Source organism: Cololabis saira, chromosome 2 (assembly GCF_033807715.1).
Source record: "Cololabis saira isolate AMF1-May2022 chromosome 2, fColSai1.1, whole genome shotgun sequence".
Taxonomy (NCBI): domain Eukaryota; kingdom Metazoa; phylum Chordata; class Actinopteri; order Beloniformes; family Belonidae; genus Cololabis; species Cololabis saira.
The window spans coordinates 39,297,085-39,441,263 of record NC_084588.1 but is presented as its reverse complement, the minus strand read 5'-3'; the positions used below and the strand labels follow the sequence as shown (position 1 = coordinate 39,441,263).

Here is a 144,179-nt window from a genome sequence, read left to right as displayed (position 1 = left end):
AGAAATGTGGTTGGAGAAAAAATTTGACTGATAAGATCAGAGATAACTCAGAAACAACAACAAACTGAGAAAACTCAGTATACTGTGACTCAAAACACTGGCCTTAAGAAGGTAATGTATGATACTAACAGAGATAAAGAGGAAAAGCAAGAGCACCAATTTACAAGGAAGCGTAAAGATTGGACAAGGCTATGTGGTCTGACTGGCCCAGAATGAAGCTGTTCCAGGATGCTGGGGTCCGAGGAGTGGTACATGAAGTTACACCCCAAAGACTAGAAGTAGCTGGTCAGGTCTAGTACTGCTACTACTGTCATTTAGCAGACGCTTTTATCCAAAGCGACTTACATCCGAGAGAGCAACACAAGCAAGAAATCACATAGGACGGTAGAGCAGGTCTACGTCTATTTCTTGGTCCAATGAACAACAGGTTTTGCCATCAATATGTTTTTTTAACAATGCTTAATGGATGCATTGGATGTATATTTGTGTGCATATTGTTTTTTTTTATGTATGTATGATATTTCACATAATGGTATCTTTATTAATATTTTGTTTACCACAGATCATATCGAGGGGTGGGGTGGGGGGTAAAAGGGTTTACTCTTTTTGCGTGTTATGTTTATTGATATATGTTCATTAAAATGAAAAATCTATAAACAAATTGTGAAAAAAAATGCTTAATGGCAATATTTTGCCAGATAAGACTTTACAAAGCATTCCAGTTCTTGTATCATCAAAAGAAAATTAAAAAAATGCAACTGCAGATGGAAATAGGATGTGAGCATATCAAAGCAATGCCATGATAGATGTGTCCTATACTCAAAGCTAAAGGTGCTTAAAAAAAAGGAACATGCGCCGCTGTTGTCTCCCACCAAGCAGCAGTGTACATTTATTCATTTATCTGGTGTACTCCACAGCAGTAATAACCGTATTTGTCAAGCACAGGTTTAAGAGTGATGGTGAATTTAATAAACCCTCCCCCCCTCATATGTTGCATTTATTGAAAACGTTTGTCTTAACATACCGGTACCTTTACATCAAATCTGACTTCAGTATTCCAGAATGTGTCATTTCAATTACAGTTTGAATTTGGGAAAAGGCACAACATGATTGTATGTGATCTATCATAATTTCCTTTATTAATTTACTCATGAACACCCAAAGTCCATCTCTACGTTTTATTGCTTTATTTGTAGGTAGGAGTGAGTGTCACAACACTTTTCTGAAAAATTGTGACGTAACATGATGGTACTTCATCCTAAAGCTGTTTTCTTTGTTGTCGTTTTTCTTAAAAGGTATACCGGTAATGTAAGTGCTGCTATTGGAGCCAGTGATCTTGGTGAGATCAGGGTGTGACACTGTGTATGATGTAGGGGTTATGGTTATAGGCCATGATTGGACTGTCTTCGTCCATCTGGTGTACACAGCTAGAGTCAAGCGCCTGAAGACATCACATCCCAACAGAAACATCTCTCGGGACCTGAAGTGGACCACTGTCCGGAAGAAGCTCAGCAGAGGTTGTACTTCCTTCATCAGCTCAGGAAGTTAACCTGCCTCAGCAGCTGCTGATCACCTTCTACTCTGCCATCATCCAGTCTGTTCTCTGCACTTCCATCACTGTCTGGGTCGGATCGGCCACCAAACTAGACAGGCACAGACTGCAACGGACAATTAGGTCTGAGGAGAGGATAATTGGGACTAACCTCCCATCTATCCAGGACCTATACCTGTCCAGGACCAGGAAACGGGCAGGTAACATCTGTGCAGACCCCTAACACCCAGGACACAGTCTGGTTGAACTCCTGCCCACTGGACGGCGCTACAGAGCTCTGTACGCCAAAACCTCCAGACACAGAGACAGTTTCTTCTCCCAAGCTGCTCTGATTAACTCTCATCACTCATAGAGTCTCAGAGTAATCAATCACTGTGCAATAATAATTATTATTATTAGAATAACCACAATCTGCAGTTGGCCTCGTCAACAAGGCCCCAGACCCCCCTCTCCCCCGTCTACCACAGATTGTCCCCCCACCCCACTCTACGTTACATTAACGTAAAGACTCCACTCCTGGCGTTATGCGTCACATTAACGCACATGTCAGGTCACCTCATGTACTTTTTTTTCCTACAGACTCATTACTCCGGCATTTTAGAACCAACTTGTTGTACATTTTTTCCTTTAATATTATTTGCTCTTTTGTATTGCACCAATCACCACAATAAATTCCTTATGTGTGTTAAACTACTTGGCAATAAACTTTCTGATACTGATTCTGATATGCTGTAAAAATGCACCTTTCAATAACCATGTCTACCTCATACTGCTGCACCTTTCACTTTTTTTTTTTTCAATTGTATATCAGAATCAGCTTTATTGGCCAAGTTTGAGCATGCCCGACAAGGAATTTGACTCTGGTTATTTCGCTCACTGTACCCAGATTTAAAAAGTAGCAAACAGTAAATAAACAAATGTGGCACTTATTAACATATTTATTAACATATGTTATTAACACATATATGTCAATAAGTGCCACATTTGTTTATTTACTGTTTGATATTTTTAAATCTAAAAAGCGAAATAACCAGAGTCAAATTCCTTGTTGGACAATGTTCGAACCAATAAAGACGATTCTGATTCTGATTCTGATTCTGAAGTGAAAGGTGCAGTAGTACTGAGGTAGACATGGTAATGACAGCTCTTATACAATTTTTAAAAAGTGAGAGGTGCAGCATAATGAGGTAGATATTATTCGATTATTGGGAGGTCCATTGTTACAGCATATTGCACGGTGATTGACTCTCTGAGACTCTATATGTATATATATTGTATATATTACAAATCCCTCCATGGCCTGGCCCCCACATTCCTGTCTGATATTCTCCACCACCACATCCCATCTAGAGCACTCAGGTCAGCCGGCCAACTGTTGTCTGAAGTGCCCAGGACCAGGTTTAAAACCAGGGGGGACAGAGCCTTCGCTGTGGCCCCCAGACTCTGGAACTCTACGCATCTGGGCGGCCCAGTCTTTAAATATTTTTAAATCTCAGTTAAAGACCCACCTTTTTTCCCTTGCTTTTAATTAGTGTCTTTTTATATTGTCTTATCCAGATTTGGTCTTTTAGCCCTTTTCTTTTCTTATATCTTTTAAAAAAAATTCCCTTTTTATGTCTTCGTTTTTTGTGAAGCACTTTGGTTGCGGCTCAGCCGTCTGTATATGTGCTATACAAAAAGAATTTGACTTGACTTGACTATATATATATATATAAAAACTTTATTACGGGCTCTAGACCCAATAGCAAGACATACAACATAAAAAATAAACAACAACTACATAAACACATAAAAACATACTCTTATGCATGAGAGTCTTAAAAGGCCCCCATACCAATGTTTCCATAGATATGATTGATATCTGACCGAACTGCACCTGAGGCTTGTGAGCTTCATTATAATACGGCTCATCAAGTGAGACATAAACTTAAACATCAGGTTCCTCAAAAGAGCCTGTAGAGTGCTTAGCCCTGAGTCACAAAATAGTTTACTAGCACTGGTACTGCTGGGCTTTTCTAGCAGTATCCTCAGACAGTCATTATGCTACCTGAAGTTTACGCAGGGTCTCCTTTTTGTAGCTGACCCATAATGGGGCTGCATATATAGATAGGGGTGCAGTACGCACGAAACAAGTTAACATCATCAGAACAGTAATGGAATTTCCTGACTAGCATGTTTGCTTGGACATACAACATTCGTGTCTGCCTGTACATGTCAGCATCATCTTCCATCTTGTCAGTGATTATGTGCCCAAGATATTTTGTACAGTTTGATACAAACAAAGGGATTGCCCTGACAGGTAAAACGTTGGAAAGTGCAGCATCTGATCCTCCTTGGTCCTACATATCAATACAACACTCTTTTTTGCATTGTACTGTACATCAAACTCAACCCCATACCCGGAGCATATATCCAACAGCTGCTGGAACCCAACTGGGGGACATAATGGCCAAATCGTCTGCGTACATCAGATGGTTTAACAGAGTGTTCCCTATCAGACAACCTGTCTTACACTTCCCCAACTGCTTGGACAGGTTGTCCATGTATAGGTTGAACAGGGCTGGAGACAGAAGCCCCCCCTGCCGTACACCATTTCCTACACTGAAGGGTGAGGATAGACTGTTTCCCCATTTAACCTGCATACTTTGCTTGTCATACCAGTAAACCAGGATACGTATGATGCATCCAGGCACACCCCTAAGCATGAGTTTAGTAAAAAGCTTATGGTGATTTACTCTGTCAAATGCCTTGAAAGCATCAATAAACACTAGAAACATTGTAGAGCCCTGCCTTCTGTAAGATTCAACAGCTTCTTTCAAGGCATAGATACATAGATCTGTACTGTGCTTAGGCTTAAAACCAAATTGATTATATGATTTTATTTTATATTCATTATATGTTAATAAGAGCAGTCATTTGCAGAGGTGGGTAGAGTAGCCAAAAATTGTACTCAAGTAAAAGTACTGTTACTTCAGAATAATATGACTCAAGTAAAAGTAAGAAGTAGTCATCCAAATAATTACTTGAGTAAAAGTAAAAAAGTACTTGGTGAAAAAACTACTCAAGTACTGAGTAACTGTTGAGTAACGTCTGATTTATTTTTTCAACACAACCATTCAAACAGACAAAAGTACAAAATAATCATCTTCAGGCAAATTAAATCAATTAAATAATAAAATAAATTAAAATTAATAAAAAATAGCTTCAATTAAAATAATCTTGAAGTAAATTCAAGTACTTTAATACATAATAAAATAAATAAAATAATAACAGAATAAAAAAATAAATTAAGCACAAGTAGCACAAAATTTCAAGCCTTTGTACTTTTCTTTTTTAACCAGGCAGAACTAGAACAAGCCCATGAACTCATAGAAACTCTGTGTGTGTTTGAGTCTGTGTAAATGTGACAAAACATGCAAAAACAAACATTTTTCCCAAAGAATCACCCAGTGATGTCATGAGATTGACGCGTATGCGGATAAAAGGGATAAAAGAAAAGTAACAGCTCAACGTAACCTAATGTAGAGTAACAGTTTCTTCTTCACAAATCTACTCAAGTAAAAGTAAAAAATATAGTGATTCAAAACTACTCCTAAAAGTACAACATTTCCCAAAACTTACTCAAGTAAAAGTAACTCGTTACTACCCACCTCTGGTCATTTGTCTATTTACTGTACAGTCAGACAGTCAAATTCCCTGTCTTGTTTGACCTGTAAACTTGGCCAATAAACCTGATTGTGATTCTTTTTTTTTTAATATTTATATTTTTTTATTTTTCAAAATGAAGACAAAGACAATAAATAAAAAAAAGAGACATTACAATAACAATAAAAAAAAAAGAGGGTGGGGGGAAGGGTTGGTACAGATGAACTTTAAGAATGATCTCTCTCTAGCGTCAGTTCAGGTCCAGCTCTAAAAGAAGAGTAAGTCAAATAAAATAAGAAGCATGTGACTAACACATCAGGTCATATCATTATCACATTATTCTCAACTGTTGTCTAATGACAGCCCATGGGGCAAATTGGTCATTTTCGTTATCTTTGAGGATTGCGGTTGCCTTTTCCATTGATAATAAATCCAGAAAGTCATTCAGCCAGTTGTATTTGTCAAAGCAGTTTGGTTTGCGAATCTTCCAGTTCATGAGTATTGACCTCTTTACAGACAGGAAGGTGAGAGCAGAGGTGGACAGAGTACTCGACCCCAGTACTTGAGTAAGAGTACAAATACTACTGGTCAAAATTTACTCCGTTACAAGTAAAAGTAGCTCAGTCAAAATATTACTCGAGTAAGAGTAGAAAAGTATTTGCTTTTAAAGGTACTTAAGTATCCAAAAGTAAATGCTTTTAAATTTACTTTAAGTAAAAGTAAGAGTAAGAGTAAGAGTACATTTCTTATTTTCCACATCAGTAAATTACTATATTTTTTCTAAATTAATTTAAGGATCTTTTAACTCTTGTTTCTGAGAATTAACTCTTTGAAACCAGCTGCACTGATGTGCTTCTTTTAGAACCACAATGTTATATAAAACCTGCAGAAACACCAAAAACAAATCAAATTAATGGGATCATAAGAGGACAGCAGATGATGCAGAGTTTATTAACAATCATGAACTGAAACCAAATGAACCTGCACCATCCAACTAAGTCTGGATCCCCCTCAAAGCAAAAAAAAAACAGAAAACGACATCTCTGCTTTCAATAACTCAAATGCGGCTCTGTCTTGACAAACGCAGGCTACTTTGGCGGTATCGTTTTGAGGAGGCTTGACGTATTTCCGCTTTACGTACATCCCAGTGGAGAGCGTGCACTGTGATAGGTCTCCTCCTTTGACAAAAACAGCTTGTGTCCAATAGGATTTTAGGGAAGAAGAAAAAAGAGCAGACCTGAAAGTGACGAGTACTTTTCAGCCTTCCTAGAAATTTACTCGAGTAAAAGTAAAAATATTTGTCTTGGAAATGTATTCAAGTAAGAGTAATAAGTACCAAAGAAATCTAATACTCAAGTAAAGTACAAATCCTCTGGATATGTACTTAAGTACAGTACTCAAGTAAATTTACTCCGTTACTGTCCACCACTGCCAAAATGTCAATAACTTCAGACCAGAATTGTTGGACTACTGGGCAGACTGTATTGTGACCTGATTGTGATTCTGATTCTGACCAGAAGGGGGCGACGGTGCGCGGTTGCTGCGTGCGGCCTGCCGGACCGGGACGGACGAGGAAGGAGCGAGAGCAGCGTTTTCTCATCGTGGAAATGGCGCTTCGACTCCTGGAAACGTGAAGTCACAGGACCGTTTCTCCCTTGGTGACCAGTCGAAGCTCCACGAGGACTATTCGCTCGGGATGTGTTTCCTCAAGATCATATTATGACAGACGAAGAGAACAATCAGGAGATTTTTCAAGAAAACACAAGCAACGGTGGCTCTGAAGCTTTGCAGCCTCCATCTCCCTGGACAGGTAGTGTAGCATTGCATCACGTTTTCACACCGCTGCTAGTGCAGAGCTAACGTGGCTAACGCATCTCAAAAAAACAACCCTTTTGGGGCGTATTTACACGTAAAATGATATGCAGAAAAGGTGTTATTCCCCCCCTGTGGACGCTGGAAGAGCAGATGAAAGTGCTGCTACTGCCTCCTCGCCCAGCTGCTCCGGCTAGGAAAACATTAGGTTAAGTTTCTCCACTCACTACTGGCAGTTTCAGTGAGAGAATCACATTAATAAAACTCACCTAACTGTTGGTTTTGAGGTGTTTTTAACACTATCCCCCTGAGTTAGCTGCTTTAGCAACCGCAGCCACCGCATTTTCTTAACTAGTTATAAACTTTAGGAGCTGGTTAATTCATCACAGCTCACATTTGAATAAATACCGCGGGGTTTTAAAAAGTATTAAAAAGTGATAAATAAAAATTGCCAAATTTAAGGCCATTAAAAGTGTTAAATTCACTGTCAGAGGTATTATTTTTTTTTAAATTGGTATTATTTTTTACCTTTTACATTTTAAGCAGTCTTATTTTATTGTCATTCACAAAGTGAAATAAATGTGAAACATCTGGTCAACATCTATGAGTCTATAAATCTGTTCTGTATAGTGTTCTATAGTTCAAAATCTGTATTAATGTTAAAAGGTCCGTGATTAACACTTAATGTTGTGACAGTTTTTTTTTTTTAATCTGAAGGTAGTGAAAAAGGTATTAAATTGGTATTAGATTTAACATAAGGATTGCTTATAAACCTTAAACAGCCGCTAATGCACGTGGTGCGTTTGGGGGGAATTGTAAATCTCAACAACCTGATTGTGCGTGACCTTGCGTGCTAACTCTGGCTAATGTAGCTGACCAAAGAGAGCCAGACACACACAAACTACAGTTTATTGTCCTAAACTACACCCTCGTAGTTATAAATGTAGGGTTTCCGTGGTCTGTGTTTGGCAGAGCCGGGCTTTATGGTGGCTAGTTTGTTTACATTGTGGTAAGTTAGCAGTCCATGAGGCTAATCTTTGCTCTCCAGAGCACTAAGATTGACATAACATCCGAATCTCAGTGTGTGTTTTGTTTTTTTTAATCATCATTTAGAATTTCTTAAGTGTCTTGTCGTGTTTTTGAATGACGCCAATTGGGTGTGAATCGATGGCACACTAACTAACTTCCCAGTTCTTGACACGTTTATGAGTGTAGCATTTAGATATGCTGTTTTAATAGGTCCATGCGCTCCTCCTAAATATGTACAACTGTTGTTGTGCACTTAAGCTCAACGACAAGTTTGTGATTTGCCAATAATCTCAGAGCCATGTGGCTGCTAAGTGACAGGCTTGTTGCGCGGGAGTTCAGTTGAATCTGCTGTGTTTCCTCTGTTGGCCACCAGGGGGCGGAGCTGAGCTGCAGGAAGCTGCTGCATACTGTCCACACACCACTTTGTTGACCTCACTTACATGGATAACTTAATCTTGCTGGGGTACCAGTCAGAGGTGTCAAAAGTATTCACATTCATTATTCAGGTAGAAGTATAGATACTAGAGTTTAAAAATACTCCTGTTGAAGTATCAACTCAAGTTTTTTACTGAAGTAAAGGTATAAAAGTACTGGTTTCAAAACTACTTAAAGTATAAAAGTAATGCAAGGGGGAAAAAAGCCATTAAGGACAAAAGCCATTGAAAATGAATGCATCTTAGTATAATGCATATATATTAAAGAACCATATATGTGTACTATTGAGCATTAACATGTGTTTCAGAGAGCAGAAGATATGATGACTAGTTGCCTATATGTATTGTAATGGTGCAAAAAGTCAAACTTCAGAGGCATGTTATCATTTATCCTAACCTTTATTGGAATGTACATCCAAGTTTAGTTGCAGGAATCTGAGGGCGACGGATGTAAGAACAAAACTGGACAAGAACATCTGAAACAACCACAACCAAATTCACTCTAGCCGGATGGCGCAATTTAACTGGATAGTTTTCTTTTTTTAAAGACCAAAATGAAATAGAGTAACGAGGCTGTTTTTAAAATGTAAGGAGTAAAAAGTACAGATAATTGCGTGAAAATGTAAGGAGTAAAAGTCAAAAGTTGTCTGAAAAATAATTACTCCAGTGAAGTATAGATAACCAAAATTTCTACTTAAGTAAGGTAATGAAGTATTTGTACTTCGTTACCTTTGCTTACATAGATAACGTAATCTTGCTGGGGTACCAGTGCAGTGTAAAGGCTGAGGGTCAGCATGAACATGAACACATTTGAGAAACAAGACCCCCCCCACCCCACTCTGCATTACATTAACGTAAAGACTCCGCTTCTGACCTTATGCGTTACATTAACGCACATCCTGGGTCACCTCTGTACAGACTCATTACTCCGGCACTGTAAAACCAACACGTTGTACATTTTTTCCTTTTAATATTATTTGTTCTTTTGTTTTGCACCAATCACCACAACAAATTCCTTGTGTGTGTTAAACTACTTGGCAATAAACTTCTTTCTGATTCTGAAAAAGAAAGTAGAAGGAAACGGTACAAAACAACTAATAACAAAAGCTGATTTGTTGTCCGAGGCTCGCTTATTGAATAATGTTGGTAATTTCAGTTGATAAGTTGAAGGAAAGAGCACTACATCTGGTCAGTGAGTCTGGGATTCCTCACTCCAGTGTTTTTATCAGAGCTAGCTGTCAAAATTAACATGTGCAAACAAATGTGCAGAAGCATACTGTATTGTTTACTGTCGACACCACTTTGTTGACCTCACTTGCATAGATAACTTAATCTTGCTGGGGTAACAGTGCACTGTAAAGGCTGAGGGTCAGCATAAACATGAACACATTTTGGTAAATCGAAACAAGAAGAAAGTAGAAGTGAACAGTACAAAACAACTAATGACAAAAACCGATTTGTTGTCCAAGGCTCACTTATTAAATGTTGTTGGTAATTTCAGTTGATAAGTTGAAGGAAAAGCACCACATCTGGTCAGTGAGTCTGGTCATTCCTCACTCCAGTGTTTTTATCAGAGCTAGCTGTCAAAATTAACATGTGCAAACAAATGTGCAGAAGCATACTGTATTGTTTATTGGAAAGCAAGCTCAGTTTCAGCCCCAGTTGTCAGCAGGTTTGCTGACAGCACCGTTCCCGACAACTGGCTGTGCAACTGTGATTGGAAAGAAAGACCTCTTTTGAGCTCTTAAACCCAGCTGAGCCAATGAATCCCCAAGTGGCTTACAGAGAAGGATATGTTCTGTTAGTGTATACATGTGCAATTTATGAAAAAAAAGTGTATTTTGTAACGTGGTCAAATTTAGGATACATTGGACTGAAGCAGTAGGACTTATGAGTCTCTCTTTTTGGTTTAGGATGTGGAAGTTGTTGGTGATGTGTCCATCAGTGTTCATTTCTTAAAATAGTTCTTGTGTTATTTGTTTTCATAACGCAGTGAACAATGCATGACCTGACTGCCCAAGTCACCAGTAGCTTGCTGCCCTTCTCAGGAGTGACTGTAGATGCTCTGGGCGAAGATGAAATCACTCTGGACTCTGTTCTTCAGGGCAAGTTCACTGTGGGTAAGTGTATTTTATGCTTATTTCAGGTAATGTATATTCTCTTTCTTTAAAATAGTTATTGTGATGATGAATGAATGATTAGAAATACATCACCACTTACTTACTAAGAAAGGAGAAAAAAAAACCTTTTTAAAAAAATGTATGTTTATAAGAAAAAAAGAGAGCTATTGATAAAACTAGGTGGGGAACCAGGTGACAAAGTTTAACGACTTGCTGTAAGATGTATTCTTAAATAATACTTGCAATTTTTGTACCTGAATATAAAGAAAAATACTGAATATATATAATTGCATTTACATGGACATTCCCACAAAACGTACACAAAGTTTGGTTTAATAATTTATCATGTATGGGATGTTCGGCAACGTACAGTATGACAACAAGATGACGAGGAAACCTCTTTATTTTTAAAATTACAAAATAAGCTTTATATGTCACCCTGGAATATCAGGTTGTCATCATAAGGCAAGTCTTTTTTTTTTTTAAACCACAAACTTTTTAAAAAGCTGAATCCAGCTTCAGTCTAGATTCTAACTAATTTTCTGTTTCTTTGTGTGCTCATGTAGGCCGCAGCGGGTTGGCCTGGCTCGCATGTGGAGCTCATCTGGAGGTTGTCCACTCGGTGACAGGTGAACGGCTGTCTGCTTACTGCTTTAGTGGTGGAGGAGAGCACCCGCCCAGCGTCCTTGCTGCCAGGGACTTCGGCTGGCTCAAACGGTATGGTTCGGTTTGACCTCCTTTTTACACCCCCATTTCATTCCTTGATGTGCAATTAGCTGAAAACAAATATCCATCCATCATTTTAACAAATGAGTTAACCTAACAAGAAACTGTCAATTTGTTTAACCCCTTTCTGTTCATGTTGCTAGGTCTGGATTGTTGGTCGGCTTGGAAGAAACAGAGGGCAGCGTGCTGTGTCTTTATGACTTGGGACTGTCCAGGGTGGTGAAAGCTGTGGTCATACCAGGCAGGGTGAGTGGGCTATTCACAGGGGCTTCTCTGTTTTACTGGGAGGAAAATAATCTCAAGCTTTGAAAGCTTTAAAATTGAGGAAAATCACAGCTTATTAACATTTTCTGTTTACAGCTAATGGTCAGCTGGCTCTTCGGCTGAACTGAGTTCCTTAATTTTTTGGTCTCAGTGGCATTAATGGCTACGTTTACATGCAGTCAAAATTCGGGTTATTGCTAATATTCCGGTTACTGAAACATTCGGAATATTCAGTTTAGCAAACAGGGTTATCCCTCCATCAAACCAGCGACGCGCGGAGAACACCGTGACGCAATTACCGTCATTTCCACTTCTTCTTCTTCTTCTTCCTGTATCCAAATTCAAAACAACAACAATAACAGCAGCACAGCAGATAATGAACAGCCCAGCACAAGTGGTTTTGTTTCTCGGCCCTGTTGTTCGCCATTTTCAGTGTCTTCCAGCGGTACTTGATCTGGTCTGGTGTTCGTACAAATCCTGCTTCGCGCAACTTTTCGCTCACCTTTTTGTAAATCTCGCTATCGCGATACTTTCTACCGTCTACAAATGCCAGATCAAGCACCGCTGGTAGACGCTGAAAAAGGCGAACTACAGGGCCAAGAAGCAAAACAGTACCAGCGGGTCCGATTATCCGCCGTGCTGCTGTTATTGTTGTTTTTAAATTTGGATACAAGAAGAAGCATGTAAACGGAATATTCCGAATGTTTCAGTAACCAGAATATTAGCAATAACCCGAATTTTGACTTCATGTAAACGTTGGGATTGTTATAATATGCATCTAGAGAGAAGGTACACATTGTGGTTCAGAAACATTGGTTGTAAACTTTTGATTCAACGTTCCTGGAGTCCTCTTAAAGACGTATATCCATCTTCATAAAACGCTTAAATGAAGAAACGAAGAACACATATTTGGCCAATTTTTCGCAAACTGCTAGATTGGTATAAAATTTCGACAGAAGTTATCTTACCATCAATCTCTTGCGTGTGTCTTTTCTCTCGTTTAGATTACTGCGATTGAGCCGTTGGTGAGTTATGGTGGAGCGAGCACGTCGACGCAGCATCTCCACCAGAGTTTGCGCTGGTTTTTCGGGATCGCCGCCGTCGTAACAGATCTTGGCCATGTTCTGCTCGTGGACCTCTGTCTTGATGATCTGTCCTGCAGCCAAAGCGAACTGGAAGCTTCAGGTGAGGATCTGCTTTGTTAGATGAGGGACTGTGTTTGCAGACATGCCTGTTTCTCTGTCATCTGTCCCTTTGGAAACTATTTTTATTCATGGATGGATGGATGGATGGATGGATGGTATGGTATAAGTTTGGTGTTCTATGTCCTCATAATTGTTACCCAAAATATTGTCGAATTTTCCAAAGAAGCAAATTAGTGAGTGAGACATGTACTGTATAACTCAATCTTTTATTTACTATGCACTATTGTGTACAAATGGGTATGATATAGGACCATTTTTACCCTCTTCAGGGGTGGTCGACCAACAACAAATATCACTCTCAGAACCAGTTCTGTACTTGTGTGCAAAGTCATAAGGGAGCCATAGGTAATCTTCATTAAGAACTGACGGTTTTTCCTCTCTCTGGCTAGTAGAAATGTTCATAGTTCATCCAGAAACTGCTGAACTACAGCGGCCTGTGTGGCAGGACTGCTATGTGAAAGTCACTGCATTTGAAAGACATTACTACAAATTCAAAAGATCACATGGACAAGTCGGAGAGCTGCTTGAAAAATCAGTTTGAGCATTTCATGTGAGGAAACCAGCCAACACACCACAGTTGAAGCTGCTCTGTGCTGAGTAATAGTCTGTAATTCCTCCAAGCTGATGAACGGGTCAGGTCAGGTCAGCAGCGAGGCAGTTATTACTGCAGAACCAGGTCACACCAGGCACTGTCATCATGCAACATGCACCTACTTTTGCCTTCATTTATATTGCATACAATAATGGGACATTTCTCTCCTTTTTTTTAATGGATTGCCTGCAGATTTTCAGGTTGTTTTTTTTTAAGTTTATTTTTTTCTGATATAAATAAATATTGGAAAGGGCTTTTTTTAAAGAATGACTTTGAGCGATGTGTGTATATACATATACACAAAAAAACCCACCACCTTTTTATTTACTTTTGTTTCCCCTCTGTTTGCAGACCTGCAGGTAGTGACCAAGTCACCTGCAGATATCCCCAGGCTGAGAGAAGTTAGCACCGGACAGGGCAGACATCTCTGTCTCGAGTTGCATGGGGCCACTGGAGTCGGAGTCACAGCTCTCCAGTACATCCCCAGAACCAACCAGCTGGCTGTAGGATTTTCTGATGGATACTTGCAACTATGGAACTTAAAATCTCTAAAGAAGGAGTGAGTACTTTCTTTTTCCGTATTGGGAAATTAAAGGAGACAAGGATTAAAAGCCTTTCCTTTTGATATATGATGAGCTTAAATTTTCCTGAGTTTCATGTAGCATATTCCCACGGTATGAATGCATTATCTAGTCGAGGCGAATGTAGGAAAGACAGTGGATTGTTTCCTGCTTTTGCCTTGCTGTCTATCGATTTTTATAGGGTATTTGGGAGTACAGTGAAAAAATAGTGGTGGGGTTAGATAACACCGCTCGGATCAATATAGTCTCTGATATTGTGTTGGATAACACCTCTGTTCTGTAAAGCTGCTAGTGAATCTCACAAATTCGCCCACAGGTCCCCCCCATTGTTGCAAATCTTGTTACCGGTACTTGTTTTTTTTCCCATCTCCCTAAAAAAAAAAAGCAGCAACACTTTGTACAAGATTGAGCTATTTTTGCAGCAGATTGAAAGAGAGCATAACATTAAAATCTGTGTTCTTTTTATTTTTTATCTTTAGATACCACTCCCAATTAGAAGGTGGCAGGGTGCCTGTGCATGCCTTCACCTTCCAGGAGCCTGAAAATGACCCCAGGAACTGCTGCTACCTCTGGGCCGTCCAGTCTCCTTCAGACCTGTGAGTCTTGCACGTAACTCAGTTTGTCTGGATTTAGTGCCGTTGAGCACACATGAACAGAAGTGGGCAGATACTTGGATGTGAGTTCTGTTTAAGAGTGGATGTGCATGTGTTTTCTTTTTTTAATTCCTACTTCACACTGTTTACTCCCACACAGCGAGGGAGATGGGGTCAGCCTTCGTTTGCTTCAGCTTGCCTTCAGTGAAAGGAAGTGTCTGGCCACTGGGAAGATCCTCTATGAGGTATGCAGGACATGGAATATGTGGATTATAATATTTACTTGTCAGTTTCAATTGATGAAGCATTTGTAGCTTGTTTTCCATAAATGCATCTTGTATTTACATTTCTTGTTGTATTTGCCACCTCTTTGTCCCACTAACGCAGGGTCTTGAGTACTGTGAGGAGCGTTACAGCCAGGATTTAAGTGGCACAAATTTCCCTCTCAGGGCCCAGGCCCCAAACACACGCCTGCTAAGTTGCCAGACGATCGAGAAGTTCAGAGCCCATCCTGACAGGGATGACAGTTTGAATGAAGGTTAGCCTGTCTCTTCTGGCAGTTACTGTGGATGGAAGCGTAATTTGCAGGAATAATATATTTAGTTAGATTTTAAATCACTCTGCTCATCATGATGTCTGGTGCTTCAATGGCTTTTGATTTCATAATCTTCTTCTCTCACCCGCATCTTTCAACTTCTCTGTTCCCTTTCCGCATGGCTTTTCCAGTTGCATCCCCAGACACCAGTGTATCCATCTTCAGCTGGCAAGTCAAGGCTTACGGTCAGGGAACTCCTTCTACATACATTGGGGTGTTTGACATCAACCGCTGGTACCATGCACAGATGCCAGACTCTTTAAGGTACAGTGGAGACAGATTTGTAATGTTTATTCCATAAAAGAATAATCAAAAATCATTCATCCTGTTCAGCTGGTTTTCACTTGTCAGAACATATACGTGTGCATGTTTTCAAATGCATTCTTGCTACAATGGGGCCTCTGTGTGTTAACAAATAAATGGCATGTTGTTTTCTTGGATTTATTTTTATGCTGCAACTGCTGCACTTTTTTTTCTCGTCAGAAGTGGAGAGTCCCTGCAAAATTGTCCCTACCTGGCTGTTTGGCGTTTGGACCCTGTGGTGCAGATGGTTTCTCCCCACATGCTCCTGGATGTGGTGGTGCACGAGCGCAGCCTGAGCAGAGGCTTGCCATTCACCTGTCCCCCACCAGAACAGTACTTTAACCCAACCACATATAACTTTGGTAAGTTTAAACAACATTTTTGTATCAAATACTTGGAATTGAAAATGGAATTGTCGTCCAGGCCCATGTGATTTTTGGCCCAGTACATATCCCTGTGGTCTGCCTGTTAGTGGTGTCAGGTTGGACTGTAATACTGTCTTTTCTCTCATGATTCAGATGCTACGTGCTTGCTCAACTCTGGAATTGTGCACTTAACCTGTTCTGGGTATCAAAAAGAGGCAAGTTTCTCTGTTTGGTTTTGAAGTTGACCATATTGGTATTTGGCATTAAATCTTAATGCACATTATTAAGAAGCAACTATGGTATGTACGGTCTACTCTGCACCTTGCTCTCTAAAGTCATGCAGGCTTGTGTTTGACCAACATTATCTAGTGCTTTATTTGTCCATCTCAAAGTAATCTATACCAGACTGCTTACGCGTGATGTTCCACCATTGTGGAACATCACTTGTAAGCAGTCTGGTCTAGATGACTAAATGTTTAAGTTAACTTATTTATGGATCTTTTGTGGTCATTTAGCCTTTTTTTTGTGTGAACTTGTGCTTAAAATAGTATACAGTAATTTGACAAGATATCTAAGAAAATCTTACAACTCAAATTGGGAATCTGTAGAGTGTAAGTAAAGCAATCTTCTTTATTTTTATTTTTTTAAACTTACCAAGACCTTTTTTTTGTCGTTGAAACCAGACATTAAGTATTTTGAAGAAAGCTGCTCCGTGTTCCAGTGAAATCATCTCCACTAGCTATTCTCACTGCCTTATGTCTGGCTTACTCTCATCACGCTTGGCTGACGCCCAAACAGCCAATCCTTCTCAGGTACCAGCACATATGTGGTAGACATCATTACTCCCTCACAAATCTGCAGGCACTTAATGAAGTGACACATGTTTAATCATAATTTGTACATTCTTTTTTTTTTTTCTCAATGCCAAAAGGAGGAACAGCTTGATGCCATCTTGTCAACAGCAGTTGAAACCAGTTCGTTGGGGCTGATTACTGGCTGTATCAAACAGTGGACTGCAGAAGGTAAGGACTCATTGTAACAATATGTTATTTTTTTTGTCTGGTTTGTTTTGTTTGGGGGGGGGGGGTTGCGGTCATTCATACTCTTTGCTGATTTTTCTTTTCATTACGTTTTTTTATTTATTTAATAATGTCGCGAAGATGCCTCATGCTGATCCTTTCACATAAACTTGCACACTATTTGTGTTTTCTGCTTACGTGCGACAGCCACCATGCTGTTGACTCTAATCACTCATATTGTTTTCAACAGAGCAACCGGGCTCTGCGCTGAACCTGCGCTACATCCTGGACTGGGCCTGGAACAAAGTGGTCCAGACGAAGGAGGAACTGGATGGCATCTGTATGTTTTTAAAAAGAGAAATTCATATGTGTAGAAAGATTGTTAGACAACCCACAAACTTACGTTTTTTGTGTTCTTAAACTTAAATGTAAAAGACAAGTTATTCTTTACCACCAAATCTAAATTTGTGACAATTCTACATTTTGTAAAATAATTTATCATCTGCACAAATGTCTTTTGACCTTTCTGCTACAAGTACATGTTTTGTTTGAACCAGTTGGATCAGATATGTTTTTAGTTCCTGTTTTTCTTCTTGCAAGATTTGTAACATTAGTTTTTGTGATATAAAACTATCTATGCTTATCTAGATTAGTATTTGTAGTATAGTACTGTCTTCTTATCTAGGAGGGGACATGCTAGAGCCGTCATTGTAAGTTTATGCATTTATGATGTACGTGTGTGTGTGTTTCAGGTGCTCCGCTGTTTGACAGCTCATCCAACTTCACCGACCCTCAGACCATGCAGCTACTACAGCACAGTGAGAGGCTGCTCGCTAACCTCAGTGCCATCTTCCACTGTCTGCTCAGTGAAGTTCAGGAGATCACACAAAAAGGTGCTACAGCGACACCTACGGGAATACATTTCTATGTCTGTTGATGTGGATAATGTCAAGTGCCTAATGGCTTCATGGCTATATGGAGTTATAATGCAGTGTCATTTGTGTTGTCTAGTTATTGAGGGAGTGGCGTATTACAGGATCTATGCACTGTTTGGCTTTGGATTCAATTTTTAATTATTTTGTTTAATTCATTATTAGGTCTGGAAGGCCTGATGAACAAGAACATGGTGTCCAGTCTCATCTCCAAGTACGCTCAAGTGGTCGTCTGGTTCTGTCGTACCGGACTGCTCCCTGAGGGATCAGGTAAAAACATGCTGGCACAAACACGCCCTTGAGCAAAATGATCATTAGGAATGTCACAAAGCACAACTTCTTAAGAGTATATATATTGTATTGGCAAAGATATTTAAGGAGAAGAAATATTGCCATGACACCCACATGTATGTTGTTAAAGAATAGAATAAAAATATTTTTTTTTTAAGATTTATTTTATTTAAAACAACAACATAAAAACCTTGAGGAAACCCCTCAAGTGAAGAAAAGAGACTTAATTCAATTATTTCATTAATTTTGTTTTTCCACTGAGTGATAACACATCAGATGATAATCATTGACATGCTGTTGATTGGGCTTTCCATTTCTCCCACTTGTCTCTATCAGCGGAAGATGCTCTCCAGATTTCCAGACCTTTCTATACTCACTCAGTCATCAGCAACTACTACACTATACGCAGAGAAGAGCTGACCAGACTGGCCAAGTGAGTGATGAAGCATCATACATTCCCAGTCTAGTTCCACATATAATGGATCATTTCACATGCAGCATCTCATTGTCATGTTTGTAAGATGTTAAAATGACAGATGCCATAAGGATTCTGGTGGTGCAACTAGAGCTCATGTTACTATTCTGCTCTCATCTTCTCAGGAACAAGTGGTGTGCAGACTCCCTCATGATCGATGGCTTGGTCGGCCAGTGTGGTGAACGCCTGGTCAGCCTGTGGAAAAGGGATGAAGGTGGAACAGGGCTGTACCCACCATCCACCCTACACGTGAGGATATTATATTTATATATTTAAATTACCAAACTATTTGGTGTATGTCCTATGGAATATCCTGTGTTCCTGTAAAGACATGAGCTTCAATATGTGATCCACAGGCATTGCTGGACATCTATCTACTGGACAACATTGATGCAACTGCCAAACATGCAATTGTATCCTTTAAGTTCATGCTGCCCATTTGCAGCATCGCCCAGCCTCACCATTGTTCTGTTTTTCCATGACTGTACGTTATTTGCCCCTTACAATTACATGATTTCGTTTTTTCTTCTTCCTTTTATTTTTTAACATCTGTAATGGTGATGTATGTGACAGTCTTAACGTGAAAAGATAAATCTATTCCAAGCAGAGTGCCAGTAGAAACCTTGACCTGTTATTCCAGGTGATTTACCTCTTGTTGGATGTCATGTACTCCTTTCCCAATAAGGATGGAGCATCGGTGGAGTCATTCCCCACTGCGTTTTCCATCCCTATTGGGCTGGTTAAATTAGTTCAAGGCCTCTGGCTTCTGGACCATCATGACCATCAGGTAATTAAAACATGTGACATATATCAGAACTCAGAGCTTTTTTCCTTCTTTTTTTCTAAATGCACATTGAAAAAATAAAGATTTTCTCTCATGTGTTTGGTAAGATGTATTGCAATTTAAATTGCATATTTGCCTGCTTTTTTAAATGGCACTTTCTAATTATAAACTTAAATAACTGATCAGACTGATTGTGTTTACATGAACATTCAATTTTGATTTAATTTCCCCAAATGTATTAATTCAGTTATTCTACACCTAAAACCACAGCTTAATCCTTACTTTTGAGCCCATATTGTTGGTATTTCATCCTTTTTCTTTCCCCCTTTTGTGTCCTGCTCAGAGTTCATTCGAGCTGCTCTTGCATCCAGCTGCTTCTCAGTTTTATTTTGAATGGCAGCATGAGCGCGTCCTGCAAGCCCTGATGTGCCAGGGCCAACAGTCGGTGGCACTACGATACTACAATGTTACGAAGCCGCCAATTTCCTCCGCCTCCCAGGCCAAGCTCTGCCTGTCTGTACTGCTACACAATAGGTACGTTGTTTTGGCAGAGAGGGCCATCTTTGCATTAACACCAGCTGTCTTATTTTACCTTGGTCATCCAGCCTGTGCACTCTTCTTCCAGGTGTCTTATTGAGGCGTGGTGCTTGATTCGGCAGCACTCTAATCGCCAGAACATTACTGAACTCCTGGGGTGTCTGTATGAGAGCTGCCAGGAGCTGGGCCTCATGAAAGAGCTGCTCAAACTCCCCCTGGGCCAAAACGAACAGGTTAGACAGATGAGCCAAAGCATTTGCATATTATGTTTTTTCCTGTTTACTGGTAGGAGTTGTGAAATGATTGAAACACTAACTGCTGCATTTAGTCGTACGTCGTCATCATCCACCCAGAAAGACTTGTGCACACATCCTGACATCTAGTTGTTGCTTGTGGAATTGTCTTGGTGAGCTTAAACAATAGCAAAACATTGATTTCAATGCAGAGTAATGTTTATTTATCAACTAGATCTTGTGTTGATGATTCCCAGGAAAATTTCTAGTCTGAGGTTTCCTAAAGTAAGCAACAGAGTTGTTTTCTGAGTTAATATTCTCTTCAGAAACTCAAATATGTAGTTTATGGAATAAGTGTATCTGACATGTGCTACATCGGTGTCATCAGTAGTCTTGATCCCCATGCTTACGTGTACTCAGATTACTATTACCACTGTGTTGTAATCGCTACAGCATCGACACTTTTTATTTGCTTTCATTACATTTTTTTTTTTTTTTTTTTTTTTTTTTTAATGAATGGGTTATAAAAGGAGTTCCTGTGTTTTATTGTTTATTTGTTTTTTCAGGAATATTTAGAGAAGTTCCTCCAAGGCACAGGGGGTCTGCAGAACAGGGAACTACTGATGATTCATTACCTTCAGCAGGCCAACTACATTCCTGCTCTGCAGCTCAACCACAGGCTGAAAATGAACTTGGTGGTATGTTAAAAAAAAAAAAAAAAGATCAAGCTCTGTATGGCATATGTGTGTATGACCTTTATGGTTAGATTAATCATGTGTGTGTGAATTGTCATCAGTTTCAACTGTGAAACTTCTTCCACTGTGGAAGATGGAGAGATATGTTCTTATTAAGAAGAACCTGCTTCATCACCTGCTTCTTTGTACCCAGAATGAGCGAGATCCGAAGCTCAAAGAACGATCCAACACCAGAAACTCTATATTGGAACAATACGGCAAAGTTTTGCCTAGAGTGCAGAGGAAACTGGCAGTGGAGAGAGCCAAGCCCTACCAGCATCCTTGCACTGTCCACAGAGAAGGTAAAACAAATCCTAGACGATCATTTATGATCATTTACCTCAGTGGAAATGTAGTTTCACGTGGTGTTTTGAAACATTCATAGATTCTCTATAAAAACTGCTCAAAGATAAATGATTTGCTCAGTTTCTTCACTGTTTTCTGGCTGAAAAGGTATTTTAATTTTAAAATAACATGCCTGCACTCTGGACTCCAGTTTCCCGGCCACAGCCGCTGTCGACAATCACCAAGCGCTCTGCCAATGACAGGGTGATGTCCAGGGCTGGATTCATTAACAATGTCTTGACCAAGATTGAAGAGGTGTGGCTCGGCAAAGGAAATACACCACAATCCTCCCCAGCCAGGAGGTAAAAATGAAATGCCTGAATTGCAACTTAAATTTGACAATTTTATTTTATTTCTTTGGCTAAATTCCTCTGTTTCTTCCAGCTATACAACGGCTAACGTTCAGAGCCTCAGCCCTAACCCATCTACCTCGGCGTTGCCTGAACCCTTTCTAGGAACTCCCATCACCATGAACCCCAAACGAAAGTCAAGGTACTCGCAAATGAACCCCACTGAAAATAAAGCATACCTGTTATGTTTTTAGAGAGAACCTTGTAAAGAAGTCTGCTTGTCTTTAGGTTGCTGGATTTGGTGGTTCATCCCGCCTGTCGGACCCCTCAGCCTCTTCTCAGCCCACCCAGACCTCCCACCTCCTGGATTTCTCCCAAGAGGATTAGCAAAGCACCTGAACTCAGCTTGTTACAAACACCACAGGTTGTCAAAGTGAGTATACACATGCAGAATGATATCTCTATTAAAGTTAAAGGTAGTTAATTGATATTTTCTAGTAACACATTACACTAATGGCACTTTTCCACTAGTACCTACTCAGCTCGACTCAACTCGGCCTAGTTTCTTTTCCAGAACAATTCAGCACCTGGAGCAGAAGTAAGCAGGTTGGAGCGAAGCAGATTGTGTGATCTAAACAAAGAAGACAACACTAAAGATGTAGAACCTGGAGGACAGGATAAATGTGCTGCTGGGTCTGTGGATTGTGTTCGATATCAAGTTAAAAAATGAGAGTGAGAGAAGCTTCAAGCGGCGATGCTTTTCAATTTTTTTAGTTTGTCTCGGCTGCTGAAAAGTCAGCTGGGAGCTGCGAGCAGCTATGAAGTGACAGAGCTCCTGGTGGATCTTGTTGTTCCTTATCGTCTAGATCCCTTTTTTAATTTTCTCCTCGGCCACCAGGTTTATAAACATCTGCACCTCAGAGTTGGATCATGAAACAGACTTTGGCGCTGCTATTGCCTGTCGGATAAAATGAACAAGAAGCCGTCAGAGTTGCTCTTTCGCTGATGTCCGCCTCCTGATTAAGTCGTCTGACTCCCAACGATCGGTGGCATGTAGTGTGATGACATCAGATACAGCCGACTCAGCCGCTTAGAACCTCGGCAGAGTAGTTACAGAAAAAGTATCTACTCGGTACGGTTAGACCCCTAGTTGGAAAGCGCCAAACCGAATGGAGGTGAGCCGAGCCGGGCTGAGTAGGTACAACTGGAAAAGTGCCATAAAATGCCTGTTTCGATGTCTGACTTAAAATTTGTGGAAAGCTGTTGCTTAAACTGTAAGCATAAACTAAACTAAACTGTAGATGTACTTGTCCCCCCAGCGAGCTCGAGCCTTGGCTGCCTCGGGCTCTGTGTTTTCAGCTTTCACCCCCCAGTCCATCCTGCGCAGCAGCCTGAGGCCCACGCCCGTCGCCACCCCTTCTGCCTCCCCAGGACGCTCCGTCACGCCTCCTCTCCGCAGCAAAGAGAACCGAATCACTTTCATTGAAGAAACCGAGGCCCCTGCAACGGAGAAGGGTGTCCAATGGACTAACGGGGTAAGACCAGATGTGCATATTTACTTTGTGGGTCTGACTTTTCTTTTTTATTGTTTTATATGTCCTCACGTTCTTTTTGTGTAAATCTTCCCCTCTAGATGGCGGCAGACAGTGAGATTAGCCTGCTAACCAGGGGCTCAGCGTTACCCAAGGTGACACGCAAGATCTGGTCTTCAAAGTCAGCGGAGGAGGGAGATGATGATGATGATGAAGCGGGCGAAGTCCCTGCAGAAACGAAGCCATCAGACACAACACCGGCACGTCTCAGTTTGAGTCTGGACACTAGCGGAGTATCTGTCCGGTCAACGGACACCACTCAAGAGTATTATGATGCACCTGCCTTGGAATATGTCGACGGGGAGGATGAAGATGACGGTGTGGTGACGCTGAACATCAAACATCTGACTGAAAAAGATGAACCCGAAGAAAAGCCTGACGAAAACCCTGAAGAAACTACCAAACAAACCCTTCACCCGACATCAGAAGATGCAGAGAAGCAAGAAGAGGTTGTGGAGGAAGATGAGTTCTTTGAGGACCTGACGGAGAGCGTTCTCGAGCAGGAGGCAACAAATGAGGCAGAAGAAGCCGAGTCTGAAAGAAAGGACGAACCAGATATCGAATCAAGTAGACAACAAGAAGCGATAGCATCTCCTGGTCAAGAGGAGTCATTTACTCACAATGAAGGTATACAGTGTAATTTACATCACAGATGGGTTGCTTTACAGAAAGATTGCAACCCCCCCCCCCCCAAACACTTCTCTGATACATTTTCTTTATGTAACCAGCTGGTAACCAGGTACCGGAGAGCTCAGACTCGGAGGTCACATCTCAGGACCCTCCCGTGGAAGGTGAAGCACTGGATGTCCAGTTGGAGCCCACTGTGTCCCTGGAGGCCGGCGTCAATCCTCCCAAACCACCTGCAGGAACTGAAAACACAGACCAACCTGCAGTGGATCTGGAGCAGTTGACAGGTCTGTCCTTGAACTGTCCAGCTAAACTAGACGTTTGAGACGTAATACTTTGGAGAAGTGGTAAACTGGGTGGATCCTGAGAACAGCTGGAAGTCTTAAATTGGTTTTGTTCGAGTGATAAACCTGGATAACATTGGTTAACATTAACATAATTTGTAATTGTTTTGAAATTACTAATTGTTTATATTGTTTGATAGATTTGACAGATTTTGTTCAGCAGCACCTGTTCGGTGGCGATCTTTCTCCTCCGCTGACTCGCTCTTCTATCCGCATCACATCTCAGACAAAGACTTTGTTGAACAGGTGTGTACCGTTTCCTGTTTTCTTTTAAATGAACCCAAATCTCTAGTGGGAGGCTACATTTTTCCAGGATAGCTGGATGTTTTGTCTGTTTTAGGTCATTATATTGTTATTGCACAAGGTCCCACTATACGCTAGTGCAACAAAGGTTTTCTCTCTTTTAAAGATGGTACAGGACTGTCTCAGAAAATTAGAATATTGTGATTTTCTGTAATGCAATTACAAAAACAAAAGTGTCATACATTCTGGATTCATTACAAATCAACTGAAATATTGCAAGCCTTTTATTATTTTAATATTGCTGATCATGGTTTACAGCTTAAGAAAACTCAAATATCCTATCTCAAAAAATTTGAATATTCTGGGAATCTTAATCTTAAGCTGTAAACCATAATCAGCAATATTAAAATAATAAAAGGCTTGCAATATTTCAGTTGATTTGTAATCAATCCAGAATGTATGACATTTTTGTTTTTTTTTAATTGCATTACAGAAAATAAAGAACTTTATCACAATATTCTAATTTTCTGAGACAGTCCTGTATATGAATGTTGTTGACTTATTAAAAATAGCTGTAATATTCACTCTTCCCCAGTGAGTCAGTAGATGAGGATGAAGAGGAGGACCAGGCTGCTTCTGAAGCTTCCCCCGTGTTAACGCGCCAAAAATCTGTCTCTGTGACGTCTTCAGAGCCGACGGGCAACGACTCCCACTGTGAGGACACACACACACGCACAAAAGCATTAACTGCTATTGCTATTATTATTATAATTCATACATTACACTGTATATTTATTTTACTGTTGTCTGGATATTTTCTCCCAGCTGTTGTAAGCGTGAATGATAGTGAAGAACTTTCAAGCTCTACATCTGGGGAGGAGGATGAGGACGAGGAGGAGGAGGAGGAAGAGGACGAGGAGGAGTCTGACCAAGCGGAGGAGGAGGAGGAGGACGGGTCTGCGGAGGAAGAGGAGGAGAAGGAAGAGGAGGAAGACTCTGGCAGTGAGGTGGAGATCATTGAGGAGGTCCAGGGTAATGGAAGGCTGCCACCCCTCCAGCCCAGTTCAGTGTTTGTACAGCAGGCAAACGCACACTTCCTGCCAGTTCTGTCGGAGGAAGACGCTGCCGAGTTTTCTCTGATTGCACCCGGTGCAGAGCTGAAGGTAACTTTCATACATCAACTCACTGCCTTTAGATTTATGGATGGTTTTCTTTAGGGCTGGGCGATTTTGGACAAAAATAAAATCCCTATTTTTTTTTTTTTCTCTGAAAACCCGATTTTCGATTTAGATTTTTTTGGTAAAACTACAAAAGACAATGGAATAAATTGTTTCAAATATTTTATCTTTATTTTTAAAGAAAAATAGCAAACAAATTTCCCTATTGGGAATGAAGTGCAATTGAAAGATACTGTAAATCCTCCTTGAGTTTAGTAAAGTGACAACATTTACAATTTTCTTGACCAAACAAAGATGACTAGACGAGCTCTGTCTGTAATGCAGCCAGCTGCAAAAAAGGGAAATCGATTTTCCTTTTTTTAACATCGATTGTGATTAATAAATCCAATTTAGATTTAAAATCGATTAATCGCACAGCCCTAGTTTTCTTATACTATTTCTGTTACGTTGCCTTCTCTAATACTATAATCTAGTGTAGTTTTAGTGTTTTTTTTTTTTATTATTATTATCTTGCATGACACAATCATGCCAAAAAAATTTATTTTTCCCTTCTTTTACAGATGGTAGAAGAAGACATGGAGGGCGAGGTGGTGATGGTGAGGCTGGGAGCAGATGACGAGGAGATGGACCTAAATGAGAACATGGAACAAGGCTCATCCTACGTTGAGCTCAAACCCTCGGCCACCCTCCTGGTACCTTTGGAGCTCGTGCAGGAACAACCCAGCCTGGCCGACTGTGCTCAGCTGGAGCTCCAGAACACCATCGTCACAGATGACCTGCAGTCTGAAACTCAGAGCAGCTTCTCTCTGATGCTGGATGTGGACGAGGAAGGGGCTAAAGAGAATGATCTGCCCTCATCTGACCCTCCTGCTCAGCCCGACATAGTGGATATTAGTGATGAATTTTTGGCCAAACCTGATGTCATTACTTTGAACGCAGATGAACATGATACCACTTTATCCAGAGAAGCCTCGCAAGAAGTTAAAAGGATAGAAATTGAGGCCCTGGATGTAAATGATGTTGATGGGCTGTGTAGCGAAGAGCCCGTAACTTCTCAAACTGATATACAGATTGAATATACTGCAGCAAAGCAGGAAACGGAAGATGAAATAGGAGAGGAGAAAGATGAACACTTTGTCATTTTGCCTGAAGTTCATGAAGCTGCTTGTAATTCAATCTCTGGGCCAACTCCAGCAGAAACTCCTGAAGAACTTCCAGCAGAAACTCCTGAAGAACTTCCGGCAGAAACTCCTGAACTTCCAGCAGAAACTCCCGAAGAACTTTCGGCAGAAACTCCTGAAGAACTTCCAGCAGAAACTCCCGAAGATCTTCTGGCAGAAACTCCTGAAGAACTTCTGGCAGAAACTCCTGAAGAACCTCTGGCAGAAACTCCTGAAGAACCTCTGGCAGAAACTCCTGAAGAACTTCTGGCAGAAACTCCTGAAGAACCTCTGGCAGAAACTCCTGAAGAACGTCCGGCAGAAACTCCCGAAGAACTTCTGGCAGAAACTCCTGAAGAACCTCCGGCAGAAACTCCTGAAGAACTTCCGGCAGAAACTCCCGAAGAGCTTCCGGCAGAAACTCCTGAAGAACCTCTGACAGGTGTGAATGACATAAACTCTGTAGTGATAACAGAAACTGTTGAGGAAGTTAAAGAGGAGGAAAAACCAGCACCCGCTGTTGAGCAGAAGCCTGAGGAGAACGGTCCGGTTAATACAGACGCAGAGATGGTTGGTAGTGACGATGTGGAGGCCGAGGAGCAGCAGGACCTCAAAGCATCAACAGAAGCAGAAATCATTTTGGAGAATGAAGACAAAGAGAAAGCTCAGCGAAAATCTGAACATAAACATGTTGAAGAAGAGACTGCTGTGGAAATGGTTTTCAGCTCAGAAAGCCTGCAAGACAAAGCGCACATACCAAAGAGCCCCATCTCCCAGAAGAAACGAGTTCCTTCCACGCCAACACGGTTGATGACCAGGAGGAGGGCGGTCACGTTTACCTCCTCCCTGTCAGAGGCAACAGATGAAGCAGAGGAGGACGGAAGTGCAGCAGATACTAAAACAAGCCGCCTGGCTCCTCCCTCACCAAGTCGTACTCCTAGGAAAGGTAAAGCGGTCAAAGACGACAAAGTCCAAACGGGCACACCTCGAAGAAGTTCTCGCAAAACCCAACCAGTTCGATATGAAGATGAAGATGAAGAGGTGGAGGCCATGGATAATAATGTATCTGCCGTGACCTCCAAAGCCTCTTCTCCAGCTAGACGTTCAAAGAGAGTTACCAGAATTACCCAGAAGGATGAAGGCACCAGCGAGGAGATGTCTATAGCCACAGAGGCTGAAGACCAAGAGGACAAGGCTCCAGACGCAAACGCTAGTCAACGAAGAAGCTCACGGCTTCAAACCCCTTCGAAACTCAGGACCTCTCAGGTTAGCACTCCGAGGAGATCCAGCCGAAGGACGTCGAGCAGCAGCGAGGTGGAGGAAACGGCACTGGAGACGCTGGACGACGAGAAGGAACCCCCTATAAAACGCAGCTCCAGGAGGATGACTAAGCCTTCAGAGACGTTACCAGCCCTGTTTGAGGAGGAAGATGACACGGAAGAGCAGGTTCCCAGTCCTGCAAGGACAACTCGCCAGTCCAACCGGAATTCCCTAAATATCTATCCACAAGTAAGGATTCAAAAAGCCGTTTCTCTTAATACCAATGTCTAGGGGTGTAACAATATATCGTGCCACGAAATTTCGCAATACAAAAACGTCACAATACGTGTCGTGGAGGTGACAAAGTGTATCGCGATATTGGGTTATTAATATTAATCTATTGTGTTGACTAGAAACGCGCATCCGACCGCGACCGCACCTCGACCCGCGGACCAAAATCTTACTCCGCACAAAAGAAACTAAAGAAACCAAAAGAAACCGTTTTACGGTCCCGTTTTGAGCTCTGAACTTTTACTTATGTAAGGCTGGTGTAGAGTTAAGCCTTACCTTATTAAATTAAACCTTTTTCTGGTCGTGAGTAGGATAAACATGCAGGCAACTTCTGCTGAGTTCCAGTCTACTTTAATGTCCGCTCAACAGTTTAGGATTTTAGAACATCAACACAGCACCTAGTGCCGTACTGTGGCGTATCACTCCGCCCAATCTAAAACAGACTAATCACTACAGATAAACTGACTAGTGTAATTATAGTCCCTGATTTACATCAGAATATAAAGAATATAGTTATAAAATAATGAACCCTGAATTACCAAAATAACCTTCTTAACAAAAATAAATCTCCTCTTACACTTATAAGGTGAGCATGAATCAATCTTTTTTTATGATGTAAAAATGTATTTATTTACTTTTATTTATTTATTTAATTTTAGTTGTTTAAATTAGAAAGAAAAAAAGTCAAGTCATACATGAGAGAAACTATTCAGTTTGTGGCAAAATATTTTTACTTGTATGAAACTGAAGATGCATAATGCAAACCTGACATTTACTTTTAGTTCAGTTTGTGGAAAATGGTTGGCCTGGCTTTCTCTTTAAAACTTAAACGGTTATAAAGCATTACAAACTGTAACAATAGGGCAAATACACAGCATTGTTTTGTATTTTGTGTCTTTCAAATAAAAGACCATTTTTTCCAGTCATGTTCCTCATGCAAGGTTGTTAAAAAAATACTGCTATAGTATCGTATCGTTATCGTGACCTCAATATCGTGTATCGTACCGTATCGTGAGATTACTGTATCGTTACACCCCTACCAATGTCTGAAGTTGAGTCATGTTTCATTTCAACATCTTGTGCTACATAAATCATGTTGTTCATATATATAATTTTATTTTTACATGTATCTTCCTTGATAGTCATGGATGACTTGTTTTTTTTCCCATATGATTGTTCCATGCATCATTCATTGATAACACTTATGACTCCTAGGTGAAACTGGTCCCTGTATCCCTTCCCCAGAGCGATAAGACGAGAGGAAAGATCACTTCTGAAAGCACGAAAGACAGTGAAAATCAGCTCAACTCTGAACGCAACAGAAGCTTTAGTCTAAATAAGTCCCGTCGCCCAACCAGAAGCCAACTCTGGGACCACCCGGAGGAGGATCTCCCGCTGCTGGACTCTCCGTTGGAGGTGGACTCAGAAACTCCCGTCGCAGACGCCCTAATCAAGAGACTCCAGGATGAGGAAGAGAAACAAGAAGGTATGTGCAATGTGACTCAGTGAAGTTAAATACGTTTAGATTAAAGCTACTAGAAGGAAAAGTATGCCTAGATGAACAGATCTGTATTCTCTTAAATTATAGGTGGTGTCACCTCAATAAAGACCCTAAGAAGCCGTAAGAGGAGCACAAAGGGGTCAGTGGAGCAAGTTCTGGCTCCACTTGTTGAGAGTGACACCATGGTACCTAAAGAGGACGAATCCACTCCAGCCTCGCCATCACGACAACGGCGAACCAGAGGTGAGAGAACCGGTTAGCCGTCTCTTGCTGTGTGATGTATCCGCGGTCGGTTTAACACTTTGGTCTTTGTGTTTCAGCGCACAAAACGGAGGAGCTTCCTGAGCGCGCAGATTCCCCGGGGCCGAGTGAAGAGCATGTGGCGGCCGTCACACGCAGCAGGAGAGTCAGAGATGGAGCTCCTCGGGTAAGAACTTCTGTCCTTATTTGATCATCCAGAGCTTTTAGTAGGAGAAAGTGTTGACTTTGAAGTTCTCAGCGATTGTTTTTTGGAGTTTTTTTTATACATTTTTTTTTTTCTTTTCTTCTTTCAGGATAAAGTTTCTTCAGAAGAGGATCACGTGGAAGCGGAGAGCGCCGCAGGTGCATCTAAAACTAGAAAAACGAGCAAACGAACAACCAGGCAAGTTATTGCTGGAGGATCTGTGTCATATTTCCACTGACTTACTAAATCTTAAATGATATAAATGAATGCTTAGTTTGAAAAACATTTCCTCTCCTGCGTGGACAGACCCAAAGCCGCCGCAGAGCCGCTTCCCATCGCAGAGGTGGATCCGATCTCGCCGATGCCCAGTCCAGCTGATCCGCTCCCGCCAGCGCCGAGGAGGATTTTAGACCGAGACGCCCCGACCACCGGCAGGAACCTTCGACGTAAACGCGTAATGGACACAGTTTTCTCAAAACCTGTCACCCGGAGGAAGAGACTCTGAGGGCTTGGGCCAGCAAACATCAGGCATCAAGACTTGAATCAAATCCAGAAGGATTGGTCAAATAAAACATTAAACCTGAACTCAAGATGCTCCTGCTTTCTCAAATGCCTCACAGTGATGCTGTTTGTTTATTGTAATTCACTATTAGAATTAATATTAAAATTGACATCTTGGCAGGAAAATATATTTTTGGGACAAAACATACAAAGCGATTAATAGTGTGATAAAAGAGGACTTTATTTTTGGAGTCTACATTTCGCCCAAATTGCTTTTCCTTTGATATCTGTGGACATTTTGGACCGCTCTTGATCTTCTGGACGCTTAATGGCGCAAAGAAAAGCAATCAATGTGGTGGTCTTGTTGGCTCCTTTTAATAAAATCAGAGACGACTGAACCTATTCACTTTTTTTTTTTTAATTTGCTCTCCATTTTAAGATTTTGTGTTTTACTTTTTAAAAATTAAAACCTGCTGTTTTTTCTATTTAAAAAGGAAAAGTAACCAACCAGTGGAGGCGTATTTCTATTGTGAGATTTGTATATAGTACTTTGCTATGTTCCAAATAAAGTTAATAAATAAATCCTAAAGAATTATGTTGATTTTGGATTTTGAGTCTCAAGACCAAACGTGTTTAACATAGTCGAACCGCTTATCTGATAGTCTTAAAATTGAACTTGATTTTGTGTAGAAGTTGGATCTGTTGTGAACGGATGTAGATGATTGTTCACTGTTGGGACGTCCACTATTGAAGAAAAACCTGCACAGCTGTTCCTAGATGTTGAACCTTATTCGTCACATGTGAATAGGCTTCATGAACTGAATTTGTGGCATCTGTCAGCTAACAGACTATTTTCTGATGAATGTATGTAGAGTGTCTTATTTTTGATGACTGGTTCTTTGATAAATGCAGCAAAACTTGTAAACGTGTGTTGTATTTTCAGTATCTAAAGATCCCCCAAGTCTTTACTGGTCTGAGGATGGATGATATTACAACCAAAAAAAGAGTGACGAGCTTTTAATCATACTCTTGATGGCAGAACTGTTGCAATCTTGGTCATCAGACATCCAATGAATTTCAAGTTTGGGAATAAACTACACGTCAGGCTATCGGTTGTGGGAAGCTTTGGAAAGAAAAGCTATTGTTTCTTTGCATATTGGTAATTTTTTTAAGAACTTATTTCTTACTGTGTGACATGATGCAACTTGATTTTTCATCCCTGAGAGTTGCATGTTAAAAGCAGCATGAACTTTTAGCTCATGTAAAAGTGAGCTGTAAAAGGTATAGCTCAGTGAAAGCAGAGCAGCCTCACTGTCCATCCATGCCACCGTCTGACCTGACGCCCAAACACAGGAAAGAGCTGATTATAAAATGCAACACACTGACAGACTCCTACTTTTTAAAGGCAAATTGTTTACGTGGATTGATGTGAAGGAATGCGTGTTAGTGTAACAATGTACAGGACTCACCTGTTCACTTTATCCTGTTGATGACAAACAAATGGGCCGAGATTAGCAGTCAACCCAATTTGCATGTTTTTGGAAGGTAGGAGGAAGCTGAAACACTCATGACTTCCTCTCCCCGCAGCCATGAGCAGAAACATGACTGACAGGTTTTGGATGTGAATGGTGGTTGGTACCGTTCTCCTGCCAGGAGATGCTGCTAACCACCACACATCCGTACTTCCTTCAATAACTACATTATATAATATACTATTAAGTCTTATCCATCTTCTACTAGTTTACATCGTCACATTTTACCTTTCACACGTGTGCCGATACAGAAATTATATATTTTGAATTGTCACTAAGGAAATTACGGAAGAGTATTAGGGCCAGGCAGGAGAAAAATAAGTAGAATTTCGAGAAAAAACTCGAAATGTTGAGAAAAAAAGTCAAAATGTCGAGAAAAAAGTCAATATTTCGTGAATAAAGTCGAAATGTTGAGAAAAAAGTTGAAATGTCGAGAATATTGTTGAAGTACAATTTCGAGAAAAAAGTTGAAATGTTGAGAAAAAAAGTCAAAATGTCGAGAAAAAAGTCAAAATGTCGAGAAAAAAGTCAATATTTTGTGAATTTAAGTCGAAATTTCGACTTTTTTCTCGAAATTGTATATCAACATTAATCTCGACATTTCGACTTTTTTTCTCGAAGTGCACAATAAAAAGAAATCTTCCACTCTCAATTTTTTTCCCTCTTGCATGGTCCTAATACTCTTCCGTAGGAAGTACATCTTGTTTTAGGTATCTGTCTTTAAATCAGGCAACTATGACCCCGGATAGACAATAAAAATACAAAAAGAGCAGCTTGGTGAGTACCACTGCTTCACAGCCAGAGGATCACTGGTTTGTCTGGTTAACTGATGATCCTAAACTGCTGGTGTGAATGTTTGCTGTCCTGTGATCTGACGGTGACCTGTCCAGGGTCAGTCTCAGCTCTTGCCCAAAGAGAGCCGAGACGAGCTCCAGCAGAAGGAGGTATAGATGTTGGTTGGATAGTACATTAACAACTTATTAAATGTAGAAGAAAAAAAAAGCCAAAATAAATGCCAGGTTGCCAACATATTTCAAAGAAGCTGGGGGAGGCTCGCGGTAGTGCTGGAGTACTTAACAAGGACCAGTTACTGCAGTTGCAGTTGAACGGTTTGGGGGCCTCCTTGGTCATATTCTGCAGTGCACCAAATATTTTTATTGGGTGTCAGATGTAACTTGTCAGAAGACCATGAGTTTAAACACTTACTAAAAAGCCAGGCTGTTAATAGATGCAGAATATGGCTTCACATTGTTTTGCTGAGGAAAAAAATAAATAAAAAATGCAAAGCCTTTCCTGAAAAACACGTTTACTCCTCAGCCTGTACATACAGTAGGCTACGTCAGTCAGCCCTGCAAAAGTGGAAGCGACCCACGTCACGTCCATTAACACCTCCATATACCTCCACACATGCTGGTTTGTGAACGGTGTGTCGATAAGACGCAGGGCTTTGCTTGAAGGACATGCAGGCAGGATTCTTGACCTCTGAAACTCTTAAGTCAAGTTCAAGCCGCAAGAGGAAAGGAAATTGACCAATGAATATCAGATCAATCTTTCATTTTCTGTCTTATTTCCTCACACAACTCTCCCCGTTGCTTCCTCTGGTCTGTGTTTAGTGTGGTGAACACTGCGATACCGAACAGCAAAGAGAAGACTTTTCAGCCTGTAAATACTCAGACCAACTGGCAGCAAGATTGAAGACAATTACAGGACACGCTTTACTTTAACATGTCACTGTGGTCAAATTATTTTCAATCTGTTCCAAGGGTACCAACCCATCTGTCCAGGCTGGTTTAATCAGTTTGTATTTCAAAATGATTTTTATGCATCAGTTTTCAGTAAATCATTATTTATAATTTACTTTTGTTGGTGTCATATTACTTCAGGGATCACTGTGGGGGTTTCTCTCTTTAATTGAAGGGTACAAACCAGGCTTATAATAGTTTAGAATTTTTCATTTTAGTTTAGTTTTATTTCGTTTTCACTTTTTCTCCTTCAATTCAGTTAGTTTTAATTCGTTTTTAGTGTGGGTTTGCTAGTTTTTATTAGTTTTTATATTTTCAAAAATGCTTAGTTTTAGTTTAGTTTTTATTAGTTTTAGTTTTAGTTTTAGTTTTGACGTCACGGACCGTGAGGCGTTAAGGTGCCGTAGCTGCCAGTTGGAGATAAACGGCCAGAGCGGAATAAATTGATCATACCAAGAGTCTAATATTGACAGGGACGAAACCGGAGGAAATTATATCTATAATTTCAGTTAGTTTTAGTTAGTTTTATAAACACACAATATAGTTTCAGTTAGTTATCGTTTTTGTCTTTTAATTTTCGTTTTTATTTAGTTCAGTTAACGAAATTGTTTTTTTAATTTTAGTTTTCGTTATTTCGTTAGTTTTCGTGAATGATAATAACTCTGGTACAAACACATTTTTCCACGTCTGTACATATGTATGATAAATACACTATAATGCCCAAAGTATTGACTCGCCCTTCCAAATAATTGAAATCAGGTTAGAAAGAATGGGTCATGCTCAGGAGTTCAGTGAAGTCCAGCTTTGATAGGAGGTTGAAGTTTCATTAAATGTAGGAATTTTTGTAAATCTGTTTTATACATTAACACATGTGGTTAAAATAATATTTGCTACAATAAACAGAGAAACAACTTTTATAATTTTCCCAGTTCCAGATTTTATTTTATTTTTTCATTTGCAGTTGAATTCCACCAGGTCTCTCAAGTCCTGCATTAAACCTTACTCAACTAAAACTTTATGCTGTTTTCACAGATATTTGTCCTCTTTAATAAGATGTAAGAAAGAAAAGGGCACCGTGATGCCATGTTGTCGTACAGCTTTAGTGTGAACTATTATGACGGACGTCCACCTGTTTCTGCATCAGGGATTGACCTAGGTAGCAGTTCTGGCTGACTCATGTTGCTACTGCACGTGGCAGCAGTGGGGTGGGGGGGTCAGTACGTCCAGAGTCAGGACCAGACTCCAGATCGTTCCCGTTTGCGGCGGACGATGGCAGCTACATCCTGTTTGAGTGCAGAGACGCTCTGCTCCAGATGTTCTGAGAAGTCTCTGAGCAGATGATTATGTTCATCCACAAACAGTCTGAGCCCCAGCAGGTCCGACTCCTGGAGGAAACACATTTCACACACAGCAAGTGAAGGGGAGTTTCTGGTGCAACCACATGAGAGGTTCCACATGAATCAAAACTAACAGGTAACACACATGACATGAACCAAAGATACAAAATGAATATAAGATATAAATGAATGAAATGATTATCTCTTGCTGCAGTTGTGGTCACTAACACTGAGGCTGTGAATATACCTTTGTGAACGGGGGTTGATTGTCTCACAAGGGCCTGCTGTGTGGTTGTTGAAATATAGGTTTGAATACAGTTTGGTTTGTGTGTGCATGTACTGTATGTATATATATATATATATATATATATATATATATATATATATATATATATATATATAATTATATAATTATTGTGCATTTTGGATATAAGCATAGAAATCAAAAAGGAAGGTTACTATAAGGGCAATTATTGTTGGGTGAATAAATACCTTTCTCTTCTTCATACCCCTTTTCAGAAAATTTACATCAATCAATGTCATATCTGAAGGTATAAATACTTACAAGTTTATTCAACTGGAAATGTTGTTTATATTACTTTTCTATTACCGTATGTACAAATTTATATATGAATATATATTGCGACGATGAGCTAATACTGGTGAATATGTTGTTTGGGATTGTTCTTTAGTGAACACTGTTTACCAATCACTTTTGTGCTAATTGTCTGAAATAAATTAATTAATTCATTCAACACACGAGGACACGTACGCTGGGCCTGTGTCTGCGCAGCCGCTGCAGCTGACCTCGTACTGAGGTCATACTGTGGTAGAAAACCTTCAGAGCGCGAGCAAACTCTGCGTCGCAGCTGGGGCGCAGTGGCCGGCCACGCCCTCCTTCCACACCTAAAACCACAGAGGAGAAAGATGCACGTGTTTTTTTTCACTTTTTATTTTGCTGGAACAGAAAACAAAAAAAACTTCAGTTACCATTCCTGGTTGTGTTGAGTTGTTCTCTCAGACTGTGATTTTCTTTCCTCAATGAGGCGTTAACGCTCTTCAGTTCCTCCAAGTCTTGTTGCAGAGCTCTGACTGAGCAGCCGAGCTCTGCAGAGGCCACGGGCTTCAACACACACACAGTTTGGTGTGTACACACACTGAGCTGGCATGTTAGATGTAAACTACCTTTAGATCTAATGACACAAGTGCAAAGTCTGGAGCTTTTCAACACTTCTGACAGGAAGTCACAGTGAAAGATCATTAAATATCAAACTCACTGCAGCTTCTGCTGGGCCGGTCTCATCGATGATGAAGACGCCCTCTGCAGTCATCCTCACTGCTTCCAGAGATGATCTCAAGTGAGTGCATCCGTCTGACACAGAAAATAGCTTATATACTGGCAGTTTACAGTACAAGTCCAACTAAATACAGTGACTGCGTTTACATGCACTCAATAATCCTTTTAAAACCCGAATATTGGCAATAACCCAAATTTGCACGGCCATGTAAACACCAATCACCCCTTTGAATAACCCGAATTTGCTCATATTCTGGTTTTTAAAAACCCGAATATGACCCCTGGGTTACTCCTTTTAAAACCTGAATATTCTGTCATATAAACGCCAAACGGAATATCCCGATCAAATAGAACATGAATTTGTTTTCTGCGCATGCTCTGTTTGCAAGGAATCCTGGTCTTTTGAGTCCAGGAAGTTCTTATAAACACGGAGAAACTCAAGACCAAGCCACACTTTTGGAGTGAGGAGGAGACTAATCATTTTATAAATGTAATGAAGGATATGAACATTTTGGCATTTGTAGACGGTAGAAAGTACGGGGATAGCGAGATTTAAAAGAAGGTGAACGAAAAGTTGCGCGAAGCACCATTTGTTTTGAATTTGGATACAGGAAGAAGAAGCGGAAATGACGGGAATTGCGTCATCACATTCTCTGTGCGTCGCTGGTTTGATCCAGATATCCTGAATGATTAATTACCATGTATACAGGGATAACCCTGTTTGCTCACGCATGGAAACGGAATATTCCGAATGTTTCAGTAACCGGAATATTAGCAATAACCCGAATTTTGACTGCATGTAAACGTAGTCACTGTAATTATTCAAACATATTCTACTTTAATCCAGTGAATTATAATCCAGTAACTGAGTTTGTAACAAATGTGATGTCACCTCGTTCAGTCTCTGGAATCATGTTTCACTTGGACAATCCTATCCCTTTGGGGTTAAAACTGAATACTTTTGGAGAACCTGCAGCCACGAGCTACTCGCACCTTGGAGGCCCCAGAGCTCCAGAACAACCGCACTGCTCTGCAGGTAGTCCAGAAGCCGCTGGGAGGTGTGGAACGAGGCAAAGTGGACCCTGTGGTCCAACAGCGGATTAACATTATGCCAAACAGCTGGCGTGTAGAGCGGCTGACGGCAGTCATAAAACCTGAAGCTGACAAAGTGGGGAGAGGCGGCAATGTGAGAAGAGGGGAAAGAGCTCCGCACCCCCCCGCCTCGGTGTGAATTGTTGCTGCATTTGCCTCACCCAATCTGGATGCCTCGATTGCGGGCCTCCCGTATCCAGCGAACCCCATAACACTGATCCAGGAACAGCTGGAAGTCCAGCTGTCGACCCAGCACTTCAGACGGGTCAATTAAGATGTCGTCCTCACCCAGAGGGCTGGAAAGTGACAATACCTGGTTACTGGCGCGTTTCTCAGAGTATTTAATCAGGTATGTGTGTGTGCATGTGTCGTACAGTCCAGTGGAGGTGCAGGGGACCAGCTGTGCTTGTAGAACAGCCTCTTCTGTGCCCTCTGACCCCAACACCTGTAGACGGAGACGCTCAGCCAGCCAGACATTCATTTGTCAAGAAGAGAGAGAGAGTGTGTGTGTGTGTGTGTGTGTGTGTGTGTGTGTGTGTGTGTGTGTGTGTGTGTGTGTGTGTGTGTGTGTGTGTGTGTGTGTGTGTGTGTGTGTGTGTGTGTGTGTGTGTGTGTGTGTGTGTGTGTGTGTGAGGGATGGGCGGTATGGACTAAAAAAGTTATCACAATAATTTCTGCATTTATCCCGATAACAATAAAAATGACGATAAAAAAAAATACCAATACTCCACCTTTGTAACTATAAATCTATCACCACATTCAGTCTTTGGAGCCAAAACACTGCTCTAAAAGATACTAAATACTACTAAACGTCATCAATGGGAATTTATCGTTTTTTCTTTCTTTCTTTCTTTCTTTCTTTCTTTCTTTCTTTCTTTCTTTCTTTCTTTCTTTCTTTCTTTCTTTCTTTCTTTCTTTCTTTCTTTCTTTCTTTCTTTCTTTCTTTCTTTCTTTCTTTCTTTCTTTCTTTCTTGCTCATATCTATCTTTCTTTCTTTCAGGCTCATTTCTTTCTTTCTTTCTGTCTTTCTTTCTTTCTTTCTTTCAGGCTAATTTCTTTCTTTCTTTCTTTCTTTCTTTCTTTCTTTCTTTCTTTCTTGCTCATATCTATCTTTCTTTCTTTCAGGCTCATTTCTTTCTTTCTTTCAGGCTCATTTCTTTCTTTCTTTCTGTCTTTCTTTCTTTCTTTCTTTCAGGCTAATTTCTTTCTTTCTTTCTTTCTTTCTTTCTTTCTTTCAGGCTCATATCTTTCTTTCTTTCTTTCAGGCTAATTTCTTTCTTTTTTTCTTTCAGGCTCATTTCTTTCTTTCTTTCTTTCTTTCTTTCTTTCTTTCTTTCTTTCTTTCTTTCTTTCTTTCTTTCTTTCTTTCTTTCTTTCTTTCTGGCCCATTTCCTTCCTTCCTTCCTTCCTTCCTTCCTTCCTTCCTTCCTTCCTTCCTTCCTTCCTTCCTTCCTTCCTTCCTTCCTTCCTTCCTTCCTTCCTTCCTTCCTTCCTTCCTTCCTTCCTTCCTTCCTTCCTTCCTTCCTCCCTTCCTTCACGTACGTTGTGCGTGGATTTAACACAGAACCATAAATCAGATTTACACAAAAACATCATCAACGGGAATTTATCGTTTTTACCACGAGATGACAAATTCCTACCGTGGGGAATTCTTTGGACGGTATATCGTGAACGGTAAAATATCGCCCATTCCTAGTGTGTGTGTGTTGTTATAAGCCTAATATGAGCACCTCTAGCTGCTCTTCCAGAGGGATGTGAAAGGCCAAAGACTGGAGCCAGAGGTGAGCGCTACCGAGGAGCAGAGGCTCAACTGGATCCCAGAAAGGGTCTTTATCTCTGGGCAAAGCAACGCTTGGCGCTGCCGCTCCCTCCTGACCCCAAGCAGCAAAGACAAGTCACACATGAGAGGGAGTTACTTATGTAAAACATTATTAAAGCAGCACAAGGGAGCTTTTTCATGTCAAATTCAGATCATATTTGCATATGGATTGCTAGTTAGAGAGAAAGAGAGAGAGAGAGAGACATAAAAAAAGATGATTTATGTTTTTTGTCAACATACGTCGTCTCCACTTTGCTCAGCCTGGTATTGTTGGTAGACCTCCTCCATCAGAAACTTGCGGTTCACAAACTTGGCCTTGGACCACATCCAAACCTAAAAAAAGTGTCAGACGTAAAAACGTTGTCAGTAATACGATAATGTGGATAAAAGGAAACAGGGGAAGTGTAGCAAAAGACCAACCTGCTTATTTCCCTTAGACGTGACTCTGACAACAATTTCCTTCTGCAGATCGTGACCTTTGGGGTCTGAGAGAGCCAGGTTCTTGATCTCCAGCTTAAACTCCACCCGCTGAAATCACAATCGGCAATAACTGCAGAAACATGAAACTTTACTACCCACAAATATGGCTGTTGTTGAATCTTTACACATGAAAACCTTCAGTACATAGATGTCAATGAAATGTGCGAATGAAAGTGAACCTTGTTCAGTTCTTGACTCATCTGATTGGCCTCCACCACCATGGGCATCAGTTTGATGTAGTCGTAGAAGACGGCCAGCAGGCTGGGATCCGTCTGGTTATATCCAGCGCTGGCTTCACCTTAATGCAGACAGATGGACAGAGGTGTCAAGTAACAAAGTACAAATACTTCGTTACCTTACTTAAGTAGAAATTTTGGTTATCTATACTTCACTGGAGTAATTATTTTTCAGACGACTTTTTACTTTTACTCCTTACATTTTCACGCAATTATCTGTACTTTTTACTCCTTACATTTTAAAAACAGCCTCGTTACTCTATTTCATTTCGGCCTTTAAAAAAAAAATATCCAGTTAAATTGCGCCATCCGGATAGAGTGAATTTGGTTGTGGTTATTTCAGATATTCTTGTCCAGTTTTGTTCTTACATCCGTTCCCTCAGATTCCTGCAACTAAACTTGGATGTACATTCCAATAAAGGTTAGGATAAATGATAACATGCCTCTGAAGTTTGACTTTTTCCACCATTACAATATTTATAGGCAACTAGTCATCATATCTCCTGCTCTCTGAAACACATGTTAATGCTCAATAGTACACATATATGGTTCTTTAATATATTTGCATTATACTAAGATGCATTCATTTTCAATGGCTTTTGTCCTTAATGGCTTTTTTCCCCCTTACATTACTTTTACTTTTATACTTTAAATAGTTTTGAAACCAGTACTTTTATACTTTTACTTGAGTAAAAAACTTGAGTTGATACTTCAACTTCTACAGGAGTATTTTTAAACTCTAGTATCTATACTTCTACCTGAGTAATGAATGTGAATACTTTTGACACCTCTGCAGATGGATGACATCCAACAGGAATGCTTCCAAAAGATCCACCCCTTTCTTTTCCACCCAGCGATACCCCCCCTCACCTAGGTGGATTCCCTCTGCAGCTGCAAGTTCTGACTGGAGATAATCATAATCGTAGCGGCTCCAGTCGTCTCCGCCCCTCTCGGATGGAAAACCAATGAACAGGTAGGTGCAGTTGGAACCCAGAATCAGACGATCCTAACATAAAGATAAAAGCTGTGTTTGTGTCTGTATATCAAGTGCAACGTTACAGCGTCATGTCAGAGACCCACCAGGTGCTGCAGCTCAGTTGTTTGGGAGATGGCGTTGCCATTGACGATAACCTTTGACCCTGCCAGAGGAGTCAGTGTTACCCGCCGCTGTTCATTGCTGAACACAGCATGACGCTCTTGGATCCTGACTCATATACATCACAAATCAGTAACATCATATTATCTGTTAATATAATTATCATGTTCATAGAAGTCGAGTATGGTCTAATGCAGGGGTCGGCAACCCAAAATGTTAAAAGAGCCGTATTGGACCAAAAACACAAAAAACAAATATGTCTGGAGCCGCAAAAAATTAAAAGTCTTGTATAAGCCTTAGAATGAAGGCAACACATGCTGCATGTATCTAAATTAGTTAGAACTGGGGGAAGATTTTTTTTTATTCATTATGCACTTCGAGAAAAAAGTCGAAATTTCGAGAAAAAAGTCGAAATGTCGAGGAAATAGTCAAAATTTCGTGAAAAAAGTCGAAATGTTGAGAAAAAAGTCGAAATGTCGAGAGAGAAGTCAAAATTACGAGAAAAAAAAGTCGAAATGTCAAGATTAATGTTAAAGTACTATCTCGAGACAAAAGTCAATGTCAAGAAAAAAGTCAAAATTTCGAGAAAAAAGTCAAAATGTCGAGATTAAAAAGGAAAGGAAAAAGGAAGAAAAAAAGTGAAAAACAGAAGAAAAAAAGGTCAAACATTTTTTTAAAAGCTCCAGGGAGCCACAAGGGCGGCGCTAAAGAGCTGCATGCGGCTCTAGAGCCGCGGGTTGCCGACCCCTGGTCTAATGATTTAATAAAGTTCATTTTGTCCATGGCTTTACATTTTAACTTGCTGATTATTTTCGTTGGACAAGAATATTTAGGTTTTTTTAAATAACTGACATGTTTCGGCGATTACTTCCGCCTTCATCAGAGTCACAAGATGGTGTGTGTGTCGCCAATTCATCAGCGGATGTTAAAAGGAAGCGTGACTGAAAAATTGGCATCTTGTGACTCTGATGAAGGTGGAAGTAATCGCCGAAACATGTCAGGTATTTGAAAAAAAACTTAAATATTCTTGTCCGACGAAAAGAATCAGCAAGTTAAAAGAGTCCAATGCGATTAAAAAACTCACCCTAAGCCTTTAATGGAGATGGATCTTGGGAGTGAGTCACAGAGTCCAATGTGCCACTCGCCTGGAGGAACAAAAAACTGTCAAATGTTGTGCCAAAGAGGAGACTGAAGAAAACAGACTCCACCAGACACTGTGCGATGGAGAGATTCTTCCTATTTATGCACTTTCGATGCTGAAGTAGATACACTGACCTTCCTGGATGAAAAGCTTCACCACCCCTGAGAGCTGAGCATCTTCGTTGATGTTCAGGATGTAGGGATGCAACTGCATCATCCTCCTCTCCTAACAGCGAGACAGGGATGGGGATTTGATCCAAACCAGTAGAGGAGAAGAAGGCAAAGAGCTGAAAGATTCAACAGAAACTCTCATGTGCGCGTTGATACCTGCGTGATGTTGGCATACTGCTGCTCCCAGTCTTTCAGCGCCTCCTGCAGGTGTTGTTCCCACAGAGTCTGGATGGCTCTGATCTGGAGTTCGTTGTGGGTCAGCAGCTGACGAAGCTCCTCTGAACACAAACACACATGATGGCCTTCCTCACCCTCACCTGTTCCATCCTGCATCCCGTTCTGCTGGGTTCAAACTGGGTTTCTTACTGGTCTCGTCGCTGGCCCTGCGTCCTTCGTGGCCCATTCGGCACAGTCTCTGCAGGAGTCTGGCGTTCTCGGCCCTGAGCTCTTTAACGATGCGTTCAGTGGGGCTCTCGTTCACCACTGCCCGGTTCTGGATCCGCTTCGCCCTGAAGAAGTGGAGGTCACAGACAGATAAGGTTTAACCAAAACAGAAGACATGAGGGAGAACCAAACAAACAATGTTTTATGCAGTGTAAATGATTTACTGTACCTCTCAGCATAGCGCAAAGTGGAGAGAGACTCCTCATAGCAGATATCAGCAGGGCTCAGGGTGGCTATCTTGAAATGAATAGAAAAACTTCAGTAACTTTATAAAACCAAAGATTTCTGTCGAGTTAACTTTGTGCAGCACTACAGGACTGTCTCAGAAAATTAGAATATTCTGATAAAGTTCTTTTTTTTCTGTAATGCAATTAAAAAAACAAAAATGTCATACAATCTGGATTCATTACAAATCAACTGAAATATTGCAAGCCTTTTATTATTTTAATATTGCTGATTATGGCTTACAGTTTAAGATTAAGATTCCCAGATTATTCAAATTTTTTGAGATAGGATATTTGAGTTTTCTTAAGCTGTAAACCATGATCAACAATATTAAAATAATAAAAAGCTTGCAATATTTAGTTGATTTGTAATGAATCCAGAATGTATAACATTTTTGCATTAGAGAAAATAAAGGACTTTATCACAATTTTCTAATTTTCTGAGACAGTCCTGTAGTTCCTAAAAAGCGTCACCATAACAGTGCGACTGTTGCCTCCCAGTGCCGACTGCAGCAACTTGGTGAGAACCGAGTCTCTGTAAGGAATGTGGACGACCTTCTTCCCCACTGCCATGTCAGCCAGGGAACTGGAGGGGAGAAGCAGACGGAGTGAAGGAAAACAGACTGAATCAGACTAACTAATGGACACCTAGGAAAAGAAAGTGTCGAGCTAACCTGATGACGTTGCCCAGGGTGGTGAGGCTCAGGTTGATGGCTGTGCCCTCTTTCAGTCTGTCAGCTTCGGATCCCGATGAGCGCTGACGCTCGCTGCCGGCCAAGTCCACCAGGTTGATGTTGGACTGCTTAGTGATGCTCTCTTTAGAGAAGATCTGCCCACACGTTTCAGTCATTTAATAAACCTTTATGAACTTTTCATCTAGACGCATATGCAATCATAATCAGCAATCATCAATTTTAATCCCACACTAGTTTCAAAACTGTATTTTTTTTAAGGAATGTTTTTCACAAGATACAACAGTAGTACAGCAATATAACAGGGAATACAGTTCTTCCATCCTTCCATTTTCCCCATCTTTTTATATCCCTCCCACATTCCCATCCCCACCCCAGAACTCACAACAGACCCATAGACAAAAAAAACAACCAAGTATAAAGAAAACGAAAAAAAATACATAAATAATAATAATAAGGAAAAAAAGGGGAATTAATTAAAGAAGCTTGAGGCAAGAATAAGAAATGAGACTCATTAGCGCCAAGACGACCGTCGGGGTTACTGCAGCCAACGAAGCCGGCACGGGAGAACGTGCATGCAGCGTCATTTGACCGCAGCCCAGCGTGGGAAATTCGGGTCGGAATTGCAGCACATTTTGCAGCACACAGCCTGTTCAAGGCAACGGAGAGATACACTAGAGGGCTCATTCTTTTTGGTTAGGAACGCTTCATCTGACATTATTACTAGAAAACTTAAAACATATACGCATTTTTTTCATAAATCCTGCCTCAATCCTGCCTCATGCTCCTTTAATAAAATAAAATAGATGGGGGGAAGGGGGGCTCAGTCACCACACCAACACAGAGATGTCAAAAACTCAATATGACTTAGCAGAGGTCTCCAGGTCCTTTCAAATGAATGGGAGGAGGCATTCAGGGAAAATCTAAGCTTTTCAAGACTCATGACCAGTAAAACTTCTTCCACCCACCTACTATGAGATGCAGAGTGAGAATGTTTCCATTTAAGGAGTATAAGACGCCTGGCTAACAGGGTGGTAAAGGCAAGGACATTCTGTATAAATCTAGAAGTAAAAGGCTGTAGGGGGGCCCAAACAAGGCTACGAGAGGTTCAAGAGAGATGGTTGTGTTATATGCTGTGCTAAGAGTTTTAAAGATTTCCTACCAGAATGTGGCAAGACTGGGACGGGACCAGAAAATATGAGAATGGTCAGTGGGGGATTGTTTGCACCTATTACAGGAGTCAGTTGCATTGGGATAGATTTGAGATATTAGTGTAGTGAACCTTGTGCACTACTTTACATTGTAGTAGGCCGTGCCTCGTACAAAACTGTATTATTTTGAGTCTGTTTAACTCCTACAGTTTTCCAAACAATTAGAATAGTTTGTGAATATCATACACAATTAAGTAGGGATGTAAGTCATGTAAGTAAATGTCTATTTTATAAATGAAGCCTGTTACCTGTTTGAGCTGCAGGATAATGAGCATGTGTGAGCGGCTGCTGTTGGCATTCATGTGAGTGGCAGCCGTGGTTCGAGTCCTGGTCCCTTGTTCCATCAACTGCTCCACCTGCAGAAAGAAACTGCACTATAGTGCTAAAGGTCCAGGTTTCTGTGCTTTTGTTGTCATTGCTCAATTTTTTTATGTTTCGCAGTAAAAATGGAGGTAGGTCAGGTGATGCTCAGCTGTTGGGGTACAGTCTGAAGCAGCAGGTAAAGCTGGCCTCTGCCACTGGTCTGGATCTTTCTTCAAGTTAAGCTACAGAATTCAGAAACAGACCAAGGACTTGGGTCATGATGTCGGAGCCTTGCTCAGCCTTGGGAGGGCTGGAGTCCATGCACCCATCCATGGCACTGTACCCCACCTGTTTGATTTTAATTTGATTTACTCTCACATCAAGAGAGCCATGATACATGGCAATGGCCTTTCCTCCACTTTTTATATATTATTTTGTTCAGGGTTGTCATGGTGGAGTCTGTCAACGCTTGTCACGACTGGTGTGGCGAGGACCCAGATGCAGGAGAGCGAGAGGCAGGAGTTCAACAAAAAAAGGGTTTATTCCACAAAAAAGGCAGGGACCAAAAACCAAAGCGCTGCTTAGCAGGATCAATAACACAGAAACAGGGATAAAAAACAACTGGAGGAAAAACTTGGCAGGACACATGGAGGAAAACACAGTACGGAACCACAAGGAGCAAGGGAATGACAAGACCAGATATTCACAGGGGATAACGAGACACAGGTGCAGACAATCAGGGCAGATTGGACACAGGCGGGGCAAAACAGAAACAAACTGGGGGAAATGTCAACCACTGACACAGCTGCCATCAAATGAGATGTGGAGGAAAGAAAGAAGCCAGCCAGTATCACTTCCTGGAAATGATGCCAGTCCGTCACAAGACCACTGAGACAAACTACCTTGCAAGTTCACACTCACCCCTGTGGTCAATTTTATAATCACTAATCAAACTGACATCCTTTTTTTCCCCCTGAACTCAGGGAAAAGTTACCTGGGGAGGGCCCACACAGGCGTGGTGGGAACATGCAGACCCCACACCACCAGCAGTGATGTAGAGACACCAAAATCATCCAGTGATGAGCTGACCCCAATATAGTAATATTTGCATATAACCTTGGACACCTGACAGGAGTGAGGAGTAAAACACGTAATCTAAGCTTAAACGGCCCATTATATTAGGTCAAGTGCCCATAAGTCTCACAGTTTGCTTTTTATTTATTTTTGTCTCATTAGTGACTGTTCAGCTGGAACTTTATACTTCATCCATTCTTGACATTGAAAATGAGTAAAGCCTCCAGAAAATGACACTTCCAACCTCCGTTATAAATGTAAGACACACAAAGGTACATTTATCCATTTGTTTTGGTCATGTGACCACATCCAGATTTTCTGTAATCCAGGAGGTCATTGGTAAACAGCTCTCGCTGACTCCTTCTTTCTTTTTACTTAACCATGTTGCTCCAGACAATTTTTTGGACACGGACACCAAATCTCTGTTGATAATTCTTTTGTTCCTGGCTAAAAAATGTATCTTGCTGCGGTGGTCCACTCCCCAGGTCCCTACAGTCGACATGTGGATGTCACAGATTTCTGTTCTTATTCCTCTCGAGAAGTTGACTCATGACCTTAATCACAAATCTGACAAGTTTTGGAGGATCTGGGAACCATTGCACTCCTTCTTACAGAGACCTTAACTCAGCTTCTGCGCCTGAAAGATGAGGACTGCCTATTTTTTCTTTCACTTATCCCATGTATGTGCTCTTCGTTTACCTGTCTCTTAATTTACCTATTTTACTTATTCAATTTATGCATACGTACTGCGCAGCGCTTACTGTTGGTCTGGGGTGTATTTTTTTTTTTGTTTTTTTTCTTTTAATTTTATTTTAATGTTTTGTTGTATTTCATTTTGTTCTGTTCTAATGTTTGTACCCATAAAATTGAAAAACCAATAAAAAAGAGTATTAAAAAAAAAAAAGAAAATGAGTAACGTGATTAGTTGTTAATCATAACAGACAACTTTACATTACAGTTCAAAAACCAAATGTGGGATGTTAGCAAAGTGGAGGTGGTCTTGAATCTACAATAAAAACTTGAAATCAAGAGTTACATAAAAGCGTAGGTTTTCTCTCAGTCTTCCAGATGAATTAGTGGTTGTAAATGGTCCATAGGAGGGAATGTGTGTGTGGTTGTTTGTCTATAAGTGGCCCAGTCCAGGGTGTGTCCCTGCCTGTCACCTGAAGAGAGCCGGGACTGGCTCCAGCCGACCCCTGCGACTGGTACAGAGGATGGACGGATATTTACACGCTTCTTTACTTCCCATAACCTTTCCGTGGATATTTCTACCTGTGCCGCACTCTCACAGGGGATGGTCCGCAGACCCTCCACGTAGAATCCTCTCAGCTGATCTTCTCTGACCCTGAGTCCACCTGGAGTACGAGACCCCCGAGACAGCAGGTCGACCACCTGGACACAACAGAGAGGAAACAGGTGCGGCAGCAGCATCCACAGAGACATCTACCATACAGCACCACAGGAAGAAGCAAGAACAACAACCGCTCCTGCTGTTACCTGCTCATTGTAGATCTCCAACATGCTGAAAAAGACCTGTGGACATATCAAGAACAAATCCAGGTCAGGTCATTCCACCTTTACCAGTGTCCTGCCTCCAGATTTTAGGAAATTCAGCATGGTAGTTTTAGTGTAATCTTACGACAGAAAGAAACACATGGGCCGTGTTTACCTGACACGGTCTGTTTTCCTGGTTCTCTCTGATAGCATGGAACAGTCGGTCGCAGAGTTTAGGAATCAGGCCTTTGTTTGGCCCGTAGCCCATCATTGAATAACTCTTCCCCGAACCCGTCTGCCCGTACGCTAACAAGGTGGCGTTGTAGCCCTGCAGATGTCATTTCAGAGCTTTAATTATCTAAACATTTTGAGTAGGATAATATGACGTGTTACAGATTTGACAGACACAATGTTCAGTACCTGCACTGCGTTTTCCAGGATTCCCTCTCCCAAGTCCTGGAACACCCTGTCCTGAAAGATGGATGATGAGCTGCTAATGCATGCTTCTTGTAACCAATCCGTTTATTATGTATCTACATTTATTTCATTACCATTTCTATGATAGAATGTGAAATGGCTACTTGGAGTCACAATTTCTTTTTCACTTCCATTTGAATGCTCTTAAGTTTAAATTTGTCATCACATCAATGTTCTACATCTTCATATGTGGTCCTACATCATGACATCCACCTTCCGTGTCTCATTTGGTATCAAAGGCTTATTAGGAGGATGATACTAATCGGCAGAGCTTCACGTAAGAGATCGTTGCTTAGATCTGCAGGATGGCAGTTTGCAACTTTCCTCCCATTTGCAGTTCTTTGCTTTTCTACTTCACTTTCACTTTCACAAATGTGTAACTGAGTTATTTTTTAAAAGCAGTGGGTCTGCTTTTTTTTTCTTTTTTTTTAGTTTTTCAATTTTATTTGATTCCTTTTGGGGTAATATTATCTATTGCAGTTTTTTTATCTTTATAATATATTATTGTAATATGTTACTATTTTATATATGTATATATATTTGTGTTTTGGGTGTTTTGTGTTCTGGGGGGTTATAAAAAAGAAAAAAAATATATGTGTATTGTACTCTATTGTGAGCAAGGCTGTACAGGATTTCTTTTTGAATAAACAAATCTTAAAAAAAAAAAAAAAAAGGCAGTGGGTCTGTGTTTGAATTAACCTTCACATGTAAGCTTTATATGTTACCAAATACGCCCCTGGCAGGACAATAAAAAAATCAACATAAATAAGGTTTACACAGGGTAGTAGGTCAGTATTCCCATCATGTGATGTGAACGATGCCAGACAGAAGGCAACAGCAACACTTCGTCGCTATGCGGTGCGACACTACTATGTTTTGGAGATATGGGCAAACTTACAACTACGTGTCTATTCTGTGTAAACGTTCTTCTTTAATTATCCGTATAACGTACACCACACGGTTTATGGCAGCAGTCTATCCAGGTGACAGTGATCAGTGTGACTGCCTGTTCTACTGGGTCATTTTGGAGCTGACCTGGTCAGCGTAGCGCCCCCCCGGCTCCTCTGGCACATAGAGACCGCTGTGGTCCCTGGTGAAGCTGCTGCACGACCAGTAGGCGTAATCAAAGCAGAACGAGCGCTGGTTCTGGGAGTCACGTGGGTCCCAGATGCTGATGGAGGTCGACACCATTGAGATGATGCAGTGGCTGCCTGCATCCCTCTCTCTCTGTATGGATGAAGAGAAATGGCAAAGAACTGTAAAACAGCATACTATACTTGTTATATTGAAGTGTAGATAGTGTACTACTTCCTGAATAATTTGCACTATAAAACTGACCAATAGCACCAACAGCAATAAGTAGCAGACAGTGGTACCTAATGCTATTGTTTACGTACCCACTAACCCAACTGGTGCTAATGCATTTGAAGTGATGGCTTCGTATTTCACTGATATTTTTTAGTATATAGTTTAGAAAACAAAAACACTTTGAGCACATCAGAGCCATAGTTTTGATTTATCTCGGGCTGAGAGCGGATCACTGTACACGCACCATCATGTCCACCAATAAAAAAAGCCTTGAGATGAATCTTGAGATGGACTTCGCTACCCTGCGAGGAACCCATGATTCTTAGCTCGAGAAAAGAGGGATGCATTTGTAGACTATATAGAGGCAACATCTCTCATGGTCCCTGTAAACATTTTGGAGTGCGCCTCTACGGTGATACAGTGCTTTGCGAAAGTATTTGGCCCCCTTGAACTTTGTGACCTTTTGCCACATTTCAGGCTTCAAACATAAAGATATAAAACTGTAATTTTTTGTCATCATTAATCATTTAGGTTAACACATTTAGGTCAACACTGGATCATTCAGAGATCCTCACTGAACTTCTGGACAGAGTTTGCTGCACTGAAAGTAAAGGGGCTGAATAATTTTGCACGCCCAATTTTTCAGTTTTTTATTTGTTAAAAAAGTTTGAAATATCCAATACATTTCGTTCCACTTCATGATTGTGTCCCATTTGTTGTTGATTCTTCACAAAACATTACAGTTTTATATCTTTATGTTTGAAGCCTGAAATGTGGCAAAAGGTCGCAAAGTTCAAGGGGGCCAAATACTTTCGCAAGGCACTGTATTTGATGATGAACCTATAAGGTTTTGGAGCAAGGCATGATGCCGTCTAGGTGGCATCCAAGTGCTTAAAGGAGCATGAGGCTAGAATAAGAAACGCTTCATCAGACATTATTACTAGAAAACATAAAACGTATACGCATTTTTTTCATAAATCCTGCCTCAATCCTGCCTCATGCTCCTTTAACTGACCAGTCAACACTAAGCATACTGTTATCTTTACATAAAATAAAACTAAATGAGACTCCAAAGTATATTTCTCACTTGTTTACAGTGTTGAAAGAAAAGATGCAACACGATGGTAAACAAGGGTCTTTGTATGTCAATGTTTTCAATTAAATAAGGACTGAAATGAGTTAAAATTCCTGTGATCTGTTCATGTACACTTTACACAGTGTGCCCTCTTCTTTTGTTTTGGAAGCAGGTTTGTACACTGGTTTTACATGGTCAAGCACACACACGAAGCAAACAAGAAATTGCATTTCATGAGAGAAGAATGACAACAACGGCACACTGACCTTGTTTAATGGTCGCACTCTGACGGCCACCTTGACGCAGTCACTGCCGTGCATGTCTGAGGCTTTGGCTCTCATGCTGCAGCTGGCAGGTGTCAGCTCAGGAGACGGCAGGCTGAGGGATCGGCTCCCTCACACAGCGCAGGACAATACTGTGTCGAGTTACATGGACCCAGTCGAGGCTTTATGAAAGAGATGCTGGAGTGTTTACTGGACTGGAAATGTGCTAAACTGAAACATAATGCAGTTCGCTTGCTGATAGGTTAATGCTGTTTTAAATATGAAATTCTCAGCTTAAACCAGCGTTGAAGGCACAACTATCAGATGGAATTCTTAAGTAACGTAGTAATTTGTTAAAAATGAATAATCATCACCATTTACTATGTAAAGAAAATAGTTTTTTCATTTCTGTTCAACACTTCTCTGTTAGTGAAAAGGAGCAGAGCAGATAAGACCGCTTTCACCTTCACCCTGTCTAAGATTATAAATTATAGATGAGACACAGATCCCTGGTGAAGGGACGTTTATACAGGACACTAAAAGCTACATTTTATACCTACTTGACAGTGAATTTATCTCTCAAATGATATGTCAGAGAAATATATCTCCTGACTCTGAATTCATATTTAATGCTAAGAGCTACAGTGCCGCTATTAACATTCATTTGACTCAATAGCCACATAATTTCTGACTGACATACACTGAATATGTAAAGCTGTTCAACATATACTGAACCAAAATGAGGTCAATACCTATACATTGATGTGCAGGTTTTTTCTTCAACAACACTCCATACTGCTGACTTATGCAAGTCCACAAACTAAAAGATAGTATATTTTATGATGATTTCTGAAGAAGTGTGTTTTTAAGACTGTTTCCTTTCTTTGCATCTTGGTCGTTGATTATTTTAGATAACTTTAGACCAGAACCATGTGAGTCAAGAATAGTGAAAGGATCATACAGAACACACTCAGTGTGTTGTCAGTTTGTTACCAACAACATAGAAATATACTTAGCATCCATTTGTTTTTGAAAGCTTCTCCGCCCTGCACCGTTACTTCCACACATCTTTTCCTACCGCGGTTTTAGTTAAGTGTAGTCACTTTCTGCAGCGATTGCTCGTTTTCTGAAACTTTTCCACCACAGTATGACTTCCCAGAGTAGCTGGAACAGAACAGAGCATCTCCACCCAAACAAGATGCAGCTGCAAATGGAAACAACATGAAACCTTGAGTCTCTGTTTACTGAAGCAGACTGAGTCACATTTTCTGCCTTTTCAGAGGTTGTTTCCATTTCTGTGGAAAGACTTATGTCATCTTCTGTACGACATGTAACATAGATTATATTTGTTATGCAATGTTTCCTTTTTCACTCAGAGGCTTTCTCAGAAACTCAGATTCCACGAGAAGGACTATGCACGTCAGAAGCGGAGTTAAGTCTATAAAAACCTTTATTAGACTACATGTAAAAGAAGTCATTACAGGTCCAAACTGCAAATAAATTAAAAGTCAAGTACAAGTTTCAAAATTCACAATATTATGTTTTGACCCATTCTTGACAACGTGCCACATTTTCAAGCTACGGAAACATGAGGCGTAATCACAACATGACATCAAAGAGCGAGGGGCGCTCTTCTTCCTCAACCCTCACAACGGGGGACTAATATGAGCGACGACAGGCTGAGGTGAACTACAATAATGTATGATGGCAGGAGAGCAGAGTTCCTCTTGACTGCGTCGAGTTCAACTGCAGCATCTCTCACCGAGTCCCATGTTGAGGTTAAAGCACACTGGTTCATGTTTGTAAGCAGTTATGAGTGACAAGAGTACAGACAGCTGCTATAGGTTAAAAAAAAGAGAAAAGACAAATTTGGTCATGTACAGGAGAGGCAGAAGGCAGACTAGTCATCCCATAGTGCAGACGATCTATTTACAGCTGATATGAAGGCAAACAAGATGACAGACAGCTTGTCATGAGAAACCAAGAGTAGACTTGTTATATTTATGAAAGAGTTGTAAAGCCTAGACTCTCAGAGATAAATGTCTTCATACACCTGACCTGTATAAAAACACCAAGGTTAAACTAACAGATGTTGTATTTCCACACCATTTTCTTGGTTGATTATTTAACGCTCTGAATTATTCTTGTTGCACTTGTTTTTGTTTTATTTCTCGTTAAAGTTCCATTATTGTGACATCCTTCTTGCAGAGAAACAACAGACGGTCACAGAGATTCGGACGTAAGACGGGCTTCAACTGAAGAGGTAGACTTGAAAGCCAACTGTGGGTCGGATGTAACACAAGAACCACAACTTTTACAGATCTGATTGTATATGCAGACTACGTTCTAAGCAGCACCTGCGGGTGCAGGTACGGCGAAGGCGAAGGTACAGGTGAGGTAGGTTAGCTGGATCTTTAAGGAGCAGGGGAGTAAACAAAACGTTCACAATATACACTGACTGTAACAGTTAGTCTACCAAGAAGAAAGTAAATGTCACAGCATCAAAAGCACATCGATTGATTCCCTTTTTACTATTTGTAAATTGTCTGCACCTCTTTGTGCAAGCCTGAGCTCCAGCCCTGTCCTCTGGTTTGTTTTTAAACAATCTCGAGTTTGTGAAAAACTGCCACTACCACAAACTACCACAGTTCAGTAACGTATGACTGGATACCACACAATAGGTTCAATGCTGGCTGTCAGTTGTGGGGTGTTTTCGATACTGGTTTTAACTTGTATACTTGGGTTTTAGCAGGGATGTCACCAGCAAAGATGCTGTGAGATTGATCGATATCAAACACAGCTTCTGTGATGAGAGTCGTTCGTGCTCTCTTCACATCCGTTGGATAGAAGTTAAATCTATCCAAATGTTCAGTTTTGAAAAGCCGAGCCATTTAAGAGTGGGATATCATCCTGATCTGTAGACTGAGTGACAGGAGCTGGAAATGCTGCACAAAGAAGGACACTCGCTGATCCTAGCTCCAAGTTTTTAGAGTAATAACGTACAAGTAGTAAGAATGGGACACATCGAACACACTGGTGAATGTTACACAAGAAAAAACTGAACAAAATAATGCTTCATCTGTTCCAAGAAAGCCCTTCGGCCTCAAGTATATGACAATGTGATCAATGTGCGTCTAATCTGACACTGTTTCCATTTTTACATTTCACTCCAGTTAATACTTCAGAGAGGTTTGAATGTAATGATGCATTACAGATGATGGGTTACAATTCTATGGCTGTTAAACAAATTTTATAAATCTTCTTATACTACACATAAATCGCTGGTGTCGATTGGGGCACATTTTAGAATCTGGACTTTTTTTTCCCGTTATTATAAATTCAATAATTTTTTTTTTTAATTAAAAAACACTGAACACAGTGTTGAGTGAACTGTTATCTTGCTGCGTTCATGCTAAAACAGTTATGACTGACCTCATTATTACTGTTTTAACAACTCTTATACATTCTAGGTTGCACACATTTCCTCTTCTAGCTCCCTCTTTGAAGCTTGCAGGGGAAATTAAACTTTACTATCTCTTTCTCTCTCTCTGACACACCCACATGCTCTCACACAAAAAAACTAAACAAAATAACTAATCTTTCAGCAGCCAACAATGTTCACAGTATAATTCCCCATTCACTGATCAATAAGGAGGTCCATCAATTCTCATTAGGTCCAAACTATAAAGAAACATCCTTTTCATGAGCGACATTACCAAGACACCGGACAAGTTATTTAAGCTCATCACTAAAGCAATACTCGGCAGTGTTCATCATATTTAACATTATTCATGTAGGTCCTGCACCATAATGATTTGGAAATAATGCCAACACTGTATTTGTGATTCTTCCAAGACCAAACTGGAGTCTGAAGTAAATCTATTGAATTGTACAAAGTGACCCTGTCATCTCAAGAGGAGGACGGGATTTTCTTTCTGCATTTGTCCAGTTTCTCTCCATTGCAAGTTTGAGTTTTCCAAACTTTCCCTGATTGATGCCTCTCAGTAGCTCATGGCACATAAAGTCAGAGGAGGTGTTAATCCTGCATCGACAGCTGCGTGTGAAACAGGTGAGTGATCTCAGGCACTGGAGCCGTCGTTTTCAGCCTCTCTGCAGTCACTTGCTTTGGTCCCGTGGGTGATGAGGGTGGGTGGGACCTCAGAAACGTCTCGCTGGCTGCTGTGCCTCGACTGGTTGTCTATCTGATGCAAGCTGCTGTGAGTGGAGAGCGGGTGGTCAAGACGGTTCAGGCTGCCATGGAAACTGCGGTCCTGTGTGCCCCGGTGAGCCAAAGAATTGCTCCTGAGAGGCGGAGACATGAGGAGAGTTAGAGATAGATCAAGGACGGAGAAGACTGACAGTGATTGTTTTACCTTTCATCTCGAACGCGGCGCAGGCTGCCATGGTAGCTGGCCTTGCTGTGGGCGCTGCTGGCCTTGCTTCTGGTTGATGCTGGGTTTCCATGGTGAGTTCTGACTGGTTCATCAAGGTTGTCCAAAGCAGCCAAGTGGGTGGAGGACGCATGAGTGGAGGTCCCCTATAGAGGGATAAGATGCAACACATATTTAGCATACTATTTCCCTGGGAGGGAATGAAATAAAAAAAATGCTATAATACTAATGGCACAGAGTTTATTTCAACACTGAAATAAATGAAGATTATGTTTAAGTTATCCTTTTTCAACTTAAATCCAGCCTTGTTGATTATCTTATATCAATTAACCAGGGCTGAAATGTTGACGTCCCTAAAATCTGATATCTGTATGAAGCTCACACTAAAGACAACTTTTTGATAACTCATTATCAAATGTTAAAAGTTTTAAAAGTTGCCACTGTTAGAATCAAAACCAGAATTCAGTCTCGCGTTACAAGGGTTCCATCTTAAAATCCAAACCCAAAACGATGGCTGCGTCCGAAATCCCATACTTCCACCCTAATGAGTATGCAAAATGAGTATGTGAGATTTTTTAGTGCGTCCGAAACATTAGAACGTACTCAATAGTATGCTCTATCCATACTCATTCCGTTGAATGTTTTTAGTGTGGATTGATGGACACTAGCCGAGCAGAAACTTCCCACAATGCAATGCAGCGGCGCTTGGTTGCTAAGTGATACATATATCTCATAAGTATAATATTAAGTATAATAATATTATTTTATAATATTAATATTATAATATTCGTATTTAATAATATTATATAATGTCATCATGTTTCGGCCAGAATAAACGGGAAATAGCGGAGTGGAGCTGCTACTGCTGCTGTGACAGGTTACCATGGTAACAACCCCCCCCCCCCCCCTCCCTACGGCAGGAAGTGAGGTGTGCGCTCTTAATAGTACGTCCGAATTAATGCACACTACTGATATTTACTCAAAAGTGTGCTGAATTTAAGTATACTTTTTAGTATATACTTTTTAGTATGGCATTTCGGGCGCACCGTCTTACTTTCTGCCCTAGAGCTCCTTCTAATGGCGCCACATCAGCTGTGACTGTATTTGATGCTGGTGCTTTACAGAGTCTGAACGCGACAGCTTGTGACTCTATTTCACTGTTGTTTCCAGTCCTACCTGAGTGGATGTCCCTCTGGACTTTCTGATGATGGGGGTGTTTGGTTCGCGCAACAGAGACTGGACAAAGTCTGGTTGCTCTTGCAGAACCTGGCAGGACTCATTGACCCCACTGCTGCAGAGAGAAGAGCGAGGGAGGGCAGTGGTGGGAAGGTCAGGGGAAGTGGCAGACAAAGAGGGGTAGATTCACATTGCAAGTTTAAGAGGAGGGCAGAGGGGAGTGGAAAGGATGTGTGATGTCAAAGAGGAGCGCAAATATTTGTTCAAAGCAAATATGTGACAACAGAAGAAATAAGAAGATAAAGCGAGAAGTAAATGTGTTTTTTTAGCGTGGGAGGACTTAGGTGAAGATAATATCCCAGTGCTCCTACACAAACAAATACACTGGTGAGGCTTCATGTGCAGTATGTTAAAAAGTGGAAATTACTGACATACTGACACTAGATTTGCAGCACATGCTTTTAAGTCCTTCATTAATTACAAGTTAAAACAATTAAAACCTTACAGCCCAAATGTATTTGTCTCTTCTGACAAATTTTAAAATGATGCCATTTTATCTTCAAATGTTTATAGTTTAAATTTTTTAATTTTTAATGACCATGCACACATTTCTGCTTACTTTTTGCGCCTGCGTCCATGCAGGAAACCGGCCCATTCGAAACAGGTCTTCTTACTGCCCACCCAGAAAACAGAGGGGATTCCCACCACCAACATCATCAGGTACCTAATCAGGAACAACACCATGGCTGGTTTGCTGCTCTGCTCAACCTAAGGGGAACAGAAACATTAATGATTAACTCTGAAATCAACGAACACAGCAATAAAAACTGAAATATTACAGAACAAGAGGAAGAAAGTGCAGCAATATAACAAGCATTTTGTGTGCTAATTATTACAACTAAGGCTTGAGAGCCCTGGATGCCACTGATACTTCTTACAGATTCAGAGGATCAAAGACAGTCAGCACTGACAAATGCTTTTAGCTCAGTCAGTCACTTTAAATAATTCAAGAGGAAAACTAATACTAGAAAAACTCAGCTGCTTCAGAAGCTGAACTGCTTTTTACCCCAACTACAGTTGTCGTTTGAAATGTCTCCCAGTAGAGGGCAGGACTTTACAGCAGATCAACATTTAGGTAAGACGTAAACATGGCAGGTTCGAATTACCGTCCTGCTGCATAATGCAGTTTGGCCAAGCTTTATTTATCAGACAGACTGTCTTACATTTGACTTGTTAACACATTTGTAGACAAATGTGTTACTACCCTTCCAAAAAAGAAGGGGAAGAGAGTGGAACCCATTACCATCTCTGAAATAACTCTCAAAATGTATTAACATTCAGAGCTGTATTTTCCGAGTTTAATACAGATCAGATTTTACTGTAGGTTTCTGAATCAAATTGATATTTTACAGAACAAATGAAAGTGGCCTTGACAAAAATAAAGCTGCTCCTAGTATTTTGTTGCACAACTTCAATCATTATCAGCAAGGGATCTTTGTAGCTCTCAGTGACATTTCCTCATCTGAAAAACATGTATGTCGTCCATCCATTATTCCTAAGAAAACTACCTGAGCAAACTGCTCTAGCTTTCTAACTCACCAATGCACTTGTTCAACAGCACTTTGGGTCACTTTGTCACACTACAATTGAATTTCTCTTTGATGGTCACTGTTTTTGGGGGTTTGTTTGACCCAAACTTTGGCCTACTTTAGCTCTCTAACACCTATGTGACTCATACTTATAAGGGTTCATCAGGTGCTTGTGTTTTACAGTTCCATCTTTTCAGAGTTAAAACTTATGTGGTTCAATAGTTTTTAGGGGGTAACATTCTTAAAGCTTTGCTTGTCCCTTTTATACTGAGTTGAGTTTGAAAATCTGAAATTAAAACAGCTTTAAATGTTATTGCAATGCATATGTGCAGCATTTTAAAACTCAATTCTTGTTCTATGTTCCTTCACTTCAAATAACTGTAATTATGATATTTTCTTCTTGGAAAATCCTTTCACTTGTGGTCTGCAGTTGCTGTTTGCATACAAAGCAATTTAAGTGCTAATTTATGTGATGGAAATCAAAGGACAGAGGGTGTTACCTGGCACCTGGAACCCACTATTCAAGTTACATAAGGTAAACCTTCTCCAATTATACTGACAAACATCCTTATTATATGCACAGACATGCCACGAAACACAGCAGATGTTACAATGATGCAGTGTACTTCAATATATATGTTTTAGGGGTTTGCCCTTGGCAGAGTCCATGTTTTCCAAAGTGCTGGTCTTAAAAAACATTTAAAAAAAATACAAATCTGATCCAAAACAGACCACATTCACCGTTAAGATCTCTACTTTTATTATATGTGATTTGGTTTCAAATAACAATGCAAATTCAGTAAAGCGCTGTAATTAATTGTTAACTTGTGTACAGATGGTCCAGAGTTACATCATTGTGCACTGCCGGCCATTGCACCTTTGGATTTGACACGTCTCCATCTGTCTGCATGTCTGCATCATTATTTATTTGGAGGACATTTATATAATTATGAAGTGATGGCTTGGTGCTGTGATCAGTGCTGCGTCTGTAACAACCCTGAAACGTGAGAAGTGGGATGTGTGGATCCTAGGAAGAGAGCGTTCAACGGCTCCCATTTTTACCATTTAGCATTTTATTGTGGATTTCACTCTATGATGGATGGTGTTAGGACTTGTGTGAGAACAAATCATAGGCACGGCATCTGGTCGTTTTATAGCAGCACACGAGCTGCTTCTGTTAAGCTAGGAGCATTAAATGCATCTGGGAAGAAGGGAAGGGAACATAGTCACAAATCTTTAGGAGGCAACTTTCCCCCACAAATTATTTTTCACTACCATCTCCCTTTCTTACTGGAGGGAAAGCTGTTTATATTTATATTACTTCTACTTCATTTCAGTTAGAAACAACAGTCAAAGCAGGGGGATTATAGCAAAATGTCCTTTACTAGTACCCAACGATAGTTGTGATACCGTAACAGTAACTCCCACGCAACCACTGATCCAGAAGACACTGTACAGATGAAGTTATGGTTGGGCAGTGTACTTCAAAATATGACAGAGCTTCCATGTGTTATTAACAGCATATTTTACCTGGAAAAGTTATCAAAGCATTACTATTACAGATTAAAATTTTCATAGCATTTTGAAAAAGAAAATCCTCATATAATTGTCTTGCCTGGGCTGTCTGGGCTTAAATGTTTCAAACTAAGGTCATGACACTAAAGAAGAAAAACCTAAAAGCTCTAGGATTCCAGCAAATTACCACCTATGAAAACACATACACACAAAAAAGGCACTTAAACTTAATACACACAGATTGTCCAATTTTCCAAAACTATGAAACTGCACCCTGTCCCAAGCATGCAGACGTTAGCACATAGATCTCACCAAAGGCCAAAGATCAAATGACTCAGTAATATTGGAATTCCAAAGCTACAGCAGCCTGCACAGTGAATAGGCTCACACTTGCAAACAGGCATGAACGTATACACCGACTCGTAACTCAAGGAGTTGCACCTGCTGCCACACTGTCTCTGTCTGTCTGTGGCAAATTAGCCAACCATTGTCTTGAATTGCACTCTGATGCCATTTTAGAAACTAAAACATCAACCTTTTCATTTAATTTTGTGTGTGTATAAGTGAGAAATTGCTTTGATTGCCTTTTGTATATAGTTGTGAAGAGGAGTGGTGGAACTTTTGTTTTCACAGAGCATATTTGCTGTTTTTTTTGTCTTGTCACCAGACTGCAAAAAATAACAGACTCCCACTGCTCTTCATAACTGCCACAAAGCTCTTTTAGAGTACAGGCAGCAGAGCATGACTTAGCAAGCCCTGAGAAAGACACACCAACCGAGAGAGGGAGGAGAAGGGAATAATGGGGAGAGTGAAAGATGGAAGTGTGTGAAAAGCAGTGGGAAGAGTTAATAACGAGGAGCCAAAGACATGGAGACAAAGAAAAAAAAACCTATATTAGCAGAGCTAATGGTGCATACTGCACTCTGGTCTCCTACAAAAATATCTCTTCAGTACTCATGCACTCACACTTACATTAATGCACTTACTGGATAAAAGTAGTCAGAGTCTGGCCATTACACCCACAGGGACTATAATAACATCATATTCAAATACATATAGAGAGAGTTGGTCCCACTTTTGCAGGTATATCAGCTTTCACTCCTCTTGGAAGGCCTTTCATCAGCTTTTTGAGTGTTTCTGTGGGAATTTGTGCCCACTCACTCGGTGGAGCATTTAAGTTCGGGCACTGATGTTGGACAAGTAGGACTGGCTCACAATCATTTTTTTCAGTTCATCCCAAAAGTGCTTGATGGGTTCAGGTCCAGGACTCCGTGTGGCCCAATTCTTCCACATTGAACTCAAACCAGTCCTTGATTTGTGCCTGGGGAAACTGTCCTGTCCTCTCCAAACTCTAGCTACATAGCACTGTTGGAAGCAGAGCATTGTCTAAAATGTCTTGGTAAGCTGAAGCATTAAGACTGCCCTGGAGACCTGTGGTCTACACCAAACCCTGAAAAACAGCCCTTATACCATTAACCCCCCTCCACCACACTTCACAATGAGGTCAGGCAGGTAATATTCTCCCAGCATCCACCAAACCCAGACTCAGCTACCTGACTGATAACAGAGATCCATCATTCATCCCTCTGACTGAAACACCTGAATAAAAAAATTAACAGGCGTGGACAATATATTTGTGCAAACACAAACAGTGCATTCAGTAATTTAGGAGATGCTTCATTATAGTAAGAACCCCAAGCTTACACATCAAGTTCAACGACAGTTCTGGTTAGAGGACCAAAAGATTACTGGAAGGGTTAGATATCTCACCGCTTGCTCAAGCGTTGGCCTTTGGCAGCATATGAAAAGAGTGAAGAGAGGCACAGACCTGGAACTGAAATATGGCTTGGTGTAAAGCTGAGATTGTGTCTTATTGCTTTCTGTCCAGCTGAGATGACTGGCAGCTTCTGAGAATGTATCTTTCCATGGATAAAAAGCTAAATTTCGATGTGCTATATAACAGACAATAGAGGTATTTATCTTGCAACACTAGGAAACATAAAAAGAGAGTATAGGTGTACTGAGAAGTCACAAATATTTCTATGATGGCTGTTGTGGAAAAACGTATTAACACCTCTGTATAATATGTTTGAAACCCTTAGGTGACTATCTGGACTGAAACTGGATGCATTTAGATCACCAGGAATAAAGACTTGAGAGATGATCCAAGTTTCAGTTGATTCAATGAATCATTTGCATGCGAATGGGTCAAAACGTACATCAGGCATCTCGATGCAGGAATGACACATAATAATAGATGCATAGTGATTTTGAACGCCACAAATTGACGATTTTGAAAGAGTAGCATGGGTTTACACACAGCATTCTCCCCATTTCTACTTACCTTGTATGGGCAGGGAATATGATAACGCCTACAGTTCTCTTCCATCCACGTAGTCTCCCAGATACTTCTGTAGTTGTGTTCGTAGATGTAGCATCCAATCACAGTCAGTAAGGGGACAAGGTAGAGCACAGAGAACACTCCCATTCGGATCATAAATTTGACTAGTTTGGCTTGGTTTTCCTTCTCCAGTGGAATCTCCATGCGCACCCGGTTCAGAGCAACAATGCCCACTAAAAGAAGAGAGATGCCAACCTGAAGAAATCAGGGAAGAGGAGAAGCAGACACTATGATAAATGACCGAACAACAATAAATGATCATTGCATAAAGAAATAGGACGGCTGTCAGGCAAGAGGAGCGTCACTCACCCACACTTACTTATCTATCCATTTCTCCTACTTGTAAACCATCATCCACCCATTAATCTGTTCAACATCCCATCCATCATACCTTCCCACTCATCTCTTCTTTCATCCATCATTCCACACATTTCTCTTCTGGCAGTACTCACCACCACATTGAAGCAAAGTGGCACCAGGACAAACCACCTTAAGGCATCTATGTCATATAATCCTATGAAACAGACTCCAGTGATCCCATCTCCCTCTATTTTATTCAGGGCCAACAGGGTGATAGTGAGGGCCCCTGGAAGGCCCCAGGCAACAGCGTGGAAGAGGAGCGCTTTCTTCTCAATGGCCTCACTTCCCCATTTAGGTACAGCGGCCAAGAACCAAGTAATGGTCAGTATAACCCACCATACGCTGCCAGCCATGGTGAAGAAATACAAGACCATGAAGAACAGAGTGCATGCCTTAGAGAGGAAACATGGAGAACATATTATTTTTTCCAACCATGAAAGAATCAGTGAAAACTGTCGCATGGGCAAAATACTAGATACAAATGAATAAAGTTCACCTTGTTGTGAGAGCCCTGTGTGATGGTTGAAGCTCTGAACTGGCTGGGGCTGACCGCGTTACATGCAACTGTGTCATCCAGCAGGAAACCCAGGAAGAAGACCAGCGACACCATGACATAACACACAGCGTAGAAGATGATTGGCCGCTCAGGATATCGGAACCTATTGATGAGAATAATAAACTGATCTCATTCCACTATTCTTGCAAAGACTTAACTATTTTAACGTATTTTCCGCACTATAAGGCGCACCTAAAAGCCTTTAATTTTCTCAAAAACCAGCAGTGTGCCTTATATATGATCATTACGGTCATTTCTATTACTGTAGTCAGGGGGATTGTAGCTACTGTAGTTGGTGTTGCCGAAGTAATGGCGCTAAAAACGTCAGGAATCGTCACAAACGTTCAAGACGACAGCAGCGACACTGACTCGCATAATGGCGACTTTGGCGAGACGGAGCAAAGCTGGTTTTTATTTTGTTAATAAAGTTTGACGTACGGTACTTTTCTTCTTGTTGTTTTTTTTTTGCATTTGCTGTAGGATTTTGTAGCCTTTCCTGTAGCGCAGCTCCATCAGGTAGATACGTAACTCAACCCCAGCCACTATAGTACGGTATTTTACCATATATTTAGTACGCCTTATAATGCAGTGCATTTTAAAATACGTCATTCATTGAAGGTGCGCCTTATAATGCGGTGCACCTTATATTGCGGAAAATACGGTATATGAAATTCATTCTTATTTGAACTTTGAATGCCGCTTTTTTAAAGTCTTTCAATACTAAGTTAAAATATACCAGTGATCTTTAAACACAGTAGTATTCAGCCATGCAGACCTTGTAACATCAATAAGGAACGTCAGGAAGGTGAAGAGAGTTGCAGACAGACAAACAATGGAGATCACTCCAATGAAGTATCGGGTGAAGGTCAGCTCCTGCTGATTGAAGAACATGGAGGGGCAGGGGGCAGAACAGTCTTTTCTCCCCATGAAAGTGTAACCCAGATCTGGGTCAACCTTGAGCTCTCTGGGGCACCAGAAACCATAATCTCTCTGGACAGTCATGGATGACTGGTCGGTTGGTTCAGAGCCTGTTAGCAGGTCCTCTGGGCGAGGATAGGGTTCATCACAATCTGGGAACCTAGAAAACAATACATTTATGCAGCTGAATATACTATTCATTTTTATGACACAGTTTAACAGCAGCACAAATACAAAAATGTACCATCAGCAACTAAAAGATAGTTTCAACTTTAGATGAATATATATACAAACTACACATTGAAACAGTAAACACTATGAAAACATATAAGCAGACAAATGCTTAGATGGCAAGTTAAAAACATTTTTGAAAAATTGAAAAAAGAAAAACAATAGGGAGTTGCTGACACAGGACATCACAGTTAGATGCAAACCTTTCCCGGCAACAGTGAACACACACTGTATGATGAAAAGGAAATAAGAAAAAAATATTCTCGGCTGCATGTACGAGTCCTCTTAGAAATTTGCATGATCCCATTATGGAAACTAATACCAGAGTAGGATTTTCTCAATTATATCCAAGTCTTTTGAACAGATCTTGGAACAGATACATTCTTAACAGAAAAGCAAAACAAGCATTTAGTACATAATTTACTGTGGGTTTTCTGGCTAGGCAAGATTGGTATTTTTATAACTTCCAGGTCCTGATGATCTAAATCAATTTTCTCTCAATGGTTTGGCTCTTCTTCCAGGCCTTGAAGGGATGATTTCGGAGACTGCAGATCATTAGAAATGATTCAAAGAGACAATTCTGATTTCATGTACTCTGTATTTTCTTTCTCAGATCATTACTGAGCTCCTTGGACTTTCCATTCTGTTGTATGTGTTTCCAAGTCATATACTGTTGACAATAAATCCCTTTTATGTTGTCAACTGAAACGTTTATGACCATTTATGCTAAATTTGCACCATGTGTTTGTATCACAAAAATCCAAAGTAATTTAATAAATTGTGTACCAATAAATGTCTTTGGATATTCTGGCAAGAACAAGAAAACTCAAGACAGTACAAGTACAATAAAATAATATCATATTTGAAAACCAAATCCTGCATGAGATTCAAATTTATGATGGACTTCTGAACCGAATATTTTAGATTTTTTTTTTATTCACCATTTGCCATGACCTGATGCTAACTTTTATACTTCATACCTGCTGCACTCCATGTCATCCGGCCAAGCCACTCCAAATATCTCCATGAGTTTTTGGCATTCATCCTTGGCCCGCTGACAGAGGGATCGACATGGCATGGACAAATGGCCATATTCAGTGCAAACTGGAGCATACAGAGCGCACAGGAACATCCTCAGATCAGCACTGCACACCAAGTTTACCATTGGATGAAAGGGCTTTGGAAACAAAGAATAAAAATAGGGATCACAATTCAGGTTTCATATTGTTAATACTCATGACATGAACGTTCTATAGTGCATTATAAGACTTAACTTCAAATTAATTGAAAATGGGATTTTGGCTCTCAGGCCACTGACATGCTGCTGATTAAAGAGTTCTTTCTTTTAACAGCTCTGTGAGAAACTAAAACCTCATTGCAGTGATACATTCAATGGTGTTGCAGTTCAAAGGAGTGGAAGAATTCCACAAAGTACCCAGATGTGTTGCCAGATCTGCCATTTCATTTAAAAAAAGCCTCTATAGAAATATTAAATTCATATATTGTTTTTTATGGTTTGCTATAACTTATGTTGCAATCTGATCCAGATTTATTTCATTTCATTTATTGATTCATTTTAGACATACATGTATAACAACGTTAACTCTAGTATGAATCTATCTATATACAAACAGATATATATATATAAATATATATATATATATATATATATATATATATATATACACACACACATGCATACAAACAGATATATATACACACATGCATACAAACACATTTTGAACATACAGAATCCCTTGTAAATAAATGTATTTAAATAAATTAACCTATTTCAACTCAATGTTCACAAAATAAATTAATCTATAAAATAAATGTATACCCAATGTGCACACACACATAATATATATACATACATGCACACGCATAACAATACACATACCACACAAATCCTGTTTAACTTTATCTGAAAAGGGCTAAGAACAAGTAAAATTTATTTAACGCTAGTCCTCCAATATTCTATAATTACACCTGATATCCAAAAAAAAATAATATAATAATAAAAAGCATTGTAAATTGAAATTCACATCCAACAACACACTGACACATTCACACCCACAAAAGCAGTGCACCCTGAGAGCACCCAGACCCCCCCCCCCCCCCCCCCCCCCCCACTCACCAGTCCCACCATGCTGCAAGTCCAGTCTCCCCCACCAGCCCCACACCTAACAACACCCCAAAATGACCAGGAGGAACCAGGTATTCAGATATCTAAAAGTTAATTTCACCGTACTAATCTGAAGTTAAGCTTTAAATGAAACTTTTATGAAAGAGCAATGGCAGAGAGCCTTAATGACAATAGAGCAGAATGACGACAACAACGATTGGAGTCTAGATCAAGGTAACAAAACATGCTGCACACAAGACAGTATATGTTCATTTGACTAAATACTTAAGCATTAGTAGCTGTTTGTGTGTGTGTGTGTGTGTGTGTGTGTGTGTGTGTGTGTGTGTCTTTTACGCGTGTGCCTGTGAAGTCAGGCGTCCTTAGTATATTGTGATAGTTTCTCAATTGCTGTGTTCTCGATGTGCACATGTGAAAGATGGTCCACCAGTAAACGGGTGCGGTGATGCATAAGCTGTGTGACATACTTTCGAGTTTGCATAGAAAGGCAATGTAATCATGTGCAGAGACTTCTCATACATTAAAATTAATATACTATCTACTCTAATATACACATGGAGCAGTGCTCTGAGAGATAGTTTCATCGTTCCTGCTCTGTAATATAGAGCCATAAAGTGATACGCAGCAGACACAAGTGACCATCATGACTGAAGTCCAGAGTTACTTTGACTTTTGACGTTTTTTTTTTTTCTTTGCCTATGTGGCCAGAAGTCTAGACAAAACTTTCTAAAAGTAAGCAAATATTCCTTCAAATTAATTTGAAACTAGTATTTAACATGAAAAAGTGTGGCTAAAATATGGTACACAAGTCTACGTAGATAAAAGTCTCTCCCATAATTCCCGATCTCTCCCGCTCTTTTACGATTTTCAGCACCAAACTACACAGTGTCTAAAACACAGTTATTCTGCACACAGCCCAAATCCAGTAGTCTAACCCACACATAACTGTGCGTATATATCCACATTTCTGCCACCAAGTGTGCAATGTTGGTCTTGGTGCGTAAAGTAGCTACAGAAACCTGGCTAATTGCCCTACTTCCACTTGTCTCAATGAATGACTGTCAGCTATGAAAGAAGAAAAGCACTGGAGAAGACTGGGTTGTTCAGGGGGACAAAATATGCAACTTATGTCTGTTTAGCTCACTTGGCGCCCAAATTAGTATTTACTGTACATTTAGGTAACAAACCAATACATTAAGAGGTTTTCAAATAATGACAGAAGAGCACACACCAGTTCTTACAGACAAAGTATAGTAAACAAATCAGCTCTTATGTTGCCACATTAAAAACAAGGGAGGACACAATGGCTTAAAAGAGTGTCTGAAGTTATGGAATTCATTTTAATGGCATATAATTTGTTGCAGTCTAGCTTTTCTGCTCCTGAGGCTGCGGCAATGGTGTCTTTAAAATATAGAGAATTAGGCTATTGAGGTAAGGTAATTGATACTATATTGATAAAATCCTAACAAAATGCTTCCTGTTGCTTCTCACTTCCAGAGGTACAGATTTCCTTGAAGTAACAGATTAAGCAATGAATTCTTCTTCAAATGAAAAAAATAAAAGAGGCCGTCAGAAAATGGAAGTTGTCTTGCATTAGAGAAACTGACATATGCCATGAAAGGGAAATCTGATGACTTTTGGGAAATCTGGGGACAGTTCATGCGCTTTATGAGGAGTAATCCGTCGGGACCCGTACTGGATGATTCTGTTGAATGATGATGTAGGGGGGATTCTGTTTTTGTTTTTGTTTTGTTTTGAGTTTTGTGCGTAATTTTCTTTTTTTATGTTGTTGTTTTGTCTCTGTATCTTTGTCTGCTATGCTTGTGTTTTTTTTCTTTCATTGTTTTTTTTATTTTTATTGTACATTTTATTTACAGATAACTGTATTGTTGTAATAATTGGAAAAAATGTCAATAAATATAGTGTTAAAAAAAAAAAAGAAAATGGAAGTGAGTCTCTCAATGAAGTAATACTGGCCATACTTACATATCCAACCAGGAATGGTTAAAAAAGAAGAAACTACAGTTTTACAGGCAATATTTTTTTTTGTGATCAACTTTTAATTTATTTTTCATTTATATATATATATATATATATATATATATATATATATATATATATATATATATATATATATATATATATATATATATATATATATATATATATATATATATATAGGAGAAGCGTCCCCACAGTCCAGGAAAAAAACACAACAAAACACCACCTATCCAGGTAATATTAAACTAAAGGCGAGATACCAAAGTATACGGCTGCTCAAATACATCTGGCAACTCATTCAAATATACAATGTGTGTGTTTTTGCTTAACCACCCCCAGAAAAGGATGTAAATGTGAGTGAGACACAAGAAAACTAAGACATACAGTCACCTCTAATATAGATTAAATAAAAACAAAAAAATATTATATTGTACCAAATGTGTCTTCAACTTGTGTCTGTACAAGAATATGATTGAGACAACATGATAAGATTCAGAAATTGTTTTCTTGTCCTCAACCGTAAATGGTGATATGAGCATCAATATGAGGAACAATTTCAGTCCCTCTCTGTCCGTTCGTCTCACCCATAATCTTGGTTTAAGCCTAAGGCCACACTCAGCAGCTCCTTCCTGAATGGGTACGTACCATCTCCCTGCATGGAAGAATGGAGGCTTTCTTCAAGTCACCTCAGACAAACTCTACAGTGAATGTGTATGCAGCTCCTTTGCAACATGTCCCCATTCTGCCCTTTTCTCCTGTGCATGTGGGTTTACACATGCACATTTGTGTCATCATTCTTGTATTTAATTTATGTCCCAGTTATTGTGTTTCCAGGGTGTGCATTGAAGCAAGGTTTGTGTGCCCACACAAGTAACCGCACGCAGTCAGATATGTGTGCAATTATTCTGACATTCAGGGCAATTGCCCCCCATCTCTCTTCACAAAGAGAATATTGATCTTAAGTAGCCTGACTGTGGAACCCAACAAGAGCGTATGGGGTGGCAATCAGCTTTCTATGGTGGACAATTCAAGAGAATTGCCTGGCATTATGTATGTCAGTTGTAAAAGACAAGCACAGAAAGGAAAGCAGAGAAGCCCACAAATCTGGCCTGAGGGTCAAAGCAGCGTATGGAAAAATGCAGTATATGGGCTTCTCCTCTATTGACCTCTCTTTAATCCTGCTGGTTTATTTTCATCCCATGTTAAATCGACTAAGCACTTTGTCATTCAATTTCTTATATTTGTAGTGGATCTCTCCATTAAAATTTTTTTTAAAGTACTTTACATTAAATAAAGCCCAGTAAAAATATAAAATCTGCATATATAAATAAAACTACAATTATCATTGGTCACAATGCAAATATCACAGCACCATATAACACACCAACAGGACATCTTCCACACACAGCTTTTAAATTGTGATGAGTGGGTTTCTCACTTCAGCTACTGGGTAACTACATCTGTAAAAAACTGTTTGAAGAGGCACTATAGCATTTAAACAAATTCTACTTTTTAAAAGTGTCCTCACTGTCACAAGAGTGCTATTAAGTCAGGTATTGGGGATGCAAAGCTTTATTATCCTTTATAAATTATACTCTCTTTAACTGACAACTGATATGTGTCTATTTTAATCATACCTTCAGTAGAAACAACTATCATTCAGTCCTATGCCTCATATTATAAAGATGAGGCTAAATTTAAAATGAAACAAAATAAATAAAGAGCAATTGGCTTTCAGGATAATAATAATAATAAATACAATTATAACTAAAAAAGTCCATCTTTACAGACAGTAAAAGACAAATGGTAAAAGTGATCAATCAACACAGTTATGCACAGTTGAAAAGGAGTGAGAAGTATAAACTTATGTAATCTCACCCCTTCTCCCTAAATCATCATTATTCTATCCTGCATATGTAAGCACCTATTAAATATCATGTTTTTATGTCTGTTTTATATTTGTACATTGCTTCTCTACTGTTCCAAAGTTGTGCTTCACATAAAGAAACACATGTTTTCTATTTGTGTGTGCTTTGTATATGTAAAAATGATGTTTTCCTCTTAAACCATACCCTCTCTTTATTTTAATAAATAATTTCTGTATGTTTGCTGGTAATACGTTATCTACAGATTTAAACATTATTTTATAATTATTTCCCCAAACCTCTACGCAATAATGTAAATATGGTAAAACCAAAGAACAGCATAAATGGTAAAGCAATTTACGATTTAGAACCAATTCTGCTCTATTTAGTAATGATATGCTTTTTGACAAATCATCAGAAAATATTTATTGCACAAATGCACATTAATGAATACTTTTTCTGACCTGCAACTGTGAACTTTCAGCACGAAAAGAAGAAAGAACGAGAATGTTTACCTCCGCAAAAAAGGCCCCTAACTGGTTTGCCTCTTATTCAATAGAAGGATTAAGTTTCTCTCTCTCTTCCCTCTTTCCAAAGAAACCAAGGGAGCGGGAGAGAAGCTTAAACTAAAAAAAGAAAAGAAAATAAGCTAAATGAAAAGTAAGAAGCATGTGATTAACAGTCATGCAATGCAAGCAATTATAGGCTACTTCTGTCAAACCAGAGATGGCAATCACAGCTGTAATTCTGACACAAAAGTGTTTTTTTTCCACCAAAGGCAATAACCTATGTGTTTATTGAAACCCAATTTAAAAAGATTCTTGGCATGAACAACCAGTCATTTTTGTAACATTGTTTTTTATAGTGATAAAATTAAAAGTTAATTTCATTTTTTTTTGTTATTGCTTGAACTTTTGCATTTTTAATTTTCTTATACCATTGTACAACAGTCGATCAAATTAGTAGCAGTTTTGTTTATCTTCTTTCAAGATAAGGCTTTGCTCTGTTCAGAACTGTAAAATTCAAAATCCCCCCCTTAATGTCCATAATGTAACTACAAACTACAAACCCTTCCAGTTCATACCCTCACATGCCACTTTATGTTTATACACATGTATGTAAATACATACCACTTTATTTGGTATATCAGGTGTAGCAAATAAAGTGAGGGTATATGAACTTAAATTACATATACTACAAATTGTTCTTTCTGTCTTTCTTTTTCCGAGAGAAGGTAACAAGAGGGGATTGGTTTCACTAATCAAAAACATAAAAAGTTGGACTTTGAGCAAGTAATATGTGCAATATCCTTCAGAATTTAGTTTAGCTAGAGGGAGACTGTGAGTAGGAGGTTCAGCATTTGCACCAGTTTCAGAAAATCCAGTTAGCCAACTCTACAAAAACTCAAAAACGCTTTGGCAAGTGCAAGAGGAGGAGAAGCAGAAAAAGAGGAAGGAATGTTAAAAAAAGAAGTGAAAAACTGGAGTGGAAGGGAGAAAAGGAGGCAGTTTCTCGGCGGATTAGAAAGTCAAAAGGATTTGGAGTGCTGAGAATGTGAGAATCTAAAATGAGCACAGACACACAAACTTCCTGAACAGCTTTGTGATGAGATTAAGATGAAAAGTTGTTGTTCTTAAATTTGAAAAGAAAATGCTCTTAAACTGGCACCAATCCCACAGTTTTTAATCAGTTATCCAACTCTGTTCTGATGTGCATGACTTTATTGTTATGATGTTTTTTGATTGAGTGCTCAGTAAAGTTCTTTCACGAACCAGTTAAGACGCAAAACAAATCTGAATTGCTACTGAAAGCAATGAAATTCACCATGAAAACAGGTTTAAAATTCAGTAAAAAAAAAAAAAGAAAAAGGCCCAAGGTCTAAAACAATTATTGGCTATATGTTTTGTTTATATCTTTTGCGATACTAGAGTGAAAACATCAAACAATATGTGAATTAGAAAGCTTTTCGTCTTATGCACCATTACTTTCTCATCTTCCGAGTTTGGGAGAGGAAAAATCAGATTTGTTTTTTTTAAACTTAACTTTTTTCAACCCTTCTGGTCACAACTTTTTCACATGCCCTCCATTGCTTCTCTTTGCTCTTACTGTATGCCATTTCTGTTAAAGTTCCCTCTAGAATCAGTAGTTCAGAGCCTACAGCACAAATGCTGTCAGACCACATCATCTACTCCACTTCATTAGCTACTGAACATCCCAGCAACATCTCCTCTCAAGTCACTACAAGAACCGAATCCCTTATTCTCTTTCAGCAGAAGAGAAAGCTCCTTTTTGCTTCTGCCTCCGTCATTCCATTATTCCTTTTCCCCTTTTTTGCACTCCAATATCAGTATCATCCTCTTTTAATGCCCAATTACCTTCCATCTTTTACTGCCTAGATTTAAACACAAGCAGGTTACTTCTCTGAAATGCATACATGATAAATGTGTTCATAGACAAATTCAGATCACGAGATCCAGACTCTGATGCGCCCTCCTCCTCTCTTCTGCTTGTGAGAAACACAGGCGTTGTCCTTGAATAGATGAACTGCACACACTGTGATGCTCTCCTCCCTAATCTCTGAATAGACAGTTAAGAAGGGGGCACCGCTCTCTCACACCCTCTCACACTTTCATTTGTTCCGTTATCCATGTCCATCCATCGTTCAGTCAGGAGGACTGCACAAAGCCGTTAATGGCATTCCCCTTCACGCTCACCCCCCCTTCTCATGTAGTCATCTCTTATTTTCCTCGCCTCCCATTTACTCTTGGCAATTACACTGACGTGCACTTATCCACCTTCACTTTTCCTTTTGTCCTCTTTCCAACATCAGCATTTACCGGCATGCCCCACTATTATAGTTATTTTGTGTAAGACAAAAGTATCTGGCTGTACTGTCGATATACTATCTCTCTCTCATGCGTTAAAAGCACTTTGCTGTTTCTCCACTGTTATCACACCTTTATCTTTAAGTCACATTACAGCTATTTTATGCATTTTGCATTGTTCAGTTTTCATATTTTTCATTTTTCTGCGGTAAAGTCTTTTACATCTCTAAAAACTTTTACCTCAACGGACTAGATCTCATACCAAGTTCTCCTTTATATGGAGACAAACTTCATTTTTGTTTAAGCTTGCAAAAACATGTAAAATGATGACATGGGGAGGACAGAATGAGCTAGTTAGGAATTGGGATGTTGAATGCTTTTATGTGAGAAAAGATAAACACACTCTGGCACAGCTTCAGGTGAAATGCATCATATAATATTGTTGCAAATTGTACAATTGGATTTTAAATGTTTAATCAAAAACTCTAAATGACTCAGAGCATAATCATAGTTAAAGATTCAAAGGTTATCTATTATCTATTACCTTAAAAGACTCCTATGATCTCACAACATTTTTCAATATACTAATATTAATAGCAACTATTGCAGTTTCTGTATAAACTTAAAATGACTTTGTGTCTTTTTGTGGCATTTACTGCAGACCAGTTAAGACTAATGGCAAAAAACCTGCCCTCTCTGAACAAGAAATCAGTAAACATGAACAAATGTTGCGTTGAATTGCATTGTGTTAAATCATTTACTGAAAAATAAAGCTTAAGATGTAGCTCATGCCAGCAATTTAGAAGGAAGAGGTCACAGCCTCATTATGTTAACCTAACCAGGCGTGGCATGGCTTGATGTTATTATAAACCCTAAGATGAGACTAATGTAATCATCTACGGTAACAGCCTGAAATTACTTGAAACTCTATCTTTGATGGGTTACTCACAACTACATGTGCCGGATAACAATGAACAAAGCAAATCATGGGGTGGTCTTTCCAAGCTGCCATGTCTTCAAGCCTTACAGCAGCAGCAGCAGCTGAGGAAGCCTGTCCTTTCATGGGTGTGGGTGGAGGGCTTTAACTCCTCGTTTGATTACCGTGCTCTCACAAACCTTCACATTTTACAGGAGTTGCTTTTACTCTTCTAATCTTTTGGGCACATATACCTTCAGCAACTAAATATCTTACCAGGAATACCCATTTTCCTCTCTTTCAATTTAATTGAGATTTTCGTCCTTTTTTCCTCGTTGTTTTTTTTCCCAGAACATGCTGCACATCATCCAATTTCTCTGCACTCCCCTCCCCTGTCCGTCTCCCTTCCTCCATTCCTCCCTTTCCTTCTCTGCCTATTTAACTACCATGGCAACAGGTGATGTGTAGACTCTCACAGAGCCATGTCTGTGTGAGGATAACACAGACGTATAGCAAACATGCTTGCACAAGAGGCGACAGAAATTGTGAAAGTGAGAATAAAAGAATGTGAAACGTAAACGACAGTGGGGTAAAAAGAAATGATACAGATGGAGAACCAAGTGTGTGACGGTGAACTGAAAAGCATCTCTCACACACACGTCTTAACACCTTACAATCTGCCTGTGTATATCTATCTGCTTTTAATTTGTGTATGTGGTCTGTTACAGTCAAAGCAAAAACCAGATAATATTGTGAGTACCTAGAAAAAAAATATTTTAAGATACTGTACTATTAATAATATATTTAAAACAATGAAAAATGTTTTTTTCTCTAAGAAAAACCTAATCTTGTTCACAAATTCTGGGGATTTAAGATAAATATCCTTATCCAGGTAACACAGATTAGATATCTGTAGCGTCCTAGTCCTAAATAATTAATAATTGTCTTCTGGGTTGCCACCACTGTAAGGGACGAAAATTCTTGTTATAATAATTAATCTGTCTATCATCTAAAAAAATATCAGAGAAAGAAAATTGGATTTTGCAGAAGAAAGTGGAGAGCGAGCCACCTTCAGCAGTGCTGCAGAAACATTCATGCGTGGCGGGTGTTTAGGACACAAGATGTGTCCAAGACATATCGCCAATGAAGGAATCCCTTTGGATCTTTAACATCTTTAACATCAACATTCATGTTCCTAGTCTCTATGTTAGTATGAGTGGAGTTGTGAGTGTCATTTTATAACACATCAGATTTCTTTTAGACATCCTATAAAAAACACAGATTAATCTTGGTCTTACAAGTTACTGGTAACTCTTTCCTTAAGTGAATTTTATAACACATAGAGAAACTTCTATAAAGTCCCATTACAACAAAAGGACTGCCTTCAGCAGGAGGTCCCCCCTTATGAGCCAGGTCCTGCTCAAGGGTCTTCCCTCTTAAAGGGGAGTTTTTTGTTTGGCTTAAGGTTTTTCTCCCACTAGGGGACTTTCTACCTGCCATTGTTTATGTAATAATTGCTCCTAGAGATAATGTGTATTGTAACACACGATTTAATATATAAATAAAACTGAATTGAATTAAAATTCAGAGATTCAATGTTCTTTTGCACAAAGGTGCAATGGAAACGCGACTAGTGTTGGGTTATAGCCATCAATCTGTCTTCAGTTTTCTGCCAATGACTCCCTTCCATTCGGTTGCATTCCAAAATGTTAGGATTTATTTAGTCTGAGAGCTCAATGCTTTCTCTCTTCAGCGAGGATTGCTACATTTCTAAAAAGATGTGTACTACAGTGTATCTCCTTCGACTATAATCTATCAGTCTAAAGGTGAAGTAACAGATGCCTCTTTTTCCATGTTTATTCAGTGGCTTTTCCTTTTAATAAATCAATGAATGCAAAATCATAATAACAGAGGAGTTATGCTAATTAAAAGAAGCAATGTTAAATGGATTACTGTTTCTGGAGGACACAAGGAGGAAACAAAGAGACAGCAAACATATGACGGAGCATATCTATCACATGCAGTAGACGCCCTATCAACCTCAATCTTTGACCAGTCTGTTGCAAAAAGTGTCATCTACAGTGGTCTGCTGGGAGAGCAGTATCAGTACCAGCGATGCGATCAGAAATTATAAACTCAATAGTTACACAGGCAAATGAAAAAAAAGTGGGCATAAGGTCTTTGATGCAATTGCTCTCCATCATGGAGATTTCAATTCAACCCCCAATGACCCATGGGAGAGACAATGGAGCTTATTCTCAAAAATTCCCTCAGCTTGAGTGAGGAAATCATTCCTACCATTTATCTTATAGTTATAAAGCAGTTCAGCTCAAATCACAGGTGAACACACAATGCACCCTGTATCTGCACCAACTAATAATGCATAAATAATAATTGCCACCACACAGTGATTTTTATATACACTGCCTACAAATGTTATGACATAACAAAGCCATCAAAATAATTTATCATCTGGCAGTTCTTTATCAACTATTTATTTTTGTTGTAGACAGAGAACTGAGGCACTCGTGAGGGAAAGATTAATAAAATGCCTTTATTGGTGCATGGCTAATCTATTAAAAGTGTGTCTATTTCTTTTTCTAATCATAAATCTTTTTTGTAAATAAACACTGCTAGTTATTGTTTCCTCAGCTGTCACAAAATCAGGTCCTGTACAGGAATAATAATGCATCCATTGTTCTCGGTGCTTTAACATGACTTGATTTTCAAAGCTGTGCACATAAGGTAAGAGCAGAATTATTTGTTAAATATGTAGGGTTAGTTGTTGTAGTTGGACGTACCATCAGCAACCTTACTTTAAAAAATAACAACAGATGCTTGACTATCTGAAAATATTGTCCAATATTCACTACCATCACGGATTTAAAGTCCAATCCACATTTGAACCACTGTAGACAGTATGGGAGCTGTTTTGTAGTGCTGAGAGCTGCCTGTGGCTTTATAAGTGCACAATTATTAGCAAAAGAGCTTTTAAAGCCAATGCTGGTCCTGTCCAGCAGGATTCTAAAAATGTTAGAGCTGCATTGTGTTTGAGTGGTTTTGCGTTAGAAAAGGCATCGATAAAAGCCTGTTTCTGTGTGTGTTAATAAAAGTGGGTATGATTACTTTTTTTTATTGATCTTTTGTTTTCAGCTTAAGTATGATTTTCTAGTACATTTAAGGGTTAAAAATCTCCAAGCAGTCACACACACATTTCCAAGACTTCCTAGACCAGATCACGGGTTCAGATTAAGACCATAAGACATGGATAAGCTATATTTGTGTGTTGTGCCAGAGCTAAACACTAAAGAGCTCCGGGCCAATTAAATGGGTGGAACACAATACATACCCTTTGTCAAAAAGAGATAAAAATGAGTGCCTGAGGTGGGATACACAGCAGGCCAGGAGATACATGAATGGATCAGGTAGATATGGTAACACAAATTTGACATAGAAAAAAATGTGAAGGACTAGAACAAGCAACAGATGGACATCATAAATAATAAATGAAAGAGTAATCGCCACACTGATATCTGAAAGGAGTGGAAGACAGATGAAGGGACTATAATAAGACGGGTTGTATGAATGTAAAACATGAAAAAATGTAACTAGTGGACTGCCACTTCTCATTGAGAATCCCAAGCGAAAATCCGTTATATAATAAAAACAGAAGATGATTATTGCCCAACTCCCACCTGAAATTAATCCAACTTACTACCAGCAATGTGGCCCAAACTCCTGCTCCAACTGTTTAGATATTGAATAGTTTGTGGCAATGAACCCAGTACCTCATACTCTTGTAGCACTCCCCCCCCAAAAAATGGTACCCTGAGAAAGATGATTGAATGAAAAGGGTAAGCACCAACTTAGCCTGCCAATACAGTGGGACTGCCCTCAATATCTACCTATGCAATCTTGCAGAGGTGTGTCAACTAAGACAGCCCTACAAAATCTAGAGTCTTGAGGAACTCAGAGCAGATCTCACCAACACCTGGAGCTCCATCCCAGAGTCCACAAACTCAGACTCCTCTAGGGAAGGTGGGTTGGTGGGATTGAAAAGATCCTCAAAGCATTCCTTCCATCACTCAATGACATCCCCAATCAAGGTCAACAGGACCCCATCCTCACTGTGGTGTGTTGTTGAAGCACACCTTTCCCTCCCCAAGCCACCGGACAGTTAACCAGAATCTTCTCAGAGCCAATCGAAAGTCACTTGGTTTTTCTTAATTATTGATATAGGATTATTGTGTTCACTGGCAAAACAAAGGACACAATATTGTAAATTATGTTGCCTGAATGTCAACCTTATAATTTACAAAAGAAAGTTGTTTAAAAAGAATAAAAAGTTAATCTATAATTTCTGGTTTTGACACTTCTGTTATTGCAACGAATCACTGGCTGTCACACCACATGCTAGCATTTGGATTAAAAAGAAAATCAAAACAATACACCACCACTTCATATGAAAACTTGCCTTACTTTGTTTAAAGTAGGTTACAAAGGAGTATTTGAGCAACAGAAAATCTCTCCTCAAATCTCTTTCAGGCATCATAAAGCTGGATAAGCCACGGTGGCAGCTATTAGGATGGTAACAGGGTGCCAAAAAAACAGCACCAGGCAGTGCCTTTGTTCTGTGCGTAAATAAACTTTTGCTTTATTTTGGATGGCAGCTTCAATAGACTGTCAGAATAAGCAGGATAATCAAGAGTTCAATTGAAATAAACAGGAACTTTTAAGCTGAATGCAGAGTCTGTCTGTCTGCAGAGTGAATAGAGTAATGAGCCTCTTCACATACAAAGAAAAGCCTTGACGTGCTTACACACAGCCATATGCACAACCAAGCCACTCACATACACACACAAAATCCAATCTCTCTAGAACCTCTTTCATATTCATGTGAATGCAAAAGAGGAAAAAACAATACAGACTACACTTAACTACTACAAGTTCCAAATTGACTAAATTTGGTAGACACACATACACACACTGTTGTACGGGACATGGAGGCTACAGGGTGGCCTTTCTCAAACAGACTGTCCCTTATTTTGAAAGACAGGACCTCATGTTGAGAGAAACACAAACAGCATAGACAGTACAGCCAAAGGACTTTACAGGACCTGTCACTCTGTCAGCATTTCCCCCCGTTTAGTCTTTGACATTCTTTGTCCTCTTTACTGACCCACATCTATTCTTCTGTTGCCAATTCTACCTCCTGTTCTTAAGATTCCCTTTAGATTATAGTATATGCACCTGCCTCAGCAACTAATTGATGAAAATCTTTGCTTTAATTCAAATATTAAATTTTGACAGAATAATTGCTAGAACAAATTTTGTTTAAGTTATAATATTTTTTACAGGGACACAATAAACATTTTAAATTTCATGCTAGTGTTGGAAAGTTTATGACTAATTGTATAATTCAAATATGTTCTGTTTCTGTAGGGAGAGAAGTTGGAAAACAACGGTGGTCTCGTGGGATAAGAAAGCTCTTAAGCATCTTTTCACAGTAATTAATTAAAGAAAGGCCAATGTGTTGGTTCTTCTTTGTTGTTTCTTGAACTCTGCCTAGGCACATATGGCAGGCCAAATGACTGCAGTACTATTTTAGAAGGATCACAGACAAGAATGAAAAATAAAAGATACAAAAGAGAAACATAATTACAATTCTCCTTAATTGTTTTAAGTGATAAAATGCGAATCAACTGACAGTTCTCCCTGTTTTTAAACATTTCTGTGATTCACTTAAATAAATGAGCCTTCATCTACTGTAATGCATCCTTGTATTGTAAGGATGCATCATAATGGATCATAATACACCCAGAACTAAATTAGCTTGTAAATATGCATGTAAATATTAGTGCCTGTATTTATTGAAAAAATAATATTTTTTTGTGGAAATGTAATGAAACAGTAAATTTGATTCACTTTGCTGCAGCCCAGATAATTTCACAAAACTGGCCGTCGGAACAGGGGCGCTCTAATATAACTCTTTACAATTAAAGCATTGGGGAAAAGGGGGGTTTTGGTGGCTTTGTCTTGCCCAAATAATTATATTGTTATTGTAATATCAGGAATAATAATTCTAATATATTTCAGACAGAAAATAAAGTACCTTCAGAAGTATTAAAATGTGCATCCATCCACTTACTAAAAGTAAAGGTCTCTGATGAGCAGACATCCCTGTTCCTGAGGCCTCACACACCTACTTCAATTCACCTTATTTGTGTACAGTAGTGCCTTTTCTCAGCAAACGTCATCTTAAGCTACTACAGTTCCTGGTTTATATGCTCTTAATGCTACCGAACTAAAATAATGCCTTTAAAATTGCACAAACGAATAACTTAAATAAAATGCTGTATGCGCTCAGATGGATGTGTAAGATGTTCATACGCTACACATGACATTTGTTTTGTCCCACACAACAAAATGGAAAATTGTTGAATGTCCATTGAAATAAATATCTGACAATGCAATCATAAAATTTTGATTTGAACAAAACCTTAAGCAATTTAAAAATATCCTTCTTCCTTGTTTTATTACACATATTTCAGGAACTCTGCCATGATTATGAATATATTAAACCAACTCAGACTGTGCTGTAAAATACATTTGCAAAAAAAAAAACATCCCTGTATTCTCTTCACACCTTAATTGTAGTAGCAGTGTTGTTAATTGAGATGGATGTTTTCCCATTATACCTTGTTCCTATCAACTCGAGCAGGTGGCCCATTATGAGAGCATTTTGTGGAGAGGAAGAGTTGAATGACGCATAAAACAGCCCCTTTTAATAAGGGAGCATGCACAAAACCTGGGTTAACAAAGACAACTGATTAACACCCCTGTGACAACAATTATCTGCGTGGAGCCTAGTAGTGTTGAACTTAGTTTGCAGTGCACTTCCAAAATCTAATACGCTAGTGATATACAATCACAAAAATGTTATATACCTAAATTCATACGCCTAATATACATAGTCCTAAAGTAATATTATGATTCCCAGCTCATCCCCCAGGAGCCACATCATCCTGTGGCAGATGGTTGATACAGATTATATTCCAACTACTGCACGAAGACACAAAATCAAACCACCACAAAAGCAGGCACAAAAACATTACTGCTTTCATATTGTTGATGTAAAGCACTTTGAATTACCTTGTGTTGAATTGTGCTATACAAATAAACTTGCCTTGCCTTCATTTCTTAAACAATTTCCCTTTCTACTTTCATTTCCGGCCTCTCTTACTTCTCCCTCTCTTGTGTCAGTCTTTCTCACCCCTTCTGCTCAGGTTTAATTGACTATTGAGGCAGATGGGGTGGTCAATGGTCTGTGGGAATCAATGTCATCATTGTGGAGCTGAAAGAGAGATTAGCAGCTAGTTAACACTAGTGAGAGATGACAGCTGGCATCGTAACCCTCACCGTCACTGACACAGGAAGTTCTGATTCCAGAGCTTAGCGAGACTCAACAATTACGCACAGGGGAAATAAAAACCTGTTCTCTATTTGGGACTGTCATTTTTACCCTGAAAAGTGAATAAACATGTTCATCATGCACTCACACGAATTCATTTTTGTCTTTGGTTACATAAAAAAATATTGAAAGGTACAAGGCAAGCCTCCATTTTCGATCAACAGTAAAAACTGAAAAGGAAAAATGAGACGCCAGTCTAAATAAATCAGGGATGCACATTTTTAAACAATCACAGCTTTGAAACAGAACAAAAATAATAATTACAGGTAAGTTACTTCGTTTGAAAGTTAAAACGAAAGTTGTTTGCCTCTGATGCAGAGCAAACATTTGTATTGTGCTCTAACTCAAATCCAGTGACTACAGCAGCTGTTATAGTCACTATGGATCTGTTTCATGTTAACATCTTAAGTAATTCATCCTGATTTAGTCACAGTTGCTTGCTTTTCTTACATGCTATGGGCAGCAGTGGGTAGAGGAGGTTCGACCTGTCAGACTTGCTGTGAATCCACAGTAAGTTTACACAGTACACACCCTAATGAAATTACATGTTTTTCAAAGAGGCTTGCAGGAGATGGAAGTCATACATAAGGAATGACCACAACCTGCCAAAAGTTCCTGTAGTCCCTTTGGTGTTGTTGTTGGCCTCTTGGTAACCTTCCTGATCCACTTTTTCCTCATCCTCCATATGAGCTTTGAATCACATTAATTAATAGCAGGTGTCTGTCATTAACCTACAGGCCTGTGACTGAATGTGTGGTTAACTCTGAGCCAGCATTTTGGAAGGGAGAGACTAAGCAGGGTATTGCGATTTGTTTCTTTTACTTAAAAATGCCATTCATTTTTTTCCCCTTTGACTTTTTGCTCATTGGAAGATCATATAAAGATGTGACAATTCTGACACTTGTGTTATTTCTATCTTTATATCTTAAAAACCTGCTATTTCATCAGCATGTGTAGACTTTTCATATCCACTGTAGGTGTCCGTATGCAGGACACTGAGCACACATTGCCCAGAAGTGCTGTATACAGTATTTTTAATGCAAATATACAGTACAAAGGTATGATCGTGTATGTAAACGGGTGAATGAGAAACAAATCCGAAAGCACTTTATAGAACCTAGAAAAGACAATTAAAGTGCAGATCATTTACCATTACAAGGAAAATTCCCAGTCAGAAACACATCACTAAATCTGGACATGACAAAGGCCATTCAAATGCAGAGTATCTCTCTGCCAGCTCTGACTTTATGAGCCTGATCCTGTAAAACGTCAACAGCAATGGTAACTAACAATTGTATTCAGGGATTTAAAACCCAATACTCAAAAGACTGATTACGGACAACAACGGAATTGTTTGTATTACAATATACCAAATTGCCTCACCCGTAAAACATCACATGTATCTATTTCCCCCATATTTCTAAAAGATCAGTAACCCCCCCTCCCAAAACATACAACCCAGTCACGTGGTAAAATGTGAAAAAAATATATCAATTGAAACATATTTATTCATGCTGACATGCATGAACATGTTCTATATGCTACCTTGTACAGCCTTGAAATAAATGTTATACTGTTTAAGATTTCTTTTGATGTCTGCACCGTGTTCAGTGAGATGAGACTGGACTTGTTACCAAACAAGGCACAATAAGGAGATGCCTAATGTTCAGTGAGAAGGTTTATTTTAGGAGCAAGCCAGGTAGTTTCCATGCCTAAACCTAACCAACTGCAGGTGAAAGTGGAAAGTAGAAAGCATTCACACAGGTGTTCTAGCTGACATTTGTGAGTGAACTCCACTGTCAAACCCTTATGAATTCATGATAGCTTCAAGGAAAAGGAGGGGGAAAAAAAAACAGCTGCAAGGCTCAGACATGGTGAGGCTTCAACTGACACCTTGAGAAAACAAATGGTAAAAACTAGCCCTGTGGAGGAATGATGAAAACAGAAAACAAAGTATGTCATTTCCTGTGAATTTTTTTGTACATCATAGTAACTCTAAATGTCCCAATGTTAACCCTTGACCTCCTTTAAAGAAGTTCAATATTCAGCTTCCTGTCTAAAGATGAAAGCAAAGTAAAATCCACCAGTAAATATCAATATTCTACATAGTATATTGAACGTATATTCCAAATGTAGAATCCATACAAGGTAGTACTTTTTGAAATTATTTACAGTTCATTTACAGATTGAGTTAAACACTTATAACAATGTAAAAAATCGGCTACTCTTAGGTCCGGAATAGGGATGTAAACATTTAATCAACTATCGATTAATTGTGATAAAAAGTTGCTTGATTAAATTATTTGCCAGTTCCCCCCCTCGCCCTTCCCACTAGCGGTCTGCTAGAGGGCTACGAGGCTTAAACGCTTAAATGTGAAATTCTCCCACCAAGCCCAGAAGAAGCCCAGCTAACTTACTGTAAATTAAGTGGTCAAAGCAAAGTGTACTGTGGGAATATTTCAAAGTAATTAAATTTAGAAAAATAAGCTAACATTGTGTGGTGCTACGTTTAAGTACAACAGCTCAACAGGTTTGCTAAGTCACCACCTAAATAGCTTGCATGCAGCCTTGCCGCATGGAGCGAGTGCATCATCTTCACAACCTACAATCACTGCAATGTGGGGAAGAAAAAAAGTTTTGAAAATAAATAATATTCTATTTATCGTTCCATTCAGAATTTCTTCAAATTGCTAATGTTTCATAAGCAATGGATGAACGAGTCCACAACATAGTGGCCAACATATTTTATTCGATTTCCATTAAGAATGGATTTTATACTACATAAATGCTCCTGTCATTCTACACTCCATCCTACACGTTTATTAAGGAATACATATATTATTAATTCAATATAGAAACTACAAATACCTTTTATCCTTATAGATTGATAAAGGGAAATTTAGGAAAAAATTGACACTTATCAAGTGATTGTTAATCAATCAGTAAGGTCAACCAAGTAATGATTAATGATTTATTCAATAATTTGCACCCCTGGTTCAGAAATATTTGGACAATGGCAGGGTTTTCATGATTTTGCCTTTATACAACACCACAATAGACGTCAAATAAAACAATCAAGAAGTTATCGAAGTTCAGAGATTCAGCTTTAGTTTAAACGGTTTCATTTGTTCAACCTTGATATCGGCATAAATCTTGACTAATAGTGGCTACATGTGGCTGTTTTCGAATAAAATACTCTCTGTCACTTTCCTACACAATGATCTTGAGGTGCACACCTGCCTTTATGAATTTGATTGTAAAGGTTTACAAAGAACTGTACCCAACAAGAGAGCCTTGCCCTCTCCTCATACAAGGAGATTCTCCCACGTCATTCCTAATTGGTGGAACAAGTTGCCAAAAAAGTAGAGTCATCCCTCTCTGCGTTCAAGGAAGTGTTGAAAACATTCCCCTTCCAAGAACACCTTTTGTGATGAATCACCATCCCCCTTTAACTTCTCGAGCACTTGAATGGTCCTAGTGGCACTTAGCTGCACTTATTTGATCTACTGTGTTACTGTGGCTAGATTGAATTCCTCTATTATAAGTTGCTTTGAGGAAAAGTGTGCTACTGTATATCTAACATGTAATGTTTCGCCAAAAATTGGCACTTGCCCTTTAGGAACTTTATCACATTTTAAGCAAATTCCCTCCACATTCAGGATCTCGGAAGTAAGTAAATTACACTATTCTAAATAAAACGAAACATTCTATCACTTGGATTAAAATCATTTTGCAGTCAATGACAGAATGTCCTTACTTAGGATGCTTTTCCAGGCTTTCCCTGAAGACAACTTCAGTTGCTGCCTGTTTATGGGTCTATCTGTCTTTACTAACTGAAAATACAGCTGTTTTGGGCTTAGGTCCGGTTACTGACTTGGCCATCAAAGAATATTTAATTTCTTTGCCTTAAAAAAGTCTTTAGTTGCCTTTGAACTATGTTTAGGATCATCATCCTAAACTCCCCTAAACCTAAATTGTTGTGTGAAGGTCTGCTCTCTGATCATTTTTGTAGCACGGCTTAATGTGAGCTGAGAATAAACCCCATAAGACTACTTATCTCAGTAGTCACATAAACAATGATAAAAATAATTCTGTCAAAATCTAATTAAGGGTTCCAGTTCTCGTATATGACCACTGGTTTGCATCTTGTTGTAAACACTCTGTATTCAAATTCAAGATGATATCTCGTCATTGTCAACCTTGACAATGATACGTCTACCTCCTCCAGAGTGTTCCTGATTTCTTTTGATGTGGTGGAGGGGTTTTTCCTTCTCTAGGGAAAAGATTTCGATCATTCACTTAAGTCGTCTTTCATGGTGTTCAGGGCTTTTCCTGCTGTTGAGCTCACCAGTGCTTTCTTTCTTTTTAAGAATGTACCAAGCTATTGATTTGGTCACCTCTTTGGTTTTGGCTCCCTCTTATATATTTATATTTACTTTTCTTTCTTCTTCTGTCGATTGCTCTTACTTTTGAGTTCTTGAAAATTGAGGTAGTTTATTTAAAATGACTGAATGTATTCATCAATGGAGTATCCCATATTTATGTGATTCTTTCTAAATTAAAGCTGATAGTTTAAAATATGAACCCATATTTTATGTCTTATTTCAAATTCATTATGGGTGTATAAAAACAATTCTTGTCACAGTCCAAATACTACTGAACCTAATTATACCTGCACATGCATGTAGAGTGTGAACACACATATGTACTCAAGTTGGCATAAAGCAGCCACGTTTTTCTTCCCCCTAGCAAGACATGATTACATTTCCTCCAGGGTTGCCAGCAGAAGTATCATGCCTGGTCTGAGCATACCAGATCAGGAAAATGAACAGGGCTCATGTTGCTGCTCAACCATCTTCAGAAAGCCATCTCTCCCATGACTGGGGGGACTCAGTGTCAGTTACTTGGCTCCTCCATCTAGGTCGAATCAAGTTCAACAGCAGACGCTTCTTACATGTTTTGACATGACAGGTAGTTAACACGATTGAACATTTGCATGGTCTCTCATGTACTGAAAGAGTGCTATGACTATAGGAGTTTAATTTAAAACATCCTGAAGAAAAGTAAAAATGGATGATGAAAAATAAAGCTGTGATTCTTAATCCCTCCCCTTTCTGAGGATACAACATAGGCAGACAGCCAGACGGCAGGATCCTGGCAGTCTCCTGCACAGCATTTTGATGTGAAAAATGTTCGAAATCCTGCTGAGTGATGAACTAAATACGAGACAGAATTCGGTTTGATCATTTGGGTGACTTTCATCTTATTTTGACTAAGGAAAGTACTTGCTCAAATAAATCCCCAAGGATTAAGAAAGCAATGCACCCAGACAGCACCGGCCTTGTCTAAACTCATCTGCCTGTCAAGAGGAGTAATTTAATATGCCAACTATGAACAGCTGGGGAGAGATTTATTTCAACTGTCTGTATTTGTTACGCCTTTGTGTCATTCAAGCTATCATCCACATTTGTGGGGCCGCCAAAATATGAGCAGAACTGTGCCGTTTTTCATTCAAGTGGCTCTTAAAGCTAGAGACGTGTTAACAGATGAAGAAATGAACCAGACAAAATAACGTCTGTAATGTCTGTAAAGTAATAATCTTTATCTCCCTCTTAAAACAGGCTGGGCCTTACATATTTCGAATTTGTCTCCATCTAATTTTTTGGAATAACATTAAAAAAAAAATAATAATGTCTATAGTGTTACTGAGTTACTGAGCAACACCTTGGTATGCATCCTTTCATGCTCTCCGAAGAGCAACAAAGGACTAGGAAAGGGAGGTAACTTGATGAAGACGGATAGTGCGTTTCTAGTCCTGCACTCAGTGTGTAACACAGCACCTCCCATCCTCTGGTGCTTAAAACCACTGCCCTTACACAAAAGACACATTTCTCTAGATATGTCAATCACCCAATTACCTCACTGGAAAGATATTTTGCTCTGTTAACCACTAACAAGATGGCACATTCAGCCTGTCAGTACCTGCTGATATTTAGATAATAATAATAATAATAATAATAATAATAATAATAATAATAATAATAATAATAATAATAATAATAATAATAATAATAATAATAATAATAATCAATCATCATCATTAGGAGTGAGGCCAGACTGGGTGAGAACATACATGTCCATCTGTGTCTACATGAAGCAGTGACATGTAGCAATAAGATGGACATGTAACATGAGGACCTAGCACTCCCTCGCTCCCTGCACCCCCACACACACCCTACCCACTGTTAACGCCTGTGGCTTTGTGTATCCTACAGCTTACAGATTTACAATTTTGAGGGAAAATTTGCTGAAATTTCATCTGCACAAAACACAGCTTCTCAATAATTTAGTGTACACAATGATGACAAGATACAGGTTATCTGCAAAGGTTTTGGATGAGCTCGTTCTACTATGCTATCTTTTGCACATAGATGTGTGTCAAAAACTGCATTGATTAAGCAAATAGATGTGCAAATTCTCTGCTGCTTGACAGCAGAATTTAGATGTGTAGATGTATGGATTAATTGTCTGAGGTAAATTATTTCTCTCTAACAGCAGTCTCAGATATTTTACCTTTAACAGACAATACTTGTCCAGAAATGTTCCTGTAATGTTGCTGTAATGTCTTTGCTTCCTTGACGCAACATTGGACAACTGCCTGTTTAGGCTCTTTGTGAAATCCTTTTGTCTTCTGCAGGTGCATAACACAATAACAAGAAACTGCAAGCTGCTGCTTGGTAGTCTTGAAATTTGAATACCTCATCTCAGACTATGTGAATTTGTTGTAAAGATGGGAGTGTTTTTTGTTGTTTTTTTAACTCTTCAGATATTTTTTTATACCTATCAACAATATGAAGTGCCACCTCCATCTTCTCTATCAGTTGTACCAACCCATGTTTCGTAATGGACACAGTCACACACAAAATGCATGTATTGGTTGAATGACACACACAAACCTACCTCCATGGCGAGTGCAGCCGTCTGCTGGTCGTAGTGATTTAGCAGATTGGGCATAAAGGTGGTGTTGTAAGGCAGATCCTGGCACATTCTCAGTCTGATGGGTTCACAGCTAAATTCACTGTGATTCTCTATATACTCCATATTAATGGGCAGAACAGGTGAAATCAGGGAGATGAGGAGAAGGAAGAAAGGGATGAAGAAGTAGACAGGATCTCTGTGTCTGCAGCTGCCTGTTGCAGTGTTTGGGAAGCTGTCCCTGGCACATCCTTTTCCCGGAGGTCTTTGCATCTTAATGCTTGGCATATTTTTAGTGTCTCAGACTGATGACATTATCACCACGTAAACATCCACTTGATCATCCATTGAAGGAAATGTTTCACCTCGGTGTTGGGGGTGAAAAGCAGTAAATCCACATGAAATAAAGTCCAGAAGGTGGCTACACTGTTTATATGCAGCTTGAATGGCACATCATCTGTAGGCTCTGAACAGAGCTGCTCTTCATCTCAGTCTTCAAATTTCCAAGGCATTGTAGTAATCACTCTTCTAGTCCTATCTTAAAGTTTGCTTTTAAGTGCAGTGCTCACTTTGTTTCACATTTTAAAAGAAAAAATTCTTCCCATACCTTCTAGTTCTCTTCTATTCAATGAGAGCTTCCCCTTTTTCATCTCCTATACTGAGTATAAAGCTATAATAGCTTTGCCATCTGTTAACGCTCTTCAGTGGGTTACTTTTCCGTTTTCCTTTTACACCATTTATGTCTTCTCACTGTATTTCCAAAGATGTTCCCGAAAAATGCACAGCTCACGGTGAGTCATATTCATCAAATGATTTTGATTCCCCCTCAAGACACCAAATCCGAAGTCTCTCACATCAAATTGGAAAACTGGATTTGATCAAAGAGGTCCTGCAGGTATAAAAAAAAAGAAAGAAAGAAGAAAACACAAAGACAAGCTTAGTGGTTAAAAAGCTGCGTGGATGTCTTAGGAGATCACAGTATATTGCTTCTGATCATCAGCCCCACCCTTAGAGAATTAAAAGACTTTATGGTACACTAGTGTCAGGGAGATTCTTTTTCTGTCACAGCATGACGGATTGCGTGTAAGCATTCTTTAGAAAATTTGTCTCGACTTGTCTCAGTGTCGGATAATCTTCTTGAATGAGCCTTGGATCAGCGAGGTCATGTTGCACACTGCTGCAGAAAGTACTTTTCAAAGGTAACCGCGGCAGCTCCAGCCGGCTCGGTGACCGATGTGAACGCTACACCTGCGGAGGAGCGGACACTCCCCCATCTCCTGCTGGGATGAGGCTGACCTGCTCCAGCGGTCTCCCTCACCATATGTGCAAACTTCAGGGAATATCCCCGAGGAATATATTTCAATACATGCAATTGAACACCAATTTCTTTAGCTTTCGTGTGACATTCGTCAACACGTCCGTCAGCTAGACGCATTCAACAATGATGCAATCTGTGTGGCACCGCAGCGCCTTCAAGACAGCGGCAGGGATGCTTATGCGCGATTTCTTCAAATGCAATTGTTGGCCCGAAAAAAAAAACAGCCCAACCTATCCCTTGTACCGAAATAAAGACATTACATAGTTGCGGTTGTGGATGCTTTACCTTGTTGGGGAAGAAAACGGTCCTGTGCTCCGTCCACTGCGGTGATACCTTCATAGTATTTCTGCAGCTGGCTGCCTGCAGCGCAACGCCAACACGTCGGGGCCGCGGATTCCTCGCGAACGCGCAGCGTCTTCGGTGCATGTGGGGCGTGGGCTGATTTATGGTTCCGCGTTACACCTACGCGTAGCCTACGGCGTAGGGCACGCGTCGCCGCGAGCCCGACGGCGTAAGCTCTGCGTCGTTTTGACGCGGACCCTATTTCAGGCTTTAACGGTGAGCTGCTGCACATCTCCTTTCACATGTAATGGCTCATTAATGCACGCTGGTGAATTTGGGAAACATTTGTGTTTTATTCTATGAACCGATACTCCAAACTACACGCATCCAAATAAGAATTAAGTCTGTACATCAAAATCTTTTTTTTTTTAAATATTTTTTATCCAACATCTACACAAATAGATCATATAAGTCCAACTAAATATTACCCGTTATTGAAAATGCGTTTCGATGATGCTTAAGTCTGACGTGTCAGACTTGTATTATGTCAATATTTATCCCTTACAGGCTCAGGATTAGTAATGTGTGCCATGATTTCCTTCCACACGATTGAGCAGGGCACTAGATTAACTGTTTCGTGACTGATCTGATCCTCCGTCCTGGAGCCCTGCGGGGTCTCTGGCTGTGGCAGCTGAAGCCGCCGGCCTACATACTAGTTTTATCCTCTTAATATGACCCCACTTAACACACACACACACACACACACACACACACACACACACACACACACACACACACACACACACACACACACACACACACACACACACACACACACACACACACACACACACACACACACACACACACACACACACACACACACACACTAAACAAAATTACAAAAAAACACCCAATATATGTACATGTATATGTCATTTTTAATGTAGGCACACCATATTTCATTGGCACAATCTTTGAATTTCCGACTTTAGTTTTTCAATAGTTTTAACATCCTAATCAATTCAAAGAAAAATAATATAATGTAAAAAAAGAAAGAAAAGTGTTAACCATACGATCATTTAATCCCATGAATCTAGGATTTTTTCACAAATTCAACACTTTCATGCACAAGTTGACAAATGAAGCAATAAAAATGAAATAAACTCAATCAAAATATTCAACAGTATCAAACAATAAAGCATGGTTCTTGTATCTGTGGTGCATTCAACAAGACTCTGGTTTCTCAACATACAGCTGTCGTGGACAATATCGTACTCTCGTACATCTTTCTTTAATCATAAATGTTTTCATCATCTGAGCTGCATCTTTAAGAGTTTATCACCAGCATCTTTTTTGTGATCAACTGTTTTTTATTATTTTGTTGATGCATACAATTAAATCGAACAATTATGCACGCAACTGTATAGCAAAAACCTTTAAATCACCCGTCCCCCCCACCCACCCTGTAGCGATCCAACACTAGACAAGACAACAATAACACAACAACAGGACAAAACAAGCAAGACAAGAAAGCCAAAAAAAAAAGAATTAGATAAATGTTCAGTCAATATTCAGTTTTTTCAGTTTTTCAATGGCATGTGTCCATATTTTTAATTTCCCGGGTCCCGCACCATGAATTCTTGCCGCTAAAAGTTCCATATGTAAAATGTCCATAAACAGATTAAACCAGTGACATGTTGGTAGATCATGTGGTGGTTTCCATCGAAGAGCAAGCATTTTTTTAGCGGCTGTTAATCCTGCCAGGTACACAACTTTTTCTTTGTAATATAAATTTAACTGAGAGTCATCATTAATCAGGAGCACCCTGGGAGAACATGGGATTGCCTTTCCAGTGACATTGGATATATATATATATATATATCCTACTGACTTTTTGCCAGAATGATAATACAGGCGGGCATTGCCAAAACATGTGATGGAAGTATCCTGTGGTGTTACTTGAACAAAAACGGCAAAGAGGAGAATTGATTTTGTTCATTGCATGTTGTTTTTTTGGTGTTAAATAAGTTCTATGCAGAAAGTTAAAATGAATAAACTGGTGATTAAGAATTTTGGAGGTAAGTTTTAAGTTGGTGAAAATGTGTTTCCAGGGTAATTCATCACAGATTAGATCAGTCTGCCAACATGACTGAAAAGTAAGGTTTTTATATGTCGACCTGAGAAGTAATTCATACAATGATGAAGTTAAGCCTCTGGATTTATTGGCCTTGACAATAACCACGTGGAAAGGCAGTGAGTCCAGTTTTCTGTCCCAGGGTACTCCATACACTTTCATCGAGGATCTCAGTCTCAGATAAAAGAAGAAAGAAGTACCAGGTAGATTATATTGCTGTTTGATGTCAAGAAATGTACGCAGACCTTCATCTCCATAAAGATCTTTTAAAGTCTGTCCAAGTAGGAAAGACAAATGGACGAGAGTCAGAAAGGAAAGAATGGTTATGAAACATTGGAGATTCCAAGTACCATTTTTGTGTTGTTTTTGTGATCTTCTGGGCTTCTTGCCAACTCAGTAAGAGGTGAGAATTTATAGGGCTAAACTGTAATTTAGCATGTTTGTGAGTGATTCCTGAATAGACTACATCCTGAAGTCTATAAGGGTAGACTAAATGTTCTTCTATGGGCCTCCAAGACACCTGTATGTGTGGGTCAAACCAAAGTGGTCTTAAAATAAAAGCTAATGCATAAAGTTTGAAGTTAGGAAGCGATAGACCCGCTGCAGTTTTGTATGAACATAAATTAATGAGTCGTGGATTATATAGCACAATCACAGTATTGTGCAACTTATAAGACACGTTTGCATACATTACATTTACATGAGCATGGTCTGTGGACCTAGGATGCCATGGAGTGGTTCAGAACGTGGACGGAGGAGAATAATAAGAGTAAGAAAGAATCACTTTGATGGACTGACTCCATACTTATACTGGGATATTACTACAGCAACACATAACTTCTTGTAGGAAAATATGTCAGTCTGCTTTCGTATATAAAAACGTTCTTTGGGATTTTTGTGTGTTTCAATGTGCTTGCTGCTTGGGCTTCATGCTTCAGGATTTAAGTGGTCCTCAATCAGGCGCCGGTTGTGGGGAAATCCCTCTTCCTCTAACTAGAAGAGAGAATGGAAGAAAGTTTGAGAACTAATGAGATCAGTTTCTGTAACTGTGTCAGAGGGAGTAACTTTGTTTGTGAAAGCATTTACTTTAACACAGCTCAGGTGAGTTTGGACATTTATCATGACCTTTGACATAAACAGATACCCAAAAATGAATGAAAACACTTTAAGGCAGTGGTTCCCAACCTTTTTTCCTTGGAGCCCCCCCTACTTGTGTCTAAGACCAGCCGGGCCCCCCGACTCGTATGTACTTCCACCAATAGAGTAAAGTCCTTTTCGAGCCTTGTGGCCCATAGAGCCGGTGTTTATCTCCAGTAGTGCAAACGAACAGGTGGTAACCACCTCCAGGATAGGACGCTAGTCTATTGCTGGATACTTCCCCTAGCAAAGCTAGGTACCCATTCATACACCTGGGTGAAGTGAGGAAAGCCGAGAGTAAAGCATCTTTCCCAAGGATGCACAGAGGGTTCGAACCCACGACCTTCGGATCCTGAGCCCGAAGCCCCAACCACTAGGCCACTCCGCTCCCAATAGAGTAAAGTGATTCGTTAAAAATCTTTAATTGAAAAAAATTAACATTAACTATGTTTTTTTTTTATACATTTCTCTTTGGTTTACCCTGTACCGATACTACTTTTTTTTTCTCAACTTCATTTGGTGTCACCAATGTATAAAATACGAACAAAAACATAAAATAATTTCTGAAAAATCTGTCTTTTAATATGAAAGCAAAAATGTTTCCTTCAACAACCTGTCAGAGTAGTAGTATGAATATATAAAACACTAAGTGGGTTTATACAGTCTTGGATTACAGTATTCCATTGGGTGTGTTATTAAATTTTTTTTATTTATTTAACATGCGCAAATATAATTTTTACAACTGCATATCTTCAAAGCAGACAAAGATTCGCGCCCCCCCAGAGATCTCTGGCGCCCCCCCAGGGGTGGCCCGGACCCCAGGTTGGGAGACACTGCTTTAAGGGGTAGAAATGTTTAAAAACGTAAAATATTCTCTTCAACAAGTATCAAAGGTTTTTTAGTAATAATAATTTATTCTCTTACTCTATAAGAAACATCTGACAGGATCAATTGTCTTTTTTTTTTTTTTTTTTTATCCCTGATTTTTTCCCATTATATCACCCAGTGCTCCTACCTAAGTCAGTCCTGGGCATTGCCATCCTCTACCAACCCCGGGAGGATCAGTTGTCTTTTACTGAAACTGGAAACTGCTCTGTAAGGTTGGTTCAGTTTAGATGCAGGAAAATGGCAAAGAAAATCAAACAAAACCCCTATAAAAAAACGTATTTTGGCATTTTAGTAACGTAAAAATTATAGCTGTGAAATGTATTTGTATAAAAATAATATAACTCTGTTATAAATGTTTTTTTGGCTCAAATAAATAATAAAAAATGTAATTATTAATATAATATATTAAGGTAAATAGGGTCAATAGTGTTACAAATTAACCATCCCAGAGAAGTTATTTACATCAGATTTTGTGCATCTTAAAATGTATGTTTAAATAATACAATTACATGTCTTCTCACAATCTAAAATATGACAATATATCATAAAACCTCAAAACATCTTCAGGAATTGAAAAGCAAATAAAAGTTACACCTATTTTTGACACCCCTTAAATAAAAGTATTTAAGGGGGGTATTTAAGACTGTATTCCATGAATAGTATCCAAATCACCGTGATTCATGTGTATGCATGTGGAGCTTCTCATTTCAAAAAGCAAACTATACCAAAAAAGAGATTAAATAAAAGACATGAGGTGGGAACCCCCCTGGCTGACTTGACACACAGTGATCCAAGACTGACTAAGTTCTGTGTTTGAATTGGACCAAGTGTGTGTGCATATCTGAGTCAGACAGACAGACCCCAGTTACATCCCTGAAGCTCATCCGCCCCCCCCACACAGACACACACCTGCTCTTTGATGTAGCTGTTGACACAGGGCGCCAGCCCTCTGAGAGTCAGTCCCACAATGAAGCACCACACTGACAGTCCAGACTCAGCTGCCGACAGCAAAGCACACGGGATCCACAGAGCCAAGGTTGTATCCTGAGGGGAGTGAAATGAAGTGACATGTTACATCTAACACAAGCTACATGCATTGACTATTTCTGATATGATGCTTTTTAATTGGAAATAAAGAAAATAATTTTTTTCAGCTTGAAGAGCAAACTGCAAAAGAAGAAAGAAATAGCACAAGGGCTGAAAGTTAGGTCTCACATAGATTCGTGTTGTATCAAACGGGCACTGGGCACTGATAGGTGAGCGAGCATCGATCGGCACCACCGTGTCATTGCATCCTGACATCAAACCCTCTCCACTGTGTGCAACGGTGATACTAATGGCCACGAGGAGCCCAACGCAGCACGCTGCGGAGAGGAAGGCGTTCAGGAATGATGCGATCAAAAGTCCAATTTGCTGAAAACACAGACATTGCATATACAAAATGAAAATACATATAACCCTATAACCTATAACCTCAAATGAAAAAGTTGGGATATTCTGGAAAATGCAAACAAGGAAAAGAAAAATGTTTACTTATTTGCAGGCAGCATGAAGACCAGACATTTCATCAACTTTATTTAATTTGTTAATATACTGTACATTCATTTCTGATGCTACGGATTTTTAGACCTGTAGCATGTTTCAAAAAATGGTTTGGGGTCAATTTAGTGCTAGTAAAGAGGCTAATTAAATGAATGTATGTATTAACAGTCAGTTGTAATGATGATTTGGTACAAAGCAGCTTCCATGAAAGGTTGATGAGGAGCGAAGATGGTCATCACTTTGTCAACATGTATGAGAAATTCATTGAAATATTTAAACAATAACGTTCCTCAAAGAAGGATTGTAAGGGATATGCATCTTTCTTATTCTACATTCTTATTCTTATGCTGGACTCTATTCTGTGCATAACATCATTGAGACATCCAAGGAGAATTCCAGTGCATGAAGGGAAAGGGCACATGACCAAGCTTGACACCAATGATCTCTGATCTCTAATAAAACATGCATGGGCAAGTGATTAATTCTGGGAAACCTTTGTCAAGTACCATGATATGGAACAACATTCATCAATGCTGCTACTAAAAACTTCACCAGAAGCATTAAGCCAGACTCTGTGATGGAGATAAACATATCCTGCCTTCAAGACATCTTTCCCAAGGATGTTCATGCATTTTTCAAGAAGATGGTGGCTGTGACGGCTCCTGAGCCGTCTTCACTGCAGAATGTGTGAAGGGTCTTGAAACCAACACTGGAACATCAACAACTTCATACTGCTGAAAACCTTGAAATGTGTGTGCAGGAATAATACAAAAAAATAACACTGTAAACACTTCATTGCTTGGAATCTTCCATGCTTCAATGCCTTTTATGTTTCATGAGAAGGAATGGCAACATTACAAAAGTGGTAAAAGCTTTGCCATCCCACCCTTTTTCAGTGTGTTTCAGGGCTAAAATGAAAAATTGAATGTATAGTAACAAATTAATTGATGTTGATGAGAATATAAAAGTAGCATGAAATATCTTGGTGTCACGCTGTCTGCAAAAGATGTGATTGTTTTTTCTTTTAGCATTATTTGACATAATTCTTCATTTGATTGATGTTTTGTTGAAACACACGATTGAATGTGTATCAGTGTCTTATTAGGTCAGATTTAATTCTTACCAGTTTGATTTCACGAAGGTTCCTTGATACCACGATGGCAATAATTCCAGAAGCAATGCTCTGCAAGAAATGAGAAGTATTTGCAAGTAGCGCAAAGTAGTCATATTGTATGCAAAAATAATCGATTCAGACCTAGTCAAATATATATTTTATAACCTCTATGCCCTTTGTTTGCTTTACTTCTCCTACCTCATGTCAGGCCATCTCAAAGGAAGGAGAAATGTTACACTATGTGATCGCTAAGAATCGCCAGTTTATATGATAGATGAACATAATGAAGCCTGCCCTAGAGGGAATACTGATTGGTTTAAAGAACCAGCTACCTTGTGACGGGCAGGTTAAGTCTTAATTATGGAGGAAAAATTCACAACACTATAATTGTGGTAAAAGAGCAGATAAATGATGAGTACAGACATGAAGCCGGAAAAGGATCTAGGTTCAATGGATCCATTTGTGATACAAAACATCAGATTCCAGGCAGAATAAATCAGATTTTTTGTATTGATTGGCCTTTAAATGCACCTTTTTCCTCGTCTCAACTGCTGAGTTGACCTTAAAGCAAAACAAGAAACTTTAGTAGCTCACCAGCAGGCCAGAGGTGACAGAGATGATGTTAGTTACAGTGTATTCAGTGCTAATGTGATGGGTGGGGTTGGAAATGTGGCGGAGCACGCTGCCATGGACAATAGCTCCGAGGATGAAGTTGATGTGGCCAATCAGGATGAGCATTAACCCCTTTTTCATGAGCCTCCCTGGCCCCTTTTCCTTATCTGGATGGCAGATAAGACAAGTATATAATACACATTTGAATTCATAATGGAAAACAGAAACCAAATGCTTAGAGTTACTCTAAATTCCTTATAACATGATGACAAACCTAGCATTACATGCAAAATACATATTACATATAAAGTACATTTTAATTAATCTCTGTTAGAGATAATCCAGTTTATGATGCATACATACATATATATATACAGACATACGGTATATATTTCATGTTTAAGTACATTTAATCGCCTAAAATATCTTGAGAGGAATCCTTGCTTTTTAAAATAATGATAAATAAAAAGCTCTTAAGATCCACATGTAGATAATATATAATCTGGTAGGTTGACAGTGCTCCATGGTGGGCACACTGAGTAATAACACTGTTTTTCAATGACTGATAAAGCAGTCTACTCTATAACGTCATATTTATGCTGGCTGTTTCTGCATTTTAGAGTCTCTTAACAGTTTGACAATGACTCGTGCCTGTATTATTTATTTATTAGATTTATTTTGTGTTTGTAAATATGCTACTTACATCTTCTATATACATTACATTTGCATACTGTATGTGGCTGTTATGTGCGCAATCATAAGTATTAAATATGGACCAGAAGTAGGTGCAAGAGTTGCAAAGTAAACCTTAATAATTTGTTAGGTGTCGCTATCCTACATACACTACATTGCCAAAAGTATTCGCTCACTCATCCAAATAATCGGAATCAGGTGTTCGTCACTTCCATGGCCATTCAGTGAATTTCATCGTGGAACAGTGATGGGCACCTGTGCCATAAATCCACTTGTGAAATTTCCTCGCCCCTAAATATTCCACGGTCAGCTGTATTATAATAACATGGAAGTGTTTGGGAACTAAAACAACTCAGCCACAAAGTGGTAGGCCACGTTAACTGACGGTGCGGGGTCAGCAGATGCTGAGGCGCATAGTGCGAAGAGGTGTCCAACTTTCTGCAGAGTCAATCACTACAGAACTCCAAACCTCATGTGGCCTTCAGATTAGCTCAACATCAGTGCGCAGAGAGCTTCGTGGGATGGGTTTCCATGACCGAGAAACTGCATCCAAGCCATACATCACCAATTGCAAGGCAAAGCGTTGGATGCAGTGGTGTAAAGCACGCCGCCACTGGACTCCAGAGCAGTGGAGACGCTCTCTGGAGGGAGGAATAGCGCTTCTCCATCTGGCAATATGATCGACGAGTCTGGGTTTGGCGGTTGCCAGGGGAATGGTACTTGTCTGACTGCATTGTGCCAACTAAGTGTAAAGTTTGGTGGAGGGGGGATTATGGTGTGGGCTTGTTTCTCAGGAGCTGGACTTGCCCCCTTAGTTCCAGCAAAAGGAACTCTGAATGCTTCAGCATACGAAGACATTTTGGACAATTCCATACTCCCAACAGTTTGGAGCAGGTCCCTTCCTCTTCAAACATGACTGTGCATAAAACCAGATCCATAAAGACATGGATGACAGTCTGGTGTGGATGAACAGAGTCCTGACCTCAGCCTGACAGAAGAGACGGAGACGGAGATCCAGGCCTGGTTGTCCAACATCAGAGTGTCACTTCACAAATGCATATCTGGAAAACTGGAGGACACACCCCTAAACCTTGTGGACAGCCTTGTAGCACCCTATAATGTAATAATTTCCTGAAAATGTAATAACGCCTGAAAGTGTAATAAAATCTGCACTTAACTCCATCGAAAATGTAATAAAACCCAATAATGTAATAACTTCACCAATAATGTAATAACTTCACCAATAATGTAATAAAATAATATTATATATTGTAATAACATTTTTACCGATAATGTAATACCTTATTACATTATTGGGAATTTATTACATGGTACTCAAAATCTGCAATTTAACCCAATAGTCATTCTGGTGTTTCAAATCCAGTGTATATAACATTCTTAGATTCTTAAAACACAAAATGTAGAACTCTGGACTGAAAATGAACATATTACATTATCTGTCAAGTATTACATTATCAGTTTTGAAAAAAAAAGACCCACCTAAAAATGTGATACATTCCCAATAATGTAATAAGGTATTACATTATCGGTAAAAATGTTATTACAATATCAGTCAGGATATTTTATTACATTATTGGTGAAGTTATTACATTATTGGATTTTATTACATTTTCGAATGAGTTAAGTGCAAATGTTATTACATTTTCAGGCGTTATTACATTTTCAGGAAATTATTACATTATAGGGTGCTACAAGCCTTCCCAGAAGAGTTGAAGCTGCAAGTAGCAGTAGCTGCAAAGGGTGGACCAACGTCATATTGAACCTCATGGATAAGGAAGAGGGTGTCACCTAAGTTCATATGCGAGTCAAAGCAGGTGAGCGAATACTTTTGACTATATATTCTGTGCCTATTGATAAGTGAATACACAGAACTGAATCACAAGTCCCATTAACAGTCACTGGGAGTGTGGGCATATTAAAACAGTTATTATTCAGGATCATGTGCTGCGGTGGCCAGATGCGGCTCTGCAGGAGTCTGCAGTCACACACAGGTGTTTCAAATCCAGTGTATATAACATTCTTAGATTCTTAAAACACAAAATGTAGAACTCTGGACTGAAAATGAACATATTACATTATCTGTCAAGTATTACATAATCGGTTTTGAAAAAAAAAAGACCCACCTAAAAATGTAATAAATTCCCAATAATGTAATAAGGTATTACATTATCGGTAAAAATGTTATTACAATATCAGTCAGGATATTTTATTACATTATTGGTGAAGTTATTACATTATTGGATTTTATTACATTTTTGAATGAGTTAAGTGCAAATTTTATTACATTTTCAGGAAATTATTACATTATAGGGTGCTACAAGCCTTCCCAGAAGAGTTGAAGCTGCAAGTAGCAGTATCTGCAAAGAGTGGACCAACGTCATATTGAACCTCATGGATAAGGAAGAGGGTGTCACCTAAGTTCATATGCGAGTCAAAGCAGGTGAGCGAATACTTTTGACTATATATTCTGTGCCTATTGATAAGTGAATACACAGAACTGTCCCATTAGCAGTCACTGGGACAGAGTGCGCATATTAAAACAGTTATTATTCAGGATCATGTGCTGCGGTGGCCAGATGCGGCTCTGCAGGAGTCTGCAGTCACACACAGGTGAGCGGAGATATTTCATTATCTTTAACGGTCTTTCCATCCGACTGGCTCTAGTATAAACCCGACTGAAACCGGGGGAAACTGTGCCACATTTAAAACGTAATGAAAAGTGTGCAACATTAATTTGCAGAACTTTTAGGCCCGTGGACGGTTCACACTCGTGGAGGGGAAATCCAGCTGGACCATCGCTCGTTTTTATAGACTTAACAACCGGAGGCTTTATAATATCTCAACACCTGTTCGATGTGGAAAATAGCTCACCGAAACTGCACATCTCTCTGCTGCGACAGGAGCTTTCCTCGAAATAAAATAAACGTCCGAAGCGTTTTACATAAAATCCGCAGCTCCGACCAACGCGGACGTTTTCTCGTCCACTTCCTGTCTGACGTCATAAACTCACCTGTACATTACCTGCTGATGGAGCAAGTTTATTTATACAGCACAATTCAACACGAGGTCATTCAAAGTGCTTTACATCAACATTAAAAGCGACAAGACATAATTAGACAGTAAATAACAAATAAAAGGAAATAAAATTATGATAAAAGAAGGTAAAATAATAAAAGGCACAAATTGCTAAAAAGTAAGGGCAGTAGAGTACCGCAGGTAAGTATTTAATTTAAGAGTACGCTTCAGTAAACAGTAAAGTTTTTAGGCCTGATTTAAAGGAGCTGACAGTTGGAGTAGGGCTGGGGATCGATTCAAATATCACGATCCGATTCGATCCAATTCGATTCAATCCGATATTGATTTGGGTTACTGTTAATAAAACTGTTTTTTCAGCTGTTGCATGAATTATATGACTGTCTACTTATGCAACATATTACTACTAGTATTATATTAAGATTCAACAGCAAGTATTGGCAGCTAATGATGCTGTAAGCACCAATCACCTCCCAGAATGCTGATAGAACTGCTTTCAGAAACATTGTGTGGGTCAGAATTATCAAACAGATCCAGGGAGGAAACAGAGGACGAAAGAAATCGCTTTTATTTTTTCCCCATTTATGAGAATTTGGTTTTTAACATTTATGCAAATGTAACCCCAAGACAGTATATAAAGCAAAGAAATATAGACAATGTATGCAATTATAACTGAAAACTTCAATGTTTTCATACCTTTAAACATATTTAAAGGCAAAAACATGGCACCAGTTATTCTCCTGTCCAACAAAATATTCCTTTTTTGGGCATAAACAAAAAAGTACCAAAAGTTGTAATGTAATGATGAAAAAAAAAAAAAAAAAAAAATATATATATATATTTTTAAATCGATCTTTAGACATATGAATCGATTTTTAGGAATTAATATGAGAATCAATTTAAAATCGGAGAATCGATTTTTTTCAACACAGGCCTAAGTTGGAGCAAACCTCAGGTCTACAGGAAGTTTGTTCCACCGGTGAGGAGCAGAATAACTGAACGCTGCCTCACCTTGCTTGGTTCTTGTTCTTGGAACACACAACAAACCAGATCCAGATGAACCTCAGGGGTCTGGGAGCTTCATAGGAACTAACAGGTCCAGCATGGATTTTGGTCCAAGACCATTCAGTGCTTTGTAGACCAGCAGTAAGATTTTAAACTCTATCCTTTGACTGGCTGGAAGCCAGTGTAGTGATTTCATGACGGGTGTAATATGGTCCAGTTTCCTGGTGTTTGTAAGGACTCTGGCGGCAGCGTTCTGGATCAGCTGTAACTGCCTGATAGATTTCTTGTGAAGGCCTATAAAGATGCCATTGCAATAATCCAACCTACTGAAAATGACAGCCAACTAGATTCCTAGTAGTAGCCCCCTTTTTTTGTTTCACTCTTCCCATCCAGTCTGTCACAAGAAAAAGTAGTCCACTAAAAAGGTATATATATAGTTGACACTTTTATTTGCAAGAACCAGCATTCTCACGTTGATTTTTGTCAGGCCACAAGTCTCAGAAAAGACATATGCATTTACTGACATTTTTTTTTTGTCACATACAAAACATTTGAATTTCCAAATACAACAAAAGCTCACATCATGGAGTTATAGGCTAGAGGTGCCAAACATGTACGATTATTTAATAACCAGTTTCATCACCACCAGCAAGAGGGATACAGAGAGAGAGAAGTGGTGCTGGTTGGAGGGAGTGATGACTTCACAACACTGAAACACTTCACGGTGTTAGAGGTGGTACGCTATTGCTTATCTAACCGACTTGACCACATCTTTGGGAAATTACAATCATAACTGTTTACAAGACATACAGACAAAAGAAAATAAATAATGTGAGAAGATGAGTAACATGTGTGAGATGGAGCAGAACAGCAGTCTGAAAACGTTTTAAAATAATACTTTAAGACACTGCTGGAACTGTTGGATCACAATGATTGAAGTTGTGAGGTGTACAATGTTGTATATGGATGCAACAATCAGTATCAAAGTAACATTTAGCCCTCATGCTCAGTTTCCAACAAACTGGTAAAAATATTTTTTCTACATGTAAGTGTATGTCAGTGAAGGAGATCAAATATAACTATGTGATCACATCTGAACTGTTAAGATTTTTCTAAACAAATGTTCCTTTAAAAAAAAAATCGAATTCTTACTGAATATTTAAGGTCCTGAATCGAATGAGCTTCTTTAAACAGTACCGGTAGTACCAGTAGTTCACATAGAATTAAGTTACGAGTCCAAAGGTTAGAAAAAGAACATTAGAAAGTCCCTGACCTTAATTTAGGTTTAACAAGACCCGTGTGAATAAGTGTAATATTCAAATATTTGCATTCTGAATGATGATGTAAACACAGAGTTCACAGTTGTACCTAACCATCAGTCAGCTAATGAGAACAAAAACTAAAGAAATATTAAAATTTATGTTGGCTCAGACTAAACATTGCCACATTGTAATTTCCCAGTAAATAAAAAGGAAACAAGTAAAAAAAATAAATAAATAAAATAAAAACAAAGAACAAGATACACGTAAAAAAAAAAGAAAAGAAGAAACAAAACCCTGCTTTACAATATTTTTCACAAACATATAGCATAGACAGACCTTTCAGGAAATGCGATACGTTTTTAAAGAAGATACAGAGGCCGAAGTCGTGCCCAAATCTCCCAAGAGGAAACTAAGGCCAGAATAGCATCTGTGAAGTCAACCAGCGGCAACTCATTCACAGAACAAAACAATAAAACAAAATTAAAGAGGATACAAGGCATGTATGCAAATAGAAGCTGTATGTGTGTCTACGTAGTATGTAATTATATATATATATATATATATATATATATATATATACATACACATATACATATATATACATATATATACATATGTATATGTACAGTACAGACCAAAAGTTTGGACACACCTTCTCATTCAAACAAATGTGTGGATGTGTGTCCAAACTTTTGGTCTGTACTGTACTGTATGTATATATATATATATATATATATATATATATATATATATATATATATATATATATATATATATGCACACACACACATGCATACATATATATATATATATTTATTTTAACAAAAAACAGCAGCACTACCACTACAATGACAGCCAGTTCATAGTACCTAAAAGTCACCATGAGAGAATCTACCAGAGAAAACTGTTGGGATGATGTCCCAAATGTAAAATGCTCTAATACACATATATTTCTTCTGTATCAAAGGTTTTTAATTTATGGGTAATTTAAAAAATAATAATAAAGCTAAATAAGATGCAAGTCTGCACTCCAGGTTGCATCATATTCAGCATATTACAACAGCAAGCCACTTATGACAGGTAATAGGCTGGCTGAAGAAATTGCAAACCAAGTTAAAAAGCAGGGGGTGTGATGTCATACAAGGCCAAACATAATGAGGATGGGGATGCATTAAGGAGTGGCATGACTTACATTCTTTTAACGGAAGCTGAAGTTTCACTGACTGTCAATAGGAGTGGATGCTTGACATTTCCCTCCTCACACTTAAAATCTATGACAGTGGATATACTATGACTCCAATAAGGAAGAGAATCAGTTCTGCAAGACTCGTCAGACCCATTGTTCCCAAGACAAAAAACGGAGGCAATTCCTAATGTAAACGAAAGACTGGTTTCAATGTAACCTGTTGGAATCAAACGTCTCGTACAGCATCAATAAAGTTATAATAAAGGTAATTTAGTCATTAGCCTTAACAAAATAATACATGATGGTCAACTCACTTAAATATTTCCACTCGTAGATGAATGCGTTATGCTTTTTAAAATAAAAAATAAAATAGTATTCACAGCTAGTTGCTTTGGAATTGCCTGGCTTTATGTTTATGGTTTTGTGTGCTTTAAAGTAGTTTCATTCCCTGACGCATGGAAAAGTTGGGAGAGCTTTCCCTAAAGCTTCACTCCTTTGGTCACATAACTACGTAAAGCTTTGTAGAAAAGTCAAAGAAAAACACAAATCACTGGACACAGGAATGTCCAGAGATTTTTACGGGATGTAACAAGCTTGAAGGCGAACTTCTGAGGACACTCGCTAGTGAAGAACTTGAGTGAATGCTTCTTCAAGCAGTGAAGAAACTTTGAGAAGGTCAGCCTGTGAAAAACACATTTTCAACAATTCAGCATTTTACAAAAATGTATCAGCCTGTTTCAGAGCAGAGTATTGACCCAACAATATGGTTATGATGAGACACACAAAGAACTAAAATACTAAAATCAAAGAAACCATGAAAAGGATGAGGTCACAAAGAGGAAAACAGATGTACATAACACTAGAGTGGGCTTCTTTGCAAGTCTTAGTAAGCAGATTGTCAGAGTATCTATATATAACAAACGTGTGTCGGAGAAATTATACAACATGGTCGTGATCACTGTCCAAACACGCAGCAGCACACTGACCTACAGTATCACACACACAACCAAGATGAATGGCCATTAAACACAAAACACTCACCTCATTAATTAACCCCAGCTGAACCAACTCTTTGGCCAATTCTGGAATACTCTCATCTGAAACACAAAATTAACGATAGTATTTTATACAAAGCCACTTTCACATCGCTTCTCTCCCTGAGCAGAAAGAGACCGGCCTTCAACATAGGAAATTGAATAACATTGGAGGAAAATCAGATTTTCATTGTAATAATAATTAATAATGATATTATCTGATTAAAAATGTTCCCTGATATTAGATGGTCATGTTCTCACCACACAAACAAACATGCTCTTACTGCACCTGTTACATTAATAAAAGAATAGTATTTAAAATAAATACCAGTACTTGTACACTATTATTTTGAAAAATGCCCTGGACTGAGGCGGTCTTTCACTGTGCCAAGGGAGTGGAGGAGTTGTCATGCTTTAGCAATTTTTAATAACCAAGCTGTCAATGTATAACTGCACCAGGAATGCGGCTGGAATTACACAGAATACAGACAGAAAAACTTAGAAAGGAAACAGTGGGTCACAGTCGTCACAAAAAGGTTATACTGAGGTTAGGGGTTATGTTGAAGTTACTCCAATTGCTTTTAATAGTTTAATTTTAACTTTTAGAGAAAATTAGTTCTAGTTTGGATTATAAATCATCTGAAATTGGGAATGCAGTGTTGTGGGTGTAGGAAAACTAGGAAAAACCAAGGGGGGTGGGGGGTTTGAGTGGCCCAGTTCGCCTGTGACCATGCATGGCGTGACTTTGGACTTAGGTGTGTCAATAAGGAAGGCTGGAAGAATATTCCTAATATGAGCGAGAGAAACAAAGTGAACAGGGTTTTTTTGTGATTGGATATGTGGAAATGTGTGAGGCAGCGTTTGTGTGTGAGCGAGAGCCAGAGCGATGAACGATTGCTAGGAGACGGGTAGAAGAGCTGACAGCTGTCAGCTGCTGCCTTTCACAGTGCTGACATTCCCCACACGCCTGTCACAGTACACATGCCTACCATACCCATGTGTGCGTGTGCATTAAATCATCCTGCCTACATTATTGTGACCAGTATCTGTGTGTAGCTGGAGAATATAGCACATATCTACTCTGGACTATATATACTGTTTATTCTGTACATACTGCACTTGCTACTATTGCACTTCTGATTAGATGTCAAACTGCATTTCGTTACCCTGTATTTTACACGTGTAATGACAATAAAGTTGAATCAAATCAATATTGATCACTAAAACACTTTTTTTTTAACCGGAAAATATAATGAAAATGACACTTTCAGAAAGGAATTAAAAATTCAATGTGGTGGTTTTTATGGCAGATGATTAACAATCTCTTCCCTAAACAGTCTTATGTTCTGTACATTGTTGCATCCCTCTCTTTTCAACCATGTCTGTCTCAGCACACACACATGGAGATAAAGAAGTAATATTTTTTAAAGTTCTCCAGCAAGGAATTTGTCAACTTGTAATAACCTTGTAATTTCCTGCCGATTTCAAATGTGATATTTGCAATAAATGTAATTCTTGGTTTCATATGGATAGAAAATAACATACGAACATGCAAACATGTTGATGTACCGATATGACGTCAATATTCTGTGACAATCATATGCTTGGAAAAACGGAAGATTTCAAAGATTGTATCTTTTATTTAAACATTAAATTCAATTTTGTTTTAGATATAATGTGTTCGTGCACTGCGCTTCCAAGTTAATAGGAAATGTGTTAAAAGAGTTTGGTGTGATTTTGTTTCAAGAATGGTCTCAGTTTTAAGTGGACTATATGTATCAGATGATGTAGAGTTGTCCTTACGAGGTAACATGTCGCAGCTTAGATGTCTATTGAGTTTATCTTCCAGTTTCAGCAGCAGCGTTAGCTACAAGGAGAAGCACAGTCAACAACAGAGAAAATTATTCATCTTTTAAACTTTGTTAGTGTAAAAACAAGTTGTTGGCGAGCCATGTTGCTGATCAATGAGAAGAAGTTAACGCAACAAATGATCAACCTACAAATGTCACAAGAGAGACTTACATGATACTTTGCTCCCTCTTCCACAGGTTCAAAGTTACATTCCACATGAATGACCTGCAGAGGAAAGAGGATGAATCAAAACAATGAACAGTTTCTCCTACTATTGTTAGTTTTACATATACATATATGCCAATTAAGTGACCACTCATGAACGTCTGGAAACTCTGTCATCAGGATAACTTGTGAAATTTCAATAATATTGCATTGGTTATCTGCATTTTAACCTCTTTTACATACTCTTCGTGTCTCAAGCTCTGCAGGTTCGGGTGTGGGGGATCTGACCGAGGTGATGACCACTGGAGATTTAATAGTCTCCTGTTGCACACGTTGGGGAGAGGGTATACCGAACGCCGTCATTGGATAAATACCATTCCTGATCCAAGAAGACAGAGACAAAGAAAGAAATGAGGGGAGCAGAATAAGGAACATGAGAACGAAGGAGATGGGTGAGGAGACAGAGGTCCCAAACAGGAGATAAGGAGAAGTGATTATAATGTGGAAAATAATCATTTAGGAAGCCACTGATGGAAATATTGCTATAGAAGCACAAAAAACAAAACATTACTGCCCCCACGTGGCCAGACAGTGCAATTTCAGAAGTTACTGAAAATTAGAAGTGAACCTTCTGAACAGTTTTCCTTCATGCTGTTTGGCTTCTTACCTTACATCCTCCAGGAATTTGTCGAGTTCCAAGGGAGGAAACTGTGACAACCTACAGAACACAAACAAAAACAAAAAACTTGAGACATTTACCTGACGTTTTAAAACAACTGCGTTTAATAACAGAATATACAATCAATTTGCATGTCTCAGGCATACAGTTTATATGAAAATTTAATGCAGCTGTGCTATAATTTGTCAGGTGTATCAATAAGCATATTATCTTGTACTACACAACATGGTGTTTGTAGTTTTCTTTCATTATTTTACTTTCCATGTGTTTTCTATTGTGGGATTATAATTGTGTCTCAGTGGTGCTGTTTTTATGCCTGCTAGGTGCAACTAACCCAGACTCTGAAAAAATGGAAGCCAATTCTGGCACTTACTTGAGCTGAACATCCTCTTTAGTCACAGCAAGGACCAGATTGGGATCCAGCTTCTTTGTAATTTCCTCAAGGGCATTTTCAGGAAAAACATCTGGACAATAAAAACACTATGACTTCTTAAAGGATAATGGAAAAATTCCCTTAAAAAAACCCCACTTGCTTACATTTCCAGAGGCTGTATGACTATTTAAGGTATAGGTAAAGAGGGAATGCACCCACAGATATACGTTTAGTAGCAACTCACCCTGCAAAGCAGGATGATGAGCTCCAACTTAAGTCAATATCTTAGTCCAGACATGTCAGACTCATGGGCTGCAGGCCATATCCAGCCTGCCACTTAACTCTATCTGGCCCGTGAGAACATGCAACAGTAATTATGTACTTCGAATCCAGTTCTGTATTTCATGACTATTTTTACTATTTAAATTTATTAAACCAGTTTTTTTTTCATTGCCTGAAAGCAGATTTCTCTGTCAAGAGTCTTCAATACTTCTAAAATAGGTAAGTGCGCAAGTAATTATGCAGCCTTCTAAAAATAAAAGTACAACATTGAATCGTTCATGCAGTTTCTGTACACTCAGCCCTTTGACACTTAAGATAATGCTGATGTGGCCCAGGGTGATACAGGAGTCCAACACCCCTGTCTTAGTCACTTGACCAAGTGATAATTTTAGACATACGACAGAATCTGATCAAAGGCAAATCAAGGTTTTCTATGATAGTCAAGCATGCAAAATTACTCTGTTACATCCATTTAATTTCTCTGGTCAAATGAAAATTGTGTTACTCTGTGTCCAACTTTGTATGTGTGTGTTTAGGACTCACGCTGGTGGCTGACAATACAATGTGCGGCCAACAATTTTAAGAGCGGCACTTCAAAGAGAGCCTGATCAAACAGCAGCTCCCGGGCTGTAGGTCTTGTGGTGGGATCACACTCGAGGCACTTTTGGATTAATGCCTACAAAAATAAACATCGGCATTACACAATCCTGAACAAATACACTGCTTTAAATAAACAATAAGACAAATTAGAATACAAACTACTACTATACACAGTCATGATCATGCACACTCAGCATCTCACCCTCTGCAGAGGGTCTTCCAGCAACTGTATAGCATTGTTGATGGCTTCCTGAGAAACATAAGAGGAGTCTCCATTTCCCTGTATTTCCAAGAGTGCCATCTGCAACACATCAACACATGGTAAAAGAAAGCTTTGTGAAAAGGTGCAGGCTGTCATTTCAATTATTATAGGCCCCATCTCACCTCTAAGGCACACATGCCAAATGAGTAGATGTCTACAGCTGTTGTAACAATATCATCATCTAAAAAAAAAAATAACACAAACAAAAAAAAGACAAGAGAAAAGGATGTATGCACGGATATCAGATCATAGCTTAGTGTGGAATTTACTGTGGTGGCCTAAAGAGAAATGCAGGCTAGAGTAGCTAGAGTAATGCATATATTCATGAGCAGATACATATTGATGATGTGATCTGTAGCTCAACTTGCAACTTTAATGCAATTATAGTCCATTGAATATAAAGGGTGCTTTGTCCCTTTTTTAATAATATGTATGACACATAGAAAGACCAGATTACTGGTTTTCATTCTCTTCTGATAATCAGTATTGTGGAATTTTGTTGAAAGCCATATACTGTTCTTTTTTTTTTTAATGGGTCAGGTCTCATTCTGGTCATGTCTACCTCCATATTCTGGGGCAAAGAAGTGCAAGTTCTTCTGTTCTTCGTGACACGTCTTCACATGGTTGTTAATGGTATCTGGAGCAACTGCAAATGAGAACAGAAGAGAGAATGTTGTTCTATGGCTAAAACAGTAGGTTGTGATGGAAGTGTGGAGGGTACGGGCCAGGAAGAGACAATGCTGTTGAATCACTGTGTTGTGAAGGGAATGCAAAGTGTTGTCCATTGTGTTTTTAATTTTATGAAACATCTGTCTTTGCACAATCAGTTCTCGTGGCTCCAGAACAGAACCAGACTTTCTTTTTTCTTCCATTTTACATTCCTTTTTTTAAAAGTCACTGGCTCGGATCTTGCTACCCCAACAGATGACTGCAGATGATATTGTAATCTCCACCACAGACTTAGAGAACATATGAAACATCACGGTTTTGTCTCCAGTCCACTTATTTGCCCAGGTGAACATTGGGGTGTTTTGAACTTGTGATAGTAGAAATAGTGTTTGACTTATTCCTGGTCTTCCTAAAATCTATGCAAGTGGATTTGTTCATGGTTTGGAGGATTCACCAAGCCCCCCAGTTTCCGACCAAATTTTTAGCACACATGATATTTTGGAGAACTTGATGGAAAAATAGGTAGTGAAAGAGAAGTAAAGATAAATAGCCAGCAAGTGTGAAAGACACAAGGAGAAGGTGAACAACAGGGAAACCAGCAGAAAGATTGGGGGATTGTCAACATGTTTCCAGTCAGTTGTAAAGTGTAATTACACTATTACTTCTACATCTCAATTATAGGAGAAGCACCTGCATTACCTGCCCGGGCTGCAGATGACATCACCAGCGCATTGTTGCCAGGTGATAAACACAACAATCATGATGATCTCTGGAGATTTGGATGAAGCCTCCCTCTGCTACATTTCCTACTGCCTAATAGTTTGCAAAGTGATGCTAATCTATTATTTATGTATTTATTTTTACTTCATCTAACTTATTTACACAGAAACCATGTCATTTCCTTTCACGGATTAATAAAGTATGATTGAGTTCAGTTCAAGGAAATTTTATCTGCATTTCACAGAACATACAAGGTTACTTTGTGTACAAAAGATAATACTACAATTTTCTCACACCATCTTGACATTTCAGTGTCAACAAAAAGGCTTTTGTGTACATGCAATCATGAAAATGTTATAAACACTTGAATGTAAGTGGAGTAAAATCTCTATTTCTCAATTGAATATATATTCTCCAGCTCCACTGCTTAAACTGTTGTAATGAAGCCACTGTAATTGTATACCTGATCCAATCTTAATGAGCCCATTGTGCTGGATGAAGATGGTGTCACACGTCAGGTTGCCATGGATGATGGGTGGATCACATGAGTGAAGATAACTGTATAATAGGGGATCAAACACAAAAGCATTTACTCAGGGACCTGCATTATTATCCATCCGACTGCATTTTCCAGGGAATATAAAACAAATGGAAAAAGTAGGTACCAACCTGAGAGCAGACAGGATCTGCGTGCACCATCGCTTCCAAGCCTGCAGGAAATGATGGTCAGAGCACATTATGGCTAGTTTCTAAAAATGTACTGCACACTGCATTTGCAATATTTGTAAATAATTACGACTGTACTTTTTCATTCATCGTCTTGTGATTCTTCTTGGTCTTCTTCAGGAACTGCTTCAAGCTTCCAGAGGACATATATTCAGTAATGAAAATCACCTGGAAGAGAAAGATGAGGAGACAATAAAGAGGAAGACATAATCCCAACACATCTTAAGCAATAATAACCCTTTTCTCACAGAATAAAAATGTAATATATTGAAAGACACAAAACTCACCCTGGCCCTGTTCTCGTTTGTGTCAGCCCAATACTTGTGAAACTTGACAATGTTAGCATGTTCCAAGTGGATTAAGTTATCAAATACAGCCTTGACTTTCTCCTAAAACCAAGCAAGGACAAAGTATTGTTAATCAGGGGGTTGATATGTTTTTTAAGATGGGTTCAAAGAGCACAGCAAAGAGTCTGAGGTGTTTGGTCTCCGCAAGCAGGACTTTCCAAAAATTAAGATGATGGTCATAGTCCTACAGCTGATCAATATTTTATATAAATACCTGTATACTCATCTCTTACTCTGCACATCTTGCAATGTGGAAAAAATAGAAACACAATGAAAAACTATGATTCAGATATATATAAAAGTAAAATCATCTATCAGAGAGAAATTAAGGCAACTTGGTTCCCACGTGATACCGACTGATGTGTGGTCACTGACCGACATCACAGAGCCACCACCTCAAATACCATCACTCTCCTTAAAAATCGCTTCTATTATTTTACTTGGCCAATGTCTATATATTCTATATTCTGAAAACAGCAAATTATATTCTTTTTTCCTTTGGCGGGTTCTGATAAGAACCACACCTAAGATGAGCTACCAGAGAAAAATGTTGTTTTGTTTAATGCTTCATAGTTATCTGACTCTACAACAACAGCTCAGGATTATACGACAACCAAGGTTTAACTCACAAAGAAACCTATTTTAAATGGTTTTATCGTTTTTTTTCAAACACTGGGTCTCACCTCCAGTTGTTTGAAGTTCTTCCTCTCTGAAATCATGACTTCATTCCACGCTACTTCCACCCCCTCCTCCGTGTCCATTGCCAAATATGCAACATCTATGCCAGGGACATTACGCTGATTCACCTACATTTAAGGGAAACAGAATGGCTCATTAAATCATCATTCAACAGAGGTGAGACAGGAAACAAGTTCATAAAAACATGGGCAATAAAACATCAATGGATGCATTCATTGCTGACTGCAATGAAAGTAATTAAAAGGTGTTCAAAAAATCTAAATCAAAAAGGTGAAGTTATTTTATGCAAATAAAAGATATGCATTTACAATATTTATTTTGTACTGTGTCACTGAAACATCCTGCAGGCTTTACTTGTAAGAAACAAACTATATGGTCAGGGTCACATTTGTTTTTTTTTCAGGTTTCCATAATAGGATTACATATAATGTTTTTAAAATATTCAAAGTAAACTGTGTGACAATGCATAATAATCAATTCTAAAGACTCTACAAGGGGTTAAAACCTGTGTATGAAATACTCACTGCACAAAGTACTAGATCTGAAACTATATAATCTGAAAATGATTGTATCTAAAACTTGAGCCCATGTTTTAGTCATTAAAGTTTGCAAAGTTTGATCCTTCATTAATGGAGTTATGTGGGTTTTCATAAGGTGACAAAATTTAAAAGGATTTATGTTAGAGCAACAAGCAAACATATGTTTTCTATGGAACTTTAATTGTCACTTGAATAGGTTATAATAAATAATGAGTTATTTAACATTAAGGAGTAGTTAAATTTATTTTACATTACATTCGATTCCATTTAGTTACATTTATAAGTTACATCCGGCCCTTTGAGGACAGCCATTATGCTGATGTGGCCCTTGGTGAAAATGAGTTTGACAGCCCTGTTTTAATGGATGGATGGATGATAGTGTGTATTAGGCTGTTACCTCCTCTCTCCGTTTCTGCCAGCGGCCACAGGGACTCTCCTCCAAGATGTCTGATTCGTCCTCGCTCTCATCCTCGTCCTCGGTAGCTGAAGTGGCAGGAGGATGAGGGGAGGACACCGAGGAAGACGCAGATGTCCCTCCTTCAGCCTGTGGCTTACTGGTCAGGACGCTCTCTACCGTGAACTCCTGCTCCTCCTCTGTACCGGGAGCACCCATCACCTCCCCTTCTGACATAATCGCAAACGTTGCAGTCTTACCAACTCTGCTGTGACGGGCTCCTGGTGCCGGGCGGGTTGCCTCTGTCTCGGGTTGTCCCTGTCTTAAGGCGTCACACGTCCATATCCTCCTTCACGGCGAGCTGCCAACGAAAGTCTTGAGGGGACGGGAGCTGTAAACAAAACAATGTGTGGCATTAAGGAAACGTAGTCGAAAGGCCTCTCTAACCCCAGGGTAATTGTTTAAAGATTTGAAGGATTTTTCTATAAGATTCTACACTGGGGGTTTGCAGGGTTTGCAGGTTTAGTCCGGCATTTTAAATCTATTTGCTGGGTCATCTCCTGTTTTATGACTAGGCTGTTAAATAGTGTTTATTTAGGTGAAGACAATGAAACATATGTTTTAACACTGATGGGTTGACATCTCAAGTAGGAAGCATTATACAGGGATATACGGCTGAAGGTCTGACATGTTTGGCAGCTGGCTCCACCTATGGGGTTCATGTACAAAGAACTCTTCCCTTTTTAGATTACCTCTGTGTGCATTTCTCTCCTACCTATGTGATTTGAGAAAAGTGTACCACCGGCTGGAAAACCTTGTGCATGATATAATAAAGCTTGTAATAACTTTGATTCTGTTCATTGGTCTACTACTGTCATTTTAGCAGAAGCTTTTATCCAAAGCGACTTACAACTGAGACACACACCATGGAGCAATTATGATTAAGGCCTTGCTCGGATCGGCCACCAAACGAGACAGACACAGACTGCAACGGACAATGAGGTCCATTTATCCAGGACCTGTACCTGTCCAGGACCAGGAAACGGGACAGGTAACATCTGTGCAGACCCCTCACACCCAGGACACAGTCTGGTTGAACTCCTGCCCTCTGGACGGAGCTACAGAGCTCTGTACGCAAAAACCTCCAGACTCAGAGACAGTTTCTTCCCCCAAGCTGTTGCTCTGATTAACTCTCAACACTCATAGAATAATCCAAGTAATCAATCACTGTGCAATAATAATAATAATAATAATGATAATGATGATGATGATGATGATGATGATGATGATGATGATGATGATGATGATAATAACAACCACAATCATATGCTGTAACAATGCACCTTTCAATAACCATGTCTACCTCATAATGAGACTCAGAGACAGTTTCTTCCCCCAAGCTGTTGCTCTGGTGAACTCTCAACACTCATAGAATAATCCAAGTAATCAATCACTGTGCAATAATAATAATAATAATAATAATAATAATAATAATAATCACCTCTAGGATAAGGTGGCATTGGTGCAATAGCTTGTATGTTTTATAAATTGAATATTTTATACATACAAGCAATAGCTTGTATATATTATAAATGTATATTTTGTATTTTTGTATTTCTTTTTTATACGTTTTATATTGTATTATGTTTTATATGGACCTGTGTCTGCAATAAAGTTGAAAAAAAAAATAACCACAATCATATGCTGTAACAATGCACCTTTCAATAACCATGTCTACCTCATAATGAGACACAGAGACAGTTTCTTCCCCCAAACTGTTGCTCTGATTAACTCTCAACACTCATAGAATAATCCAAGTAATCAATCACTGTGCAATAATAATAATAATAACCACAATCATATGCTGTAACTGCACCATTCAATATCCATGTCGACCTCACACTGCTGCACCTTTCACTTTTAAATTGTATATATGTTAATAAGAGCTGTCATTTGACCGCGGTTGAATTGGTTTGATATTGGATATTATGAATTCAACACCCATAAAACTTGTGATACATAACACCGATTGTTTTCATTAAACCTCATTAAATCAGCCCATAATATGATTTTATAATAATTACTCTCTTGTGATATATAGTCTAGATGACCATGAACACATCACAAGCAATATGACCAAAATCAGTGTTATGTATCACAAGTTTTATGGGTGTTGAATTCATAATATCCAATATCCAATATCAAACCAATTCAACCGCGGTTGTCATTTGTCTATTTACTGTACAGTGAGTCAAATTCCCTGTCTTGTTTGACCTGACTTGGCCAAATAAACCTGATTCTGATTCTGATCTTATGGTGCACCAGACTAAACGAACACGCAGATCTTTCATTTCATTACTGTCAGGTTTACAAGCATTTTCATTAAAAAAAGGTACCGATAGTCGGAGTCAGCCGCCTGCTTTCCTGCTCACTTTTATGATTTATTACTGTCAACACTTTTGTTATAAAGATAACTAGGCTAACTTAGCCGGCAGAGCTAATATCCAGCTGGAAAAGTTCAACCACTTCGCCAACTTTCCCCCCTGGCATGCCAGCTATTCGGAAGTAAACAGACAAGTTTCCACAGCAGGACGAAGTCGCGGAGAGAAACTAGTGCGGTCTTACCGAGGAACAGAGAGCTGTCACGGGAAAGACTGGGGCTACATGTTGAAGAAAGCAGTAGATTGGAGGTCTGGACAAAAGTGCTGGTTCGTCATTAAAAATGTAGCATCACAAGTCCCTTTCTCTGTGAGCAGGAGTGGGAGTGGCGGCCGCTTGGGGAGCGCTTGTTTGCGCAGCAAAAACGCAGGAAGTTCCGACTGGGAACTGGGAAATTCCGACTTCCGAGGACAAATGGAACGCGGCATACTGCATACTGCCGCGTTCCATTTGTCCTCGGAAGTCGGAATTTCCCAGTCCCAAGTCGGAATTTTCAACTGGAACGCCCCTCTAAGTGGGATTTCCTACTGGGAAAGTGGGAGAAGCTTCACCAACCCCGAGTTACCATTCCAAGAGGGCTGCCATTCCCAGTTCCCAGTTCCGATTTCCGAGGTAAATGGAACGCGGAACAGTTCTGCGTTCTGCCTGCATTCATGGCTGGTCATGGATCATCGTAGAGGTGACTGGGAGATTGGATTTTTGAATTTAGGATACGGGTTTAATTATGCCTTGATCTTGTTTATTGGTTGTTTGTGTTGCATTTATTTTTTGTTATTTTGTCTTTTCTTTTCTTTTAATTTTTAAAATGTTATATGGCATATATGATATGATATTGTGAGGAAGGGAAAGGACTAATAAGCGTTCTGCTTCCTCCTGTTCCCTCTCGAACACATTGTTTTGCTGTTGTGTTTTATTTTTGGATGAGACTATTAAATTGTTTTGCTTTTTTAAATATTTTGATGCTTTTAATTTGATGGGTTTTGTTGTGTTCGAGACAGAGCCAACAATAAACAATAAATAAAATAAAAAAATAAAATAAAACATAATTGCCATCGTTACATACCTGTCAACTTTTGGATTTAAAAATAAAGGAAATTTTTCTGCCGTTGTCCCACCAGCCCAAGTATCTTACATTTTAAAACAGATTTAGGAGAAATCCCAAATAACTACCACTTACAAACTACAATTATGTGCTCATATAGGCCGACCTTTGTTGACACTGAAATGCTGTGTACTTCCTATGTATGTAGTTCCTATAATAGAACCTAAATGAAAACACAAAGGGGAATAAAAGCATATTTATTTATTTTGAATATTTTCTGTTTATATACACTTTGGTTATCTTCAAGTGAAACATTTACATTTACTTTTGTCATTTTCACTCATATGGCTCGAGCCATACCAGAGATCTCTGGTATTCACTGACTGATGACACAGACGCATGTTTCTGTGCCCCGTCCTGCTCATATTTAGGAAAGTAAATTCGGTTTCCCATTTTTAGAGATGTTTACACGAAGTCTTCTCTTTTTGTGCAGAAATGTTTTCTCTGGTTACATCCATCCATCTGTCTGATTTGTTGATCCAAGTTTGCTCCCGTTGTCGCCCACAACCTCGCGAGAACTGCCACCCAGGCCACAGCAGGGGGCAGTTCTCGCGAGGCTAGTAACAAATCAGTTTTTAGTTTAACAATTATTATATTATAAAACGGGAAATTTACAGGAAAATACTAATACGGGGGAAAGAGGGGTGAAATACGGTAGTTTCCATCCAAAACGGGAGACTTGACAGTTGTCTCCTGTTGCTAAACTCCAAGCAAGATAGATCAATCACGTCAGTCTACACTTATGTAAAAAAAAATATACAAAAATTTTAAGTAGCACTTTCGTAAAATAAACAAAACATTTACACTTAATGGCAAGTGGATTTTACATCCATGTATAATTTTCGTGAATATATGAAGTTTACGGGTAATGTAATTAGGTACGGCGAAAACGGAAGTAGTCGGGGGAGAACTATCTTTGCTATGTGTCATCGCAGCGGATCCTTTGTTTGCGTTTGTTGCTGCAGTTATATTATTTGTTCTTACATATCTTACATTTAGTTATATGGAGTTAACAACAGTAACATGTATGTTGCAGTACCTAATAGTCCGTACTGTGGCTGTTAGAGGTGAAGGATGTTAGAAGAAAGACTGTAAACCAAGAGAAGACGTGTATGTTGGTTCAGTAAACACCACAAACTGAGTTTTATGTGTGGATAGTGAATTATTATTAATCTAAAATTAATTATTTTAGGAAGATACAACAGTTACGTAGCAGTTTAATAAAACATTACACTTAATGGTAAGTGGATTTTACACCCATGTATAATTTTCGTGAACATGAAGTTTACTGGTAATGTAATTAGTTACGGCGAAAACGGAAGTTGTCGGGGGAGAACTATCTTTGCTCCGTTATACACGCGTAGCCCTTTCCCGTTGCTAATATTGAGAGCAAGCTGCTGTTCAAAGATAACCATGCAAGGTGGAGATGCAAACAGCCTTGACGGAAAATAAAGTCGTTCAGAAACGGATTGCATTTTGAATTAAAAAAAGAAGACCCTTGCCTCGCTTCATCCATGATGCGGAAGCTTTACGTGTGCAGCGGGTTCTTGATGGACGGCGGGACGAGGGAGAGGCTGCGAGGCTGAGCTGCTCTGCAGAGTCTGGCCATCAGCTCACACCACATCCAGTAAAACACTCAACTTATCCTTTTCCTACAACAATCCTCCGGTCCATTTCTCCCACAATGGCCACAAATGGGAACAATCCACCGTCGGGGATGGGAGAGATCATCCAGCTGAACGTCGGTGGGACAAGGTAAAGCTTCCACTGGAGATCCAGACTCATGATTGTTAATGTTTTTACAAAATTGCAGCCCTTGTCTGCTCAAGTGTATCACAATACCTGCATGACTAAGCAACCTGAAGTGAAATAAGGACCAAGAAAGGACATGTATTCATCAGCACTTACTTCTATTACACGTATGAATTATTTAAATATTTAAACTGTACACTTTGTACCATTTTCTACAAAAGGACAATTTATCATCACATAGTAATCACGCCAGTCAGCGTGTGTTGGATATTCAATTATTCAGCCATGAGTGTGATGCAGTGATGCTGCTTTTACCATAAGATGGTACCTGTCATACAGGGGCGAAAATCCCGGGGGGGACAGGGGGGCCATGTCCCCCCCATTAGTAAAGCTGTCCCCCCCAGAATAATTTGAGACAGAATTAATAATTTTGGAACAATGCAGTAGTATTTATTAGTGATGCACCAAAATGAAAATTTGTGGCCGAAACCGAAACTAATAATAAACAGTAAAATCTCATTACAGTTAAAACAAGAGTCAACACCAGAAAAATAACTTGTTATTTGACAATTTTCACCTGTTTCAAGTAAATTTTCACTTGAAATAAGTAGAAAAACCTGCCAGTGGGACAAGATTTATCTTCTCATTACAAGCAAAAAAAATCTTGTTCCACTGGCAGATTTTTCTACTTATTTTAAGTGAAAATCTACTCGAAACAGGAGAAAATTGTTGTTTTTTTCCAGTGATGAGTCTTGTTTTAAGTGTAATGAAATTTTTTTTTACTAAAAATGAGACATTTTAACTAGAAATAAGACAAATATTCTTGTTAAGATTTTGGGTTTTTGCAGTGTACTATGTCAGATGTGCTGTATTATTGCCACCTTCCACCTAATACCATTGTTTTGTATTACTCTAAGAAAGGTATTCTGCCTGTTTGCGAGATAAAAAGATGAAAATGTCAAGAAGCTGTATTAAAGGCAGGCTAAAACTTTTATTCCTTGTCCCCCCCTGGATTTATTCTCTAAAATGTTACTGTTTATTGTCCCCCCCAACTATGAAACGGGATTTTCGCCCCTGCTGTCATAATGATGTTATTGTGACTTTGTCCTGTAGGTTCAGCACGTCCAGACAGACTCTGATGTGGATTCCAGACTCTTTCTTCTCAAGGTTGTTTAAATGTTGTCAGCACTTTCACCATCTTTAAAAGCACACACATGTCATATATCCTGTATAGCTCCTTAATGAAGCCATGCAACTGCAATGACTGTGTCCTTGCTTTTCCCTCTTTACTGCTGCATGCTCTACTGTCACTTATGTGATTTAATACCTTCCAGGCTGCGATGGGAAAACTTCTCTACAGGCAGAAGCTGCAGCACATTAGTCTTGTAGCGTGTGTGTTATTATAGCGCCTCTGAGAAAAGTTATCCCCTCGTATACAAGTTTTTGGAGTTGGGATGCAGTCATTGCAAAACATTGACGGAGAGGCTGTCAAATGTTTCTGGTTATTAGGAATGGGTGATATTTTACCGTTCACGATGAACCGTCAAAAATATTCCCCACGGTAAGAATTTGTCATCTCGCGATAAAAATGATAAATTGAGGAAATGAGCCAGAAAGAAAGAAAGAAAGAAATGAGCCTGAAAGAAGGAAAGAAAGAAAGAAAGAAAGAAAGAAAGAAAGAAAGAAAGAAAGAAAGAAAGAAAAAAAATGAGCCTGAAAGAAAGAAAGAAAGAAAGAAAGAAAGAAATGAGCCTGAAAGAAAGAAAGAAAGAAAGAAAGAAAGAAATGAGCCTGAAAGAAGGAAGGAAAGAAAGAAAGAAAGAAAGGAAGAAAGAAAGAAAGAAAGAAGCCTGAAAGAAAGAAAGAAAGAAAGAAATGAGCCTGAAAGAAAGAAAGAAAGAAAGAAAGAAAGAAAGAAAGAAAGAAATGAGCCTGAAAGAAAGAAAGAAAGAAAGAAAGAAAGAAAGAAATGAGCCTGAAAGAAAGAAAGAAAGAAATGAGCCTGAAAGAAAGAAAGAAAGAAAAAGAAAGAAAGAAAGAAAGAAAAAGTATATTTTTTTATCGTCATTTTTATCGTTATCGGGATAAATGCCAGAAATTATCGTGATACATTTTTTAGTCCATACCACCCATCCCTACTGGTTATCTTTTTAAAGTAGAATGTTAGCTATTTAAATGTTATTCCAAGCTTTCAGGGAGGCTCACGATGGAAGTGAGACAGCTGATGAAGGGTGTGTCAGATACCATGTTTGGATGATGATCAACACTAGACTGCTCTCAGTCTGACAACAGCTGACCAAGCGGTATTAATGGATGTCAGACTGGCTGCCAACGCACCTGTCTGCCTGCATGTCTGTCGGTCTCTCTGCTCCCAGCTCTCCTCAGATTACTGTCAGCACAAATGTTGTATTGTTTTCCTAATACTCAATCTTAAATCGGTATTAGGGGATGGATATTGAATTAAGCAACTGAGCAGAGTGTCTTGGTGTAGAAATTGTTGAACTGATGTCAAGTGCAACTAGAGAACTGCATCGGTTAACTGTGTGTGTGTGTGTGTGTGTGTGTGTGTGTGTGTGTGTGTGTGTGTGTGTGTGTGTGTGTGTGTGTGTGTGTGTGTGTGTGTGTGTGTGTGTGTGTGTGTGTGTGTGTGTGTGTGTGTGTGTGTGTGTGTGTGTGTGTGTGTGTGTGTGTGTGTGTGTGTGTGTGTGTGTGTGTTTTCCAGTTTACTGAGTGGAAGGATATCCACTCTTCGGGATGAAACTGGAGCTGTGAGTAGAGTTTGTACTTCTTATTCTGAAAGTAGGACAGTACAACCCGGCTGCATTTTCCATCTCCACAAAAAAAAAAAAAAAAAATCCCTTAAGGTTTCCAACAATTAGGACATGGTTATGTTGTAGGTTTAAGAGCTAATGGGAAGTGTAAGGTTAGGGTTAGACTATGACAGCACTCACTTTAATGTACCTTTCACAAAGCTGTACAGACTTGTGTACACCCACATTTAATAATTGATTATTTAATTTATTCTTATTTATTTTTTTGTAAGTGATATTGATGGAAAAATGTCAAATAATATAGATATATTTTAATAATCACAATTTTCAAATTAATAGATTATAATCTACAGATGGAATATTAAAACTGTGTGATTCAGAGTGTATCAGCGCTGAATCACCAGACTCACTGCAGGCAATAAGAGTTTTACTCAACACCAGGGTCATTTCTTTGTTTTATTGTTTTTTTCTAAGTAGATAATAAAGTCCTGAACTTTTCACTTTCAGATATTTATTGACCGAGATCCAACAGCCTTTGCACCAATTCTCAATTTCCTCCGAACCAAAGAACTGGACCTGCGGTAAGAAGTCCAAACCATTTTTAGAAAGTATCCCAGATGGTTCATTTTAATTTATTTACAAAATCTGTATGCTGTGTTTTTTTTATCCGCTGTAGAGGTGTCAACATCAGCGTCCTGCGACATGAAGCCGAGTTCTATGGGATTACTCCTTTAGGTTTGTTGGTGAATGAGTTTTAAGGTGGAAATGGAGTTAGCAGTGATGTTCAGAGCGCATATTAGTGATGCATATGAAGTAAAATTATAATTCTTCTACATATTATTGAGTGTGTTCTGGAAACAAAGCATTTTAGTTGCATGATTTTATTTTAAGCACAAGAGTTGAACATGTTTTTTTGACAGTATGAACCTCAACGGTGCAAAAGAGCTGCTTTCATTTAGGGCAATAGTGGTTTGAGCTTCAGCTCCAACTTGACTGAGCTCAAAGGCCGAAAGTTTCATGTTCTTGTTGCTTTACATCCTGTTTCTGTGTTTGTAACTTCCCTGCATTGTTTGCAGGCTTGAATAGGAAAGTTACCTTTGTGAAATTTGACCACCCTCTTATAATTATATCATTCATTAAATGTGATTCAGAAGAAAGAAATTACAATTAAAGTCACGGAGGATTGCGCCATCTCAAAGACGGGAACTGATCAGTCATGTGAGGCCTGCCTTTAACTTTGACAAATTCAGTAAAGCAAATACAACCTGAAGACGCAAAGATTTAAGTTTAGAATAAAACAAAAGGAAGAATAGTAATAAACAAGTAGTAACTTCATTTCTAAAAGTGTAATTGAGATAATTGTAGTATTTAACCTGTGCAGTGCGCCGTCTGCTGCTGTGCGAGGAACTGGACCGCTCATCATGTGGGAGTGTCCTGTTCCACGGTTACCTGCCGCCTCCAGGTAAGTTAACAGAGCAAAACACTAAGGGCCTGATTTACTAAAGGTTTGCGTGCGTAAAAACGTGTGCAAACTTGACATCACCCGCAAACCAAAGTGCCAGCTGATCTACTAACAGCGTGCAAAGACGACTGCGTCTCTCAAATGAGCAAAATAGCACACGCTGTTCATTTAGTACTTTTGCCCTGATGAATAATCAATATGGGGCGTACCCGCCAGAAAGCACTAAATACTGGGAGGGGAAAATGCAAATATGTCCATTTACCACACGCAATGAGATTTACCAAGCCTAAAAGTTATTGCGGGGATTGTGATTGCGTCTGTATTTAATACGTTCGAAAGGAAGGTGCTAATCTGCCCAGCATTACGCACCGATGGCTGCTGTTATTGTGGCAAGGAGGCGACATCGCCAAAATCAAAGAATACGCAGAGAGAGAGTCTTTATTCTGCTACATGCTATTTTAAAAATGGTTGCACAAGTTTTATTAAAGGCCACTTTTTCTTTAGTTCTTTGCCTTATATCGTGCCACCTTCTTTTAACCTCATCTGCCGTTCTTTTTGTCTTACCAACTGCATTTATTCTATCGCAGATTTTCTCCCATATTGCGTTTCTTTTGGTAATGTTTAAATTTCTTTGCTGTAGTTCATGAATGTGTTTATTTGCCTCTTCCACTAATATCTCTAACTCCAACTCGTCAAATTGCATTTTGCGCTTGCGACTATCCTGCTTTCCATCCAGACTCTCCATGGCGCAAACCGTAAGACACGCAACACCTCATTTAAATACTGCGGTTTGCGCCTTTTATCAATTGCGCACGCATTCTTAGTTGATCACCCGCAAAACACACAACAACAGCACGTGCAAACGTTTTCAGTGCACACGTAATTTAGTACTCTTTATTTAGGATCTTAGTAAATCAGGCCATAAATGAACTGAGGCTTCCCTATAAAAGATAAAAGGAGCTGCTGCCTTTATGTCAGAGCACAAATCCGTGCAGATTTCTGTTAATGAATCATTGTCTTGACAGCCGTCCCTGCACGCAAGCCCGGACCTCCGTCAGCTGCCCCTGATGAGCGCTCGGGTCCAAGTGGAGCAGAGGGCTTCACCCGCGTGGGCCCGCTTCCTCACCCGTCCTTCTCTGGCCCACTTGGCACAGACGACGCCCACAAACTGGGTAAGAAGCTGGGGTTGAGGTTCAAGTTTCATTTTAGGATAAGAAGCAAAGCAGCTGATGGGATGTAGTTTAACAGGACAACTCTTCACCGTGTAAAGAGATCTACATCCACCTAAACCGCTAACGCTCCGCCTGCCGCCACAGACCGTGAATTCGAAACGTGAAGACTAAATCAGTCAGTTTGTCCGTGTTCACACACGTGCCACATGCACGCCACGAAGAGAATATAGCAATATGAATGTGAATCATGCAGCGAGTTTGAGCCGACATTTTGTTGGGTTCAGGTTCCCATCGGCAAAATTCCTGCTGACGAGGATATCAGTAGGGAAGTGAAAAAAACCCAACAAAACAAAACAAAAAACCCCCCACAGGGTTGAAGCCGGTTACATCTTTTTTATTTTTTTTATTTTCAGTCACACAGAAAATCTAAAATCTATAAGGTGCAGATCCATCAGGGAATCCTGAAAGAAGAGTGTTAATGTGAACTTTGTTTGTGTGTGTAGTTCCCACGGTTGACCCAAGGAAGGTGTTGATTATAACGGGACATCACAACTGGATTGTGGCAGCTTATGCACACTTTGTCATCTGCTACAGGTAACTTTCATACATTCCTCAGATAGCTCCAGTTCATAGGAGTGACATATTCATTCATAACTACAATTATAATACATTTAAATTGTTTTTTTTTTGCCTCTCACTAACTGGACCAGTTAGTTTTGTCAACTTTTTTCGATTTTATTTAAATGAAAATGAACTGATAAGTACTGGACAATCTATTAAAATCAGTTCCACTTCATAGGCAAGTAAGTAAAATGTATACATGCTATTATGCGTGGATATCTAAATATTAAACAAATCGGAGACGAGCTCAGGACCAATTTGCAGCAATGTTATGTTCTGATTATTCAACGTTGAAACATTGTTGATCCTGTTTCATATAAATACTTGAAAGATGGAAACAACACTTTTTATGTCCATTACCTACAGAATAAAGGAATCGTCTGGGTGGCAGCAGGTGTTCTCATCTCCCTACCTTGACTGGAGCATTGAACGTATTGCAGTTAATGCGAAGGTGGTGGGGGGTCCGCACGGAGACAAAGACAAGATGGTGGCTGCCGCTTCTGAAAGCAGCATCATCCTCTGGAGCATCCAGGACGGGGGCAGTGGGAACGAAATAGGTGAGTTTACTGCGTTAGAGTCCCGGAAAAATATCTGAAATGTAACAAATACTCTCCTGCAGTATATTACCAAGACTGTCAACTAGGGCTGGGCATATGGACCAAAAGTCATATCTCGATATTTTCTAGCTGAATGGCGATACTCGATATATATCGATATTTTTTCTGTGCTATAATTGGGGTTTCCCCCAAAGCATTATAGCATAGCATCTCTGTTAGCTTCATTTTTTTCTGAGGCAAACCCTTAAAAAAACAGTCAGTTTTAATACAAAGCCTCGTGCCAAATGTCACACAGGTTCCTTTATTAACAGAGGTCTGCACAATATCAAAATGTATAAAACAAATTAAATAAACCTGCATATATAGAATAAAAATGCTTCTTGAATAAAATAAAACAAATATCCCTTTCCTGCATAACAATTACATTAAAATACACTGTACAATTAATACAATGTAGACAATAACAGGCAGACTTTTCCACTGAGGTTGACAGTTGTGCAAATAACAAAACATTTGTGCAAATCTCAAATAAAACATTCAAGTCAATTTGTCACAAAATAAGCTATATCAAAATCATAATTTTTTTTAAAAATCAATATAAACGATATTGTCTCGTACCATATCGCGTTTGAAAATATATCGATATATATTAAAATCTCGATATATCGCCCAGCCCTACACCTGAATGTATTAAATATATTCCTAGACTGTTACAAGTACTGCACATGATCCCCGTCGTCTCTCCTCTCTCCGCCTCAGGCGTGTTCAGTCTCGGCGTACCTGTCGACGACCTCTTCTTCATCGGGAACCAGCTGGTTGCTACGAGCCACACAGGGAAGGTCGGGGTGTGGAATGCTGTCACACAACACTGGCAGGTAAGACGTGTCTGTGTGGGGCTAAGACGCAGTGAGGTGGAGGAAGTGCTTGTGATTCCGATTGTTTTAGGTTGTCAACGATAAGAATGAGCAGTTTAGAGGTAATTGCCCTCAGTACGTTGTTTTGAAAGCTAGGGCTGGGTATCGATTCAAATGTCAAGAATCGATTCGATTCCGATTCTTAAGATTCAGAATCGATTATCACGATTTGATCCGATCCGATTCGATATTGATTTGGCTTAGTGTTATTTAAAATGTTTTTTGAGCTGTTGCCTGAATTATATGACTGTAAAATAACTAGTGAAATAATAATTTCACAATAATTATTGTGAACTAACTAAGAAATAAATAACTCAAACAGGCCTTTCAATATCCATTTAAAGTGCAAAAAAAGAAAGAAATTGCAACAGTTCATGCAGTAAACAAATCATTTTAGCTTATCTAATTTATTCTGTCACACATTTTGCCATGAAGCACCTGGCATTTTTCAGAAGTGTCATGACAAACTGTGTGTCCGACTACTGGGATTAAAGTTTACCGGGCGAAAATGTGATAATGAATAAAAAAAAATCGATCTTTAGATATAAGAATCGATTTTTAGGAATTAATATGAGAATCGATTTAGAATCGGAAAATCGATTTTTTCAACACAGGCCTATTGAAAGCTTATATTTGCAAATGATAGTCTGTGTTTGGTTGCTACCGAGAGATGAAAACACAGAACTGATTGAGTTTTTTGTTTTTTTTCATGTGTATCAGGTCCAAGATGTGGTTCCCATCACCAGCTGTGACACAGCAGGGTCGTTCCTACTACTGGGCTGCAACAACGGCTCTATCTATTACATCGGTACACACTCGCGCACACGCCGTGTTTGTTTCTTTATTTATTTATGTGCATAAATGTACATAGTTAACCTGATTTTTATTCGTCATTCAGTTTCTTGGGTTGAACTGTCGTCCCTGTAACAGATCAATGATGACGCAACAACTCATAGCAAATCAGTGACAGAATCTTTCTGTTTAATCTCTGGTTATTGCTTCTCAATCGCTTACAAAAGAAGATTCCTTCCTCTTCTTCACAGACATGCAGAAGTTCCCTCTGAGGATGAAGGACAACGATCTGTTAGTGACTGAGCTTTATCACGACCCTTCAAACGATGCCATCACAGCGCTGTCCGTCTACCTGACGCCTAAAACCAGTGAGTAGAGAAGAAAGGAAGTGTTATTCCTGGTGGACGTGCTCCTGCTACCTCCCTCTGTTGTCATGTCAGCTCACTTCCTGACAGTTCTGAATGTGAAATCACTTTCTGACTTGTGTCTCCCCCGTGGCTGCTCCTGCTCGGAGGTGTGAGCGGGAACTGGATAGAGATCGCCTACGGGACCAGCAGCGGCGCGGTGAGGGTTATCGTGCAACACCCGGAGACTGTGGGGTCAGGTCCTCAGCTCTTCCAGACCTTCACCGTGCACCGGAGCCCCGTGACAAAGATCATGCTGTCTGAGAAACACCTGGTCTCAGGTGAGGAAGGTGTAGCAGCGAGGGTGATAACGCCCACCCCACCCCGGTGAAACAAGTCATCATCTCTTCCTCACCTCTGTTAGGGATGGGCGGTATGGACTAAAAAATTTATCACGATAATTTCTGGCATTTATCCCGATAACGATAAAAATGACAATAAAAAAAATACCAATTCAACTCCACCTTTGTAACTATAAATCTATCCCCACATTCAGTCTTTGGACCCCCAAAACACTGCTCTAAAAGAATACTAAATGTTACTAAACTACACCAATTAAATTGAATTAATAAAAAACAATTAAATGAGTTACACCTGTACTGCCAAACTGTAATGACTCAGATCCGCCATGTTTGTTACACAAACACGTATCAACGGGAATCTATTCTTTCTTTCTTTCTTTCTTTCTTTCTTTCTTTCTTTCTTTCTTTCTTTCTTTCTTTCTTTCTTTCTTTCTTTCTTTCTTTCTTTCTTTCTTTCTTTCTTTCTTTCTTTCTTTCTTTCTTTCTTTCTTTCTTTCTTTCTTTCTTTCTTTCTTTCTTTCTTTCTTTCTTTCTTTCTTTCTTTCTTTCTTTCTTTCTTTCTTTCTTTCTTTCTTTCTTTCTTTCTTTCTTTCGTGGATTTAACGTAGAACCATAAATCCGGCTTTACAGAAAAACGTCATCAAGGGGAATTTATCGTTTTTACCGCAAGATGACAAATTGTTACCATGGGGGATTTTTTTGACGGTATATCGTGAACGGTAAAATATCACCCATTCCTAACCTCTGTTCTCTCTCACAAATCCGTCCCCATTTTTTATTCATTTGTTTTTGTGTTTTTGTGTGTGTGTCAGTGTGTGCGGACAACAACCACGTCCGGACGTGGACAGTGACGCGGTTCAGAGGGATGATTTCCACGCAGCCGGGGTCCACGCCGCTGGCTTCCTTTAAGATACTGTCGCTGGAGGAGACGGAGAGCCACGGCAGCTACTGCTCTGGGAACGATATAGGTGAGGGGGACGAGAAGTTCAGGCTGAAAACAACACACACATGAAGATTTATGTGACCGTCACTTTGGACTATTCTGCTCAAGAACCTAAAACACGTTCACCAAGGTGAGAGCTGAGGAGAGGAGTTTACCTCAAGTTAACTTCCTGAACTGAGGTCTTGAAGCGGATTCTAGATAAAAGAAGAACTCACTGTTTTTTGAAGTAGATCAGAATGTCTTCATTTTTCATTGTATTCTTTATTTCATTCAAAAAACAAAACAATTCAATACAAATACAAATGTTCCTAACTTGTGAATGAAAAGGGAGCAGAAAGAAGAAGAATCTTATCTGATCTAACCCTTTCACAAATAACATAAATTAAAAATAATAATAATCAAAAAACAACAACTAAGTGAATAAAAAAAAAAAAAAAAAATTAAATTAAAATAACATTAAAATAAAATTACCGCCCCAAACTCAACTAACATTTTTCATTATATTTCTTTAACATACAGGCTTTAATTGTTCTTTTGAATGTAATGTTTGATTTGGATTCTTTGTTTTCTTTATTCAGATTGTTCCATAAACTGATTCCTTTCACAGAAACACAACGTTCCATCAATTTTGTCCTGCATCTTGATTTTTTAAAAATCTCTGTTCCTTTTAAGTCATACTTGCTTTCTCTTTTTTCAAATCTTTTCTGAATGTTGATTGGTAATGTTTTTTTATGAGCTTTAAACATAATTTGCAGAATACTATAGTCTACTAGTTCATGAAATGTCAACAAATTTAACTGAAGGAATAATGGATTTGTTGGATCTCTATATCGTTTTCTACTGATTATCCTGTCGTTACTTCAAAGTGTGAAAAAGGACATTGTCTTGTGTGTTTTCTGCTCTCAGGTCCATTTGGGGAGAGAGATGATCAACAGGTCTTCATCCAGAAGGTCATCCCCATCACCAACAAACTGTTCGTGAGGCTCTCTTCAACTGGGAGAAGGTACAGCGTCTTAATGCTCTTCTCTCTGTTCCTTTCCACCAACGTTTTGTGTGCATGCTTCCACTTTTTTCCCCTGACTTTGCGTTCCAGGATCTGCGAGGTGCAGTCCGTGGACGGGACCACCATCACGTGCTTCATGGTGAGGGAGTGCGAGGGTTCCAGTCGAATGGGATCCCGCCCGCGCCGGTACCTGTTCACCGGGCACGGCAACGGGGGCATCCAGATGTGGGACCTGACCACCGCCATGGACACGGCGAACAAAGGAGAGGAGAGGAAGAAAGAGGGTGAGGCAGGGGGAACAGATGTGTCTCTTCCTGGAATCCTGGAGCTTGTTGTGAGCTGCTCTTGCGTGTGATAGATGTAGGCGGGCCGTCGGAGGAGGAGCTGCTGCAGCTGCTGGACCAGTGCGACCTGAGTACGTCCCGCTGTGCCACGCCGAGCATCAGCCCCGCCCCGTCTGTGCTGCAGCACACTCGCCTCCGGGAGTCCTGCTCCAGGTTAGAAAGCCCGGCCAGCGCCGCACAACCCACGCCGTATAGTCTAATACATACCTGTCAAGTTTTGGATTTAAAAATACGGGAACTTTCCCACCAGCGCAACTGAGGTCCATTATTACATTTGAAAACAGATTTAGGAGAAATCCAAAATAACTACCTGTCAACCACTTACAAACTACAATTATGTGCTCAGAATCTGATAGGCCGACCTTTATTGACACTGAAATGCTGTGGACATTCCTATGTATGTAATTCCTATAATATAACCTAAATGAAAACACAAAGGGGAATTAAAGCACTTTTTTTTCAGTTAATATTAGGGGTGTAACAATATATCGTGCCACGAAATTTCGCGATACAAAAACGTAACAATACGTGTCGTAGAGGTGACAAAGTGTATCGCGATATTGGGTTATTAATATTAATCTATTGTGTTGACTAGTAACGCGCATCCGACCGCGAACGCATCTCCACCCGCGGACCAAAATCTTCCTCCGCTCAGAAGAAACTAGTCCCGTTTTGTGGTCCCGTTTTGAGCTCTGAACTTTTACTAATGTAAGGCTGGTGTAGAGTTAAGCCTTACCTTATGAAATTAAACCTTTTTTGGGTCGTGAGTGGGATAAACACGCAGGCAACTTCTGCTGAGCTCCAGTGTACCTTAATGTCCGTTCAACAGCGTAGGATTTTAGAACATCAACACAGCACCTAGTGCCGTACTGTGGCGTATCACTCCGCCCAATCTAAAACAGACTAATCACTACAGATAAACTGACTAGTTTAATTATAGTCCCTGATTTACATCCGAATATAAAGAATATATTTATAAAATAATGAACCCTGAATTACCAAAATAAACTTCTTAACAAAAATAAATCTCCTCTTACACTTATAAGGTGAGCTTGAATCAATCTTTTTTATGATGTAAAATTGTATTATTTATTTACTTTTATTTATTTATTTAATTTTAGTTGTTAAATTAGAAAGAAAAAAGTCAAATCATACATGAGAGAAACTATTCAGTTTGTGTCAAAATATTTTTACTTGTATGAAACTGAAGATGCATAATGCAAACCTGACATTTACTTTTAGTTCAGTTTGTGGAAAATGGTTGGCCTGGCTTTCTCTTTAAAACTTAAACAGTTATAAAGCATTATAAACTGTAACAATAGAGCAAACACACAGCATTATTTTGTATTTTGTGTCTTTCAAATAAAAGACAATTTTTTCCAGTCATATGTTTCTCATTCAAGGTTGTTAAAAAAATACTGCTATAATATCGTATCGTTATCCTGACCTCAATATCGTGTATCGTACCGTATCATGAGATTAGTGTATCGTTACACCCCTAGTTAATATACACATTGATTGTCTTCAAGTGAAACATTTACATTTTCTTTTAATTGGTCATTTTCACTCATGTGGCTCTCTGGTATTCACTGACTGATGACACAGACGCATATTTCTGTGCCCCGTCCTGCTCATCTTTGGGAAAGTAAATTCGGTTTCCCATTTTTAGAGATATTTACATGAAGTCTTCGCTTTTTGTGCAGAAATGTTTTCTCTCTCGTTACATCCATTCATCTCTGATTTGTTGTTCCGAGTTTGTTCCTGTCGTCGCTTCTAACCTCGTGAGAACTGCCACCCCGGCCACAGCAGGGGGCAGTTCTCGGGAGGTTAGTGGCAATTCAGTTTACAGTTAAAAAATTATTATATTATAAAACGGGAAATTTGGCGGAAAATACTAATACGGGGGAAAGAGGGGTGAAATACGGTAGTTTCCCGGCCTAAACGGGAGACTTGACAGGTATGGTCTAATAAGGTGCATCACCTAGGTACTAACTATTTTTGTTTTTAATAGTTAAACCTGAGTCGATTTATTAATGCTCAGGCTATAAATTCCTTCAGATTTCTTACTTTTTAGAAATTCAATTTCAAAGTGAACCTAGAAAAGAGACCAAATCCTTCCGACAGTTTTAGAGGAAGTCTCTGGTTTTCCGTCATCTGAACCTAAATGGAGATTATAGAGACCTTGATTAGCTCATATTAAATGACCAGTAATGACCGTAGCTTAATTTGTTTCCATTATTGAAAGTTGTAGATAGGAATTGGTCTGATAAGCATTCATAATTAAATCTTGAAGTAATTTGATCAGATTTTTGCCTCAACACACCAACGTAGTGACAACACTGAGCATTTTGATGCTACTTTACCCTTTTTCTTTATAACTTTTGGCCATCAGCTGGTTCTAGCAGATAGTGGAGGAAACCTGCCTCAATTATTGCATCTATGTTCAATTTAACATAACATAACATAACAACAACTTTTATCAACATTGTTTTTGGTAAAAGTAGAAAATCTACGACTAAGCTATTTGATTGTCTGGCTCTCATGTTTGATTGATTGATTGACAGCTCATTCATGTTGCCGAGCTGCCCAGTAAATAAATTGTGACTTGCTCTGCGAGTCCTGCAAACACAGCCCTGGAACTGGAAGTCCGTGTTTGTGAGGCCAAGTTGAGGTGTTGTGTTTGCAAGCAGTCTCGCCATCGTTTAAGAAAGCAAATACACTTGGGGCTGAATCCCAGAGAGCCTCCTCTTATCCGTCTCCTGTCAAACAGTCTGCAGCTGCAGGCCCCGGAGCCCATTCCTGAGAGCCAGGCCACCTACGGAGCCGTGCGGCCCTACAGGGAGAGCCCCCTGCTGGCGCGCGCACGTCGGACCGAGTCCTTCCACAGCTACAGGTAAAGTCCTGATGAGAAGTTTCACATACTGCACTTACCTACGCAGGTAGTTTTAAATTGTATTATAAAAATGCTTCTTTTTTGTGTTTGACTGTGAAAACAAATAGAAACAGGGAATGAAGATGTTGGAGTTATTTGTCACTTTTGCATTATTTAATCAGTTATTATGTAGTTAGTTTTTGTGGTTTAGTTTTGGGAACACACCGTTAGTTTGTTTATGATATTTAGTATTGATTAAGTTTATTTTGGTACCATGCTTTTATTTAGAAGGTACTGGGTAGCTTGAGCACCGGGTGAGTTGACACATAGGCAGTACTGGAGTTGAGGGGGGATGAGGGGGGATGGCATCCCCCCTGAAATAAAAACAGTCAAAATCATCCCCCCTGTAAAACTGCCATCCCCCCTTTCCATCCCTTATGTCATTTCATCAATGAATGTGGTTTTACTGCTATTTCAACATTTAGAGTCATCACCAGAAAAATAACTTATTTGACAATTTTCACCTGTTTCAAGTAAATTTTCACTTGAAATAAGTAGGAAAATCTGCCAGTGGGACAAGATTTATCTTCTCATTACAAGCAAAAAAATCTTGTTCTACTGGAAGATTTTTCTACTTATTTCAAGTGAAAATCTACTTGAAACAGGTGAAAATTGTTGTTTTTTCCAGTGATGAGTCTTGTTTTAAGTGTAATGAGTTTTTTTACTAAAATGAGACATTTTAACTAGAAATAAGACAAATATTCTTGTTAAGATTTTGAGTTTTTGCAGTGATCCATTTTACTTATCCTGTGAAGGACAGAGTCATATTGATAAGTTCAGAAAACAGTTTTTTATTGTTGTGTTTTGATGTATTTGATGTAAGCCCAGTGGATATTTAAAGCTTACAGAAGGCTGCATTTAACTGCTGCTATGTCATTCCTGCAGTATTTCTGCAGGTGTTTTGGTCAGTGCTATTATTTTTAATATATTTTATTATTTGTAATCAGCACAAATTATCTGTCCCCATATGATAAAATCCACCATCCCCCCTGATTTTTTTTTTACAACTCGAGTACTGCACATAGGGGTTGGCAGACACAGGTGAGGCGGTTCACCTGGGAGGGCAGGCGGTTTTTTACGAGGGCAAAGAGCCATTGATCTTTGTTTGATCGTTTGCCAATGGAATAAACCTCAAGAAACGTTATTTTTTGCCTGGATAATGGACTCTGTTTATCCTGCGTAAATTCACTCCCTAGGTGTCGCAGTAGCCGCTTGATTTGATTCAGTTTATTATAGTTTGATACTTTTGAGTTTTTTAATAATTCACCTGCAGGACAAATAGCCACTACAGAAGATCTTTCTCAAACGAACAAATGCATGTGGCGGAGCCAGAAATCTCAAGTACAGTATCTGACACAAATCAAACTAAAGCTAAGAGCATTGCTGCATCTTGGAGAGTATCAGTTTTCAAGAACTTGACTGTTTTTGTAAAGCTTCTTGTGCTGCAGCAGCAGAGGCAGAACTGACCTGCTGTGTGCTCGGTCAATGAAGGGCTTGTTGGGCTGACGGAGCGGGAGGAGGCGGCGCAGGCGCCACAAGCAGCCGGCTGTGAAGCAGCCTCCACTCGCCTTCCTGAATAATAATAATGCTCTCTGGGTGCCAGCTGAGAAAAGCTCGGTTGTCTGTCCTGTAACTCAGTGGTCCCCAACCCCTGCGCCGCGGTCCGGTACCGGGCCGTGGGTCATTTGGTACCGGGCCGCACAGAAAGAGAAAAATAATTTCTGTAGCATCCCCTGATGATGGATGACTCTCAAACTGATGGTTCACAATGTTCTTATTCCTTGGATGTACAATAAATACACTGCAAACACACTGTAAGAGCTATAAAGGAATAAAATAAAATAGTTAGTCTTTCTACATTCATATAAGTTTAATTTAACTTAAATACAGACCGACGCAGCTGCTGCTCGGTAATAACAGCTACAGCCTGATTTATGGTTCCGTGTTACACCTACTATAAAAACATAAAAACACATTTATAGAAATACTCATATTAAAAGGTAATTTACAATTTACATTATTTTATTTTATTTTTTCGAAAATAATGTTTTATTATTATTATTTATTATTACTATAGAGAAAATACAACAGTTTTTAATGCCGATCTTGTCATTTTATTTTGTTTTTATCAACTACACCTTTAAATGGGGGTAGGACTAAATAAGTTACACTTCTTCCTACTCCTTTTTTGGCACATGTAAATTAAGATAGAAAGTTTTAAAGGATGAAATTCTTTGTTTTGTTGTTTTGTTTTCTTAAACTTCTCATGAAGTGTTATTTTTTATTTTTTTTCACATGTACAAAAATAAAATAAATCAAATCAAATCAAAAAGATTGGGCCGTGAAAATATTGTCAGACATTAAACCGGTCCGCGGTACAGAAAAGGTTGGGGACCACTGCTGTAACTGAACCTCTTCTATCTTTCAACAGAGACTTCCAGAACTTCAGCCTGAGTCGGGGGGCTCTGGACGGCACAGGCCCGGCGTTCGGCCACGGCCCCCCCCAGAGCCTGGACGCCCGCCGCTCGCTCTGTGACTTTGGGCCTGAGGACGGGGACAGGAGGGCCTCGGTCATGGAGCTGTGGGCCTCCCGCACCGCCAGCTCGAGCTCCGTCACTGTCGGGAGCAGCTCGGGGACCAAAGTGGAGAGCGCTCAAGAAACGCCGCGGCAACCGCCGGACAGCCCGATTCCAGGAGGCGACGTTAGACGGAAGGTGCAACCTCCGCCGGAGGAAGGGGAGGGAGACTCGGCGAAGGCCGACGGAGGTGCGAGGAAGAGGGGGGTACTGGACGGAGGCTTTCTGGGGAAGAAGAAAGCTCCCCCGGTTCCACTCCTGTCCTCCGTTCCCTCCGGGTCTGACGGTGGGGGCAGCGACTCGTCTGCAAACGCATCGCCTTCCCCGACCAAAGTGGCTGCTTCCACCTCGCCGCGGCACAGGAAGCCGACGCCCGAGTCGTCCAGCCAGGACAGCAGCCTGTGACAGTCCTGGTGACGTCTCCTCTACGTGAAGTCCGAGTCGCCTTCCTCTTCCTCCCCCCGGTTTGGTTTGGCTTCTTTCTTTGCTCTGGAACCCCCGAAACCAGGAGCTCTACCACGTTTACCGATTCCAACATGAAGAAGTGATTGCAATGCCCCGACACTAACAGCGCGACATCTCAAGGAATTAATCAGTCGATTTATTTTTAAACGTTTTACTTCCGTCGAACCTGATGGGTGTAACTGGAGCTCCTTTCATCTCAGTCTGCTTTCGGTGTTCGTTTTAGGTCATCTTAACAGATCGTTGATGTCGTATGCACTTTTTTAAGTTTCAACCTAAGAATCATTAGCTTGCTTGTTCGTGAAGAACGACTGAATTCATTTGCTCTTCTTGTGTTGACATCAGTCACTCAGCATCCTCAAGAACACACGGTAACCATGGGAACAGACAGGACTCTGGTTAGGTACCAAAAAACACTAGGTCACAGGTTAGTTCACATATACAAAGAATTAAAGACTCAAAGCTTTCTTTTAAATCCATAAGCTGGTAGAAACAATGTTGTTAAAACTATTTTGGCCAACATCCAGATTTAAATAGAACTTGCCTTTAAAAATGTCTTGACGTTGAAAAATTCTATTACCAAAAAGGATTTTATTTTAAATACTTGTTTAGATCTATGAATAATCAAAAAATACTTAAAGATAAACAAAAAATATATAAAATAAATCATGAAAAACAGATATTTAAGAAAAGCCCACTTGGTACCAACCAAATGACCTAACATATCTCTGAGTACAACTTCCATTCAGATTATCCTGTATTTATACAGATTATTAGTGTTTTTGTTGTTTTGCTTTTTTAATTTTGACTTACCTTAAATGCCTTACGTTAGACAGAATATCGTCAGCTATGGAATAATTCACTGCAGACAGAAAAGTGATGGTTATTGTTGTTAAAGCTATGACGCTAAAAGCCAACTACTGGCTGCGCTGCAGACCTCGGCAGGCGGAGAAACAGTCGCTGTTGTGCAAAGACCGATGATGCCATGAATGATGGAGGACTGACGACTTCAGCTGAACTCTGACCCCTCATTCCCGTCCAGTTACATTATTATGTACTACTTTAAATGTACTTTATCGCCTCCTTAATCCTCCAGAAGTGCAGGAATTGTAAAGTGCAAGCTTGTCGTACTACAGCACGACAGTTCTGTGCATTTTATGGCATAATTTATGTCATGTAAATCTGAGAGACGACATTTACGGGAACAATAACAGTGACAGCAAATCAGTGATCGATACTTTAAAGTTTTCATTATCAGACTAGAGAAAAATAACTTCATGCTGTGCTGGTTTGATATTAATCTTTCAGAAGAGCTGGCAGTGGTCCACGTTCCCCGTCCTAGAGGTGCCTGTGAAAGTTCACACTAATTACACATTTTAGTTTCATTTTTCAGTATCACTTCATTCACTTTAATACTTAAGGACCTACATGTATGCAGCATCACCTTGCTCCCTTGAAACGGCTTTTAAAACGGTTTTGCGCTGGGTGGCTGTTGCAGTGCCTTATTAAACTGTTTGCTTGTTTGTCTTAACTGAGAAGTCACGTGACCAAAGACCTGTGAAGACGGAGATCATTGTGGAGTCGCATCCCGGACCTGCTCCCTCTGGATTTGACTAGAACTGTGCTTTATTTATAGCAGGCCAGATCACGTTCTGTTATTAGTGGCATTATACGGCCCAAGAAGCTGTTTTCATAAACCCCCAACGCAGAAGACGACTGGAGCGCTCCAGCCTCTTTCCAAGACATGAGACGTTTCACTGGAGCACGTTATCGTGAGATGAACCAGTCTCAGTTTCATGCACATCACAATAAGACGATACAGTGGAGGAAACGGCGAGTTGGCCATGAAATATTTGTAAAAGTGTAAAATGACCAATGTGACTAGTGTCACATGAGCGTTTCGTCTGTCATCTCATGATGTCCGGTACTTTAACTCCAGTCAGAAGCTAAATCCTGAGTGTAAGCAAGACCTTGCCAAAACCAGCCCCCGTCTACCGTTGTTCTTTGCTGATTATTTCTGCAAACAAACATACCGGAACATGTGGTTGCTGTTTGTACAAACATGTTCACTTTGACACACCAACAACAGACACGTACTTAAATCTTCATATGGATGCGTTGACGTGTGCGAAGGTGCGTTAACGCAGACATACAAATCACTGTTCCAGAAACCTCAGGAAGGTTTTCTAAAATGCAACTAAAACTCAAATTTAGAACATTTATATAAATCCAGAATGTGATGCCAGAAACAGATGAAAGGAAATGGGAAGTAGAGAATCACATTCACCGCTGGTATGAGTTTATATGCAGCTTTCTCTTTGCACATTTTGCACGTTTTCGGATCCCGTTTCTGCTTGCAGTGGCCGACTGTGTTGAGTGACGTTGGTTTTCTGATCACAGTGATGTCACGTTTCCTCATGCAGACGCCTCCTGAAGGGTTCAAAGTCACATGAATCCTAGAGCAGTTTCTGTCCTTGCTCTGAACTGACGGTTCCTCAAACTCCCTGAATATTTTACAGTATTATACAAGGTAGTTGTCGAAGACCCAAGCTGTTGCACTTTTTCATTAAAACTGTATGCATATGTCTTTGAATCGACCAAAATAGCAAGCGATGATGCCATGACCCATCCCTCGGTCTTTGGTGGATGCTCCTTTTGTGTCTGATCCTGACGCCTCCACCTGTCACCAGTTCATCTCCTGATTGTAGATATACATTTTTATTTCTTTACTTCTCTCTTTTTCTATGTTGCTGGCATCCAAATTTCCTAAATGCAGTTTAGCTGGTCCGTGAAAGGACTGAAACTCATTTGGCATGTACTTGTGTCGGATAAACGTTCAGCGTTTTTGTTGCATTTTGGAAACCTGTCCAAGTTTTCTGGGAACTGAGTTTGTACATACATGTTCATATAAGACTTGTATTGATGTGATAATATTGGACCTAAACCCGTTTTTCCCTTGCACTACAGAGACTAATGTCACAGTAACTTGCTTGTGTTTATTTTAGATGAGAATATACAGTTTAAAGTGTGTTTCAGCACATAGTTGTTTGTTTGCAGCTCGTTTTATCTGTAATGACTCGACTCTTCTCCGGCTACGTTTACATGATATTACAGCCGGATGCTAATGACCTAAAAGAAGAGCATATCTGTTTATTTAAACTTTATTTTGTATGTTATTGTTTTACTTTGTGAGTGTGTAAGAAATGCTGCATGGTGTTATATTATTTACTGCTGCCTTCAGAACTTATCAAATATAAAAATGATCAGAAAAAAAGTAATTGTTGATGCAGTTTGAATTACAGCTGTGTTCACTATAACCTCTCAACTGAGCGTTTTTCTTCCAAACATGATGGTTTTACTGTTTTTCAATATGCCATTTACACAACAACATCTTTTTAATCCGTAGACGGGAAGAACTTCAGCAAGATGACGTTTGATGACCGGGATTTTAAAGCAGAGCTCGCTAAAAAGAGAAGTAGTCACAGCTGAGTTTTCTTAAGTTTGGAGCGTATGTTTTGTTTTGAGCATCACAGAGGTGTGTGTGTGTGTGTGTGTGTCTCTGAGTGTGTGTGTGTGCACCTCCCCTGCGCTTTCATTTCACTAACCTTCCCACTCAGACGGTCTCCTTTCTGAGACGGCGTCTGTCGTCATTGTGATTTATGAGTTTAATAAAACCCTGCGTGTGTTTGTGTACGTAGCTCAGGGCCATACTGTCCCTTACAATCACTCCACGAGCTCTCTGTTCACAGCCTCTCCCTCCCTCCGTGGCTGACAATAGCTGTGAATGCGGCTGCGAATGCTTTCGAAGTGCCCTTGTCAGATTGGCGTCCTTGAGCGAGGGCACGGTTGTTACTGCCAGTTTGTTAATTTCAAACTTGCCTCCGTGTCCCCTCGAGGGACGCAGGAGCAAAAACTAAGCTCCGGCTACATAGTTTTGATGGAGACACCGTCTTTGTGTGTGTGTGTGTGTGTGTGTGTGTTTGTGTAAAATACCGCGAGTGGTAACTAAGTCTCGGTCCAGCTGCTGGCACATCTGTGTTGTACAAATTCAGCAAAAATGAGAATTCCTGGACTGGCGTGTCTGCTCCGGAAACATGAGCCTGTCATGAACACATTTAGCCTCGGTAGTAACGTTCAGCGGGATGCATCCAGACATTAATCCACTGTACAAACTTCTGTACACAAAAACATATCAACAAGTCAGCCGTGTGGATGAGCAAGCTTTTCATTTCAAAACTGTATTCCTACATGTTCAAATAAAAAATGACACAATAGTAACCTCACCGTGGAACGTTCACGTATCTCAAATAGAATTTATTTTTCTTTTTGTCACTGTAAAACATTTATGTATGCACACCTTTTTTTTTTAAATTATAGCTCAAATATTAAAGTGGTACATTTGTACGTTTATTTTAAATTTATGCTTGACATTTCAGTCCACCTCTGAATAAAGAAAGATTTAACTGTTGCAAGATGTCTCAGTTTCTTTGTTTTTTACTACAGAAGAGCTCATTTTGCTCAGAAACTGCACTTTGATTCCAATTCTGCTGAAAAAGGTGGTAAATAAACAAGAAACAAGGTCCGGTACTGATAACGTTGTCCTCATGTTTCAAATATATTTTGGATGTAGAAAAAGTAAAAATGCAAGAAAATGTTACTTTGGATATTTTTTTGTTTAATAATTTGCCAGAAGAACCACCAACCACTTACTATCTATAAATAACACTTTTAAATACAACCATAAATAATACTGCCAGTGTAAAAAAGAAAAAGGATTTGACATAATACAGCAGATGCAAATGACATAAAAATATTAAAGCTCGTCAACATTACACACAAAGTCAACATCTGTCTCTAATAAATACTTTCTTCCAGGTCTCTGGTATCTTAATAAGATCAGATTTGTAAATAATCAAACCAGAATATTGCAGTTTTTTTCTTTCCATTTTGAACCTGATGTTCTTGACAGAGAGATAAAACACTTGTTCACAACAGGTGCAGAATAACTTTACATCCCAATAGATGGATAACTTACATCTGGGTTGCGGTAAACAGTAAAGCCTACGACGACGTGTTAAATCAATCTCAGACTGAACTTTCAAGTTTCATCATTTATATTCCTTACAGCAATCAGATCTGTGATTCCCAGCCACATTAAAAAAGAAACAAAAAAGTTGGCATTATCTGTAGTAATAACAACGCAAAGGCCACAAGTTTCATTACAAGTAAAAGACTCCTGAAAACATGGAAACCAAGCTGCATATTGAGTATTAATCCATCTGCGGTTGATCTAATCTATCTACACTTTTCAAATTAACTAAGCTAACAGTTGGCAAGTAGAGATAGTTAATCATTATCAAACATAAGCTAAAAAGGACTGTTCTGGTTGATGCAACATGCTGCATGATTACTAAATACACATTTATTCAAGCTATGAAGTAAATGCAGCCGTTCTATCCCAGTCTTCACAGTCCCAGCCGACCATGTCCTCGTGTGAACAACTGTACGCTCACAGACGTCTCATCGCTGCCTCTGCTGCAGTCAAGGCACGAGCAGGGGACACGCACACATGGGCTACAATAAGACGACAACAAACGGTCTCGGCGTTTCACCATCTCGGCTAAAAACCAAGCCTGCAAGGTGACTGTGATACCTGATTGTTTGTAGGAACCCTGTCCTACAGGTGAGTGTCGGCGAACATGGTGTGCTCCTTCTTCCCAGAGCTTAAAGCCTTGATGGCGTCCACAAACTCATCTTCCTCCACATACTGGGGAAAAAACAAAAAAACAACATCTTACACTTAAAGGCGGAAAGCATGATGTCATCAATAAGCCATTCTGATTTGTCATGGCAGTAAAACGCAAGAGCATCAGTGTTTGGTGATTGTTCATCCGACTTGTCTATGCCAGTGTCTCCCAACTTGTGGTCCGGGCCCCCCCTGTGGGGGCGCCTGAGATCTCTGGGGGGGGTGCAAAACTTTGTCTGCTTTGAGGATATTCAATTGTAAAAATTATATTTGCGCATGTTAAATAAATAAAAAATAACACACCTAATGGAATACTGTAATCCAAATCTCTATAAACCCACATAGTATTTTAATATGACCAAAATATATTTCTAAGCTATTTAGCAGGATAAAAACTTAATAACTTAATAACTTAAATATTACATCATTATTCAACATTTAATCATACTACTACTCCGACAGGTTGTTAAAGGAAAAATGTAAAAAATGTTTGCGCCCATATTAAAAAGAGACATTTTACAGAAATTATTTTATGTCCTTGCAATTATTTTCTGTGCGTATTTTATACATTGGTGACACAAAACGAAGGTGAGAAAGACAAAGTCATATGTATACAGGGTAAACCAAAGAGAAATGTATCACAAACACATAATTAATGTTCATTTTTTCAATTAAAGATTTGTAATGAATCACTTTACTCTTTTGGTGCTAGTATGTATGGGTCGGGGGGCCCGGCTGGTCTTAGACACAAGTAGAGGGGGCTCCAAGGAAAAAAGGTTGGGAACCACTGGTCTATGCCATAAAATAAGACAGCTGTTATTGTTTTTTAAAACTTGCATCAGCTGACAGTATTTCCTTCTCATTTACTCAGCAGAGACCGACCCTTCATCTAATATTAAACTTTGATCAAGTCTGGCACACACAAAGGAATAAAAGTCCCAGTAAAGTATGTACATGATTCACATCTACAAGATAAAGCCGTGTTTGAAACGGAGGGGAAATATAATATAATCCTCCAGACAAAACTAATCGCTGTTTGTTTTAACAGCTGTTGTTTTAAATGACTCAAGTGTGATCCGACACACAGAGACAACACGACGTCACCCACTGGTCTGCAAACTGCCGGCTGGAGCCTCCAGTCTGACATTCGGCCGCCCCCGTCTTGACTTTTTGTACCAAGAAGAGGCAACATTTGGACAAGAGGGTGGAGCTGACAACTGATGGTGGAAACCTGACTTTACAGAGACATGGACCGTTAAGGTCAAATATTTGTTTAATTATAGACTTATTAGTTTAATTATACTTTATTAATCCCCAAAGAGGAATTATATCTTGAAGTTAGCTTTCAGTATTCAAAGGTCTCTTGGACATCATAGGTATTGATAAGGAATTGAGGACCAAATTCCAGCAAAGGGGGAACTAGTAATAATGTAATTTAGTTGTCACAAAGCTTGAACGTCTGAAGGTGCTGCTAAAGCAGGATAGTCGAAAACTCAAACATGAGAGGAAAACAGAAGAACAATATGGGAACAGACTGAGAACTAAACTGAAGAAATAAAGAGAGTAAACTCTACAAAGTTCCTTGGCGTCCTCATTGATGACTGTCTAAACTTTAAATGTCATATACATCACCTTGTGCAAAAATGATCTAAATATGTTTTTCAAACTGAGACACCTGCTTCCACGCTCTGTCACTCTTTATAAAACCTTGTTTGAACCTCATTCAAATTACTGTAATATTATTTGGTGTAATACCTATCCCAGTCATCTAAAAAAATTTTACAGAAAAAAATTATCCGTGCCATCTCCTGGACTGAATTTAATTCACCTGTTTGCCCACTATGGTATTCTTCGCCTTAAAGAATATAATTACTTCC

At 39.4% G+C, this 144,179-nt stretch overlaps 7 protein-coding genes across 7 annotated transcripts in view; 2 read left to right on the top strand and 5 right to left on the bottom strand.

The window, feature by feature from the left end:
- The first annotated feature begins 6,777 nt into the window (after positions 1 to 6,777).
- On the top strand, positions 6,778 to 31,523 carry ahctf1 (AT hook containing transcription factor 1). The gene is made up of 40 exons (XM_061735075.1): positions 6,778 to 7,007; positions 10,466 to 10,592; positions 11,159 to 11,309; positions 11,462 to 11,564; positions 12,587 to 12,767; positions 13,731 to 13,938; positions 14,440 to 14,556; positions 14,714 to 14,798; positions 14,941 to 15,091; positions 15,280 to 15,412; positions 15,632 to 15,813; positions 15,970 to 16,031; positions 16,500 to 16,628; positions 16,748 to 16,838; positions 17,086 to 17,175; positions 17,588 to 17,728; positions 17,933 to 18,037; positions 18,395 to 18,491; positions 18,659 to 18,782; positions 18,890 to 18,946; positions 19,174 to 19,320; positions 19,661 to 19,851; positions 19,943 to 20,087; positions 20,654 to 20,785; positions 20,976 to 21,123; positions 21,318 to 21,468; positions 21,551 to 21,658; positions 21,745 to 21,889; positions 22,776 to 22,991; positions 23,090 to 23,675; positions 23,777 to 23,962; positions 24,160 to 24,265; positions 24,858 to 24,976; positions 25,088 to 25,425; positions 26,001 to 28,109; positions 29,397 to 29,637; positions 29,740 to 29,895; positions 29,973 to 30,079; positions 30,207 to 30,295; positions 30,404 to 31,523. Exons 2-40 carry the CDS (start codon positions 10,472 to 10,474, stop codon positions 30,600 to 30,602), a joined length of 7,947 nt encoding a protein of 2,648 aa, XP_061591059.1. The 5' UTR covers positions 6,778 to 7,007; positions 10,466 to 10,471; the 3' UTR covers positions 30,603 to 31,523.
- A 3,578-nt stretch (positions 31,524 to 35,101) lies between these two features.
- On the bottom strand, positions 35,102 to 51,162 carry kif28 (kinesin family member 28). Its single transcript, XM_061710912.1, has 27 exons — positions 51,109 to 51,162; positions 49,495 to 49,686; positions 48,403 to 48,453; positions 48,158 to 48,310; positions 47,986 to 48,021; positions 47,761 to 47,880; positions 45,360 to 45,467; positions 43,883 to 44,037; positions 43,683 to 43,794; positions 43,154 to 43,221; positions 42,907 to 43,049; positions 42,697 to 42,818; positions 42,505 to 42,595; positions 42,314 to 42,374; positions 41,214 to 41,337; positions 41,004 to 41,139; positions 40,077 to 40,195; positions 39,838 to 39,945; positions 39,654 to 39,750; positions 39,329 to 39,462; positions 37,973 to 38,043; positions 37,760 to 37,894; positions 37,500 to 37,666; positions 36,487 to 36,581; positions 36,200 to 36,332; positions 35,976 to 36,115; positions 35,102 to 35,254 (listed from the first exon to the last, which is right to left on the bottom strand). The coding sequence occupies exons 1-27, from the start codon at positions 51,160 to 51,162 to the stop codon at positions 35,102 to 35,104; spliced, it is 3,078 nt and encodes a 1,025-aa protein (XP_061566896.1).
- Positions 51,163 to 55,161: 3,999 nt separating this feature from the next.
- Positions 55,162 to 90,115, bottom strand: LOC133463628 (frizzled-3-like). Its single transcript, XM_061745274.1, has 11 exons — positions 90,042 to 90,115; positions 88,424 to 89,327; positions 65,223 to 65,419; positions 63,869 to 64,171; positions 63,034 to 63,196; positions 62,630 to 62,929; positions 62,121 to 62,372; positions 57,292 to 57,440; positions 56,673 to 56,787; positions 55,479 to 55,642; positions 55,162 to 55,407 (listed from the first exon to the last, which is right to left on the bottom strand). Exons 2-11 carry the CDS (start codon positions 88,724 to 88,726, stop codon positions 55,185 to 55,187), a joined length of 2,169 nt encoding a protein of 722 aa, XP_061601258.1. The 5' UTR covers positions 88,727 to 89,327; positions 90,042 to 90,115; the 3' UTR covers positions 55,162 to 55,184.
- Positions 90,116 to 92,786: 2,671 nt separating this feature from the next.
- LOC133421366 (keratinocyte-associated protein 3) lies at positions 92,787 to 101,167 on the bottom strand. Its single transcript, XM_061710897.1, has 6 exons — positions 101,054 to 101,167; positions 97,451 to 97,635; positions 96,866 to 96,925; positions 95,416 to 95,613; positions 95,110 to 95,244; positions 92,787 to 93,168 (listed from the first exon to the last, which is right to left on the bottom strand). The coding sequence occupies exons 1-6, from the start codon at positions 101,064 to 101,066 to the stop codon at positions 93,103 to 93,105; spliced, it is 657 nt and encodes a 218-aa protein (XP_061566881.1). The 5' UTR covers positions 101,067 to 101,167; the 3' UTR covers positions 92,787 to 93,102.
- A 3,119-nt stretch (positions 101,168 to 104,286) lies between these two features.
- On the bottom strand, positions 104,287 to 116,763 carry LOC133463623 (nuclear receptor-binding protein-like). The gene is made up of 18 exons (XM_061745260.1): positions 116,634 to 116,763; positions 114,012 to 114,399; positions 113,060 to 113,182; positions 112,317 to 112,418; positions 112,108 to 112,197; positions 111,973 to 112,013; positions 111,767 to 111,861; positions 110,477 to 110,560; positions 110,037 to 110,095; positions 109,855 to 109,953; positions 109,596 to 109,728; positions 108,771 to 108,861; positions 108,386 to 108,436; positions 107,962 to 108,097; positions 107,725 to 107,778; positions 107,506 to 107,569; positions 105,710 to 105,765; positions 104,287 to 105,349 (listed from the first exon to the last, which is right to left on the bottom strand). The coding sequence occupies exons 2-18, from the start codon at positions 114,243 to 114,245 to the stop codon at positions 105,290 to 105,292; spliced, it is 1,572 nt and encodes a 523-aa protein (XP_061601244.1). The 5' UTR covers positions 114,246 to 114,399; positions 116,634 to 116,763; the 3' UTR covers positions 104,287 to 105,289.
- A 2,164-nt stretch (positions 116,764 to 118,927) lies between these two features.
- kctd3 (potassium channel tetramerization domain containing 3) lies at positions 118,928 to 137,011 on the top strand. The gene is made up of 19 exons (XM_061745236.1): positions 118,928 to 119,304; positions 120,415 to 120,468; positions 122,024 to 122,069; positions 122,580 to 122,653; positions 122,749 to 122,807; positions 123,454 to 123,534; positions 124,560 to 124,706; positions 125,210 to 125,300; positions 125,694 to 125,884; positions 126,644 to 126,759; positions 127,519 to 127,606; positions 127,842 to 127,958; positions 128,105 to 128,275; positions 129,109 to 129,264; positions 130,146 to 130,242; positions 130,333 to 130,526; positions 130,601 to 130,739; positions 133,357 to 133,479; positions 135,950 to 137,011. The coding sequence occupies exons 1-19, from the start codon at positions 119,234 to 119,236 to the stop codon at positions 136,497 to 136,499; spliced, it is 2,565 nt and encodes an 854-aa protein (XP_061601220.1). The 5' UTR covers positions 118,928 to 119,233; the 3' UTR covers positions 136,500 to 137,011.
- Positions 137,012 to 141,934: 4,923 nt separating this feature from the next.
- ush2a (Usher syndrome 2A (autosomal recessive, mild)) overlaps positions 141,935 to 144,179 on the bottom strand; it is a 275,510-nt gene continuing 273,265 nt past the window's right edge. The window contains exon 94 of the mRNA XM_061745247.1: positions 141,935 to 142,323. Within this exon, the coding sequence (XP_061601231.1) occupies positions 142,234 to 142,323 (90 nt within the window). The 3' untranslated portion in view covers positions 141,935 to 142,233. The remainder of the gene's footprint in view (positions 142,324 to 144,179) is intronic.

What these genes read in the sequence shown, in the direction of transcription:
- LOC133463628 (XM_061745274.1), bottom strand. Translation starts at nt 88,726, where the DNA reads ATGCCAAGCATTAAGATGCAAAGACCTCCGGGAAAAGGATGTGCCAGG. An exon ending in GATGACATGGAGTGCAGCAG is followed by an intron (nt 64,172 to 65,222) that starts GTATGAAGTATA and finishes ATTGTTTTCTAG; the next exon opens with GTTCCCAGATTGTGATGAAC. An exon ending in TTCCTTATTGATGTTACAAG is followed by an intron (nt 63,197 to 63,868) that starts GTCTGCATGGCT and finishes TCTCATCAATAG; the next exon opens with GTTCCGATATCCTGAGCGGC.
- LOC133463623 (XM_061745260.1), bottom strand. Translation starts at nt 114,245, where the DNA reads ATGTCAGAAGGGGAGGTGATGGGTGCTCCCGGTACAGAGGAGGAGCAG. An exon ending in ACAAGACGATGAATGAAAAA is followed by an intron (nt 112,014 to 112,107) that starts GTACAGTCGTAA and finishes CATTTCCTGCAG; the next exon opens with GCTTGGAAGCGATGGTGCAC. An exon ending in TGGAAGACCCTCTGCAGAGG is followed by an intron (nt 109,729 to 109,854) that starts GTGAGATGCTGA and finishes TTATTTTTGTAG; the next exon opens with GCATTAATCCAAAAGTGCCT.
- ahctf1 (XM_061735075.1), top strand. Translation starts at nt 10,472, where the DNA reads ATGCATGACCTGACTGCCCAAGTCACCAGTAGCTTGCTGCCCTTCTCA. An exon ending in CTGTGGTCATACCAGGCAGG is followed by an intron (nt 11,565 to 12,586) that starts GTGAGTGGGCTA and finishes TCTCTCGTTTAG; the next exon opens with ATTACTGCGATTGAGCCGTT. An exon ending in ACGAGCAAACGAACAACCAG is followed by an intron (nt 30,296 to 30,403) that starts GCAAGTTATTGC and finishes CTGCGTGGACAG; the next exon opens with ACCCAAAGCCGCCGCAGAGC.
- kif28 (XM_061710912.1), bottom strand. Translation starts at nt 51,162, where the DNA reads ATGCACGGCAGTGACTGCGTCAAGGTGGCCGTCAGAGTGCGACCATTA. An exon ending in GAAGCTTTTCATCCAGGAAG is followed by an intron (nt 42,375 to 42,504) that starts GTCAGTGTATCT and finishes TTGTTCCTCCAG; the next exon opens with GCGAGTGGCACATTGGACTC. An exon ending in ATCTCCATTAAAGGCTTAGG is followed by an intron (nt 41,338 to 42,313) that starts GTGAGTTTTTTA and finishes TATATGAGTCAG; the next exon opens with GATCCAAGAGCGTCATGCTG.
- kctd3 (XM_061745236.1), top strand. Translation starts at nt 119,234, where the DNA reads ATGGCCACAAATGGGAACAATCCACCGTCGGGGATGGGAGAGATCATC. An exon ending in ACCAAAGAACTGGACCTGCG is followed by an intron (nt 122,654 to 122,748) that starts GTAAGAAGTCCA and finishes TATCCGCTGTAG; the next exon opens with AGGTGTCAACATCAGCGTCC. An exon ending in CTCTCTTCAACTGGGAGAAG is followed by an intron (nt 130,243 to 130,332) that starts GTACAGCGTCTT and finishes TTTGCGTTCCAG; the next exon opens with GATCTGCGAGGTGCAGTCCG.
- LOC133421366 (XM_061710897.1), bottom strand. An exon ending in CTGTCACCTCTGGCCTGCTG is followed by an intron (nt 96,926 to 97,450) that starts GTGAGCTACTAA and finishes CATTTCTTGCAG; the next exon opens with AGCATTGCTTCTGGAATTAT. An exon ending in ACCTTCGTGAAATCAAACTG is followed by an intron (nt 95,614 to 96,865) that starts GTAAGAATTAAA and finishes CTGTGTTTTCAG; the next exon opens with CAAATTGGACTTTTGATCGC.